General features: G+C 43.5%; 5 protein-coding genes across 8 annotated transcripts; 2 read left to right on the top strand and 3 right to left on the bottom strand.

The window, feature by feature from the left end:
- The first annotated feature begins 19,641 nt into the window (after nt 1-19,641).
- Nucleotides 19,642-57,231, top strand: LOC121535276 (TGF-beta receptor type-1-like). 2 transcript variants are annotated; one of them, XM_045206232.1, is made up of 9 exons: nt 19,642-19,750; nt 40,294-40,548; nt 42,115-42,351; nt 44,621-44,851; nt 45,285-45,452; nt 45,668-45,824; nt 47,651-47,775; nt 48,234-48,364; nt 56,258-57,231. In XM_045206232.1, the coding sequence occupies exons 1-9, from the start codon at nt 19,681-19,683 to the stop codon at nt 56,381-56,383; spliced, it is 1,500 nt and encodes a 499-aa protein (XP_045062167.1). In that variant the 5' UTR covers nt 19,642-19,680; the 3' UTR covers nt 56,384-57,231. The 2 variants fall into 2 exon arrangements, with proteins under 2 accessions (XP_045062167.1, XP_045062168.1); XM_045206233.1 differs by lacking the exon at nt 19,642-19,750 and adding an exon at nt 26,759-26,827.
- A 12,709-nt stretch (nt 57,232-69,940) lies between these two features.
- Nucleotides 69,941-88,440, bottom strand: LOC121534638 (vesicular, overexpressed in cancer, prosurvival protein 1). The gene is made up of 5 exons (XM_041841217.1): nt 88,009-88,440; nt 83,034-83,092; nt 78,858-78,935; nt 71,925-72,049; nt 69,941-70,960 (listed from the first exon to the last, which is right to left on the bottom strand). The coding sequence occupies exons 1-5, from the start codon at nt 88,054-88,056 to the stop codon at nt 70,749-70,751; spliced, it is 522 nt and encodes a 173-aa protein (XP_041697151.1). The 5' UTR covers nt 88,057-88,440; the 3' UTR covers nt 69,941-70,748.
- A 17,018-nt stretch (nt 88,441-105,458) lies between these two features.
- Nucleotides 105,459-119,513, bottom strand: blvra (biliverdin reductase A). 2 transcript variants are annotated; one of them, XM_041842161.1, is made up of 7 exons: nt 119,404-119,513; nt 116,828-116,952; nt 113,409-113,528; nt 108,879-108,976; nt 108,609-108,716; nt 107,452-107,620; nt 105,459-107,244 (listed from the first exon to the last, which is right to left on the bottom strand). In XM_041842161.1, the coding sequence occupies exons 2-7, from the start codon at nt 116,944-116,946 to the stop codon at nt 106,965-106,967; spliced, it is 894 nt and encodes a 297-aa protein (XP_041698095.1). In that variant the 5' UTR covers nt 116,947-116,952; nt 119,404-119,513; the 3' UTR covers nt 105,459-106,964. The 2 variants fall into 2 exon arrangements, with proteins under 2 accessions (XP_041698095.1, XP_041698096.1); XM_041842162.1 differs by having other exon boundaries at nt 119,408-119,513.
- A 34-nt stretch (nt 119,514-119,547) lies between these two features.
- LOC121535275 (cytochrome c oxidase assembly factor 1 homolog) lies at nt 119,548-127,179 on the top strand. The gene is made up of 5 exons (XM_041842163.1): nt 119,548-119,647; nt 125,110-125,263; nt 125,403-125,554; nt 125,666-125,742; nt 125,930-127,179. The coding sequence occupies exons 2-5, from the start codon at nt 125,170-125,172 to the stop codon at nt 126,054-126,056; spliced, it is 450 nt and encodes a 149-aa protein (XP_041698097.1). The 5' UTR covers nt 119,548-119,647; nt 125,110-125,169; the 3' UTR covers nt 126,057-127,179.
- Nucleotides 127,180-128,906: 1,727 nt separating this feature from the next.
- On the bottom strand, nt 128,907-142,343 carry LOC121534637 (serine/threonine-protein kinase 17A-like). Of its 2 annotated transcripts, none has more exons than XM_041841214.2 (7): nt 141,890-142,343; nt 139,481-139,711; nt 131,027-131,171; nt 130,065-130,191; nt 129,879-129,927; nt 129,586-129,765; nt 128,907-129,388 (listed from the first exon to the last, which is right to left on the bottom strand). In XM_041841214.2, the coding sequence occupies exons 1-7, from the start codon at nt 142,051-142,053 to the stop codon at nt 129,052-129,054; spliced, it is 1,233 nt and encodes a 410-aa protein (XP_041697148.2). In that variant the 5' UTR covers nt 142,054-142,343; the 3' UTR covers nt 128,907-129,051. The 2 variants fall into 2 exon arrangements, with proteins under 2 accessions (XP_041697148.2, XP_041697149.2); XM_041841215.2 differs by having other exon boundaries at nt 139,481-139,693.
- Nucleotides 142,344-144,179: the final 1,836 nt, after the last annotated feature.

Below are 144,179 nucleotides of genomic sequence, written 5' to 3'. Positions count from 1 at the left end.
CCTACTTATATCAGTACACTTAATAACGTCATTATTACGAAACTTCTATTCGATCAGCCACAAGTAGCAAATAAGCAATTACAATTTTTGTTATAGGGAAATTTCACCCTGGCTCTGCCACGGCATATAGTCATTACTATTGTAATGACCTGACTAGATCATAGAAGAACAACTGTCCAGACAGAGGATTGAGTTTACGAATGGACGGTTTATTAAACCAACTTTATACAGGCTACTGTTTGGCCGTAGCCCACGCCAAATAAATGAAAGATAATACACAAGCCAATCGTGACCTTCTCTTGTGAAGCCCAGACGTAAAAAAGAGAGAGAACAAAGGCTAAACCTGGTCTTAACTTCCAATGCTCCATCCCCCTGCCCAACCCCTCTCCACGCCACTCCGCAACCGCCAGGATGCCCGGCATCAGAACATTCCAGGCATTCCCGTGATTGGCAGATAGCAGGTTGATTGACATGTCGGACCCCGCGAACACTGGGTACTGGTAGGTACAACACAACCATCTACTAGCCTAACACATAACACACAGCTGTCTGTGCGGGTCGCTACACAGCCCCCCCACCACAAAGTCCCTGGGTCCCCGAGGGAACAAACAAAGTCTCTGAAGCGACCCGGAGGTCTCCTTTGCCTGCGTGGCTGTGATGGCCGCGAGAGTGCCCCTCTGGGAACCAGGGGATGAAAGCAAGGACATGGGGGACAAGGAAGCGGGAACGGGTAATACAGTCCGTGGTTGGGGAACCACGCGGTGACACAGGGGGAGTGGGCTGTCTGGAGCCTTGTCTGCGGCACCCGGGGGGTGGGTGCCTGGAGAATGTCATTGCCAGAGAGGGGAATTGTGGGGGGTTTCTGGGGTTTGGGGGGAGAAGAGGCCCCTCTATATGGGGCTAACCTGTCCCGGTGCAGTGTCACCTTTCTCCCCCTGGGAGGAAGCTGCACCGGTAAACAACCTCCCCTACCCTCTCCAGGACACTGCAGGGTCCCACCCAGTGACTGTCCAACTTGGGGCATCTGCCTTTTTTCCTTAGCGGGCTGTAGACCCAGACCAGCTCCCCAGCCACAAAGTGCCTTCCCCGGGTGTGCACGTCATAGTTCCTCTTCTGCCTCACACCTGCATTCAGCAGCTGCCTCGGGCGAAGGTGTGGGCTGTCTCCAGGCGGTCCTGGAGTCTCCGGGCATACTCCGGCCCGGGGAAACATGAGGGCTATCCAGGGGCCGACCAAACGCCATGTCCGCAGGGGTACGGATCTCTCTCCCCAGCATGAGGAGGGCAGGTGTGCAGGAGGTGGAGTCTTGGACAGCGGAGCGGCATGCCATGAGGACCATAGGCAGGTGCTTGTCCCAGTCACGCTGGTGTTTGGAAGAGACGATGGCCAGCTGCTGTCCAAGCGTTTTGTTGAAGCGCTCCACAAGGCCATCACTTTGAGGATGGAGAGGAGTAGTGCGGGTCTTGTGCATACCCAGCCTCTCACACATGGTGGCGAACACACGGGACTCAAAGTTTCTGCCTTGGTCGCTGTGGATGGACTCTGCAGCTCCAAACCTGCTGAACATCCCCCGCTGTCAGGGCGTCGACGATGGTCTCTGCCTCCTGGTCAGGCAGAGCATAGGCCTCGGGCCATTTTGTGAAATAGTCCATGGCCGTGAGCACCCAGCGGTTTCCACTGTCTGTGGTGGGGAACGGCCCAACTACATCCACTCCCACCCTCTCCATGGGAGCCCCACTGGGAACTGTTGGAGCTGAGCATGAGAGCGGCCTGGGGGGCCCTTTCTCGCTGTGCAGTTGTCACAGCGGCGGCAAAAGTCTTCCACATCCCTCTTGTGCTGCCCCCCAGTAAAAGCCCTGACGGAGGCGGCGCAGTGTTTTTTGTGACCCCAAAGTGTCCAGTCCCCACCCCCCATGAGTACTCTGGAGCACAGCCTCCCGCAATGCTTTTGGGACCACCACCTGCCACCTCTCCTCCCCGTAGCTGACTCCCTTCCATGCCCGCTGTAACACGCCATCAGCCAGCCGCAGTCGCTCAAACTTTGACCACAACCCTTTGGTCGCGAGTGAGAGTGCTGTCACCTCTTCCCATGGTGGCCTCACCTGCGCCTCTACCCACTGTAGCACTGGCTGTAGGTCTGTGTCCCGTCCCCTGCTGCTGCCCCCATTCAGCCACGTCGACAGTCTGCAGCTCACAGCAGACAGGCCCGCTCGCCCGACACACTGTGGCACAGACCCCCCCTCTGCACACAGCTCTCTCCCGTCCCTCTCTCCGTTCACAGTGGCGGCAGCCGTCTGCAGTACAGGGCCGACGGGACATGGCGTCGGCGTTGGAGTGGCGTGCCCCCTGCCCTGTGCACCACCGTGAAGTCATACGGCTGAAGCTCCTCCAACCAGCGTGCCACCTGCCCCTCTGGCTCTCTGAAAGACATGAGCCACTGGAGAGCAGAGTGGTCAGTCCTTACAGTAAAGGGCAGACCACCCAGGTAGTACTTGAAGTGTTTGACGGAAGCCACAACAGCCAAGAGCTCCCGCGCCGGGTGACACAGTAGCGGCGCTCATGTTTGTCAAATGTTTTGCTGAAGTACGCCACCACTCTTCTCCCCCTCTGGCCCCACCAGGGCCAGCACCCCACCCATGCCCACATTGCTCGCGGTCTGTGTCCAGGATAAAGGGCAATGTGAGGTCAGGGGGGCGAGCACGGGGGCCTCGATCAGTGCACGTTTGAGGGTGTTGAACGCCTCCTCACACTCCACTGTCCAAGTGAAAGCCTTGTCCTTCGGCAGCAGGCGGTTCAGTGGAGCAGCAACGCTTGAGAAGCCCCCGTACAAACCTCCTGTAGTACGAGGCCAGGCCCAGGAAGCTCTTCAGCTGACGCTGGTCGGTGGGGGTGGGCCAGTCTCTGACAGCCGCTACCTTGTCCTCCATGGTGCTGATCCTCCTTCCCCACTCGTGGCCCAAGAAGGACACCTCTCTCCTCATGAAGTGGCACTTCTCGGGGTGGAGCTTCAGACCTGCGGCAGCCACCCTCTCCAGCACACACCGTAGCGCCCCCAGGGCTGACTGGAAGGAGCTGCCATGGGCCAGGATGTCATCGAGGTATACCAGACACTGCTGTCGGGGGATGCCATCCAGCACCCTGTCCATCAAACGCTCAAAAGTAGCTGGAGCGTTGCACAGGCCAAAGCACAGGACCTTGAACTGCCAGTGTCCTCTGTTAGTGGAGAACGCAGTTTTGGCTCTGGCCTCTGGGGAGAGGGGCACCTGCCAGTAGCCACTGCGGAGGTCTAGTGAGGAGAACCAGGAGGACCCCTAACCAGGTCCAGCGACTCATCGATACGTGGTATGGGGTATGAGTCCTTCCTGGTTACCTCATTCAGCCGCCTGTAGTCCGCACAGAACCTCAGCTTGCCCCCTTTGGAACCATGACGACTGGCGCGCCCAGGGGCTGTCTGAGGGCTCAATGAAGTCTGCCCGCTGCATCTCCAACACAGCCTTGTCTGCCGCCTCCTGGCGTGCCAGCGGGATACGGCGGGGACGCATCTTGATAGGTCGAGCATCACCTGTGTCGATCTCATGCTGCACCAGAAGAGTCTGACCCACCTCTTCCTCACTCAGCGCAAAGCTGTCTCTGAATTCAAACAGCAACTGCCACAACCGTTCCTGCTGCTCGGGGTCAAGACCAACACAGTTCCTCCCCCATATCTCCCTCACTGCAGACAGTGTCCTCTCCCCTCCCATCTGGGGTAGCTGGGCTGGGGGGGCGCGGCCCGGGCTCACAGAGGGCGGTGTCATGGAGGTAGCTGGGGGAATGTAACACAACGCCATAGGTGACAGGGGGGCTGGGGAAAAGTCACACACAGATGTGGGGGGGGGGGGGCAGCCATGAGTCTCTGCTGCTTTAACTGTTGGAGTAAAGGGTTTGTTGGGTTGAGTGAATGTGACATTAGGGGCCATGGTGACCTCCGGCCCTCCCTGGAAGCTCAGTGTGCCCTATTTAGGTCTAACTGGCAGCCTGTGCTCCTAAGAAAGTCCAACCCCAGGATACAAGGGTCCTGCACAGCCGCCACCCACACAGGATGACGCACAGTCCTGCCCCCCTACTGTCAGAGTCATTATTCCCTTCCCTTTCATGGGTGCCAGCTCACCTGTGACTGTGCGGAGCTGCACAGTTGTAGGCTCACACTGAGTCCAACCTGGCACAATATCTGGCCTCACCAGGGTTACTGTGGACCCAGTGTCCACCAGGGCGGAGCAGGGCACCCCCTCCACAGTGACAGGGACATGACAAAAGTCCCCAACACAGGTCCGGCCCACCACAACAACAGGCTCCATCCGCTTGCCCACGTCTGCTTCTGGGGGAAGTGGAGCCTTGCTTCTCCGTCTGTGCCGGTGGGCTCCTCCTGAAGAAGATGGTGGTTGGGATAGAAAGCCAGGGGTCCGCACTACCCGGTCTATGCGGACCCCGAGCCGTTTCCCTGAGCTCTGGGGGACATGGGGGCAATCTCTGCGCAGATGGCCTGGCTGGCCACAACCCCAGCAGACCCTGGGACCAGGGCATGTGTTTCGTGCCGCCTGTAGCGCCACAGCACGAATGAGTTCTGTCATTTCAGCCACCCATGCAGGCTTTTCCGGCTCCGGGCTGCTCTGCCCCCAGCTCGCACAGAGGGTCTGTCTCCCTGCACCCCCACCAAAGCCCCAGCTGAAGCCCCAGCCCACACCAGCTCCCTCTCTAAAGCCATCTCCAAGGCTACCTGCAATGACTCAGGATGAGCCAGCTGGGTCTGTATGCGCAGCCCGTGAGGAGAGAGCGCCTGTATGAACTGGTCCCGTGCTAGCTCGCTCTGCACGGGGGGGGCATGTGAGCATATGCCCGCTGAGAGAGGCTCTCAATGTCATTAGCTAGCACCCGTAGAGGCTCTCCAGGCTGCCTGCGTCTATTACTCAGTTCGGAGCGCAGTAGCCCGGGCTGTACACACTGTCCATAGCGCCTCCTCAGTGCTCCCACTAAAGCAACATAATCACGCTCTGTCCTCGGGGCTAATCAATATCAAACAGGCCAGAGCTTCATCCGTGAGGCATAAAGCCAACTGCAGTGCCCTTTCTTCATCCGACCACCCCCTACAATGAGCTAACAGTTCAAACTGAGCATGAAATGCTTCCCAATCCGCCTTACCGGAATACTTCGGGGTCTTAATAGATACGGGCGCAGCCGGGAACTGGGCGCCGCCATGTTTGTTTACATCCTGAGCCCCGATTCCTCGTCCCGCCAAGCGTCGACGTCGCCCCTTCGGTCCGCCCACCAGAATCCCCGCGAAACGCAGTCGACGAAGCACTCATGCCCGCTTCAGCGCCATCACTCTAACGCCCTCCTCAAGCGGCTCTGGGCTCCGATGCCCTGGCGATCTCCTCAGCCAGAACCCCCGACGCCATGCACACGCACCTCCTTGGCCATAATCGTCCCCTACCTCCACCTTCACTTTCGGATTCCCTCGAAGCATCTTCAACCCCCGTTCTCACCTACGGTAGCTAGCCACAGAAGTCAGCTAGCTAGCTGGCTAACTTTTATCAACGTTTTACTTCTGACACCAATGTAATGACCTGACTAGATCATAGAAGAACAACTGTCCAGACAGAGGATTGAGTTTACGAATGGACGGTTTATTAAACCAACTTTATACAGGCTACTGTTTGGCCGTAGCCTACGCCAAATAAATGAAAGATAATACACAAGCCAATCGTGACCTTCTCTTGTGAAGCCCAGACGTAAAAAGAGAGAGAACAAAGGCTAAACCTGGTCTTAACTTCCAATGCTCCATCCCCCTGCCCAACCCTCTCCACGCCACTCCGCCAACCGCCAGGATGCCCGGCATCAGAACATTCCAGGCATTCCCGTGATTGGCAGATAGCAGGTTGATTGACATGTCGGACCCCGCGAACACTGGGTACTGGTAGGTACAACACAACCATCTACTAGCCTAACACATAACACACAGCTGTCTGTGCGGGTCGCTACACTATATTAACAACATTACGTTTTTGTCATACACATCAACATTATCCAAACCACAATCTAGAACGAGCGCATTTTCATTTCACTGGTAGAATTGGGACGTTTCAACTTCCTGTCTATTCGTCTGCTCATATTGAACCACAAAGTCCGGCATTCATAGCGAATGCAGCTACCACCTCGCAAGGTAGATGGGGCGTGGCCACAAACTTGGTTGATGGCGTTGTTTACATCGACCAACCAACACACAGTAATCTCAGAACTTCTCTAGGCAAGATTTTTGTTTTTCACTGACGTTTGTCATCATGCCAATGTGGTGTTCTGTGTCTGGCTGTGCTAATTACAAACAAGCGCAAAAATGTGTTATCGTTCACCATTCTACCTACCAGAAATGTACTCCAATACTGCTACTATCAAGAATGATGCATCCTGAAGGATTTTCAGGATGAACGGATGGGAAATCCATTTCGACGATAGCTGAGAAGTGATGCGATAACATTTTTCCTTCACAACAAAACACATGATTCTCGATTAGAGGTAACGTTAGCTAGCTTGCTAGCCTAGCTGGACTAGGTAAATTAGCTAGCTAACATTACAGTCCTGTATTGAACTCTGAAACCCATCAGCTAATCACACTGTCAATTAATTTTGCCTATGCCATGATAGTCACTGCTAGACCGGTAGCTACCTTCAGCAGAGTAAATATGTTTGATTGTTCATTCTATCGTTGACAAACATTAGCTAATGTAAGATAGCCAACATCATCTAATAAGAGGAGGGTAAACGTCACTATTAAGCCCACCAAATCCGCTTTTCAGAAATGTTTTATATATACTGCCCAAATTTAAGTGAGAATATTTGAGTTAAAATGAAAGTCTAATCTCTCATTTGAAGTGTCAATTAATTTATACCAATTTCTAATGTTTTTATTGTTTATTTTGTCAAAATATGTTAAAAGTCTGGCATGGGCTTAATGGGTACCTAATGTACCCTTTAAGCCCATGGGTGTTCCAATTAAGCCCACTTCAGATTTGTTGATAAATATATATATTTAAAAAATCTTAATACAAATTGTTCTATTCAAATCTGTAATCTCTTAGCTCTCAATAGCTATTTTCATTTTGTCTCCACTCCTATCCTATGGCCTGTAAATGGCATTTGAAATAGGCGTGACCAGCCTTTTTGCTGTGTTGTCAACGCAGAAAAAGCTAAACTTACAACATGTCTTCTTTGGAATGTAGCCAAAAAACTATTTAGAACAAAATCAAAACTATTGTGGAAATTACTCTTCAATACTTCATCTTTCAATTAAGTATATTTTGTCTGTATCTCTATTCTATGGTGTGCTGTTGGCATTTGAAATTGGCCAACATGTCTGGTCCAGCCAACTGGTTGAAAGTGCAGAAGTTTTTATGAAGATTTCTGAAGACCGACTGACTAAAATAAAAACAGTTTGCAGGTTCAATACTAATGTTCTAAGGATAGTAAATGAGTCAATTTCAGGATTTACATTTAAACAATAACTTTAATTGATTTTCAAATGTTAATTACATTTAGGCTAGTAGTTTGAAAACATTGTAAAAACACATTTTTAAACCATTCTGTTCATTATGGAGTAACATTAAAACATACAGTTCATTGTGAGGAGACATCAATCATAACAGAATGTGCTGTTTGGCCCTCTGTCTAGGAACTTCATCACATACCGTTCACCCTCTGGTGGTGCTGACTCGTTAAGTGATCGTGCGATGTAATATGCCGCTGGTTTCGTGAACATGACAGCATAGTACACGTTTCTCTCCACTGTGAAGGTTGTGGTACAGGTTTCTGCATTCTCATTTACCTCTTTGCTCACTGCCTCATTGCCCACTGCCTCAGATGCATTTACCTTCTCCAGTGGAGCCTTCTTGGTCTTGCCATCCTTTGGTTGTTTCTTTTTTGCTGCCTTCTTTTTTTCACTTTCCCCTAGCCGCAACAAGGCTTGTTCAGATGTTAGGGACTCTCCATATTTTAGAGTGTTGATTCTCTGTCTTTTGGCTGGATTGCTCTTCTTGGTTGGAATGATGCATTGCAGGAAGAAATCTTTGATGCCAATGCCTGATGAGGGTGAAGGGCATGAAGTTGCAGAGTATGCAGACGTTGATGGCTGGGGTTCCGACTTCCTTATGGTCAGTTCCGGATGGTCCCGCATGAAGCGTTCACACCATTTTCTTCCGGGTCTTTGGTCCTTGAAGGGGGGTTTGAAGTTCCTTTGCTATCACAAACTCTTGAACGAGATGGAGAAGATCCGTCCGGGTAAAGCCCCAACTTTCACTGGCAAAGGACCTGAAGAGATGGAGAATGACAAAGCATTAGTCCTGGATGCACGTGTGAGCACACACACACATTTGCATGCACACCCACACACTTATTTATGCACGTGCACACACACACACACACACACACACACACACTTATGCACGCGCACACAAACACGTACACAGGCACACACACTTACCCACAGGTCACACATTGAGAACCACTGGATTAGGCAAAATCACATTTTTCATGACCTCATATTAGGCTACCCACTGTTTCATGTTATCTTTTTCTTAGCCTATCAGTCACTACAGTATAACCCTATCTGAAGACACTCTGAAATCTCCTGCTCTCTTGCTGGACTCAGGTAGATCACATGTCCCTGTTGTGCATCAATGCTCAGCTGCTCCTTCACTCTCTGCCTCAACGACTTCCTGTCTACTCCATAACGTTTTGCCAGAAATTAGAGATTTTGCAATGTTCCCTCCCTGTACAGACGGCATGCTTCTATCATGCATGGGCATGAACTGTAGTTTTTTTGTGTTTTAGTAATCTCAAACTAAAACTCATCTGAAAAGTAGGCCTAAAGATTAAATGAATTGACCTATGCAATATGACTGATATTTAAATATGGGTATTAATTATCTGAATAATGGAGCTGATTTATCAGGTGAGGTCAAAATTAGAGAGGAAAATGGTTCAAAGGTCAAAAGGAAGAAAATCCCCATTGAAACACAGTCAAGTGGGCTTAATGGGAGCAGGTGGGCTTAAAGGGAACATCAGTGAATTTATGGTTAAAAGACAGAATGTTATTCTACGCACATTACATTAAAAAAACAACTATATGAAATAAATCTATATATGGTGCACTAACATAACATGAAAAGTATAAATGTATCATGCAGAGAAGTAATTAGCTATACTCATTTACATCCAACCCAGACAGTGTGATATTTTTGCTAGTGTCCCCCTTTAACCCCACCAGGTAAAAATGTTAATTAAAAAATTAATAAAGATAAACATACACATTTATTGTCTATTTAACAGTATAATAATATAAACTGCATACAAAAATGTAAACTATGCCTGCTTATCATGCTTTATGTCATTGCAATGAACCATACTATGCAGCTACTGTATTGATGCAGCATGTGGTCTGTTTGCTAGCATGCTAAAACTCATATTTTGATTTCAAAAGAAACAATATTTATAATTCAAGTAATATTCTAACATATGTCTTATTCAAAACACTAATCACTTACATTTTGATAACAAATGAGTAGTTACCAAAAACAGGAGTAGAAATATGCAAAAAAATTTACCTTCTGAGGGTACCAAAATCACCAACGTTTTTTTGCAACTTCTTCTGGGATCAGCAAGCACTTGTCACACATATGCTTTGATAACTCAATATTGACAAATCTGATTGGCTTACAATAATAAGTGTAATTTATGTAACAATCAGCTTAATTGGAAGAAACATCACACAGCAAAAAATGATGATGTTGTTGTTTTTTTTACTCAGAAGTTGCAAGTGGGCTTATATGGTACGTGGGTTTAAAGGGACGTTTACCCTAACGCAATCTGCTAGCCATCTATTCCACCCTTGTCTGGAAACACTGTTACTAAAAATAGAATTGTCGATATACAGTGCATTCGGAAAGTAGTCAGACCCCTTGACTTTTTCCACATTTTGTTACGTTCTAAAATGGATTTTAAAAAAAATGTCCTCATCAATCTACACACAATACCTCATAATGACAAAGCAAAAACAGGTTTTAAGAAATGTTAGCAAATGTATAAAAAATATTTTTAAAAAACTATGGAAATGTGACATTTACATAAGTATTCAGACCCTTTACTCAGTACTTTGTTTAAGCACCTTTGGCAGCGATTACAGCCTCGAGTCTTCTTGGGTATGACGCTACAAGCTTGGCACACCTATATTTGGGGAGTTTCTCCCATTCTTCTCTGCAGATCCTCTCAAGCTCTGTCAGGTTGGATGGGGAGCGTCGCTGCACAGCTATTTTCAGGTCTCTCCAGAGATGTTTGATCGGGTTCAAGTCCGGGCTCTGGCTGGGCCACTCAAGGATATTCAGAGACTTGTTCCGAAGCCACTCCTGCCTTGTCTTGGCTGTGTGCTTAGGGTCGATGTCCTGTTGGAAGGTGAACCTTCGCCTTAGTCTGAGGTCCTGAGCGCTCTGGAGCAGGTTTTCTTCAAGGATTTCTCTGTACTTTGCTCCGTTCATCTTTCCCTCAATCCTGACTAGTCTCCCAGTCCCTGCCGCTGAAACACAGCAGGATGCTGCCACCACCATGCTTCACCGTAGGGATGGTGCCAGGTTTCCTCCAGACGTGAGGCTTGGCATTCTGGCCAAAGAGTTCAATCTTGTTTCTCATGGTCTGAGAGTCCTTTAGGTGCCGTTTGGCAAATTCCAAGCGAGCTGTCATGTGCCTTTTACTGAGGAGTGGCTTCCGTCTGGCCACTCTACAATAAAGGCCTGATTGGTGGAGTGCTGCAGAGATGGTTGTCCTTCTGGAAGATTCTCCAATCTCCACAGAGGAACTCTGGGGCTCTGTCAGTGACCATTGGGTTCTTGGTCACCTCCCGATTGCTCAGTTTGGCTGGGCTGCCAGCTCTAGGAAGAGTCTTGGTGATTCCAAACTTCCTCCATTTAAGAATGATGGAGGCCACTGTGTTCTTGGGGACCTACAATGCTGCAGACATTTTTTGGTACCGTTCCCCAGATCTGTGCCTCGACACAATCCTGTCTCGGAGCTCTACGGACAATTCCTTCGACCTCATGGCTTGATTTTTGCTCTGACATGCATTGTCAACTGTGGGACCTTTATAGACAGGTGTGTGCCTTTCCAAATCATGTGCATTTAATTTACCACAGGTGGATTCTAATCAAGTTGTAGAAACATCTCAAGGATGATCAATGGAAACAGGATGCACCTGAGCTCAATTTTGAGTGTCATAGCAAAGGGTTTGAATACTTATAAGGTATTTTAGTATTTTTTATACATTTGCAAACATTTCTAAAAACCTGATTTCGCTTTGTCGTTATGGGGTATTGTGTGTGGATTGATGAGGAAAAATGTTCATCTAATCCATTGTTGAATAAGGCTGTAACGTAACAAAATGTGGAAAAAGTAAAGGGGTCTGAATACTTTCCGAATGCAATGTTGCTAACTCACTCTCTGTTTTGTGTATTGGTAGCAATGATACGTGTATAAATCGTCTATGGTTAGTAAGTTGGTTCTCAGCTGGCTAGCAATCTTGCTGTCAATGTGGTGATGCTAGCTAGCTAGCTAGCTAACAGCAAGCTGACAATATTGAAATGTTAGGTGTGCTAAGCTAGCCAGTCTAATTGAGATTAATAGTTAGTGGGGTGGTTAAATTGTGTATTGTTGTGTGTTTTGTTGTAGGTGGTACATAATCTGATTCCACCAGCATGTGATTCCAACCCCTAGCACTGCACAAGGTGAAGGTAAATTGGCAAAAATATTTACAAGCTGACGGCTAAAATAGCTCTATTTACAGTAAGCATGGCATAAACATGAATTGGGTAGTCTTTGTATGGGTTTGTGTTTAAGTTATGGGGTTAGAGGTAGTGTGAGGACCACAGAGTACCTTCCAGACCATGGGTTCAATTAGTCTAACCCTTTTCCCCTGCTGAAAACTAACCCAAAGCGGTGCCAGTTTGGGTACACGAGCATGAGGGAGGAGACGCACCTTGTGGTTATGGAGCACAACAAGACTGTGGGACAAAAATGAGAAAGGGACACTGAAAGGTATAAAATCAAGACTGCAACAGTAATGACACAACCACCTCATTCTTCTCTCTACAGATTCTCAAAACACAATACAAAGACACGTCTACAAAAATCCCCTGCCAAGGTCTACTATTGATAATAATTATCTGTCTAATAACCTGCCCAGGGACTGCGGTTGAAAATATTGCAATCCTTTAGCCATTCCTGGACCTGTGTCCAAAAACAAGCTACAAATGGACAGAACCAAAACAAATGATCTAATGATTCTGTCTCTTCACAGCAAAATCTGCAGAGCTGGGAAGATTGTATCCCCCATATAAATAACATTCTATTGGTAGCAAGAATTTTATATAATAATTTAAATTGAAAGATTCTAATTTTTGAATCCGTGTGCGTTTTTTGCGTGTCAGTTCATAAACACTATGCCATGGGATCGGTACGTCAAAAATCTCTTCCCAACTATTTTGCAATCTATATGGGACGGCTGTCAATCCTTTGGTCCTTAAATTAAACTGATATACTTTTTTATTTATCACAGTTTTCCTTAACCAGTTATGTTCTTTAATGCAAGGCCGACAGACAAGTTCTTTACGTTCTCCCCCTTCCACTTTCCTCTTCCACTTTTTCGGTAAGGTTGCAATTATTTGGTTGTAATTTTGGGTAGAGCAGACATTTGCATATGTTTTTGTTAGCTGCATTTGCAACATAACTCCACCAGTCCTACCGATGATATCATTTACGAAGATTATACAGTTTTTAAACATTCTGTCAAAAAATAAAGGTTTTTTGTCAATTAGTATATTTGAATTTAACCACAATATTTGTTGCATTATTTGTTCTGTCGTTTCTGGAGGATTAAATTGAAATTGCAACCAACTTTCTATGGCTTGTTTTAGAAATAGTGATATTTGGGAAATGATTTCCTTTTCAAGTAACTGAAAATGAGTGGTTGTAATCTGAATAAAGGGAAAAAGGCCATTCTTGAACATTGGGTGAGACAATCTTACTAATTTGCTTGAGAACTAGTTCGGATTTAAGTATAACTTTTGTATGACTGAAGCTTTTAGTGATAGGTCTAATGCTTTAATATTTAATCATTTCTGTCCTCCGAATTCATATTCATTATATAAATAGGCCCTTTTAATTTTGTCTGGCTTGCCGTTCCAAATAAAATTGAATATTTTTTTCTCATATAATTTAAAAAACTGTTCGCTGGGCGTAGGCAAGACCATAAGCAAATAGGTAAACTGGGATAATACTAAAGAGTTAATCAGGGTGATTTTTCCACAAATTGACAGGTATTTACCTTTCCATGGTAGCAAGATCTTATCTGTTTTTGCTAACTTTCTATTAAAATGTATTGAAGTGAGATCATTTATTTCCTTTGGGATATGTATTCCGAGTATATCCACATCACCATCAGACCATTTTATTGGTAAACTACATGGTAATGTAAAAATTGTATTGTTTTTAGTGATCCAATACGTAATATAGTACATTTGTCATAATTTGGTTGTAATCCAGAGAGGTTAGAAAATGTATCTAGATCCTCTATGAGGCTGTGGAGGGATTCTAGTTGTGGATTTAAAAGAAAACATGAATCATCAGCGTACAATGACACCTTTGTTTTTAAGCCCTGGATTTCTAATCCTCTGATATTATTATTATTGGATCTGATTTTAATAGCTAACATCTCGATGGCCACAATAAATAGATATGCCAATAGTGGACAACCTTGTTTCACTCCTCTTGACAGTTTAAAACTTTCGGAGAAATAACCATTATTTACTATTTTACACCTAGGGTTACTATACATGATTTTGACCCATCTTATAAGAGATTCTACAAAATTGAAATGCTCCAGGCATTTATATATAAACCCCAGTCGTACTTTATCAAATGCCTTTTCGAAGTCTGCTATGAATAGCAGGCCTGGTTTCCCATATTTTCCATAGTGTTCTATTGTTTCCAATACTTGCCTTATATTATCTCCAATGTATCTTCTATGTAAAAAAACCTGTCTGATTAGAATGAATAATATCCGACAATACCTTTTTAATTCTATGCGCTATACACTGAAGTGTAAGGGGCCTCCAATTTTTTTAATGGACTGGATCTTTATATTTTACACTAGTATCCTGTTTCAGTAATAATGAGATCAGACCTTCTTGAGTGTCAGATAATCTACCATTTACATAGGAGTGGTTATAACATGCTAATAACGGTCCTCTTAGTATATCAAAAAAGGTTTGGTATACCTCGACTGGTATGCCATCCAACCCTGGAGTTTTCCCGGATTTAAAGTCTTTAATTGCATCCAAAAGTTCCTCCTCTGTAATTTCACCTTCACATGAGTCTTTCTGTATGGCTGTTAATTTTATATTATCAATAGAAACAAAAATCTCTACAATTAGCTTCAGTTAGAGGAGATGGAGGCGACTGAAAAGAAAACATATGCTTAAAGTACTTTGTTTCCTCCTTCAAAATATCATTTGGTGAATCATGGGTCACTCCGTCAATTGTAACCAGTTTTATTAAGTTATTTTTGGTAGCATTCCTATGTTGAAGATTTAAAAATAATTTTGTGCTTTTTTCCCCATATTCCATCCAGTTTGCTTTATTTGTATAATACACTGCTCAAAAAAACAAAGGGAACACTTAAACAACACAATGTAACTCCAAGTCAATCACACTTCTGTGAAATCAAACTGTCCACTTAGGAAGCAACACTGATTGACAATAAATTTCACATGCTGTTGTGCAAATGGAATAGACAACAGGTGGAAATTATAGGCAATTAGCAAGACACCCCCAATAAAGGACTGGTTTTGCAGGTGGTGACCACAGACCACTTCTCAGTTCCTATGCTTCCTGGCTGATGTTTTGGTCACTTTTGAATGCTGGCGGTGCTTTCACTCTAGTGGTAGCATGAGACGGAGTCTACAACCCACACAAGTGGCTCAGGTAGTGCAGCTCATCCAGGATGGCACATCAATGCGAGCTGTGGCAAGAAGGTTTGCTGTGTCTGTCAGCGTAGTGTCCAGAGCATGGAGGCGCCACCAGGAGACAGGCCAGTACATCAGGAGACGTGGAGGAGGGCAACAACCCAGCAGCAGGACTGCTACCTCCACCTTTGTACAAGAAGGAGCAGGAGGAGCACTGCCAGAGCCCTGCAAAATGACCTCCAGCAGGCCACAAATGTGCATGTGTCTGCTCAAACGGTCAGAAACAGACTCCATGAGGGTGGTATGAGGGCCCGACGTCCACAGGTGGGGGTTGTGCTTACAGGCCAACACCTTGCAGGACGTTTGGCAAATTTGCCACTTGCGCCCTCTGCTCTTCACAGATGAAAGCAGGTTCACACTGAGCACGTGACAGAGTCTGGAGACGCTGTGGAGAACGTTCTGCTGCCTGCAACATCCTCCAGCATGACCCGTTTGGCGGTGGGTCAGTCATGGTGTGGGGTGGCATTTCTTTGGGGGGCCGCACAGCCCTCCATGTGCTCGCCAGAGGTAGCCTGACTGCCATTAGGTACCGAGATGAGATCCTCAGACCCCTTGTGAGACCATATGCTGGTGCGGTTGGCCCTGTGTTCCTCCTAATGCAAGACAATGCTAGACCTCATGTGGCTGGAGTGTGTCAGCAGTTCCTGCAAGAGGAAGGCATTGATGCTATGGACTGGTCCGCCCGTTCCCCAGACCTGAATCCAATTGAGCACATCTGGGACATCATGTCTCGCTCCATCCACCAACGCCACGTTGCACCACAGACTGTCCAGGAGTTGGCGGATGCTTTAGTCCAGGTCTGGGAGGAGATCCCTCAGGAGACCATCCGCCACCTCATCAGGAGCATGCCCAGGCGTTGTAGGGAGGTCATACAGGCACGTGGAGGCCACACACACTACTGAGCCTCATTTTGACTTGTTTTAATTTTGAGGGTGACTCCAAATCCAGACCTCCATGGGTTGATAAATTTGATTTCCATTGATAATTTTTGTGTGATTTTGTTGTCAGCACATTCAACTATGTAAAGAAAAAAGTATTTAATAAGATGATTTCATTCATTCAGATCTAGGATGTGTTATTTTAGTGTTCCCTTTATTTTTTTGAGCAGTGTATTTCTTTCGAATCCTCTTTGCTATATTCCGGTTGAAACATGTATGGTTGAATGTCACCATGTAGCTAATAGAACATCAAAAAATGGTCTATCGTTGAGTGGAATCACTTGACGCCACTGCGGTCTGGTCAGTTCTTTCAGTTTTACCCAAAGGATTGTGTTGTTAGTGTCTGCCTCCCTTCAAAAAAGCCCGCCTTGGGGGAGGGGAGGGGAGGGGAGGGACGGGGCCAGAGCACGAAGCACTGTTTTTCAGAGACTGGAAATAATGTATTAGCTTGTATATTTAGCAATTAATCCACCGATAGGAACATCGCCAACCATATCTACCCCACAAAAACGTATAGTGTTATCAGTATCACATAGAGCACAGGTGTCAAACTCATTCCATGGAGGGCAGAGTGTCTGCGGGTTTTCGCTCCTCCCTTGTCCTTGATTGATGAATTAAGGTCACTAGTTAAATATGTGTATGTGACCAATTAAAATTAGATTTGAACTCACCACACCTGGTTGTTTCCTGTATATGGGACGGTTGAGCTAACGTGTGCTAATGTGATTAGCATGACTGTTGTAAGGAACAGCAGACTTTCCAGGACATAGACATGTCTTATATGGGCAGATAGCTTACATTCTTGTTAATCTAACTGCACTGTCCAATTTACAGTAGCTATTACAGTGAAAAAATACCATTCTATTGTTTGAGGAGAGTGCACAACAACAACAACAATTATCACGGCAACTGGTTTGATACATTTACCTCTGAAGGTATATAATGTACTTACATTCAGTAATCTTGCTCTGATTTGTCTTCCTAAGGGTCCCAGAGATAGAATGTAGCATAGTTTTGTTTGATAAAATCCATTTTTTATATTAAAATGTAGGAACTGGGTTCTACAGTTTGAACCCCTGCTGTCTCTGGCTCCACACCCACCCCGCCCGGCCATCTAGATGTGTGAAAGTTAGTGTATAAGCTAATGATCCATCATGCTCTGTCGTAGCCGGCCGCGACCGGGAGACCCATGGGGCGGCGCACAATTGGCCCAGCGTCATCCAGGATAGGGGAGGGAATGGCCGGCAGGGATGTAGCTCAGTTGGTAGAGCATGGTGTTTGCAACGCCAGGGTTGTGGGTTCGATTCCCAAGGGGGGCCAGTATGAAAAATAAAAAAAAATAATGTATGCACTCACTAACTGTAAGTCGCTCTGGATAAGAGCGTCTGCTAAGTGACAAAAATGTAAATGTAAAATGACATTCCTGGGAGTGTATAAATTTACATTTTCTATTACCATATCATTTTTTATATTCTCTATAGTTATGTACTTGAAAATGTATCAATTGACCAATTTGGCACATTTGGGCAGACTTGATACAAAATAGTCCAGTACTGCAATGCTTCACTGTATCAATCTGAAACTTTGCACACAAACTGCTGCCATCTAGTGGCCAAAATTTAAATTGCGCCTAAACTGCTATATTATATTGTGGCCTTTCTCTTGCATTTCAAAAAACAATAGAAAACGCGTGTTTTTTTGTTTGTATTATATTTTACCAGATCTAATGTGTTATATTCTCCTACATTAATTTCACATTTCCACAAACTTCAAAGTGTTTCCTTTCAAATGGTATCAAGAATATGCATATCCTTGCTTCAGGTCCTGAGCTACAGGCAGTTAGATTTGGGTATGTCATTTTAGGCGAAAATTGAAAAAAAAGGGTCCGATCCTTAAGAGGTTAACCGAATTAGACACTCTCTCATTGACCTCCATACAAAAACTCCTCGCTTTGAGAGCAAAAAAAAAGAAAAATCGCCACCTGCTGGAGAAGACAGATTTTGGGCCAAGTTATCCACTTTTACATTTGAGTAATTTAGCAGACGCTCTTATCCAGAGCGATTTACAGGAGCAATTAGGGTTAAGTGCCTTGCTTAATTAAGGGCACATCGACAGATTTTTCACCTAGTCGGCTCGGGGATTAGAACCAGCGACCTTTCGGTTCCTGGCACAACGCTCTTACCCACTAATCTACCTGCCGCTTCGCCTCTTCCTCTCTATTCTCACCAACTGCACCATGCATGTAGCCATCACTTGCATTGTGGGAGGCACTATTTGTCAACCATTCACGAGGGTGTTTTTGTTTGACCCACTCGAATGTGAACGTAGACCGGACTGAAACAAGAACCATCAGGATCGGGATACAACTGAAAATTATATTTGAGACCTCTCTCTAACCAATTAATTGTGTACACATTATGTTTTCAGTTTGTTAGTGTGTGATATGGGGGTATAGAAAAGTTTATTTAGAAATGTATACAGTTAATGCATCCAATGTTAATGAGCCATATCTGTTTATTGTCCAATAACATATTTAAAATAATCCATCTACCTTGCGTATCTATTTGGACAATTTGCACATTGGGATCGAAATTACTATTAATTAATATCATCACCCCTTTTGAATTTCTTTGCCCATGGGAGAAGTATATTTCGCCCCCCCATTCCTTTTTCCACGCAACTTCATCTAGAATTGTTGAATGAGTTTCCTGTAAACAATAGATATTATATTCCTTCTTTGAGCCATGTAAATATTGTTCTTCTTTTGTTATTATCTGCTAAGCCATTACAATAATAACTGGCTATACTTATTTCACCATACACCATAATGAGATACAAGTTTCAAGTCTATTTATCATTATATATGTTTGTAAATTTACCAATAAAAAATACCGTAATGATTGAGTGTCCATATAGCTGTACCATGATATTTGCATTGCTACTAAGTATCCCTTCAATTGTTCTCCACTAATTCCCCCACTAAAGCCCCTCCCCATCCCAAGTTGAGCCGTCATCCCAGTGATCGGCATCCCACCCACATCCCTCCAGATCCCTAGGGCCCCGAGAGGCCAGGACCCATCCATCGAAAACAGCACACAGTGCCACTCACAAAACAAAGCAGATTAACCGCCAAAAGCATTTCCAATGCTGTCACCTCTATATATAACTATTTAAAAATATATATCTATTCAAATATCTTGCATATCTTTATTTTCCATCATTATCAATTAATATGCGTAATAATGTCGGCAGTTCATACGTAGGATTTTAACATATAACCCGGATTGCCCCACCGCCCCACAACAGATTTTTTTTATTTATTTTTTACAGATGCCGGACAAACACACACGCACATACGCCAACACACTCAACCCCACTCCAACACTGCCATGTTGATCTGAGCCTTGCTGCTGGAAAACCACTACAGTGTCCGACTTTCGGCTGTCTCAGATGCACCTCCCCTGACTTCATTCACCGACTTTCGACTGGTGAGAAGGGGTTGGGGATGAGGGAGCAGGTAAGGGCGGTTAGGGGTGTTCCATGTGGGCGGGGTATTTTCGCGTTGTTGGCCAATCAGACAATTTTTTTCCTCCAAGCAAAGACTACAGAAGTTGAGAGTGAGAAATTTGCCAGAGTAATTTGGTTTGACAATGGATACAATGCGCTGTTATTTCATATTTTTGGTCCTGTTTCTTGGAGCAGGAATTCACATATCCATCGGTAAGTGATCCGGTCACTGCCGTAAATGGCTTTAGACACAGAATTATGATTCTCAAGTTAGATTTTCACACTTGCTTTTTGTTTTCAAGAATTGTGTTTTCAAACATGGCGCAGGTCATTGGGAACCGAGATACCAGGAATGTTTATTGTTAAACAAATGACCAGGCGAGAAAGCAGGGGAGAGAACGAATAAAAAGTCATTTGCACGAAAATGGCCTCAGTTGCCTATAGTTTAGGACTAGGAGGTGCCATGGCCTGACATTTCTATCCCGTTGTGGCTCATATGTTGTCTAGCAAAACAGTGACACTCGACAATTGCTCTCTTTCGGTACTTGGTCCATTTGTGACACGGCGCGTGGTGAAGTCGATTTGTCCAGTATAATTTTTTGTCAACATAGTTTTCTCATGATTGAGTCATTGGACGAGCGAACCGAATGAATAGGAGCGGCACATATGAGCTGTTGGAAACGTGACAGTTTTATACTTGATACAATTTCCAGATAATTATTATCATGGAAGAGTGATAGAGGCTACATTGTAGCCTATTGGATGATACAATGTATCCGCTTGTTTGCTGACGATATGTAGGGTCTCTAGAGATATAAAAAGCTCGTCATAGCACTTGTCGAATACAACGAAATAAGTTATCTGAAGACATTAGTCCAAAGACCACATTATCATCTAAATTGTCGATTGAAGCTCATTGATAAGGACTCATGTGGGTAGATAAATATGTAGCATAGGCTAAGCCCCTTTAGGCTATTTAGATACTGTTGCAAATAACTGACTACCGAATGACCCGTTTACCAGATAAAAACCGTATGCTTTGATACAGAACATGAGAGACGTATCGATTAAAGACATGTGGTGTTTCTGATAATCGATAACAAGGAATTATTACTTAGGCTACCAAACATACTCTACGCGCGTGCTGATGCGTCCATGGATGCTGGAGGCTCATGTAGGCTACGTTGACATTGTATCCCACGAGTTGTTGCCCGAGGCAACCATTTATATTTTTGTTAACTTCTCGGTTAACGCTTTGCGATAGCAAAATTACCTTGTCACAGTATAGTCATTATCGCGATTTCCAATTCTAAAATCGTGCAGGGATGGATTTGCTTTTATAAAGAATGGATAGGGGATGTAGTCTAGAAATGAGATGGTCATAGTTAATGAAGCCATAACGTTTTTAATCTAAATCACGATCCCATTCAGGGAGCACGCTCCTGGAAACAAAGCATCCCATCTGTACGGGGAATGGTGATGGGCTCCATTTGTCCACTGATGGGCAGAGCTGTCCAAAGATGACAGATTCTCCAGCACTAGCATCGATGGATGACTAGAGGAAAGGAAAGCAGGGACATGATCAGAAACATTATCTAGTTTTATGCTGTAATATGTCATAGGTTCATAAATGAGTAATGTTATTTGGCATGGTTAGATCTCATCTGGTCCATGCCTATCAGTGTACTGTGCTGAGATGTGAATAGGTCTGTGACTGACATTTTGGCTATATGTAATTTCCATAATGTCACTTACTAACCTATAGCCTACCATAGGGAATAAACCCTCCTCGGAGCCATTCCACAATGTGCACAGAGGGATGGGGTTCTGTGAACCAATTGAAGATGGGTCGTTCCATGTCATTTCAGCCAGCCACGACGCCCACCATCTCAGATTGTTTCTGTAGTTAGACAGATAAAATAAGATTAGCATTCCTGCAAAATGTTGTTGAAATATAATGTGATCTCTGATAAATTAAGGTAATTGATTCCACACTAATTGGCCATTTTAAATTATAGGATTCATATGCTAATTCAGAGGCTTTCTTCAATTGGCCCAGACTTAATATTTAATACACTTTAGAATAAGGCTGTAACGTAACAACAGGGAAGGGGTCTGAATACTTTCCGAATGCACTGTATGTGTGTGTGTCTGTTTTGGGTTTTTTTTGCTCAGAAAACTTAAATAAAACCACAATTTGGCCCACGGGCTGCCAGTTGGGAAACCCTGCTTTAAACATACCACATCCGTTCTCAGGGATGGCTAACTCTGGAAATTCCTTTATTCTCTACTGAGTTTTCTTGCATCTTATTTGTGGAACAATCTTCAAAATGTTCGTACATTTGATGTTTTGGTGCTTCTAGGGCAATTCAGAAAGCTGATTGAGGACCTTATTACTAATTAATGTGTTTTGTATTTATATTTATATTTTGATGTGTATTTTCTGTAATTTATGTAGTTCAGCGCTCATCTGTAAAAGAGATAAAAGAAAGATAAAAAAATATATATACAGTACCAGTCAAAAGTTTGGACACACCTATGCATTCAAGGGTTTTTCTTTATTTCTACTATTTTCTACATTGTAGAATAATAGTGAATACATCAAAACTATGAAATAACACATATGGAATCATGTAGTAAGCAAAAAAGTGTTACATCAAAATATATTTTAGCCACCCTTTGCCTTGATGACAGCTTTGCACATTCTTGGTATTCTCTCAACCAGCTTCACCTGGAATGCTTTTCCAACAGTCTTGAAGGAGTTCCTACATATGCTGAGCACTTGTTGGCTGCTTTTCCTTCACTCTGTGGTCGGGGGATTGTGGAGGCCAGGTCATCTGATGCAGCACTCCATAACTCTCCTTCTTGGTCAAATAGCCCACACACAGCCTGGAGGTGTGGGGTTACTGTCCTGTTGAAAAACAAATAATATAATAATAATATGCCGTTTAGCAGACGCTTTTATCCAAAGCGACTTACAGTCATGTGTGCATACATTTTTACGTATGGGTGGTCCCGGGGATCGAACCCACTACCCTGGCGTTACAAGCGCCATGCTCTACCAATTGAGCTACAGAGGACCGCAAATGATAGTCCCGCAAAGCCCAAACCAGATGGGATGGTGTATCACTGCTGAATGCTGTGGTAGCCATGCTGGTTAAGTGTGCCTTGAATTCTAAATAAATCACATACAGTGTCACCTGCAAAGGACCCCTACACCATAACACCACCTCCTACATGCTTTACGGTGGGAAATACACATGCAGAGATAATCCGTTCACCTACTCTGCGTCTCACAAAGACACAGCGGTTGGAACCAAAAATCTCTAATTTGGACTTCAGACCAAAGGACACATTTCCACCGGTCTAATGTCCATTGCTCCTGTTTCTTGGCCCAAGTAAGTCTCTTCTTCTTATTGGTGTCCTTTCATAGTGGTTTCTTTGCAGCAATTCGACCATAAAGGCCTGATTCACACAGTCTCCTCTGAACAGTTGATGTTGAGATGTGTCTGTTACTTGAACTCTGTGAAGCATTTATTTGGGCTGCAATTTCTGAGGCTGGTAACTCTAATGAACTTATCCTCTGCAGCAGAGGTAACTCTGGGTCTTCCATTCCTGTGGCGGTCCTCATGAGAGCCAGTTTCATCATAGCGCTTGATGGTTTTTGCGACTGCACTTGAAGAAACTTTAAAAATTCTTAATTTTCCATATTGACTGACCTTCATGTCTTAAAGTAATGATGGACTGTCGTTTCTCTTTGCTTATTTGAGCTGTTCTTGCCATAATATGGACTTGGTCTTTTACCAAATAGGGCTTTCTTCTGTATACCCCACCTACCTTATCACAACACAACTGATTGGCTGAAATGCATTAAAAATGAAAGAAATTCCACAAATTAACTTTTAAGAAGGCACACCTGTTAATTGAAATGCATTCCAAGTGACTACCTCATGAAGCTGGTTGAGAGAATGCCAAGCGTGTGCAAAGCTGTCATCAAGGCAAAGGGCGGCTATTTGAAGAATCTCAAATATAAAATATATTTTCATTTGTTTATGTAATGCATTCTTTGTGAATTTGGTGATGTTTCCCCCCCCTGTTCAGAGAAATTAGTAAATGAAGTTGTTAGGTTTATGTCCCATCCTACATCCGGATATTACCAGGTTCTGACCACTAGATGGTTCTATTCCTGTTATTAGTTGTTTTTCTTATTGGGGGGGTGGTAGGGGGTAAATTACCTTAATGACATTGGTCTATGGACAAGGTAAGACAACAACACATGCTTTGGTTTTGTACTACTGGCACAGCAGTATCACCAGTAGTACATTTACCGTGAATTACCATAATTTCTCGCACAACCTAGGCTACACTTTGGTTTTGGTTTATTTCATTCCATTTATTAATTGTCTTTTGTTTGGAGCGCTCCTGTCAATCTTGAGTAAGGACACTCACCTGATTACACATAGAATGTTGCAAGTTTGCTAGTGCAAGGTTCAGGCCAGGCCCAAGTTAATAGTTGATACAATGTTTCAAGTTCCTTGCAGACAAGCCATTCATAGCCAATGTGATTAATAGGATGTTTATTTTTATCCGGATATTTTCTACCTGGGGACTGCAAAGTTTTTATTTGTTGGCTTTATATAGGCTATTTTTACGTATTGGCAATAGAAGTTACTTTTAGATTTGTATCATTTTCATTTATATAGAATTTTGATTAACCACATGACATTGATTTTGAGATATGAAGACTTTTATTATAAATGAAATTAAACTGTTCCATGAAAATGTGCATATGAAAATCCTAACTTTCATGCAGATCAGTAGAAATGGTACGATAACTTGGCACTCCAAAGCATAATGGCAGAATTTGCGAAGGCCAGCTGCAGTAGGAGGAGGGGGGGGGTCGGGTCGGGAACAGGTTTTCTTTCTTCTGGTTAGGCTATATTCATCTCTAGCTCCATCTTCAGTAATTTGTGTCATAATTTTTTATTGCAGCACTTACAGCATCAGACGAAGTAGCCTAAATATAGTAGCCTACATATATTTTATTCAAACATAGGGTGTGTCTATGAAAAAACAGACTACTCTCGGTCGACCAAGTTATTATACAAATAAATAAAAAACTTTTTTTTGGTGAACTGTATGGGCTGTTCTATCCTTGACACTTTTGTTATGAAGTAGCCTAAACATAATAAATAGCCACTGCGCTACATTTGTGAGCGCTGCTAACCTCTTTACATTCATTATGTAAGTGTTCAATATCCTTGGTGACAGGCAATGGGTAAAGCAAGAGCCATAGGCTAGATGGATATTCTATTTTCTATATGACCGTGTAAAGCCTTCTGATTCTGCACAGGCACTAGGCATATGCAGACAGACCACATAAAAAGCATATCCCACTATCTGACAGAATGAGGTTGTTGAGATGGCCCTGGACAACCTCTGTAAAACAATATGTGTATTATGCGTTCTCAGTATTGGGTCTAACTGTTGGCAGAAACATGTGTAGCCTTGGTTTCTGTTGGGTGTGTTCATTATGACTAGGTTTGGATTACTCTGTAGTGCTAATCATTTTCATGATAGTTAGGCTGTAGACGGGTGGGTTGTTTAACAACAACGGACGCGTGCTCAACTATGGGACAAAACAGACTAGGTTGGCTTAGTGTAAACAATATTTAGTCTCCAATGTTTATTAAAAACATAAATACATTTGCACAATGAGCACTTGTCTCTCAAATACATCGTTACAGTTGTTGGTTAGCTAGCTAGCAAATTTGAGCCATATTACCATAGACGTGACATCAGTCAAAACACCTCCAAACAAGACATGGTATCAAGAACAAGATCAAACTAGCTGAAACGAGCCACCTACGATTCCCCACATGGCAGCTTCTTGTCATTGTTGCTAGCTACACTACAGTATGTGGACACCCCTTCCAATTAGTGGATTTGGCTATTTCAGCCACACCGTTGCTGACAGGTGTATAAAATCGAGCACACAGCCATGCAATCTGCATAGACAAACATTGGCAGTAGAATGGCTTTACTGAAGCGCTCAGTGACTTCTAAAGTGGCACCGTCATAGGATGCCACCTTTCCAACAAGTCAGTTTGTCAAATTTCTGCCCTGCTAAACTGACCTGCTAAGCTGTTATTGTGAAGTGGAAACGTCTAGGAGCAACAATGGCTCAGCTGCGAAGTGGTAGGCCACACAAGCTCACAGAACGGGACCGCCGAGTGCTGAAGCGCGTAGCACGTCAAAAATTGTCTGTCCTCGGTTGCAACACTCACTACCGAGTTCCAAACTGCATCTGGAAGCAACGTCAGCACAATAACTGTTCGTCGGGCGCTTCATGAAATGGGTTTCCATGGCCAAGCAGTCGCACACAAGCCTAATATCACCATGCGCAATGCCAAGCGTCGGCTGGAGTGGTGTAAAGCTCACCGCCGTTGGAGTCTGGAGCAGTAGAAACGTGATGAATCACGCTTCACCATCTGGCAGTCCAAAGGACGAATCTGGGTTTGGTGGATGCCAGGAGAACGCTACCTGCCCCAATGCATAGTGCCACCTGTAAAGTTTGATGGAGGAGGAATAATGGTCTGGGGCTGTTTTTCATGGTTTAGGCTAGGCCCCTTAGTTCCAGTGAAGGGAAATCTTAATGCTACAGCATGCAGTGACATTCTAGACGAGTCTGTGCTTCCAACTTTGTGGCAACAGATTGGGGAAGGCCCTTTCATGTTTCAGCATGAAATGCCTCCGTTCACAAAGCGAGGTCCATACAGAAATGGTTTGTCGAGATCGGTGTGGAAGAACTTGACTGGCCTGCACAGAGCCCAGACCTGAACCCCATCGAGCCCCATTGGGATGAATTGGAACGCGGACTGCAAGCCAGGTCTAATCGCCCAACATCAGTGCCCGACCTCACTAATGCTCGGGGTTGAATTGAGATAAGTCCCTGCAACAATGTTACAACATCTAGTGGAAAGCCTTCCCAGAAGAGTGGCGGCTGTTAGCAGCAAAGGGGGGACCAACTCTATATTAATACCCATGATTTTGGAATGAGATGTTAAACGAGCAGGTGTCCACATACCTTTGGTCATGTAGTATATGTTGACACTGCCATGTTGATTGTTGGCCAATCAGACAAAAACAATTTTTCTTCCTCCAAGCAAAGACTACAGAAGTTGAGTGTGAGAAATTGCCCAGAGTAATTTGGTATGACAATGGATACAATGCGCTGTTATTTAACATTTTTGGTCCTGTTTCTTGGAGCAGGAATTCACATATCCATCGGTAAGTGATCTGGTCACTGTCATATGGCTTTAGACACAGAATTGTGATTCTCAAGTTAGATTTTCACACTTGCATTTTGTTTTCAAGAATTGTGTTTTCAAACATGGTGCAGGTCATTGGGAACCGAGCTGCCAGGAATGTTTATTGTTAAGCAAATGACCAGGCGAGAAAGCGGGGGAGAATAAAGGACAGGATAGTTTGACACTGCTCCCTGCCTGGTGTTACTTTTCATCAGGCTCTCTCTGTACTCTAGTTTCTCTCTCTTCAATAGCTTTTGTCTCTTGAGGAAAAAGACAAGCTGTCAGGACATTCCATATTCAGGTTTTATTCTCTGTGTGTAGTACTACGTTGAGCTCATTAATAGTGTTTTGATTTACAAATACTTTCTCTTCTTGTTCACAGCTGAAATGCTCACCTGAGTGTGCAGGCAGACGTACTACTGCGTCCCAAATTGCACCCTATTCCTTATATAGTGCACTACATATAGGAAATATGGTGCCATTTGGGAGTGGGATGCAGCCATAGTTTGTCAGCTGGATAAATATTTCATCATGTTATTTCAGATTTATTCAAAAGTGGTGCCTGTGAATCGAGACCATCGGTCTGTGCACTGCCAACAACTATAACAAGTTAAACTGACATGTTATTTAGTTTCACATTTCCAAAGTGTACAAGTGCCTTACCACTCAGCATTTCTCCGCCTGCATTTAAAAAAATGAAACTAAGCAGGTTAGGGTTTTTATTGTACTTGGACCATCTCAGGAAATAATAGTTCCTCCGAAATTGGTGGTGTTGGTTGGTGTGCTATAAGGACAATATGGTTTGCCAGGACAGGGGAAAGTGGAAACACAAACGTGATCTCAGGAGTACATTGTTGACATTTTAGGATTCCACAGTACTCAAATATCTGTTTACCCTTGAGCAAAGCAATTTATACCAATTATTGATTCATATCATTCATATAAAAATAATTATACCGGAGCAAAGAATGCTCTTTAGAGACTGACGACACAATTAGTTTCCTCAAATGCAGTCAGTAAGCTAGAAGCAAAACATTGGGTGTTTCTCGAAATGCATACTACCGTGCTCCGAGGACGCAAATTGGAATACTGCAGGGTTGGAGTATGAGTCCAAATCACAGAAATATGAAGTAACTACGTAAAATATTACGAACCATTTCTTGAAATCAATGGAAGACATTATTTGAGCTGAAGCGAGAGAAAATACACTACGACTTCGGAATGAAATGTTGCCTCTTCACATCTCATATGTTGCCTGACTACAATATTTCATCTTGATACGTTAATAAATACATGCTGTGTTAATTTTGGCATGTTTACCTGCCCACTGTGCATATATCGCAAGCCCATAGTAAGTCAATAGGGCTAACTGGCTAGCTACTTCTGTTAGCTAGCCAGATGGCCAAGAATAATTGTTAGCTAGCTAGCTACCCACAAAGAATTGCCATACCTACCTTGCATAACTTTTTTGCATACATTTCGTTTTAGGTCATTTTTGCCTGTTAAACTAGAATTGGTAGCTAGCTACCCACACAAAATGTACATCGACCTTGCATAAAATTAGTTTTAGGTCATTTTTGCCTGTTTTAGCTAGCTGGCTAGCTAGATTATTACGATTCACATATAGCTAGCTGATAATTATAACTTGTTTTGTCTCTTGTTGCCATTGTCCTGGCTGGAAAAAGGTTCAGTGAATGGGGAGGTGCAGCATGAGGTAATACAGTAGGTGCTTCTCAAACAGTGGAGGCTGCTGAGGGGAGGACGGCTCATAATAATGGCTGGAATGGAGTCAATGGAATAGTATCAAAGATGTGGTTTCCATGTGATTGATAACATTCCATTGACGCCATTACTATGAGCCATGCTCCCCTCAGCAGCCTCCACTGTTCTCAAATGTAATGTTTTATGCGTTCTCGTCCTCACAAGAACGTACTCGATAACGTCCTCGGGTGAATGCACTCGGAGCATGAGAGTGTGGAGCACGGTAGTCTGCTTATTGAGAAACACCCAATAATACTTATAAAGCGATTGTTTTCTCCGGAAACCACTGTCTAGAGGGCGTATGTAGGAACATGTGTTTTTTGAAAGCTTGTTTTGGAGTGGCTTCTCCATACTTGTGGCTGTCTTCCAGTTCAGTGTGACTCACAGGGTGGATTTGGAGCAGACTAGTGTCTGTGTACTAGGCTGACTTTTTCTTATTTTTTCTCCAGACTTGGCTGTCTGTCTGTCTCTTCCTCTACAGGCAGAGCTGGCATGTTGAATAATGCTTCAGCAGAAGCCCAACACATTCCAGTGAAGGACATTTACATTTTAGTCATTTAGCAGACGCTCTTATCCATGCATACATTTTTCATACTGGCCCCCCGTACATGACGTCAATTTGAGGAAATGTTGTCGACCGTCCTTCAAACGCCCCAACAGCAATTAGGCCTAGGCTGTTTGTGATTTTATGATTTCAATTATATGGTTTGCAATGAATGGTGTGGGTGTAACAGCTGTGACCTGACTATGGAAATGAATGTAGAGCAGTCAGCTCAGCAGTGTCAGGCACACAGGGAGGGAGCAGCAGCTGATCAATGTGACCAACACAACAACAGCGGGCAGATTAAGATTAAACCTCTCTTGTGTGTCGCAATTACCTCAATGTCCATTGTCAATGAGATGCCAGAGTCATCAGTGTGGATGGGTATTCTTGATTTTCACTTCTGTGAATCAAAGGTAATGGAGTTTGAGGTGAGGACTTGAGGGTATAGGTGGTATGCCCTTTGGTTGTTAGGAGACATTATAATCCAAAAAAAGAACAAGAAATTAAGACATACGTACAGTGCCTTCAGAAAGTCTTCATACCCCTTGATTTATTCCACATTTTGTTGTTACAGCCTGAATTCAAAATGGATTAAATCGGGGGGGGGGGAGATATCTCACCCATCTGCACACAATACCCCATAATGACAAAGTGAAAATGTTATTTGAAATGTTTGCTAATTTATTGAAAATGAAATACAGAAATATATACACTGCTCAAAAAAATAAAGGGAACACTTAAACAACACAATGTAACTCCAAGTCAATCACACTTCCTTGAAATCAAACTGTCCACTTAGGAAGCAACACTGATTGACAATACATTTCACATGCTGTTGTGCAAATGGAATAGACAACAGGTGGAAATTATAGGCAATTAGCAAGACACCCCCAATAAAGGACTGGTTTTGCAGGTGGTGACCACAGACCACTTCTCAGTTCCTATGCTTCCTGGCTGATGTTTTGGTCACTTTTAAATGCTGGCGGTGCTTTCACTCTAGTGGTAGCATGAGACGGAGTCTACAACCCACACAAGTGGCTCAGGTAGTGCAGCTCATCCAGGATGGCACATCAATGCGAGCTGTGGCAAGAAGGTTTGCTGTGTCTGTCAGCGTAGTGTCCAGAGCATGGAGGCTACCAGGAGACAGGCCAGTACATCAGGAGACGTGGAGGAGGCCGTAGGAGGGCAACAACCCAGCAGCAGGACTGCTACCTCCGCCTTTGTGCAAGGAGGAGCAGGAGGAGCACTGCCAGAGCCCTGCAAAATGACCTCCAGCAGGCCACAAATGTGCATGTGTCTGCTCAAATGGTCAGAAACAGACTCCATGAGGGTGGTATGAGGGCCCGACGTCCACAGGTGGGGGTTGTGCTTACAGCCCAACACCGTGCAGGACGTTTGGCATTTGCCAGAGAACACCAAGATTGGCAAATTTGCCACTGGCGCCCTGTGCTCTTCACAGATGAAAGCAGGTTCACACTGAGCACGTGACAGAGTCTGGAGACGCTGTGGAGAACGTTCTGCTGCATGCAACATCCTCCAGCATGACCCGTTTGGCGGTGGGTCAGTCATGGTGTGGGGTGGCATTTCTTTGGGGGGCCGCACAGCCCTCCATGTGCTCGCCAGAGGTAGCCTGACTGCCATTAGGTACCGAGATGAGATCCTCAGACCCCTTGTGAGACCATATGCTGGTGCGGTTGGCCCTGGGTTCCTCCTAATGCAAGACAATGCTAGACCTCATGTGGCTGGAGTGTGTCAGCAGTTCCTGCAAGAGGAAGGCATTGATGCTATGGACTGGCCCGCCCGTTCCCCAGACCTGAATCCAATTGAGCACATCTGGGACATCATGTCTCGCTCCATCCACCAATGCCACGTTGCACCACGTTGCACCACAGACTGTCCAGGAGTTGGCAGATGCTTTAGTCCAGGTCTGGGAGGAGATCCCTCAGGAGACCATCCGCCACCTCATCAGGAGCATGCCCAGGCGTTGTAGGGAGGTCATACAGGCACGTGGAGGCCACACACAATACTGAGCCTCATTTTGACTTGTTTTAAGGACATTACATCAAAGTTGGATCAGCCTGTAGTGTGGTTTTCCACTTTTATTTTGAGGGTGACTCCAAATCCAGACCTCCATGGGTTGATCAATTTGATTTCCATTGATAATTTTTGTGTGATTTTGTTGTCAGCACATTCAACTATGTAAAGAAAGTATTTAATAAGATTATTTAATTCATTCAGATCTAGTTATTTTAGTGTTCCCTTTATTTTTTTTAGCAGTATATTTTACGTAGGTATTCACACCACTTTGCTATGACACTTCAAATTGAGCTCGGGTGCATCCAATTTTCTTTGATCATCCTTGATGTCATTACAAGTTGAGTCCATCTGTGGCAAATGCTAGAAAGAAACTAGGGCTGACCCCAATTAGTCGATTGTTTGGTCGATAGGCTGTTGGTCGACCAATATTTTTTTTTAGTCGAACAGTAGCAAATATATATGTATACAGTGAGGGAAAAAAGTATTTGATCCCCTGCTGATTTTGTACGTTTGCCCACTGACAAAGACATGATCAGTCTATAATTTTAATGGTAGGTTTATTTGAACAGTGAGAGACAGAATAACAACAACAAAAATCCAGAAAAACACATGTCAAAAATGTTATGAATTGATTTGGATTTTAATGAGGGAAATAAGTATTTGACCCCTATGCAAAACATGACTTAGTACTTGGTGGCAAAACACTTGTTGGCAATCACAGAGGTCAGACGTTTCTTGTAGTTGGCCACCAGGTTTGCACACATCACAGGAGGGATTTTGTTCCACTCCTCTTTGCAGATCTTCTCCAAGTCATTAAGGTTTTGAGGCTGACGTTTGGCAACTCGAACCTTCAGCTCCCTCCACATATTTTCTATGGAATTAAGGTCTGGAGACTGGCTAGGCCACTCCAGGACCTTAATGTGCTAATTCTTGAGCCACTCCTTTGTTGCCTTGGCCGTGTGTTTTGGGTCATTGTCATGCTGGAATACCCATCCACAACCCATGTTCAATGCCCTGGCTGAGGGAAGGAGGTTCTCACCCAATATTTGACGGTACATGGCCCCGTCCATCGTCCCTTTGATGCAGTGAAGTTGTCCTGTACCCTTAGCAGAAAAATACCCCCAAAGCATAATGTTTCCACCTCCATGTTTGACGATGGGGATGGTGTTCTTGGGGTCATAGGCATCATTCCTCCTCCTCCAAACACGGCGAGTTGAGTTGATGCCAAAGAGCTCAATTTTGGTCTCATCTGACCACAACACTTTCATCCAGTTCTCCTCTGAATCATTCAGATTTTCATGGGCAAACTTCAGACGGGCATGTATATGTGCTTTCTTGAGCAGGGGGACCTTGTGGGCGCTGCAGGATTTCAGTCCTTCACGGCGTAGTGTGTTACCAATTGATTTCTTGGTGACTATGGTCCCAGCTGCCTTGAGATCATTGACAAGATCCTCCCGTGTAGTTCTGGGCTGATTCCTCAACGTTCTCATGATCATTGCAACTCCACGAGGTGAGATCTTGCATGGAGCCCCAAGCCGAGGGAGATTGACAGTTCTTTTGTGTTTCTTCCATTTGCGAATAATCGCACCAACTGTTGTCACCTTCTCACCAAGATGCTTGGCGATGGTCTTGTAGCCCATTCCATCCTTGTGTAGGTCTACAATCTTGTCCTTGACATCCTTGGGGAGCTCTTTGGTCTTGGCCATGGTGGAGAGTTTGGAATCTGATTGATTGCTTCTGTGGACAGGTGTCTTTTATACAGGTAACAAACTGAGATTAGGAGCACTCCCTAATCCCCTGTGCTCCTAATCTCAGCTCGTTACCAGTATAAAATACACCTGGGAGCCAGAAATCTTTCTGATTGAGAGGTGGTCAAATACTTATTTCCCTCATTAAAATGCAAATCAATTAATAATATTTTTGACATGCGTTTTTCTGGATTTCTTTGTTGTTATTCTGTCTCTCACTGTTCAAATAAACCTACCATTAAAATTATAGACTGATAATTTCTTTGTCAGTGGGCAAACTTACAAAATCAGCAGGGGATCAAATACTTTTTTCCCTCACTGTATATTTGCGCCCATCTCAGTGAACTAATCCATTGCGGAGGCCTAGACTAAAAGCCAATTTATGCTTGATCCGAAAATGTGGTCGGTGGCTCCATATGGGAGGGTGAGACGCAATTGTGGCGCCTCCGGAGGCATGTAGAGGCCAAATCGAGCTCAGTACCGCATCGCCATGCGCCTCCCAAATGTTGTAACAATGCGGAGGTCTCTGTATAGCTCCGTATTGACATGATTGGTTGACGGTAGGTGGGGGCGGTACATCCTGTATAAACACAAACTCACTTCCTTCACAACCGCTCTGCACAGCGCAAGAAGTATGAATGCCCTGACTTCTGCAGAGGCCGTATCACCGTAAATGCTGCATGGCCAAGGCAGACGTCGGATTGACCATGGAGCTCCCAGATGTGCTTCTCTCTCCAGAATGCGCGCTCTCCCGCCAATTTGTGCACATTCATTGTTTCATAACTTCATTGTGTGAATTGTTTGCGTTTGATTGTTAGTGTACAGTACCAGTAAAAAGTTTGGACACACCTACTCATTGAAGGGTTTTTCTTTAGTTTTACTATTGTCTATATTGTAGAATAATAGTGAAGACATCAAAACTATGAAATAACATACAGCTCAGGAAAAAATTAAGAGACCACTGCAAAATTATCAGTTTCTCTGGTTTTACTATTTATAGGTATGTGTTTGGGTAAAAATAACATTTTTGTTTTATTCTATAATCTACTGACAACATTTCTCCCAAATTCCAAAAAAAAATATTGTCATTTAGAGCATTTATTTGCAGAAAATGACAACTGGTCAAAATAACAAAAAAGATGCAGTGTTGTCAGACCTCGAATAATGCAAAGAAAATAAGTTCATGTTCATTTTTAAACAACACAATATTAATGTTTTAACTTAGGAAGAGTTCAGAAATCAATATTTGGTGGAATAACACTGATTTTCATTCACAGCTTTCATGCGTCTTGGCATGCTCTCCACCAGTCTTTCACATTGATGTTGGGTGACTTTATGCCACTCCTGGCGCAGAAATTCAAGCAGCTCGGCTTTGTTTGAAGGCTTGTGACCATCCATCTTCCTCTTGATCACATTCCAGAAGTTATCAATGGGGTTCAGGTCTGGATATTGGGCTGGCCATGACAGGGTCTTGATCTGGTGGTCCTCCATCCACACCTTGATTGACCTGGCTGTGTGGCATGGCGCATTGTCCTGCTGTAAAAACCAATCCTCAGAGTTGGGGAACAATGTCAGAGCAAAAGGAAGCAAGTTTTCTTCCAGGACAACCTTGTACGTGGCTTGATTCATGCGTCCTTCACAAAGACAAATCTGCCCGATTCCAGCCTTGCTGAAGCACCCCCAGATCATCACCGATCCTCCACCAAATTTCACAGTGGGTGCGAGACACTGTGGCTTGTAGGCCTCTCCAGGTCTCCGTCTAACCATTAGACGACCAGGTGTTGGGCAAAGCTGAAAATTGGACTCATCAGAGAAAATGACCTTACTCCAGTCCTCTACGGTCCAATCCTTATGGTCTTTTGCAAACCTCAGCCTGGATCTTCTTTGCTTCACATTGATGAAGGGCTTTTTTCTAGCTTTGCATGACTTCAGCCCTGCCCCTAGGAGCCTGTTTTGAACCGTCCTCACCGTGCACTTCACCCCAGCTGCCGTTTGCCATTCTTTTTGTAGGTCACTTGATGTCATCCTACAGTTGTTGAGTGACATTCGAATGAGTTGGCGGTCATCCCGGTCAGTGTAGAGTCGTTTTCGCCCTCTGCCGGTCTGTAGCTTTGTTGTCCCCAATGTCTGCTGCTTGACCTTGTTCTTATGAACCACCGTCTTTGACATTTTAAGGACAGAAGCAACCTGACGCTCACTGTATCCCTCTGCCAGTAAAGCCAGAATTGAACCCATCTTTTCCTCACTCAACTTTCCTTTTCAACTCTTTTGGCATGGTCCATAGTTATTTTTTGATTAATATTACTTTTGAGGTACTATTAGCACTGTTTTTGCCATCCAGCTGGTCCTATTGCAAGAGGGTAGTGATGACCACAGCAGTGGTTTTTATACTTTTCCTTGTTAAATAAGATTTGGTTCAGGTGATCACCTAATCAGTACCTAATTCAGTAGAATGAGGTGTGCCTGTGTTGGAATTCAACAGACACTGGAATGGAATGGCTGTCATACATGTAGAGATGTTGTTTTAAGAAACATTTGCAGTGGTCTCTTAATTTTTTCCAGAGCTGTATGTGGAATCATGTAGTAACCAAATCAAATAGCCACCCTTTGCTTTGATGACAGCTTTGCACACTCTTGGCGTTCTCTCAACCAGCTACATGAGGTAGTCACCTGGAATGCATTTCAATTAACAGGTGTGTCTTCTTAAAAGTTAATGTTAAAGGTTTAACCGGGGATGCCTGGCTGTCTACTTTTTTTTATTTGGCTGGCTACTGTATGTACTTCTGGAAAACACTGAGCTATATAGGATGAGCCATGACTAGAATATAGTATATACATATAAAGTGGTAAAACAGTATGTTAACATTATTAAAGTGACCAGGGTTCAATGACTATGTACAGTGCTGTGACCCATGTCGTCCAAAAAGTTATACTTTTGAATCATCTGTCCATAGAACATTCTTCCAAGAGTCTTGATGATCATCCAGGTGCTTTTTGGAAAACTTGAGTCAACTTTTTGGATGACATGGGTCCCCTCATACCAACGGTCAAGCATGGTGGTGGTAGTGTGATGGTTTGGGGATGCTTTGCTGCCTCAGGACCTGGACGACTTGCCTTAATAAAAGAAACCATGAATTCTGCTCTCTATCAGATAATTCTACAGGAGAATGTCAGGCCATCCGTTTGTGAGCTGAACCTGAAGCGCAGCTGGGTCATGCAGCAAGACTGATCCAAAACACACAATCAAGTCTACATGAAAATGGATACAATTTGCATTTTTGGAGTGGCCTAGTCAAAGTCCAGACCTAATCCCAATTGAGATGTTGTGGCAGGACTTGAAAAGAGCAGTTCATGCTTGAAAACCCACAAAGGTTGCTGAGTTAAATCAGTTCTGCATGCAAGAGCTCCCGAGTGGCGCAGTGGTCTAAGGCACTGCATCTCAGTGCTTGAGGCGTCACTACAGATCCCCTGGTTCGATTCCAGGCTGTATCACAACCGGCCGTGATTGGGAGTCCCATAGGGCGGCGCACAATTGGCCAAAATTCCTCCACAGCGATGTGAGAGACAGCTACAGAAAGCATTTGGTTGCAGTCATTGCAGCTAAAGGTGGCACAACCAGTTATTGAGTGTAAGGGGCAATTACTTTTTCACACAGGGGAATTGGGTGATGCATAACTTTGTTAGTTAAATAAATAAATAAAATATTTTTTTTTTGTTATTTGCAAGCTCCGGTTCCCTTTATCTAATTCAGTTTTGGTTAAAGATCTGATGACATTCAGTATAAAAAGGGGGCAAATACTTTTTCATGGCACTGTACATAGGGCAACAGTCTCTAAGATGCAGGGTAAAGTCCTTAGTGTGACCATTGGCCACAGTTTAGGGCCCCTGAAGCCCTCTCTTGGGCCTAAGAGAAGGCTTTTCCAGCAAGGCCATTGACTATTAAGAGCTGCTGCAGCAACAGGGCCCTTTGCTCTGCAGGCCCTACCTCACCCCTCAGCTGGTGGAGACGTCTCACATACCTCTCCTTTCTCTCCCACTCTCTACCTCGCCATAATTTCCTCTGGCTGTGTGCTTAGACCCAGGCATTTCCACCTGTCTGTGTCTGTGTGCTCCAAACTACTACTGCTGCTGGCAATCCATTTTATTTTATGTCTTAAAGCCTTTTAGTGATTCCATATGAAACCAGGACAAAAAAAATACCATGATTTTGAGGATTTTCACAAAATTGTATCAATAGGATAGACCTTTGGAGGAAGGATTGTTGACATATGTTTGACATTTGTATCACAAAACGTAATTGAGAAATAGTTATCAAAGTTGGCATATTTATGACATTTTGGCCTTACCCAGACTTCCTTTTAAATCAGCAATATATAACTTTTTGGGTGGCCTGACCAAATTCACATAAAAATGGGAGTTATAGATCTGTCATTCTCATTGAAAGAAAGTCTAAGAAGCGGTAGATCTGTTCTATGTGCAATATTTACATGCTTATGTTTCGTTTTTGCGTCTTTTACTTTTAGTTTTGTACACTGGCTTCAAATAGCTGAAAATACAATATTTTTGGTTATGGAAAATATATTTAACAGCGGTTTAGATGGTATAATGATTATTTACACTATACTTGCTTGTTTTGTCACAAACTGAAACAAGGAAATGGCAGAGTGATTTCTGCGTAGTGCATCTACAGTTCATTGCGCTAATGCTAGTTAGCATCAGACTTGTGAAACTACCTCTAACTTCCTCCATAATGCACGAAGAGACATCTAGGTCTCTAGATTGTAAAAGTCTAGTTGCCTTGGATTTCTTGTTTCTTTTTCATTTCATCATTGATATATAAATAGTGTGTTTTTCTTATTCTATGGTTTCTATGGTGATTGGATGGCACAGAGTGGAGGCTTCAGTTCTGTCATTCGGATATATGGAGCAACTCACTCTTTGTCTGCCAAGCCCACTGTCTGACTGTTGCACATGATGTGAATCTCAATACCAGCTACCTTTTGGGAAACAGGAGGAAAGATGGGCTAGTTTGTATCTAGAAAGCAGCTACCAAAACATCAGCAGTACCTTTCCATCTATTGATTGGCCAGGCAGGTTTAAGCTCCTGTCACTGCTGATAGAGAATTGATTGCCCAGAAATGCAGATAGAAGAAGAACCGTGGGAGAGAAGGAGTTTCTGGGCCAACTTTGACTGATTGTCTAACAACCCCTAGAGATTGGGTAAGTAAGGGGGTTGTGGGGGAGTGAAAGAACCGAAGGAAGGAAAGAGTGCAGAGTGGAAGGAAGGAGTCTGAGGAAGGGAGGAGAAGCTGGCTGGTGAGTACAGGCCAGGCCATTCATAGGCAAGCACTCAGAGTGGAGAAGGACCCATGCGCCCAACCACTCCAGAACCCAGGGAGAGGCAGTTATACTTTGAGCAACTCAGAGTACCTGCCACCTCGTATCTGTCTCCTGGGTGCCTGCCTGATCACACAATGTTAAGAGTTTGAAAAAAGCCATTAGAAGAAAGAAAGAAAAAAAACATATCCTAACTTTTTTATTTTGAGCTCTGAGATTTAGGTCGATACTTCTGTTCTATGTTTTCAGGAGTCTCTGCCAAGCAGATGGAGAGAGAGGTAGATATATGGATGCCTCAGTCAGTGCTACAGGATCAATGATCAGACTGCCACTCTGCCCCTGCCCATTTTCTCTCAGAAAACGACTTTCCTCCCCTGAATCTCTCTGCAGTACTGCTGCCATTACAACTCCCTCTCAAGTCCCTACCCCATATCCTCTCTCTAGGAATGCAGCAGAGGTCGTTTAACGGCTAGCGTTCCTTTAATGGCCGCCCTCTCTCTCCCTCCCTGGTCTCGTTTCAAGCCAGAAGTCTAGAGGTCCGTCTAGACGGCCTGCTATCACACTGCTTTAATTGTAGCCTGTGGTTTGGTGAGAGGCCGTTTTAGGTTGGGCCTGTTGGACCTCCAGTGTGTGTGTGTTGCTGTGTGTATTTTGTGCGTGCCTTTGCAAAGTGTGTAGTGTGTCTAGCCTACACAGTACATTTGCAAGTGTTAAAATCTCGGTTTTGAGAAGTGTCCTGAGTGTTGATTCTAGTGGGATTAAAATTGACATCACCTGCAGTGAATAAATTAAGTGTTATTTGAATCCCAGTGGAATCACCTCTGCGTGGTGGTGTTACTTGACTGTGTTGAGTTAATTTCCGTTAACTCTTTGACTAAATATTGTACATTTTATAAGACCTTTAATTATGGCCAGCGTATTGTGACTTGCAGGTCTGACGTGGCCCATTCAAACACATTCACTTAGGCAGTCACTTGGTGAAGGCTTCAGGACTAGAAGTTATTGAATGCAACAACCATGTCTCTGTCACTAACAAACACAGTCATGGGTGGGTATCTCTCACATTCACTCGAAAGGCATTCCCTAACACTGAGAAAGTGTCCCAGCATCAACTTTAATAGTGTTATTTTAAGTAGGGTTGTTGGTTTGTCAACACTTTGTAAAGTGTTAGTTTAACACTTTCAGTGGTTCACATATAATTTCTAAGAAAGTGTTACATTTAACACATTTGCTATGTATTTAAGATCACAGGAGCTGAGTCACTTGCTGCAGGCTGGGTGTAGTGCTAGGCCCACTAAATCTGGCTTGTGTTGGCTGCAGTGCTGCTTGTTGGTGCGTTTGTGCACACACATACACACCCCTCCCCCCAGCCATCCCTGTGTAACCTGAGCTATGGGGCCAAAGCCTGACCAATAACAACTCTCGAGTCTGGATTCTCCTGTTGCTGTGAAAGCATTAGCAACTCTTTCCTTCTACTAAAGGATCACACACATCGCACCGAATGTGGATCTAGCCTTCTTCTGCCGATCGTTCAGTGTTTTAGTGACCACCCGCTGTAGACGTCTGACTGACGCCATTTTTCACCTGATTCTACATGTACATTTGTTGCGCACATTTGTTGCGCCTCAGAAGACTGAGGTGCTAAGTATTCTGGGCCAGCAAAAGCTATTGGTGTGTCTGAGCCCTTACTGTGTGTTCTGTAGTGTCTTCAGTTGCAACCCAGTATCAACCACATTGTGTACTTACAAACCACATCTGCTCTTATCACATTTATCCTGCAATTACTGCTCTGAAAGAACATCCCTACCTGTTGTGCACTAAGAATGACAATTTTCATATTACAGAACTGGTGTATATTCCAGACAGATTGAAAAATGTTAAGGTCTTGACTTGGCTATGCTTTTCCTTTTTACCAGAAGTGGTTCTTCCTTTTATCAGAACAAGCGCTTCTTTCTTTTTACCAGATTCAGTTTCTGTATTCTGTATATTCACTAAAACCCTTCCTCTCTCATCTCTCAGCGTTGCAGTGCGACTGCCATTGGTGTAGTAACAGTACCTGCTACACGGACGGCCTGTGCTTTGTGTCCTTCATCAAGTCGGGCAGTAAGATGGTGGCACAGGGGAGCACGTGTTTACCGGAGGCAGACCTCATCCCTAAAGACAGGCCGTTCGTCTGCGCTCCTTCCAAGAAGGAGAACACCGGTGTTGTCCCTGTCTGCTGCAACAGAGACATGTGTAACAAAGACCTCAACCCAGAAGACTACTCGGAGACATGTAAGTGTCTGATATGTCTCGGGTCTCTATCATCTTTCACACACTCACATGCCAAGTCCTAAATTGACCACTAGCTCATAGGCAACTACCCAATGTGCAGTGTAACTGTGAAAGGAGGAAGTCATATGGTGAAAATGTTGCCCATCATATTACCATATTGCTTATACTTTCCTAATCATTTCAGATGTACAAAAAATGTTTTTGGGGTAGGTGCTAGGAATCTATTTGGGATTTGGTGACTAATCTAAACAGTGAAGCAGAGAATTGATGGTGAGACTATATTTGTGAAGCATGTTTGACGATCATCCATTCACTAGTCTACAATAGAATAAGGGTATGTCACCTGCACAAAGTATTTCCTGTACTTTTTTGGACCATGGACCTTGAAAATATGCCACAGAATTGTCTGTGTTACTGTGTGTGCGCACGCTCTGCAGAAGTACAATTGAATCTTTCCGCCATTCTGCTGCTCTTTCAGTTTCTGTCGCCTGCTTTGTGAAATATGAACCCATACTTACAGGCCCAAGGTATTTTTCAGCTCCAATGGATTGGATGTTAGGTCATTTATATAAGAGCAGGAGTTGATTGTTAATGCTACTATTCTCCCAGCAACAACCCATGTTTCTTCATGAGCTATTTACTTTCTCCCTGCAAGGCTCTACCCGTTTCTTTTTATAGCACTCTCACTCATGCGGGAGAGTCAAAATGACAATATGTAAGCCCAGTATCCTGGACACGGAGGCACATTCCATTTCCATGGAACCAGCTTTTTAGTCTTAGACGGTCTTAATCTGAGTTCAGGAAACTGGCCCTATATGTCACTGAATATTGTTTAATATATCTGAAGCAATGTCTCTGCTTGGACACGTTGTCGGGTTCTGCTCTTGTGGTCAGAAAGAAGCACCTCACTTCTCCTATTCTTGATCATGGGTCTGAAACTGCCTCCATGCTGTGCTTCTCAGTATGATAGTCAGCAGATATCCTCTCTCACCATACTGTCATTCAGTAATAGCAGGGCCATTAGTAAGCCTTCCTCTGTGTGCAGCTGTGACTATTGGAAAGATTTGACAGGCTGTAGTCGCCAGGCAGTTGAACGATTGAAAAGCTCCAGAAGCAAGTTTTGATGCTTCCTAATGAAGTCCCACGACAGTCCTTATTCTGAGAGCTGAAAGTGCCTGACTTAAAGTTCCATTAATATTTGTTCACCCTCACGTCTCAGCGCTGTATGCAGATCACACTTCTCTGATTCTCAGCAAGTCAATTAGAGAAGGTTAGCCAGTATCGGGTAATGCTTTTACATTTCAACAGGGCTGTTGCAATGTTTTCAAAGGAACCCTATCAGTTCCTGCTTTGTTATCACTGTGTGTTTGTTGATGGAAACTGTCTCTTACAGACAGACTAAACATCAAGTATGACGGATTTCCAGCAGTTGGTGATAGCCGGGCGTGTGTGTACATGACTGTATGCGTGTGACTATACATCAGTGTGACTGTATGCATGGTCATGTGTGCCCATGCGTGTGTGTTAGTATGGCACAACACTAACCCCACTCTCGTCTCCCTCCAGTCCCCACAGCCCGTACCCCTCCCCTGAGCCCAGTGGCCCTTGCGGCCGCCATCGCGGGGCCGGTGTGTGTGCTGTGCTTCGTGCTGCTGCTGCTGTTCTATGTGTGCCACAGCCGCTCGATCATCCACCACCGCGTGCCCAATGAAGAAGACCCTGGCATGGACCACCCCTTCCTGGCCGATGGCCACACCCTCAAAAACCTCATCTACGACATGACCACCTCAGGCTCCGGATCAGGTGGGTTTTGCAGTTTGATGTACTACAGTACATTCATCACACCCTTTGGGAGATACGTTTTAAACATATTTAGTTTAATGGAGGAGGTGTAGCATGGTCTACTATGGTACCGATAAAGCTCTGTACAAGATGTCCAGTTTTATCTTCGTAAATATGTTCCTAAAGTTAACATAATGGTGTTCCATCTCCCTACCAATACAGTTTTCGCACCTTGGGGTGCTAGAATCTCCCTTAGGATTGATTTTAAGTATTCCATCTATTAAAAGGTGGGCAGCTATATCAGCCCAATGCACAAGTCTGACTGTAGGCACTTTCAAATGTCATTTACTGACAGGATTATGGAAGTTGTTCTGAAAAGGCCTAGAAGTTGTTTCTATAGAGCTATAATACTGACCTTGCGAGCGCTTACAGTTTCTCATACTAAATGGGTTGTATTAAAGAAGTTCTTCAAAACTGTGGTTTTCTATGGAGCAGTCCGCAAGATGGCTTTCAGTTGAGGCTCGCATCTACTACAAGACCATGGTGATTGCCTACGGAGCTGTGAGGAGAACGGCACCTCCTTACCTTCAGGCTCTGATCAGACCCTACACCCAAACGAGGGCACTACGTTCATCCACCTCTGGCCTGCTAGCTCCCCTACCTCTATGGAAGCACAGTTCCCGCTCAGCCCAGTCAAAGCTATTCGCTGCTCTGGCACCCCAATGGTGGAACAAGCTCCCCTACGACGCCAGGACAGCGGAGTCACTGACCACCTTCCGGAGACACTTGAAACCCTACCTCTTTAAGGAATACCTGGAATAGTATAAAGTAATCCTTCTTCCCCCACCCCCCATAAAAAAAAAAAAGGTGGTTGTCCCACTGGCTATCATAAGTTGAATGAACCAATTTGTAAGTCGCTCTGGATAAGAGCGTCTGCTAAATGATGTAAATGTAAGTGAGAGCCAATAAGTTGCTGGAAATGTTCTTGGCTATGAATGTTTCAGCGAATGATTAATAGACATCAGCTTAGCAGCCGGTTAGGCTGTGACGTACAACTACCAGTCAAGGACAGTCATTTAATCATGGAAACATAATCTTATTCATGTATTTCAATCAGAAAAATAGAATCGTGGCCATCATCCTCTGTAATGGCTTTGACATAAACTGTCCATAGAACTGGAGATGAAAAATTATATGATATCAGCCTTCTATTGATGGCGAGGTCGTGACAGTATTTGTTTTTCTCTGCCCTGGCACCAACTTACTGGTTATTCTCTCTGCTCATTGACTTTAATGTCCAGGTTTAAGAGAATGTCAAATAATGCAGACCACCCAGGCAGCTGGAACGTGGGCAGAAGCACGCTCTAGAACAGGGTTTCCCAAACTGTCCTTCCTCTCCACCGGGTGCACCTTTTGGATTTTGCCTTAGCACTAAACAGCTGATTCAAATAATCAAAGCTTGATGATGAGTTGGTTTAAAAAAAAAAAAAAAAAAAAAAAAAACATTGTAAAGTGGTTATCCCAATGGCTATAAGGTGAATGCACCTATTTGTAAGTCGCTCTGGATAAGAGCGTCTGCTAAATGACGTAAATGTAAATGTTATTTGAATCAGCTGTGTAGTGCTAGGGCAAAACCCAAAACTGTCCTGGGGCCCCACCGGGTGCACGAGTTTGGAAAACCCTGCTCTAGACCAGGGGTATTCAACTCTTACCCTGCTGGTTTTCTGATCTAGCTGATAATTAATTGCACCCACCTGGTGTCCAAGGTCTAAATTAGTCCCTGATTAGAGGGGAACAATTTAAAAAAGCAGTGGAACTGGCTTCAAAGTCCAGAGTTGAGTTTGAGGGCTCTAGACTGTTTTATGGACATGTAAAGTATACCAGGTGAAACCAGACAGACAGGACCTCCAAGGTACAGAATGAGAGGATACTGTCAAAATAGTCACTCTTCAGACAGTGTTAATTTGTTCTATTTTCAGAGGATATTTGTTCTACGTTTTTGAAATAGAGAATAGCTGCAGATCTGTCTGTTGATGTCTTCCTACTGTACCCCTCAATGCCTCAGTGTTCTTTCATCTGGCCTTGTGCACACATTGGATTTGTCGACAGAAAGACTCATTCCATTTTGGATCCAATGGCCTGCTTTTAATCCGTGTCTTCAGTGTATTTTCCACACAACCACTATCACAGTTGCGAGTTCCTCTCGCCTTGCTATATAGAACTGCGTTCAAACTTCTCCTAAAACCCTGGCCTCATAATAACTGGGCTCTCTCTCCGTAACCCCCTGCAGGTCTGCCCCTACTGGTGCAGAGGACCATAGCCAGGACCATCATCCTGCAGGAGAGCATCGGAAAGGGGAGGTTCGGGGAGGTGTGGCGGGGCCGCTGGCGAGGAGAGGAGGTGGCCGTCAAGATCTTCTCATCCCGGGAGGAGCGCTCGTGGTTCCGCGAGGCCGAGATCTACCAGACGGTCATGCTTCGCCACGAGAACATCCTGGGCTTCATTGCCGCTGACAACAAAGGTCAGAGGGCATATTGGAACAGGGTTGTGTTCAGTAGGGAGAACACATTTAGAAACAGGGAGGTACTTTCTGAACTTGTCCAATAAGAGCCCAGATTTTCATTTTCTGTAGGAAAATGTTTTAATAGTGTGCCCTACTGAACATGACTCTGTATTGGTCTTATTTTCTATGACCTATGATGCGCTTAATTTTATTGTGTCAGAGAACTTAGAAGCCACACATGCCTAAAGCAGCTGACAAGCAGTTAGAATTGTGTATTTGGGACCCAGATAGTATATAGTCCGGATACTAGCAGGCAGTGTTTCACTGATGAGTTTCTCTGATGATCTGTTGTAAATGCAGGTATTGTGTAAAGTGTAGCTCACCTAACTGTTCCCTATCTCTCTCCCACTGTTCTCCCCCCCCCCCCTCCATCTCCTTTCTTTCCTCTCAGATAACGGCACGTGGACCCAACTGTGGCTGGTATCAGATTACCATGAGCACGGCTCCCTTTTTGACTACCTGAACAGGTACACAGTGACAGTGGAGGGCATGATCAAGCTATCCCTGTCCACCTCCAGCGGCCTGGCTCACCTGCACATGGAGATTGTTGGCACGCAAGGTGAGGAGGACCTATCCAAATGTGGCTCTTAATGTACTTCGTAGAGCATATGTATCCACATAACATGCACATAGTTATGAAATGTAGTGGTTTTACTCTGCACTCAGATTTTCCTTTCTCTGCATCTCTTCCTTTTCCTCTTCTCTCTCTCCCCCCCTCGCTCGCTCTCTCTCTCACTCTCCATTTACCCTCTTCCCCCTGTTCTTCTCCCCCAGGTAAACCTGCCATCGCACACCGCGACCTGAAGTCTAAGAACATCCTGGTGAAGAAGAATGGTACTTGCTGCATCGCTGACCTGGGATTGGCTGTCCGCCACGACTCTGCCACCGACACCATCGACATCGCCCCCAATCACAGAGTGGGAACCAAGAGGTGACTGGCTGCACGGCCAGAGAAACAAGTGTCTGAGATACACACAGAGGGAGAAACACACATACACTGAAAACACACACACACAGAAACGGATACACACACACACACACGTAATGCGACAACTACTTTAGATTAGGTCAAACTCAATTTGAGGGCAGGTTACATTGTTTTTCTCTGGTCCCTTAATCCACACGGCTGTGTATGCCCTCATTGGTGTGCCGTCAGTATTGTCTGTCTTGGGCTGGGGCTCAGGGAAAATGACATCTGAGTCATTGGGCCTGTTGATATCGGATGCCTGTGAGTGATAGAGAGAGCGGAGGAGTGATGAGGAAAGAGACTTCTGACAAGTGGATGCAGCGTTATCTCTGAAATCTTAAACCGCTCAGTGGAAGGAGCGTGTTGGGAAAGCATTGCTATCTGATCCGATTGGTCCGTTACACTTCTCAGGTAACAGTGTAAAACATGGTTAAAACGATCATTTTGATATCATGAATGGTCACTCCTTACATCCATAGCTTTGTCTATGAATTTGAGAGTGATTACATTTCTCCAGCCCCTTCCCTCAGCTTTTTACTGAACCAGGGGCTTGGAGGCCACTTTGTTATTGTTTCTACTGCTGATTGCCGCTTTAAGGTATTGCCTGCATTACTTGTATTTGCATCAGTAATGCCATTTATCACTAATGTTAATTATTTAGGTATTATAATTAAGCGGACACTGTTCAGTGTTGTTCCCACAATGAAATAAGGAATGGACAAGGATATGTAAAAGAATAGATGAGGATGTGAAAATGGTTACGTGTAAAACAATGTATACGTGTGTCTTGCTAAGGCTATACAGAGGGATGGAAGAGAGTGTGAGGGGAAGACTGTCATGTGAAGGAGGAGGGAGGAATGTTGATGCTAAAGTGTTGCAGGGTGGGGCATGTAGAGCAGTGCTGGGTGGTCACAGAGGACACCAGCAGGCACTGAGCAGGAGGATGTCACAGCTAATCCGCTTCACTGATGCTGTCTTTCTGTGTGTCAGCTGTCAACCCCACTTCAACACACACAACACCACTTCTTCTATCCTCGTGGGGACCTAAAATTAATTTTCAATTCTAAATCCTATTTTCCCTAACACTAACAACCCAAAACCTAAACCTAACCACTAACCCCTTACCCTAAACCTAACCCCTAAGCTTAAAATAGCCTTTTAATGGGGACGTGGGATATTTGTCCTTGTTTTACTATCCTTTTGGGGACGAAGAACCAGGATAGAAGAACCAACCCCCCCACTCACACCCACACCTCCCCCCCCCATCTCACCACCACTGTCCCCTGGGGCCTCCAACGACATGTTCCCCCCACCCCCACCAGGCAGCGCAGAGCTGCAGTCTGTGACAGTGTGCTAATGTGAGTCCTGGGTGTCGCCTGGCTTTGTCCTCTTGCCATGCTCTGCCCTTCCTGTCCTTTCATGTACACTGTGATGGACCGTGAACTCTAACCTACTACAGCCCCTCTCGCTCGGTCTCGCTCGCTCGGTCTCGCTCGCTCGGTCTCGCTCGCTCGGTCTCGCTCGCTCTTTCTCTGTCTCTCGCTCTCCTGCTCTCTCTCTGTCTCTCCCACACTCTCGGTCTCTTCTCTCCACTTGCTGTCCCTCGCGCTCTCTCGCTCTCTCTTGCTCTCCCACTCTCCTGACAACACTAAAAAACTTGCCTCGATCAGATCATCACGTAGTGAAGGATTGGACAATAGCCTGAGACTGTACAGGGTCACTCAAGATACTCATGTTGTCACCCTGTGTCTGAGAGGCTAAAGGGAACTGTCTGGTGAATGTCTCCTCAGGTACATGGCCCCTGAAGTCCTGGATGACTCCATCAACATGAAGCATTTTGAGTCATTCAAGCGGGCCGATATCTACGCCATGGGCCTGGTGTTTTGGGAGATCGCACGGAGATGCTCAATAGGAGGTGAGCATGGCGCTTGTAATGCCAGGGTAGTGGGTTCGATCCCCGGGACCACCCATACGTAAAAATGTATGCACGCATGACTGTAAGTCGCTTTGGATAAAAGCGTCTGCTAAATGGCATATTATTATTATTATTATTATTATTATTATTATTATTATTATTATTATTATAACACTATGCTCCTTTTAGCTCTGAGTTGTTTTGGCCCCAAGGACCTTGGCTAATTCTGAAAGCATCATGTCCGTTACACAGTGCAGCCAGCCACTGACACAAGTCCCAAGGCTTTGGATCTAATGTGGGACTCTTCTCTAGTCGGTCCCTTTAAGGCTTGGCGTCATCATATTTGTTATTCTCTGATATTTTCAACACTTTCTGTCAGAATTGTATTGTAGATTGCCATTGGCCTTTATTCTGTGTAAGCGTGAGTCTAATCCAATTCTGTGTCTGTTGCCCCCCAGGTATCCACGAGGACTACCAGCTGCCCTACTATGACCTGGTCCAGCCAGACCCCTCGGTGGAGGAGATGAGGAGGGTGGTGTGTGACCAGAAACTACGGGCCAACATCCCCAACAGGTGGCAGAGCTGCGAGGTATGACAACATGCGCTTCTTGCCTTGCTGTACTTCACTGCCCTTAAGAATATCATCAATTTTGTTTCTCGCTCCCTCTCTCTGTTTCTCAGTTGGTCTCTGTCTGCCTCTCGCTTTCTTGTTTTCTCCCTCTCTCTCTTTCTATCTTTCTTTCTCTATTGCTCACTCTCTCCTCTGTCTCCCTTTGGTCTCCTGCAAACAGCCTTCCTACTTCATCATTACCAGATCCACTCTCTTCCTCTCCTCCATCCTTATTGATGCACTTTTTATTTCTGGAGAACAGACAATTAGATTACGTCCAATTTGCAGTCATAACGCTTCCTAATCTAATCATCATCCCCTGCAAGGTTACAATGGCTGCTGCCAGAGCCTCGGTGGGCCCAGGCCAGCTGTAAAGCAAACCACTGGATTGATGGCCAAGCTGGTGAATATTAAATGGCCCATCAGTCTATTTGTTTCACTCTGTCTGTGGTTGGAGAAACGAGGCAGAAATTATCGGTTTTAAATCACTCAAAGCTGATATGCTAAATTAACATGTGGAGCACATTAGGGACACATTCAGAGAGATGAATACAAGACTCATCTTTCTACCCTTGTCTATGCTGCTCCTCAGTTTAAAGTCTGGAGATGGACTGATGTTCTTTCAGCAGTGCTGAGTTTTCTCTCACTCCGTCTCTATAATGTTGCCAATGCTAAAAGTCATGAAAACATTTCCCTAGCTCGGCTGCGTGGGTGCGAGCGCCGACATACATACATACACGTAGCAGCAGCCTTTAGTTTAGAGAATGAGTTTATCTGGATGTCTAGACAAGTCTGTTCCAGCCAGGGTCATGTTGTGTAACTGTCTCCTCTCTAATAAACAAAGCATTCACACAGACCGCTTGCTCTGAAGTGGAGCTCATGTCCGTGACTTATCGACAATGACACTGAAGCGCAGTATTGTTTCAAGAACTCTGTTTATTTTAATAGATGCGGTAAAGACGTCAATAGAACGCAGACCGTGGGGGATAGAAGGACGGCGGATTGGCGCACATTAAACACATCTGATCTAACAAAGTGGATATTGGTCAAATATAATAACAGGCCCACAATGTGGTTACTAAAGTCAGATTTGGATATACATGTTTTTGCTGCATAACATTTAGAAGTAGTCCCTTTTCAGGTTTAGAAAAAGTGGAACGCTAAATGCTCACTCCCGTTCATATAAGCTGGGAGCATAGCTAGCATAGAGAAGAAATGTGATAACAAATATTTTACATAGCTTATATTTTTCACACCCTTGATGTAAACATTTTATTTTGGTGAGTTGATCCACTGTTGCATGATTGAACAGAGATGGGCAGTATTTCTGTTACATGTTTTTGAAGTATGTATTTCAATTACTTCTGAGTATTTTGTCATTTGTATTTTACAGGCCTGAACTACAATGCAATATATTTTGTAATAAGTTGCCAATTTCTAAATACCTTCGGAAACCATTTTTGTAGTGGCCCCCTATTACCCCAAATGTACTGCGTTGGTGTCAGACGTGTGATGGCACTATGATGTGATAAAAGCTTCTACTACATGACCAAAATGTTATGTGAAAATGAACACTTGCAAACCACACTGGGTATTATTCTAATGATCTCTGTCCCCAAACAAGGCCAAATTTGATTACAATACAAATTATTTGGACATAAGCATTTGTGCCAATTTTGATTGAAAATGGTTCAGTGGGTACTGAGGGAACATGGGGCAGGGGAACATGGGGCCCAGGGGAACATGGGGGTTGAAGGAAAATATGGTCCATGGAACATTGGGTGGACCCCGGTGGTAGTCAGTCGTTTTTAACTGTAATGCAGTTGATTGGTGACGATGACATGAACATGTATTGGGATTGACATCCATACAAGCATTATACTCTTTCACATAGTGTGAAATACACATATAAACAGTAGCCTAAATGGAGGCTAATTTTGCTTGGTTGCAATGAGGAGATTCGGGATCTTTCCCCCTCGCGTTTCCATGGAATTTCCATTGTTTTGGTTGAGTTCCATTGACCTCTTTACCGCAGCTATGCTGCCACGTATCTTCAAGAATCCTGAAACAAAAGAGAACATGCTGGTTAGAGTTGTGCATTCCGTGTGCCGACAATGCTTTGACATAAAGGCGACAAAATTGTTTGTTGCGCATGGCAGTAATTAAACAATGTAACTCGATAACCATGTTTCTACTATGTTTAAAGCTTCCCATTTTAAAAGTACATGCTCTAGCAATGTGAAATATATTATTAGAAGAACAATCGAATTGTTGGTTGAAGAATAATCATAGAATTTATTTAACCTACCCGATGTGTTTGTTTGAAGCTCTGCACTTTCCCTGTTGATGTGCCATTGCGCATGACACAGATTATTCTGCGAGTCATCGAGTAATTGGTTGATCAGCTTTAATATTGCAGATAGATTGTAACTTCCATCAATGTAATTGTCTGCATCACTTTTTTTTTTTCTTGCAAATATATATATATACATACATACACTTTTATAAAATATATTTCCCTTTATTACTTTCCAACCCCACCACCCCTTCCCTAATTGGAGTAAACTAGTGAACAACAATGCTTAGGCCTCTACTTCCAGCTTATACAGTGAGGGGAAAAAAGTATTTGATCCACTGCTGATTTTGTACGTTTGCCCACTGACAAAGACATGATCAGTCTAATTTTAATGGTAGGTTTATTTGAACAGTGAGAGACAGAATAACAACAAAAAAATCCAGAAAAACGCATGTCAAAAATTTTATAAATTGATTTGCATTTTAATGAGGGAAATAAGTATTTGACCCCCTCTCAATCAGAAGGATTTCTGGCTCCCAGGTGTCTTTTATACAGGTAACGAGCTGAGATTAGGAGCACACTCTTAAAGGGAGAAGCACTCAATCAATCAGATTCCAAACTCTCCACCATGGCCAAGACCAATGAGCTCTCCAAGGATGTCAGCGACAAGATTATAGACCTACACAAGGCTGGAATGGGCTACAAGACCATCGCCAAGCAGCTTGGTGACAATAATAATAATAATAATATGCCATTTAGCAGACGCTTTTATCCAAAGCGACTTACAGTCATGCGTGCATACATTTTTGTGTATGGGTGGTCCCGGGGATCGAACCCACTACCTTGGCGTTACAAGCGCCGTGCTCTACCAGCTGAGCTACAGAGGACCAACAGTTGGTGCGATTATTCGCAAATGGAAGAAACACAAAAGAACTGTCAGTCTCCCTCGGCCTGGGGCTCCATGCAAGATCTCACCTCATGGAGTTGCAATGATCATGAGAACGGTGAGGAATCAGCCCAGAACTACACGGGAGGATCTTGTCAATGATCTCAAGGCAGCTGGGACCATAGTCACCAAGAAAACAATTGGTAACACACTACGCCGTGAAGGACTGAAATCCTGCAGCGCCCGCAAGGTCCCCCTGCTCAAGAAAGCACATATACAGGCCCGTCTGAAGTTTGCCAATGAACATCTGAATGATTCAGAGGAGAACTGGGTGAAAGTGTTGTGGTCAGATGAGACCAAAATCGAGCTCTTTGGCATCAACTCAACTCGCCGTGTTTGGAGGAGGAGGAATGCTGCCTATGACCCCAAGAACACCATCCCAACCGTCAAACATGGAGGTGGAAACATTATGCTTTGGGGGTGTTTTTCTGCTAAGGGGACAGGACAACTTCACCGCATCAAAGGGACGATGGACGGGGCCATGTACCGTCAAATCTTGGGTGAGAACCTCCTTCCCTCAGCCAGGGCATTGAAAATGGGTCGTGGATGGGTATTCTAGCATGACAATGACCCAAAACACATGGCCAAGGCAACAAAGGAGTGGCTCAAGAAGAAGCACATTAAGGTCCTGGAGTGGCCTAGCCAGTCTCCAGACCTTAATCCCATAGAACATCTGTGGAGGGAGCTGAAGGTTCGAGTTGCCAAACGTCAGCCTCGAAACCTTAATGACTTGGAGAAGATCTGCAAAGAGGAGTGGGACAAAATCCCTCCTGAGATGTGTGCAAACCTGGTGGCCAACTACAAGAAACGTCTGACCTCTGTGATTGCCAACAAGGGTTTTGCCACCAAGTACTAAGTCATGTTTTGCAGAGGGGTCAAATACTTATTTCCCTCATTAAAATGCAAATCAATTTATAACATTTTTGACATGTGTTTTTCTGGATTTATTTGTTGTTATTCTGTCTCTCACTGTTCAAATAAACCTACCATTAAAATTATAGACTGATCATTTCTTTTGTCAGTGGGCAAACGTACAAAATCAGCAGGGGATCAAATACTTTTTTACCTCACTGTACATACTATATACATTTTATGGACACAATCAATTTTACACATAAACATATAATAAATCATGAACGCATAATTTTCCATGGAAATATCAACACATCATAAACAACGTTATTCCAATAAACAAACAAAATAGAATTATTGGAATAACATTGTTTTATGATGTGTTGATATTTCCATGGGAAATTATGCGTTTATGGTTTAAATGTATTTTGGGCTATCCCTTGGATGTTCCTAGCGGAAGGGGGTTCCTGGAAAGAGTAGGCCTACTTAGGTGCTCATTTGGCCTTTGCCTGAGAGAGAGCAGGTTGGGCAGGTAACAGGTTGGCAATAGTAGAGCCATACATACCTGAGTTTGTTACCTGAGTAGTTTAATTGCTACTGAGAATATATTTGATTTATCCAAGTCTTTATTTAAATGTCCTGTCTGTTATTTTCTGTACAGAAGTCTATTGGCCCATTCGTCCTGCACCGTCCTCACTGTCCGATCCGCCGCCTCGGCTCATGCATCACAGAAGGCTTTCAGTGTCCAGGCCAGAAGGCTTTCAGTGTCCAGGCATACTGCTGAGTACAGCCCTGCGTTCAACAACGTAGAGTCACTGACACATTAAGACCGCCAGGACCTTTGGCGGCGCTCGGGGGATTGATGAATAGGGATGCAGTGGATTGGTATTCAGGCCTGTGGCTGTGGCCTGGATGTTTTAAGTCTGACCAGCCTCTTCAAGGTCAGAGCTCCATTGAGTCTCCATTGCTCACAGGGTAATGTTGTCTTTGCTGAGCCGTAGAGACATGCAGACTAGGGGTTGAAGTCTTAGTTCAGACTTCTGCTGCAGGTTCAACACCATGCCTATGAGTAGAGTCTCTGTCGCTGTTTCTCTCTCTCTTGCTCACGAGTTCTTTCACAACAGCAGTGATTCTATTACTTTTTCCACTTCAAAGAATTACATTGTGACTTTGGTTGCAAAGGGAGGGTATATTACTGGAAACTTCAGAAGTTTACCAGTAAACTACCAGAATTTGGGTATCTTTCAAGGATTTTATGTAATCTATCACAATAATAATAATAATAATAATAATAATAATATGCCAAGACATCTAGTGGTCGATTATGGTACTTCAGATTATCAAAGGTAATTTTCTCTGGCCGTCTGTGGCCAATCACTTAATATGTTGTGAAATCTGTTATGAATGTATTGTAATGTTCTAAAGATATATAACTGCCTTAATGTTGCTTGATCCCAGCAAGAGTAGCTGCTGCCTTGGCAGCAGCTAATGGGGATCCATAATAAATACAATACAAATACAAATATATGAAATAATTAAATAAGCTGATTTTTAAAAGAAGAAATGGAATGAAAAAGCTGTAAAACATTACCCTAAATATAATCCATCAATTTAGTGAATACCATTGGTGTTTTAATATGAGAGTTTCAGCATGAAATATGCTTAATTTTTTAAAGACGCTTTTATTAACTTTACTATGTCAATATGTATTTGTCAATGTTTTGGTTTCAAACTGGTGGCAGTTGTGAAAAAAGTCAATAGTTGGACAAGTTTCAGAGGTAATTGAAAATAATGCCATTGTTAGTTAGATGCTTTTTTCATTAATTAGGCAATTTTCTCTTGAACCATATGGTCTATCTACTAGAAACTCATGGACAATATGGACACAGATATAAAAAATGAACAGTAAATATGAATACTTTTAAAAAGTTTTTTAGTTATTAAAGTACAAATTACCAAAGTTATGATAGATTGCCATAGAATTTCTGTTAATTACCAAAATTACTGAAGATTCCGGTAACTTTGGTAAATTACCAGTAGCTTTGCAACTCTAATTGTGACATTGCTACAGACATGGTGTATACAGTGGGGAAAAAAAGTATTTAGTCAGCCACCAATTGTGCAAGTTCTCCCACTTAAACAGATGAGAGAGGCCTGTAATTTTCATCATAGGTACACGTCAACTATGACAGACAAATTGAGATTTTTTTTTCTAGAAAATCACATTGTAGGATTTTTAATGAATTTATTTGCAAATTATGGTGGAAAATAAGTATTTGGTCACCTACAAACAAGCAAGATTTCTGGCTCTCACGGACCTGTAACTTCTTCTTTAAGAGGCTCCTCTGTCCTCCACTCGTTACCTGTATTAATGGCACCTGTTTGAACTTGTTATCAGTATAAAAGACACCTGTCCACAACCTCAAACAGTCACACTCCAAACTCCACTATGGCCAAGACCAAAGAGCTGTCAAAGGACACCAGAAACAAAATTGTAGACCTGCACCAGGCTGGGAAGACTGAATCTGCAATAGGTAAGCAGCTTGGTTTGAATAAATCAACTGTGGGAGCAATTATTAGGAAATGGAAGACATACAAGACCACTGATAATCTCCCTCGATCTGGGGCTCCACGCAAGATCTCACCCCGTGGGGTCAAAATGATCACAAGAACGGTGAGCAAAAATCCCAGAACCACACGGGGGGGACCTAGTGAATGACCTGCAGAGAGCTGGGACCAAAGTAACAAAGCCTACCATCAGTAACACACTACGCCGCCAGGGACTCAAATCCTGCAGTGCTAGACGTGTCCCCCTGCTTAAGCCAGTACATGTCCAGGCCCGTCTGAAGTTTGCTAGAGTGCATCCAGAAGAGGATTGGGAGAATGTCATATGGTCAGATGAAACCAAAATATAACTTTTTGGTAAAAACTCAACTCGTCGTGTTTGGAGGACAAAGAATGCTGAGTTGCATCCAAAGAACACCATACCTACTGTGAAGCATGGGGGTGGAAACATTATGCTTTGGGGCTGTTTTTCTGCAAAGGGACCAGGACGACTAATCCGTGTAAAGGAAAGAATGAATGGGGCCATGTATCGTGAGATTTTGAGTGAAAACCTCCTTCCATCAGCAAGGCTTTCAGCATGACAATGATCCCAAACACACCGCCCGGGCAACAAAGGAGTGGCTTCGTAAGAAGCATTTCAAGGTCCTGGAGTGGCCTAGCCAGTCTCCAGATCTCAACCCCATAGAAAATCTTTGGAGGGAGTTGAAAGTCCATGTTGCCCAGCGACAGCCCCAATACATCACTGCTCTAGAGGAGATCTGCATGGAGGAATGGGCCAAAATACCAGCAACAGTGTGTGAAAACCTTGTGAAGACTTACAGAAAACGTTTGACCTGTGTCATTGCCAACAAAGGGTATACAACAAAGTATTGAGAAACTTTTGTTATTGACCAAATACTTATTTTCCACCATAATTTGCAAATAAATTCATTAAAAATCCTACAATGTGATTTTCATGATTTTTTTTCTCTCATTTTGTCTGTCATAGTTGACGTGTACCTATGATGAAAATTACAGGCCTCTCTCATCTTTTTAAGTGGGAGAACTTGCACAATTGGTGGCTGACTAAATACTTTTTTCCCCCACTGTACTCTACGATTGGTGGGGGCAGCTAGTATCTCAGTGCTCAACAACTTACAAAACAAAATATGGGTGTGTTATTGCTGCTTGTGATGTTGACCCCCTGCCTCCCCTGACTCTGTCCCCTCCCCAGGTGCTGCGGGTGATGGCTAAGATCATGAGGGAGTGCTGGTACTCCAACGGGGCGGCCCGCCTCACCGCGCTGCGCATCAAGAAGTCCCTGTCCCAGCTCAGCCAGCAAGAGGGCATCAAGATGTAGACTAGAAGGTCAACACTAACTGTCTGTCTGGACTTTCTTTCTGTCTGTCCCAATCACTATGTGCTGTTCTCCTCACCACCTCTTTCTCTGAAGAGGGAGGGAGGGGATAGTACAATACAGGTGGGTGTGTTTACCCTTCTATGTATCATTCCTTCAAGGCTGATTGGAGAGATTGCTTCTCTGCTCTGAGATGGCATCAGAACATAGGTTGATTCTGGATAACACTCTGGATGAAGAGACAACCCCCTGTCCCTCCCGTTGGTTTGCCTGACTGTATCCATCCCTTCTTTCTTACCCCATTCAACAGATGCTGGACTTTATTGGGTCCTCCTGTAGGAATTCCATTGCAAATATTCTGAATCAAAGAAAATATGCATTGAAAGAAAATATCAATTTTGAAATACCTCTCTGGTCATTTCTCAAAGTACCACAGTCAGTGTCTATTTAAGTGTTTAGTTCAAACAGGATTGAGTGTTACTTATATGCATTTATTTATTTCACCTAATATCTTTTACCTTAAAACATTTATTTTACAGATGCCAGATCCATATTTTTGTATACTTTTTGTCAAGCAAAACAGGACATGACCTCATTAAGCTTAGTCAAATATGCAGTGAAATATGCAATATTTTGTTCATTGCTATGAATATATGTTTCTTAAAGTGTATATTTGAGTAATTGTATATGGGTGTACTCTATTCCAATGCATTTGGTGTGTGTGTGTATACAGGTGTACGTTCTGTATGTATGTGCACATGCATTACATCTAAGCTGATAGATATACAGTACCAGTCAAAAGTTTGGACACCTACTATTCAAGGGTTTTTCTTTATTTTTACTATTTTCTACATTGTAGAATAATAATGAAGACATCAAAACTATGAAATAACACATATGGAATCATGTAGTAACCAAAAAAGTGTTAAACAAATCAAAATATATTTTATATTTGAGATTCTTCAAAGTAGCCACCCTTGATGACAGCTTTGCACACTCTTGGCATTCTCTCAACCAGCTTCACCTGGAATTCCAACTTCCAACAGTCTTGAAGGAGTTCCCACATATGCTGAGCATTTGTTGGCTGCTTTTCCTTCACTCTGCGGTCCGACTCCTCCCAAACCATCTCAATTTGGTTGAGGTCGGGGGATTGTGGAGGCCAGGTCATCTGATGCAGCACTCCATCACTCTCCTTCTTGGTCAAATAGCCCTTACACAGCCTGGAGGTGTGTTGGGTCATTGTCCTGTTGAAAAACAAATGATAGTCCCACTAAGCCCTAAACAGATGGGATGGCGTATCGCTGCAGAATGCTGTGGTAGACATGCTGGTTAAGTGTGCCTTGAATTCTAAATAAATCACAGACCGTGTCACCAGCAAAGCACCCCCACACCATAACACCACCACCTCCACGCTTTACGGAGGGAAATACACATGCAGAGATCATCCGTTCACCCACACTGCATCTCACAAAGACACGGCGGTTGGAACCAAAAATCTCCAATTTGGACTCCAGACCAAAGGACACATTTCCACCGGTCTAAGGTCCATTGCTCGTGTTTCTTGGCCCAAGCAAGTCTCTTCTTATTATTGATGTCCTTTAGTAGTGGTTTCTTTGCAGCAATTCGACCATAAAGGCCTGATTCACACAGTCTCCTCTGAACAGTTGATGTTTAGATGCGTCTGTTACTTGAACTCTGTGAAGCATTTATTTGGGCTGCAATTTCTGAGGCTGGTAACTCTAATGAACGTATCCTCTGCAGCAGAGGTAACTCTGGGTGTTCCATTCCTGTGGCGGTCCTCATGAGACCCAGTTTCATCATAGCGCTTGATGGTTTTTGCGACTGCACTTGAAGAAACTTTCAAAGTTCTTGAAATGTTCCGTATTGACTGACCTTCATGTCTTAAAGTAATGATGGACTGTCGTTTCTCTTTCCTTATTTGAGCTGTTCTTGCCATAATATGGACTTGGTCTTTTACCAAATAGGGCTATCTTCTGTATACCACCCTTACCTTGTCACAACACAACTGATTGGCTCAAACGCATTAAGAAGTAAAGAAATTCCACAAATTAACTTTTAAGAAGGCACACCTGTTAATTGAAATGCATTCCAAGTGACTACCTCATGAAGCTGGTTGAGAGAATGCCAAGAGTGTGCAAAGCTGTCATCAAGGCAAAAGGTGGCTATTTGAAAAATCTCAAATATATTTTGCTTTGTTTAACACTTTTTTGGTTATTACATGATTCCATATGTGTTATTTCATAGTATTGAAATCTTCACTATTATTCTACAATGTAGAAAATAGTAAAAATAAAGAAAGACCCTTGAATGAGTAGGTGTGTCCAAACATTTGACTGGAAGTGTATATGTACCTCTATTTTATACAAACTGCTCTTTTGTTCTTTCAATCATAATCAGGAAGTGCTCTGAATCAGTCATCCAATCATATGTTAATGTAGTAGTAGGAGGTTCACTGAAGGAATGGCTGCTCCCACTGCCATAGGAAATGATCCAGTGGAGATCAGGGTCATATTCATTAGGCACCAAATGGAAGAAAATGGACTGAAACAGGGTAGGACTACCTGGACTTATCCAATAAGATAAATGTTTTTTAACGTTTTGCTACGGTGTACATTAATGAATAAGACCCAGGGTTGCCATTAGGCCTAAGCCAACACCATGATAGCAGTTTACGTCTCACTCTTCTCAGCAGGAATCAATCCTGTACAGTCTTAAGGGAAAGCATTGATGGAGCTAAATTATATAGGCATATTATATAGGCTTTTTTATTTCCTGTATACAGTTGAAGTCGGAAGTTTACATACACCTTAGCAAAATACATTTAAACTCAGTTTTTCACAATTCCTGACATGTAATCCTAGTAAACATTCCCTGTCTTAGGATCAACACTTTATTTTAAGAATGTGAAATGTCAGAATAACAGTAGAGAGAATGATTTATTTCAGCTTTTATTTCTTTCATCACATTCCCAGTGGGTCAGAAGTTTACATACACTCAATTAGTATTTGGTAGCATTGCCTTTTTAAATTGTTTAACTTGGGTCAAACGTTTTGGGTAGCCTTCCACAAGCTTCCCACAATAAGTTGGGTAAATTTTGGCCCATTCCTCCTGACAGAGCTGGTGTAACTGAGTCAGGGTTGTAGGCCTCCTTGCTCGCACACGCTTTTTCAGTTATGCCCACACATTTTCTATAGGATTGAGGTCAGGGCTTTGTGATGGCCACTCCATTACCTTGACTTTGTTGTCCTTAAGTCATGTTGCCACAACTTTGGAAGTATGCTTGGGGTCATTGTCCATTTGGAAGACCCATTTGTGACCAAGCTTTAACTTCCTGACATGTCTTGATGTTGCTTCAATATATCCACATAATTTTCCTTCCTCATGATGCCATCTATTTTGTGAAGTGCACCAGTCCCTCCTGCAGCAAAGCACCCCCAGCATGATGCTGCCACCCCCGTGCTTCACGGTTGGGATGGTGTTCTTCGGCTTGCAAGCGTCCCACTTTTTCCTCCGAACATAACGATGGTCATTATGGCCAAATAGTTCTACTTTTGTTTCATCAGACCAGAGGACATTTCTCCAAAAAGTACGATCTTTGTCCCCATGTGCAGTTGCAAACCGTAGTCTGGCGTTTTTATGGCGGTTTTGGAGCAGTGGCTTCTTCCTTGCTGAGCGGCCTTTCAGGTTATGTCGATATAGGACTCGTTTTACTGTGGATATAGGTACTTTTGTACCTGTTTCCTCCAGCATCTTCACAAGGTCCTTTGCTGTTGTTCTGGGATTGATTTGCACTTTTCGCACCAAAGTACATTAATCTCTAGGAGACAGAACGCGTCTCCTTCCTGAGCGTTATGACGGCTGCGCGGTCCCATGGTGTTTATACTTGCGTACTATTGTTTGTACAGATGAATTTGGTACCTTCAGGCATTTGGAAATTGCTCCCAAGGATTAACCAGACTTGTGGAGGTCTACAATTTGTTTTCTGAGGTCTTGGATGATGTCTTTTCATTTTCCCATGATGTCAAGCAAAGAGGCACTGCGTTTGAAGGTAGGCCTTGAAATACATCCACAGGTACACCTCCAATTGACTCAAATGATGTCAATTAGCCTATCAGAAGCTTCTAAAGCCATGACATTATTTTCTGGAATTTTCCAAGCTGTTTAAAGGCACAGTCATCTTAGTGTATGTACACTTCTGACCCACTGGAATTGTGATACAGTGAATTATAAGTGAAATAATCTGTCTGTAAACAACTGTTGGAAAAATTACTTGTGTCATGCACAAAGTAGATGTCCTAACCGACTTGCCAAAACTATAGTTTGTTAACAAGAAATGTGTGGAGTGGTTGAAAAACAAGTTTTAATGACTCCAACCTAAGTGTATGTAAACTTCCGACTTCAACTGTATTTTCATTGCATTTGTGTGAATTACTTTTCACATCTACAGGCATAACATTTCAAACAAGAATGTATATCTTAGATATGTGTACAGCTCTACATTTTACAGTGAGGAAAGCCCCTTGAGACCTATACAGGTCCTGTAGTTGATCTTTCATTGGTAGCATGAATGAAAAACCGAAGATTTTACTTAATTAGTTGGTAATATCCTTATGCTGCTAAACATACAGATTAGGACAAAACACAGTAAACATTAATTAAGCGAGTAAAGGAAATTCTGTAGACATTGTTTCGTATCGCTTCAGCAGCAGGAAATACACTTTTGAGCATTGTTGCATTACATGATTAAACAATCCAAATCTCAAATAGTGGGAGTATACTACAGTACGATGAAGAGAGGTCAGATGAATGCTTATCAATAAGTGCCATGGCATTTTGTTTGACCAGTAGTTATTTATTTTTTGACAAAGGCACATGTTGTGTTCATATCTGCTACTGTGTTGCATTTGTCTTTCAGCACGTTTCCAGCATAACCTGCTTTAACCAACCAAAACACCCTTGAAATGTTGTGCCATACATGGAATGCAGAATTGGTCAACCGGTCGTCATGTGGATGAAAAACAATAGATTATGTTTTTGGTCACATTCATCAGACGAGGTGAAGAATATTGCTGCTATGATATACAGTGTATGTTGAACCAAAAAAATTATATTTTACAGTAGAACACAAAATGCAACCGTTGTCATTACTCATCAGAAAATGTTATTTTCTACTGCATTCCTCAAATCACCAGCAGCCTTTCACTTTTCTGACTAAGCTAGAAACATCCAGGTATTTCTCTCAGCAACATCAATAGCCTCTGAGTCCCTATCACCAAGGACTCCACTAAATATGCTCACTATCTGCTAGTCTAGCTTTCACCAGGAACCTGGTATTTGTCCCCTCCAATGTCAATGTTTTACGTTTTGATATTTCCTTTCCTTATTGTTCTATAATCTACAAAAGTGTGGTGTGTGCTGTATGTAATGTATGGCGCTTTATACCTGTATACTGTACCATTCCCCATTTATTTTCACTAGTGGGTAGAACTGAATTTCCCATTCTGCCAGTGATACAGTATGTAGCCGTCATTATACAGACATGATTACTGTTGTCACCTGTCACTGACCTGAACTCAAGCACTAAACGAGGAAGTGCCCTGCGGTGGTGTACTGAATGAGGTGCTCTGATTAGCAGAAGGGGAAAAAAGACCAGTGAGGCATGTAGTGAGGAATTCATATTTAGTACTGGGCTTCTGATGCAACCGCAAAATTGGAAATTGATATTAAGCTCTGCTGTGTAGTACAGATTGTGAAACTGAATTTTAAAAACACTTCTGGTAAGCAAACCATTGTGAAACGTACAGTAAATTATGAAAAATAGGATACAACCTGAAAGTTCCCTGAACATCTTTATCACACATTGTACAGTAGCTTTAAAGTGTCAAGTTGCTGCAGTATGTGCTACTACATGCTGGCTCCAGCACAAGAGAGCCTTCTTATTTCTCTTAGTGCCTACATTAGACTTCTCTAGCAAATTATATGGAACCATATTCAAAGTCCACCATATGTGCTCCCATGATTCTGCTGAAAAGGGAGGAAATTAAACAATGTAACGTTTAAAAACATAATCACAATTTCTTAACTATACCACACCTCAACAGACCAATGTTTTTTTGATTATCATTTACCTCAATGTACATTATATTTTTTTATCTATCACGTTTTACATTTTATTTATATGAAATGGCTAATAAAAAACAATCTTTATTTGACAGTGGTAGTCTGTGTACTGTGTTTGACGTAGCCATATGTGTAAGAAGTAATCCTACTGACTGAACCATAATCTATTTTCTCTCTTTAGAATCCTACAGAGTTGTACAGTGGGGAAAAAAAGTATTTAGTCAGCCACCAATTGTGCAAGTTCTCCCACTTAAAAAGATGAGAGAGGCCTGTAATTTTCATCATAGGTACACGTCAACTATGACAGACAAATTGAGAGAAAAAAATTCCAGAAAATCACATTGTAGGATTTTTAATGAATTTATTTGCAAATTATGGTGGAAAATAAGTATTTGGTCACCTACAAACAAGCAAGATTTCTGGCTCTCACAGACCTGTAACTTCTTCTTTAAGAGGCTCCTCTGTCCTCCACTCGTTACCTGTATTAATGGCACCTGTTTGAACTTGTTATCAGTATAAAAGACACCTGTCCACAACCTCAAACAGTCACACTCCAAATTCCACTATGGCCAAGACCAAAGAGCTGTCAAAGGACACCAGAAACAAAATTGTAGACCTGCACCAGGCTGGGAAGACTGAATCTGCAATAGGTAAGCAGCTTGGTTTGAATAAATCAACTGTGGGAGCAATTATTAGGAAATGGAAGACATACAAGACCACTGATAATCTCCCTCGATCTGGGGCTCCACGCAAGATCTCACCCCGTGGGGTCAAAATGATCACAAGAACGGTGAGCAAAAATCCCAGAACCACACGGGGGGACCTAGTGAATGACCTGCAGAGAGCTGGGACCAAAGTAACAAAGCCTACCATCAGTAACACACTACGCCGCAAGGGACTCAAATCCTGCAGTGCCAGACGTGTCCCCCTGCTTAAGCCAGTACATGTCCAGGCCCGTCTGAAGTTTGCTAGAGTGCATTTGGATGATCCAGAAGAGGATTGGGAGAATGTCATATGGTCAGATGAAACCAAAATAGAACTTTTTGGTAAAAACTCAACTCGTCGTGTTTGGAGGACAAAGAATGCTGAGTTGCATCCAAAGAACACCATACCTACTGTGAAGCATGGGGGTGGAAACATCATGCTTTGGGGCTGTTTTTCTGCAAAGGGACCAGGACGACTGATCCGTGTAAAGGAAAGAATGAATGGGGCCATGTATCGTGAGATTTTGAGTGAAAACCTCCTTCCATCAGCAAGGGCATTGAAGATGAAACGTGGCTGGGTCTTTCAGCATGACAATGATCCCAAACACACCGCCCGGGCAACAAAGGAGTGGCTTCGTAAGAAGCATTTCAAGGTCCTGGAGTGGCCTAGCAAGTCTCCAGATCTCAACCCCATAGAAAATCTTTGGAGGGGAGTTGAAAGTCCGTGTTGCCCAGCGACAGCCCCAAAACATCACTGCTCTAGAGGAGATCTGCATGGAGGAATGGGCCAAAATACCAGCAACAGTGTGTGAAAACCTTGTGAAGACTTACAGAAAACGTTTGACCTGTGTCATTGCCAACAAAGGGTATATAACAAAGTATTGAGAAACTTTTGTTATTGACCAAATACTTATTTTCCACCATAATTTGCAAATAAATTCATTAAAAATCCTACAATGTGATTATCTGGATTTTTTTCCCTAATTTTGTCTGTCATAGTTGACGTGTACCTATGATGAAAATTACAGGCCTCTCTCATCTTTTTAAGTGGGAGAACTTGCACAATTGGTGGCTGACTAAATACTTTTTTTCCCCACTGTATAGAAAGACTGCATCTATGATTTGTACCAGTTGTATGAAGGAGGGTCATGTTGCACCACTTCTATGGAGAGGTCGGCATTCTCTCCTCAAGATACAGTATGTTGTTTAAAAGAATGAGCGCTCGACATAGGAATGCAGAGGACATTTACTATTATTTCAAGTTCATGTATAATGAAGTAGGACGTTTTGTGAATACATATTCACATTTTATTACCTAGTGACTTTTATTTCCCCGCTCTCTTTCAAAGGTGCTCTTTTGTGAGTGAATACATAGAAGGCACTGTGGTCAAGTAATTCAATTGGTATTGAAATATTGAAGTATCCAGTAGTTTGAATATAAATGCTTAATATATATCTAAGTGGTGTAGCTATGTGTTATGAAATTATTGCAATGTCGACCACTTTTGCCCCTTCCATGCTCCCCCTCCAACAGATGGTGGTGTTGCCTAAAAGTGCATGGCCACAGGGATTCTTGCATCTAGTGTGAGGAGTTGCCAGCTTTACGCTACTCCTATACCTATTTGCACATTCAAAGATTCTAGTACTATACAGTGAGGGAAAAAAGTATTTGATCCCCTGCTGATTTTGTACGTTTGCCCACTGACAAAGAAATGATCAGTCTATAATTTTAATGGTAGGTTTATTTGAACAGTGAGAGACAGAATAACAACAACAACATCCAGAAAAATGCATGTCAAAAATGTTATAAATTGATTTGCATTTTAATGAGGGAAATAAGTATTTGACCCCCTCTCAATCAGAAAGATTTCTGGCTCCCAGGTGTCTTTTATACAGGTAACGAGCTGAGATTAGGAGCACACTCTTAAAGGGAGTGCTCCTAATCTCAGCTTGTTACCTGTATAAAAGACACCTGTCCATAGAAGCAATCAATCAATCAGATTCCAAACTCTCCACCATGGCCAAGACCAAAGAGCTCTCCAAGGATGTCAGGGACAAGGTTGTAAACCTACACAAGGCTGGAATGGGCTACAAGACCATCAGCAAGCAGCTTGGTGAGAAGGTGACAACAGTTGGTGCGATTATTCGCAAATGGAAGAAACACAAAAGCACTGTCAATCTCCCTCGGCCTGGGGCTCCATGCAAGATCTCACCTCGTGGAGTTGCAATGATCATGAGAACGGTGAGGAATCAGCCCAGAACTACACGTGAGGATCTTGTCAATGATCTCAAGGCAGCTGGGACCATAGTCACCAAGAAAACAATTGGTAACACACTACGCCGTGAAGGACTGAAATTCAGCAGCGCCCGCAAGGTCCCCCTGCTCAAGAAAGCACATATACATGCCCGTCTGAAGTTTGCCAATTAACATCTGAATGATTCAGAGGAGAACTGGGTGAAAGTGTTGTGGTCAGATGAGACCAAAATCGAGCTCTTTGGCATCAACTCAACTCGCCGTGTTTGGAGGAGGAGGAATGCTGCCTATAACCCCAAGAACACCATCCCCACCGTCAAACATGGAGGTGGGAAACATTATGCTTTGGGGGTGTTTTTCTGCTAAGGGGACAGGACAACTTCACCGCATCAAAGGGACGATGGACGGGGCCATGTACCGTCCAATCTTGGGTGAGAACCTCCTTCCCTCAGTCAGGGCATTGAAAATGGGTCGTGGATGGGTATTCCAGCATGACAATGACCCAAAACACATGGCCAAGGCAACAAAGGAGTGGCTCAAGAAGAAGCACATTAAGGTCCTGGAGTGGCCTAGCCAGTCTCCAGACCTTAATCCCATAGAAAATCTGTGGAGGGAGCTGAAGGTTTGAGTTGCCAAACGTCAGCCTCGAAACCTTAATGACTTGGAGTAGATCTGCAAAGAGGAGTGGGACAAAATCCCTCCTGAGATGTGTGCAAACCTAGTGGCCAACTACAAGAAACGTCTGACCTCTGTGATTGCCAACAAGGGTTTTGCCACCAAGTACTAAGTCATGTTTTGCAGAGGGGTCAAACACTTATTTCCCTCATTAAAATGCAAATCAATTTATAACATTTTTTACATGCGTTTTTCTGGATTTTTTTGTCGTTATTCTGTCTCTCACTGTTCAAATAAACCTACCATAAAAATTATAGACTGATCATTTCTTTGTCAGTGGGCAAACTTACAAAATCAGCAGGGGATCAAATACTTTTTTCCCTCACTGTAAATGCATCCATTTGCCTTTGACTACCTACATTTGGTATGCCATTAGGGGTTTGGTTTCCGTGCCATTAGGGGTTGGGTTTCCCTATTTCTCAATGTGACCCATCAGGTGTTCAAACTTTTATGACGTCTGGAATGTAAATAAGTAATAAGTGCTCAGGGGGAAATAAGGAAGGGTCTGACTGTCTATAGAGTCTAGACATTCCCTGGAGATCCTGTCTGGCTGTAGGAGATCCTGTCTGGCTGTAGGAGATCCTGTCTGGCTGTAGGAGATCCCTCTGTTCTGACCCATTATAGCCAGGCTGAGAACATTAAGCCATCTCTTACCTCTTGACAATTCATCCAGACATCAATGCAGTATTCCTTCATTTGTCATATCCAATTTGAGGGCTCCAAGGTGGTGAGTTCTGGTGTTCTATGGTGTGATACACGATCATCAGTAATTGGACTCTTGAAGGGAGAAGACATGAGCATGATGGGTTTCCATAGGTGCTGAACATTTTTAATTTGAACTGTTAGATTTAACTATGACTGAATGCTATTTGAAACGGAAGAACATTTTCTAAACGTGGAGAGAATCAATCGAAAGTCCAGATTGAAATAAAATCACCCTTCTGCATTTGGACTAGTTCATCTCTGTATCCCTCTTCCATCCTCACTTCAGCCATTTATCATTTCCGCATTGATAATTTCTGGAGTGTGATAATGGTGGTCAGTGGGAATACAGTGAGAGCAGGGAGACACATTTACCATGTGAAAAATGTGTGCTGATACAATCTCTGGTGATGTGATAGTTTGCAGAGGTAATTCACTTCTGGGATCCTATTTTCTGCTTTATCCCCATTCTGGAGAGAATTATGTTCTGAAAGTTGGGAAAAGTCTGATTTCCCCTCAGGTTTGTTCTAGTTCGCCATGCCTTGGCATGGCCTACTTCCACTGATTTTATAACAACATATACCACAAATGTACTTAATTTTCACAAGATGGTCTCTGTTCCCCTTGATGACAAATTGATTGACTGCAAGTAAATTCTGTCACATCATGTTCTTCCGAAATAAAAGATCCCAGAAATTTTCCAGATGCACAAAATGCTTATTTCTCAAATTTGGTGCACAAATTTGTTTACATCCCTGTTAGTGAGCATTTCTCCTTTGCCAAGATAATCCATCCACCTGACAGGTGTGGCATATCAAGAAGCTGATTAAACAGCATGATCATTACACAGGTGCACCTTGTGCTGGGACAATAAAAGGCTACTCTAAAATTAGCAGTTTTGTCACACAAGACAATGCCACAGATGAGTATTTCTGTCTGTAATAAAGCCCTTCTGATTGGCTGGGCCTAGCTCCCCAGTGGGTGGGCCTATGCCCTCCCAGGCCCAACTATGGCTGTGCCCCTGCCCAGTTGTGAAATCCATAGATTAGGGCCTAATTTATTTATTTCAATTGACTGATTTCCTTTTATGAACTGTAACTCAGTAAAATCGTTATTTGTTGCATGTTGTGTTTATATTTTTGTTCAGTATAATTTGTATTGTTTGAGGATGGATATCATTAGAATAATACCCAGTGTGCTTTGCAAATGTTCATTTTCACATAACATTTGTCATTTAGCAGACGCTTTTATCACACCATAGGGGCATCACACTTCTGATACTAATGCAGTACATTTGGGGCGATAGAGGGCCACAAAATTTTGAGCCGCTATACAGTTTTTTATAGAAAAGTACTGTATTTTTTTACATTTAAATTGTAACTAATTACAAAATACATTGCATTGTAGTTCAGGCCAGTGAAATACAAAATACTCAAAAGCAACTGAAATGCGTATTTCAAAAACATATACTGTAACAGAAATACTGCCCATCTCTGTTTCATCATGCAACAGTGGATCAACTCACCAAAAGGCATGAGTACATCAAGGGTGTGAAAAATATAAGCTATGCAAAATGTTATCACTCCCTTTTTAACCTGGGTAATATTATGCGTACTAATAATAATATGCCATTTAGCAGACGCTTTTATCCTAAGCGACTTATAGTCATGTGTGCATACATTTTTACGTATGGGTGGTCCCGGGGATCGAACCCACTACCCACAATTGCACTGCCAGCTGTCCTGAGGCATGAGTAAATACTATTTTTATACTCTAGTCTAAACTGTATCATACAGTAACTGAATTGGCAATACTTTATATAGAGAAGCGATAGCTTTCTCAGAAAACTGAGAATTGACCCGGCGCAAAGAGCACTCGCAACAAACCAGTATATCTAGATTGAAGGTGCCTCAGTCAGAGCACATTTTTCAGGTAAGCTCTGAAAATGGATGAGGTGAATCATGTAGTGTGGGTACGCACATACACACACAAGTTGTATGGACTACTGGGCATTATTGTGTTGTGCTGTAGATGCAACAGTGTCTTGTGATACATTCCGGATGTTGGATAAATGGCATGTAATCGCATCATTAAGCTATTGGTCGCATTATGCTAATATCCGCAGGGTTTTGTATTCAGGGAAGAGAATAATCATGTGAGCCACTGACTGCTGCTGTGCTGCTGCTGCACATGTAGAGCTGTTTACTAGGAAAATACATCTCTAGTAAGTCAGCCTGCCTGCGGTTGCAATGTCTGTAGTGTACGCTCACTGTAGTTCTCCATTCAGAGAACCGTTTTCGGTAATGAGTGTGGCTTACAGTAATAAAATGTTCTGTATTACCTGTTGTTGAAAATAAACTAAGGGTGAATTTAACATGTTTTAAGCTTTTTAAATAATTGATTAAAAAAAATGCAGGATGCGTACAAAACACCCATTTATAGGATTGAATGTGTGGCATCCACTTAAAATGAAAATCCATTGGAAATGAGTGAACTAATGTGATATAGAAATCAATGGTTTGTGTTCTACATCAGTACAGCCTAACAGCTTGCCTCCAGAGTACAGAATAAAAGAGCTGGATCATGCTTGAAAATCAGACATTTTATAGAGCTGTTGACTGACACCTGGTGGTTTAAAGTAATCTATGATGTATCATTATTATTGTTGAATCTCCTGTTGTATGAGAAAAGTGAACACTAGAAGCTTGTGATAATAAATATTATATTTGGATTCTGGGTACAGAGCATTGTAGTGACATTATCTTGAACCATTTGGAAGGAACACAATACATTTCCAGATTAATCACTTCCCCCATAACTTTATTAGGCAAGCTGGTGATACATGTTAACTGTGTACTATGCTAATTCAGGATACTGTGAAAACATTGTGAGAAACAACAACCACAATCTACATCTGAATTCATTAGCAAATTGCATAGATTATTGGCTACACTACCTTAATAAAATATAGAAGACATCACAGGAGGTTGGTGGCATCTTATTTGGGGAGAATGGGCTTGTGGTAATGACTGGAGCGGAATTAGTGGAATGCTATAAAATACATCAAACACATGGTTTCCAGGTGTTTGATGCCATTCCATTTGCGCTGTTCCGGCCATTATTATGAGCCGTTCTCCCCTCAGCAGCCTCCACTGGAAGACATACACAAAATGCATTTTGAGAGACACAAAGGGAAACAGAGTTGGTATTTCTACAGTATTTCCACAGTATTATAGGCTGCTGATCATATCTAATCTACTGATCTGTACTAGGCTGCTGATCTGTACTAGAGATACTAAATGCTCAGACGGTAGTGATATTAAAAACATACCAGATAGTGGGCGATAATACAGTATCCTGAGTGGGTGATCTGAGTTATGCTCAGATAGATGCTGCTCTTCCAGCTGACACAGTGTTGTTGACAGAGGACCATGCAGGCAGGCAGGCTAGTTGTTAATAGACAAACTATCTGGATCCATGTCTGTTTTATTCAATTGATTCTCACTTCTGGTCGGCTCTTCATCTTAGAGAGGTGACGTGAAAACAAACACTTTGAGATCGATCCATTGTTGTTCAGACTGAGGCTGCTCTCAGGGCGGGTTTCCCAGACAGATTAAGCCTAGTCCCGGACTAAAAAACTATTATAATGCATGTTTCAATGCATGCTTTTTAGTCCAGGATCAGCGTTCATCTGTGTCCAGGAAACCAGCCCTTAATGAGCATGGATGTTTTTACCGTAGAGATGCTAACCATTACCATATCAGACTCGCTTTCTACTTGAATGAGTCAAAACGTGGGCCAGTGACCCATCTCTGCTGTCAGTTGTGGCAGGGTTGAGAACTCTAAAGGGTTTGAAATCATTTAATTCATTCCAATGTCTTTTTCCTCCTGGTTACCTCTTCTCAGAGGCCTGCAGCACCTGTTCGTAGGGTGGAGGAGGGAGGTTGCAGTAGGCCGGAGGGGGAGGGGGAGGGGGAGGGTGTGAGTAGGGTTCTGCCATGTGGGAGGGGTGGACCGGGTGGGGATGGGCCTGTATGGGGTATGTAGGGGTGAGGATCATCCCTCCTGAGGCTCCATAGTTTTGCATGCCGGGCTGCTGCAGTCCTAGTGGACAAAGAGAGTAGAGAAATGGGACTTACCAAGGTCACCATCTATGTATTGTGTATTGTGTAATATTTTGTTTCATAAGGTTGACGTAAATAACGGGGCCAGCAATACAGGGCAGATCACGACACACCCAATACCACTATCCTCTAGACTTCTGCATTGTGACAGCTACATTTCCTGACTGCTATAGTGAAAGCTGAACTGAGTGATGTTTGGGGTTAGAGAGTATGTGTTACATGCATGAATATGAATAAGCAGCATTTCTCTCCAACAGCTCAGTTTCCATTGGTCCACTTAGGGACAAGGATGAACCATGGTGCAGCACTGAACTAGAACATATCACGTTTTAAACCTCAACACATAACATATGGAATATTAGCATCATTATGTTTTACTCCTACTCCCTCCAGAGCCAGAACATGATATATTAATACCCATATTTCCAGGTCAGTGACTGCAGGGGCTTGGAGGAGTGTCTGTGTGTGTGTGTGTGTGTGTGTGTGTGTGTGTGTGTGTGTGTGTGTGAGGGAGGAGGAGGGAATAGGGTGCCATTTGGGATGCAGATCCAGAATCAGAAGTAGAGTCAATCACTGTACTGTATGAGATCAGAGACACATGTCCTATCTGTCCCAGTCTCAGAAGTTACTGAGGACTGGAGCAAACTGAGAAAAGTTCATTTGTACTGCTGTGTATAAATTACTGCACTGAGTCTGTGGAATAGTGAGCAATGAAATGAGAAGGAGACAAGGACATGAGTAGATGGGGGGAGTGGGAGATAAAGTGAGGGAAGGAAAAAAGGAGATCTGGAGAGAGGATGTGGGTGTTGAATGGGAAAATAAAAGGAAGGAGGTATCACTTGCAAAGACAGGATATAGAGTGAGGGTAGGGAGAATGGGAGAGGATGTATAAGTATGATAGGAAGATGACATCACACAAGGCGGTTGGTGTGAATGTGACTCACCTGTCATTGGGTGTCTGGTGAATGACACATTGAAGGTGTCCTCAGGAAGGGGGGAGGGGTTAATGCGTCTGCGGATGAAGAACCCCGCCCCACAGCAGAACAACACGCCCATCATCAGCAGTAGCCTGCAAACACAGACAGCAACACTTGAACGTTAGTCAGAACGTTATACAAGCTCCGTCAACTCCAATCCAATATGTACCATAAATACATAGCCTTACAGAGACAGAATGAGATACATGAAAGAGAGAGAGAGCTGGAAGATGTTCTGACCTTACGAGGAAAATAGACCTCCATGCATTGAGTCCTCCGACATCAACGGTAGAATTTGAAAGACCTTAAATGCTCAATTTAATGGAGTTAAAGAGAGTTCATCCTTGACAGTCTAGTAAAATAATTTCCCAATAGCCCAGTATTGATAGAAATTGGACAATCATGTGTATTTCAAAGCAGCTCTGTGTCTCTGAACATTTGAAAAGGCTGAGGAACCTTGGATTGTCTGTTCTGTCACCAAAACGTCCTCATAATAGTGTTATCGAATAGTGTTATTCAAGCTACTTCAAAGACGGGACATGGATAATATACACTACCGTTCATAAGTTTGGGGTCACTTAGAAATGTCCTTGTTTTCGAAAGAAAAGCAATTTTTTTCTCCATTAAAATAACATCAAATTGATCAGAAATACATTGTTGACATTGTTAGTGTTGTAAATGGCTATTGTAGCTGGAAACAGCTGATTTTTTATGGAATATCTACATAGGCATACAGAGGCCATATCTCAGACTGGCCAATAAAAATAAAAGATTAAGATGAGCAGTCTGAGATATGGCTTTTCTATGCAACTCTGCCTAGAAGGTCAGCGTCCTGGAGTCGCCTCTTCACTGTTGACGTTGAGACTGGTATTTTGTGGGTACTATTTAATGAAGCTGCCAGTTGAGGACCTGTGAGGCGTCTGTTTCTCAAACTAGACACTCTAATGTATTTGTCCTCTTGCTCAGTTGTGCACCGGGGCCTCCCACTCCTCTTTCTATTCTGGTTAGAGCCAGTTTGCACTGTTCTGTGAAGGGAGTAGTACACAGCGTTGTACAAGATCTTCAGTTTCTTGGCAATTTCTCGCATGGAATAGCCTTCATTTCTCAGAACAAGAATAGACTGACGAGCTTCAGAAGAAAGTTCTTTGTTTCTGGCCATTTTGAGCCTGTAATCGACCCACAATTGCTGATGCTCCAGATACTCAACTAATTGCAAAATGGTTTTCTAATGATCAATTAGCCTTTTAAAATGATAAACTTGGATTAGCAAACACAACGTGCCATTGGAACACAGGACTGATGGCTTCTGATAATGGGTCTCTGTACGCCTATGTAGATATTCCATTAAAAATCAGCCGTTTCCAGCTACAATAGCCATTTACAACATTAACAATGTCTACACTGTATTTCTGCTCAATTTGATGTTATTTTAATGGACAAAAAAATTGCTTTTCTTTCGAAAACAAGGACATTTCTAAGTGAACCCACATTTTTGAACGGTAGTGTATATCTCGCTGGCTTTTCCATGCATCATCTAGACCAGACGGTAGCTTCAGATAAGGCGAAGGGGTGAGGTGTGTGTCTCTTTGTTAATAACAGCTGGTGCGTGATCTCTAATGTTAAGAAAGTCTCAAGTTTTTGTTCGCCTGAGTTAGAATACCTCATGATAAGCTGCAGACCATACTATTTACCAAGAGAGTTTTAATCTATATTTTTCATAGCTGTCTATTTACCACCACAAACTGATGCTGGCACTAAGACCGCACTCAACGGGCCATAAGCACACTTGAAAATGCACATCCAGCTTCTCGAGGCCAGTGATTTTAATGCGGGGAAACTGAAATCCGTTTTACCTCATTTTTACTAGCATGTCACCTGTGCTAGAGGAGGCGAAACACTTGATCACCTTTATGCCACACAAAGAAACACATACAAAGCTCTCCCTCGCCCTCCCTTCAGCAAATCTGACCATAACTCTATCCTCCTGATTCCTGCTGTCAAGCAAAAACTCAAACAGAAAGTACCAGTGATGAGCAAAAACTCAAACAGGAAGTACCAGCTCAATACGGAAGTGGTCCGATGAAGCGGATGCTAAGCTATAGGACTGTTTTGCAAGCAGACTGGAATATGTTACGCGATTCATCCGATAACATTGACAAGTTTACTACATCAATCACCGGTTTCATTAAGTGCATCAACGACATCGTCCCCACAGTGACATGTCCCAACCAAAAGCAATGGATTATAGGCAACATCCGTACTGAGCTAAAGGCTAGAGCTGACGCTTTCAAGGAACGGGACACTAATCCAGACCCAGTCTGTAATGCCTACATGTTTCAAGCAGATCACCATAGTCCGTGTGTCCAAGAATGCCAAGGTAACTTGTCTAAATGATTATCACCCCATAGTACTAACATCTGTAGCTATGAAATGCTTTGAAAGGCTGGTCATGGCTCACATCAACACCATCATCCCAGACACCCTGAACATGCTCCAATTCGCATAATGCCCCAACAGATCCACAGATGATGCAATCTCTATTGCACTCCACACCGCCCTCTCCCACCTGGATAAGAGGAACACCTATGTGAGAATGCTGTTCATTGACTACAGCTCAGCGTTCAACACCATAGTGCCTTCCGAGCTCATCACTATGCTCAGGACCCTGCGACTGAACACCTCCCTTTGCAACTGGATCTTGGACTTCTTGACAGGCCGCCCCCAGGTGGTGAAGGTAGGCAACAACACACCCGCCATGCTGGGGGCCCTTCTGGTGTGTGCTTAGTCCCCTCCTGTACTCCCTGTTCACCCACGACTGTGTGGCCGCGCACAACTTCAATACCATCATTAAGTTTGCTGACGACAAGACGGTGGTAGGCCTGATCACCGACGATGATGAGACAGCCTACAGGGAGGAGGTTAGTGACCTGGCAGTGTGGTAACAGGACAACAACATTTCCATCAACGTCAGCAAGACAAAGGAGCTGATTGTTGACTACAGGAAACGGAGGGCAGAGCATGCCCCCATCTACATCGACGGGGCTGTAGTGGAGAGGTTCAAGAGCATCAAGTTCCTCTATGTCCACATCACTAAGGAATTAACATGGTCCACACACACCAACACAGTCGTGAAGAAGGCAGGACAACGCCTCTTCCCCCTCAGGAGGCTGAACAGAATTGGCATGGGCCCTCAGATCCTCAAAAAGTTCTACAGCTGCACCATTAAGGGCATCTTGACTGGCTGTATCACCGCTTGGTATAGCAACTGCTTGGCATCCGACCGCAAGGCGCTACAGATGGTAGTGCGTACGGCCCAGTACATCACTGGAGCTGAGCTCCCTGCCATCCAGGACCTCTATACCAGGCAGTGTCAGAAGAGAAAGGCCCTCAAAATTGTCAAAGACTCCAGCCACCCAAGTCATAGACTATTCTCTCTGCTACCACACGGCAAGCTGTACCGATGCACCAAGTCTGGAACCAACAGGACCCTGAACAGCTTCTACCCCCAAGCCATAAGACTGCTAAATAGTTAACCAAATAGCTACCCAGACTATCTGCATTGACCTCCTTTGCACCAACTTTTTAACTCATCACATACTGTACGCTGCTGCTACTGCTTATTATCTAGTCACTTTACCCCTACCTACAGTGCATTCGGAAAGTATTCAGACCCCTTAACTTTTTCCACATTTTGTTATGTTACAGCCTTATTCTAAAATGGATTCAATCGTTTTTTTCCCCCTCATCAATCTACACACAATACCCCATAAAAATAAAAACGGAAATATTACATTTACATAAGTATTCAGACCCTTTACTCAGTACTTTGTTGAAGCACCTTTGGCAGCGATTACAGCCTCATGCTTAGGGTCGTTGTCCTGTGGGAAGGTGAACCTTCGCCTCAGTCTAAGGTCCTGAGCGCTCTGGAGCAGGTTTTCATCAAGGATCTCTCTGTACTTTGCGCCGTTCATATTTGCCTCGATCCTGACTAGTCTCCCAGTCCCTGCCGCTGAAAAACATCCACACAGCGTGATGTTGCCACCACCATGCTTCACCGTAGGGTTGGTGCCAGGTTTCCTCCAGACGTGACGTTTGGCATTCACGCCAAAGAGTTCAATCTTGGTTTCATCAGACCAGAGAATCTCGCTTCTCATGGTCTGAGAGTCTTTAGGTGCCTTTTGGCAAACTCCAAGCGGACTGTCATGTGCCTTTTACTGAGGAGTGGCTTCCGTCTGGCCACTTTACCATAAAGGCTTGATTTGTGGAGTGCTGCAGAGATGGTTGTCCTTCTGGAAGGGTCTCCCATCTCCACAGAGGAACTCTAGAGCTCTGTCAGAGTGACCATCGGGTTATTGGTCACCTCCCTGACCAAGGCCCTTCTCCCCTGATTGCTCAGTTTGGCCGGGTGGCCAGCTCTAGGAAGAGTCTCGGTGGTCCCAAACGTATTCCTTTTAAGAATGATGGATGCCACTGTGTTCTTGGGGACCTTCAATGCTGCAGAAATGTTTTGGTACCCTTCCCCAGATCCGTGCATCGACACAATCCTGTCTCGGAGCACTACGGACAATTTCTTCGACCTCATGGCTTGGTTTTTGCTCTGACATGCACTGTCAACTATATAGACAGGTGTGTGCCTTTCCAAATCATGTCTAATCAATTGAATTTATCCAATCAAGTTGTAGAAACATCTCAAGGATGATCAATGGAAACAGGATGCACCTGAGCTCAATTTCGAGACTCATAGCAAAGGGTTTGAATACTTATGTAAATAAGGTATCTGTTTGTTTGTTTTAATACATTTGCAAAAATTTCAAAAAAACTGTTTTCGCTTTGTCATTATGCGGTATTGTGTGTAGATTGCTGTGGATATATTTATTTTTTAATCCATTTTATAATAAGACTGTAACGTAACAAAATGTGGAAAAAGTCAAGGGGTCTGAATACTTCCTGAAGGCACTTTATATGTACATACAGTGCCTTCAGGAAGTATTCACACCCCTTTACTTTTTCCCCATTTTGTTGTGTTACAGCCTGAATTTTAAATGGATTAAATTGAGATTTTGTGTATCTACACACAACACCCCATGATGTCAAAGTGGAATTTTGTTTGTAGAAAATATTGGAAATTAATATTAAATTAAAAGCTGAAATGTCTTGAGTCAATAAGTGTTCAACCCCTTTGTTATGGCAAGCCTAAATAGGTTCAGGAGTAAAAATGTGCTTAACAATTATGCATGGACTCATTCTGTGTTCAATAATAGTGGTTAACGTGATTTTTGAATGACTACCCCATCTCTGTACCACACACATACGATTATCTGTAAGGTCCCTCAATCAAGTAGTGAGTTTGGTAGATGTGTGTTAAAAAGTAATCTCCACTCCTGTTCCAGTGAAAATGTAGCCTACATTTGGAGTTCATATTAAGGCTATTGTAAATAAGAATTTGTTCTGAACTGACTTGCCTAGTTAAATAAAGGTTAAATAAATACAAATACAAAAATATTAAGGCTATGTGAGAGGTTATAGACCTACAGTCACTGTCCAGATTTTCAGTTTTCGATCTGAAGAGTAGGCTACATACAGTTCCCTTGACGTGTCATAGGCCTATTTGAAGTCCCCTTCTTTTGACTGTCGAATTTGTATAGGACCTCATAATCATCACACATAACATAGCTAGCACTGCTATCATCCTCTTTTACCACTTCACCAAATCTTTCCAAAACATTACTTTTCTGGCCCTCCCTTCTCTTTATTTTCAATTCTCCATTTCGCAGATTTTCTGTTATTGAATTAAACGCCAACATTGTCCTTTTTGCCTCAGTGGATCGATGCTAACTTTTTCTGCCCGTTCCCAAATAGCATTAATGATAATAATAATATGCCATTTAGCAGACGCTTTTATCCAAAGCGACTTACAGTCATGTGTGCATACATTTTTACGTATGGGTGGTCCCGGGGATCGAACCCACTACCCTGGCATTACAAGCGCCATGCTCTACCAATTGAGCTACAGAGGACCACGCATTGGCGTGTAGGCGAGCGTACAGTTAGATCCTAAAGTATGAAAAAAATGTATGCACTCACTAACTGTAAGTCGCTCTGGATAAGAGCGTCTGCTAAATGACTAAAATGTAAATGTAAAGCTTAGGTTTACGCACTAATGCCAGATAGCCTAAAATAATGAAAGAAAAACCTCAATGTAGCCTAAATTATACAATAAATATTTTAAAAGTAGGCTATTGTTTTCTCTTTATTCAACCCGCCCTTCATCCACACAATATTTAATGACCCTAAACCCGCCCAACCTGTGGAAATAACTGCGGGGACTGCGGGTTATGAGTCAACCCGCGCATCACTAACATGCACGCATGCACAGAGCAGTTTCTACAATGACTGAATTGCATATTAAGATCATGTCATAACAATCAACCCACTGGGCACACACTGGTCGAATAAATGTATTTTCCACGTCATTTCAATTAAATTACTTTGAACCAACGTGGCATACATGTTGAATTGACGTCTGTGCCCAGTGGGAAGCATTTCACTGTGAGCCAGTGTAGCTATTCTAAGCTGCAGCAAGAAACCGTCACGAGGGGCATGGTCTTAAGTAGAAACAAAGGAGCTCCCAAAGGACCATAAACTCTGTGAAGAAACCAGTGTCTTATGCATAAATGCACACAAGTATATACAGGGGGTAAGTTGGGTAGAGACAGCGAGAGAAGGAGAGGAGAGAGAGTGCGAGCGAGAGAATAAGAGAGAGAAAGCGAGAGAAAGAAAGAGAAAGCAAGAGAAAGAGAAAGCGAGAGATAGAGGATGGAGAGTAGGAGGAAGGAGGGAGTAGATGAAATAGAGTAGTGTGAGAAGCTAGACTGGCAGGCTAGTCTTGGGGGAACTCACCAGAAATACCATAGTCTCTGGATGGAGAGGGCTCGGACACAGCACCGTGTCCCACAACAGTCCTCATACGACCGGCATCTACAACACACACACACACACACACACACACACACACACACACACACACACACACACACACACACACAGAGGAAGCTTTTATTACAATCACCAGCATCTAGAATATTGAGAGAGAAGGCTTTTGTACAAACAGTATAGTCCTCCAACAACCCTATCAAAACACATTCAGACAAATGGCAGTTCTCATATGCACAGTACTGAGGTAAAAGTCTGAGACAAATACCAAGAGGCCCAGTAGAATAGACATGTCAAGCAGATGACAAACGCTCTGCGGTCTAAGATGAATATTAAGTCAACTATTGAGGGAGCACTAGGTTTAGTTCCATTTTCTTTTCAGTTTGTCTTGAGTCCCTGAGCTGAAGTTGGATAGCTATCTAAACCCCCTGCAGATCAATTGTCAGCATCTGTATACAGGAGAGCTGATGATGAATTGCTCTCATTGTGATGCCTTTACTTGTATGGTATGTTCAACGGAATCAAGAGTTGGTTCCATTGAACATACCATACAAATAAAGGCATTTTAATCAATAATATGACGAGTGCCTTGGTCCTCCTTTCTTTTTGATGACCAATTTACCCCTTTTACCAAAGAGCACCTTCTACAGTGAAGGAAAAAAGTATTTGATCCCCTGCTGATTTTGTACGTTTGCCCACTGACAAAGAAATGATCAGTCTATTATTTTAATGGTAGGTTTATTTGAACAGTGAGAGACAGAATAACAACAAAAACATACAGAAAAACGCATGTCGAAAATTGTATTAATTGATTTGCATTTTAATGAGGGAAATAAGTATTTGACCCCCCCTCAATCAGAAAGATTTCTGGCTCCCAGGTGTCTTTTCTACAGGTAACGAGCTGAGATTAGGAGCACACTCTTAAAGGGAGTGCTCCTAATCTCTGTCTATTACCTGTATAAAAGACACCTGTCCACAGAAGCAATCAATCAATCAGATTCCAAACTCTCCACCATGGCCAAGACCAAAGAGCTCTCCAAGGATTTCAGGGACAAGATTGTAGACCTACACAAGGCTGGAATGGGGTACAAGACCATCGCCAAGCAGCTTGGTGAGAAGGTGCCAACAGTTGGTGCGATGAGATTATTCGCAAATGGAAGAAACACAAAATAACTGTCAATCTCCCTCGGTCTGGGGCTCCATGCAAGATCTCACCTCGTGGAGTTGCAATGATCATGAGAACGGTGAGGAATCAGCCCAGAACTACATGGGAGGATCTTGTCAATGATCTCAAGGCAGTTGGGACCATAGTCACCAAGAAAACAATTGGTAACACACTACGCCGTGAAGGACTGAAATCCTGCAGCACCCGCAAGGTCCCCCTGCTCAAGAAAGCACATATACAGGGCCGTCTGAAGTTTGCCAATGAACATCTGAATGATTCAGAGGAGAACTGGGTGAAAGTGTTGTGGTCAGATGAGACCAAAATCGAGCTCTTTGGCATCAACTCAACTCGCCGTGTTTGGAGAAGGAGGAATGCTGCCTATGACCCCAAGAACACCATGGAAACATTATGCTTTGGGGGTGTTTTTCTGCTAAGGGGACAGGACAACTTCACCGCATCAAAGGGACGATGGACGGGGCCATGTACCGTCAAATCTTGGGTGAGAACCTCCTTCCCTCAGCCAGGGCATTGAAAATGGGTCGTGGATGGGTATTCCAGCATGACAATGACCCAAAACACACGGCCAAGGCAACAAAGGAGTGGCTCAAGAAGAAGCACATTAAGGTCCTGGAGTGGCCTAGCCAGTCTCCAGACCTTAATCCCATAGAAAATCTGTGGAGGGAGCTAAATGTTCGAGTTGCCAAACGTCAGCCTCGAAACCTTAATGACTTGGAGAAGATCTGCAAAGAGGAGTGGGACAAAATCCCTCCTGAGATGTGTGCAAACCTGGTGGCCAACTACAAGAAACGTCTGACCTCTGTGATTGCCAGCAAGGGTTTTGCCACCAGTACTAAGTCATGTTTTGCAGAGGGGTCAAATACTTATTTCCCTCATAAAAATGCAAATCAATTGATAACATTTTTGACATGCGTTTTTCTGGATTTTTGTGTTGTTATTCTGTCTCTCACTGTTCAAATAAACCTACCATTAAAATTATAGACTGATCATGTCTTTGTCAGTGGGCAAACGTACAAAATCAGCAGGGGATCAAATACTTTTTTCCCTCACTGTATCTACAAAGATCTACTATTGCTTACCCTAGCAGCGCTTTCCTTCCTTTTTTTCTCCTACATGCTCTCATTGTGAGTTGACTACTGTGCGCACGCTCACACACAAAACATTTTATAATGTCAAATATAGGAACTTTTAGTTAAGAATGAATCATACTTAGTCATTAAAGTAAGTAGAAATTCATTAACTTTAACAAATTACTTTTATAGTTTTTTCTCTGTTGATGGGGCAGTGCTTAGTGTGAGGCAGAGATGTGACTTGGCAGTTGCAGGCTTCAGATCTGCCCTGCGCAGAGAGCAGCAGTGTCTGATGTTTTTCAAGGGCGGATAGAAGCTTCAGTTTTAAACATAGAGGAGAGATGATTTATGGCATCGTTACAGATTTCAGAGAAATGTTCATCATCCACTGAGCTGCACTGGACATCAAATCCTCTGGCTAAATAGACGGCAATCCACTTTCATGACAAATCCTCCTCAACATTTAAAATACTCCCTCTCCTACTGTCAGTATTTTGTACTGTATTTTAAAACCAGCAGTACTATAAGGGTGAGAGCTGCATTTCCAGCTTTCAGCATTAAGGCCATACATTACACAAGTCATTAGCAGCACAGCGCTAGGAGAGGGCATAGAGCTGAGCCAGCATTCTCTTAATAGTGCACTATTTCAATTCCAGTCGGCCTGCAATATACTGTATTTCATTAGATCTGTGTGTGCACTATTTTACAGAGGCAATCCAATACATATCCCCCAGTCACTGCAGCATGCTAACTCCCAGTAATGCTCTCCTCTCTCTCCCACCATAACTCCAACTCTAACCTCAGGCTTTACATTTTTAATAACTCCTACTGATGCACCACCACTGTAGTGCATTTCTAAAAGCTCCTCATACATTGAAAATGAGGCCTTTCTAAAAGCAAGTGGTAGAATTCTGCAGCCAGCCTAGTGGCTAACATGTCTTTATAATTGCAAAGACTTGGTCTGAAGACTAATGATTAGCCCATTAGTTAAATGATTTAGATAAAAATCAAAGAGCTTCTCCAATGTGATTTCTTAACCCAGTGGATGCTGTGTAGTCTCAAAAACCCGACCCTAGGCAACACAGTGACTAGGGTCTGGTTTCAATGATGGAGTCTTTAGTCATAGAGGAACTACGTCACTACTTTATCCGCTTAAATAAAATACTAAATAGTAGCTAGCAAGATGGAAATTACAAAGGTTATTTTTAATGAGTGCATTTCGCAAGTGGCTAGTTTGCATCAACTACCTTAACTAAAACCCCTGCAACGGTTTTGCCTGCAAACTTTGGTTTTGAATCCCGACATTCTGGCATGTCTGCCTTGCGATTTGTTGGGAGAGTCCCCAGATTTTCCCCCCCTTATCAATGTAGGCAGTGACGTAGTTCTTCTATGCCAAAAGAGTCCATCATAGAAACCAGACCCTAATCACTGTGTTGCCTAGGGTCAGGTTTTCGAGACAGTTGGATTTCATGATTGGATTTGGAAAAGCTACAGCTTATTCATTCTTTCCCCTCGCCGCTTCGACGGCAGGCTATTTGAATGACTGCCTAAATGAGTCTGCTATGATAGTGGACTGAGTCAAAGGCTGGTATTGACTCAGTATAACGTTACCAACCTGGGTGATTTCTCTGTATTCATCCACATCCAGGGACCATTTTCTTTAATCAAACACCACCCGGCCTTTAAACAAGCCAGAGGGAATCAATAGACTGCGCTCTTTAAGTTCACAAACAGTTTAATCTGAATGGCAGAATGTTGAAAACTAATAAATATGTCTTGTAAAATATGAATGTCTTACTATTAACAATTAATATACAGTATGCTGCAATGTAATTTTGTCTGTGTCCAGATTAATTATGTTACACCTATGTGTATGTACAGTATACTTACATGAAATAGATGGGGTAGCCTCCTTCAAAATACCAGCAGTACTTCTTGGAAGCTGTGCACTGTCAATGAGAAGAGGAAAACTGGTCATTGATTTATAGTTGCTGGTATGAAATCAAAGAGCAATCTCAGAGGGAAAATGAAGCATCATGATAAAATCATCTTGAAAGGCAGAAGAGAAATTAGAGAACATGTTGAATGACCATTGTGTTTGGCATGTAAACATGTCAACCATGTGAATTCCTTGTAGTTGTATTTCTCTGATGTGCCAAATGTGACCACCAAACAGGACTTAGTTGTCTTGTCATTAACATTGGTATTATAAATATCACTTACTGTAAGCAAAGTTCATATTTCATGAACCAAACTTCCATTTCATGCAATGCTCTATGTTCAGACGCCAACTCAAGATGATTGTGAACCGCTGACTGCAAAGTCCAGACGAGACCAGAACCCACTCTGCACACACACAATGCAGCCTCTGTCAGACCAGGCCCAGAGCTTTGTGTATAACAAGCCTCTAAATGAGGTACTGGAGAAAAACAGGCTGTGTACTCTCACTATTACTGCCCTCACTAGACATAATCACACACTATTCCCCTGTGTTCTTTTCTGAGGCTCTGGCTTGTATGATGATGAGACATCCACTTTGTTTGATGTCCTTCCATCACCATGTAAGGTATGTGTGAGCTGTGAGGCGAGCCAGCTAGCATTGCCCTTGTTTGATGGGAGTAATTGTGGGAAACACTCCAGCCTTTTTTCCACACCAGCCTGCCAGGTGGATGTTTGTGTCCACGGTCAATTGCAGCTAGCAGGGTGTCCCTTCCAAATACAGTCATGGCAGGGGGACACAAAGGCAGCCCCTGAGCAGGACTGGAGCCTGCCTTTGTGGTCACGGAAAGGACCACAAAGAGCTGTTTGTCAGTGCTTCAGCTCTGTGACAATTAACAATGGTTAGCAGAGGAAGAGCTGCCTCGGTGTGTGTGTGTGTGTGTGTGTGTGTGTGTGTGTGTGTGTGTGTGTGTGTGTGTGTGTGTCAGTGGAGGCTACTCAGAGGAGGAAAAGAAAAATAGTGAAACATTAAAAAAGGTGATCCTTTTTAGATAAAACTGTACTAAATATATTCACGTCACCAAATAATTGATTAAAACACACTGTTTTGCAATAAAGGTCTACACTAGCCTCAGCAGCACTCTGTAGGGTAGCACCATGGTGTAGCCAGAGGACAGCTAGCTTCCGTCCTCCTCTTGGTACATCGACTTCAATACAAAACCTAGGAGGCTCATGGTTCTCAACACAGTAATTATGACATCTTCCGGAGGGCGTCCTCCAAATTATCAGAGCTCTTCCAGCATGAACTGACATGTTGTCCACCCAATCAAAGGATCAGAGAATGAATCTAGTACTGAATGCATAAGCTACAGCTAGCTAGCACTGCAGTGTATAAAATGTGGTGAGTAGTTGACTCAAAGAGAGAGAAAGACAATAGTTGAACAGTTTTGAACAAATTAATTTATTTCAAAATTAAGGAGAAGCAAGAGAGAGAGAACTATATTTCATACAAAAAATATTTCACTTTCACTTACTTAGCTAGCGTCGAATGCAGCTAGCTAGTTTAGCCTACTCAAACAGAGAGGGATGCTATGTTAGCTAGCTGGCTATGGATATCCAACACTGGAACTCTTCCAAGTCAAGGTAAGCTTTGGTTTTATTAATGTATTGCCACCGGGGCCCGCCGGTGTAACTGCTAAACTGCTTGCTGCTGACTGTAAACCGTACTGCATGATGTAGCGGTTTACTAAAGCATTAGTTCTAGTAGCTATGTTGACTATGACGTGACAACGATGTAGGCTGTGTGTAGCGGTTAGCGGTCATGATATGAAGGTTTGGCTTGGAAAGGTTTTTTCATCTTAATAGATGTAAGAAATAATTATATATACAACAAGCTGTTTGTATGTGGCTGCTATGAAAGTGAACTGTGTTTGCGTGTGATCAGGGGTGCATTCATTGCACCAATTCTGTTGAAAAACTTTTCATAAATTGAAGCAAACGGAACGAAACAGGGATAAGCATACCTGAATTTGTCCACTCGAAACTCTCGTTTGCAGATGTTGGACTAATGATTACACCCTAGATCAGCTAGATGTCCGGGACTCTAACCCGGACACTTATAAGAAATCCCGCTATGCCCTCCGACGAACCATCAAACAGGCAAAGAGTCAATACAGGTCTAAGACTGAATCGTACTACACCGGCTCTGACGCTCGTCGGATGTGGCAGGGCTTGAAAACTATTACAGACTACAAAGGGAAGCACAGCCGCGAGCTGCCCAGTGACACAAGCCTACCAGACGAGCTAAACCACTTCTATGCTCGCGTCGAGGCTAGCAACACTGAAGCATGCATGAGAGCACCAGCTGTTCCGGATGACTATGTGATCACGCTCTCCGTAGCCGATGTGAGTAAGACTTTTAAGCAGGTCAACATTCACAAGGCCGCAGGGCCAGACGGATTACCAGGATGTGTACTCCGAGCATGTGCTGACCAACTGGCAAGTGTCTTCACCGACATTTTCAACATGTCCCTGACTGAGTCTGTAATACCAACATGTTTCAAGCAGACCACCATAGTCCCCGTGCCCAAGGACACTAAGATAACCTGCCTAATTGACTACCGACCCATAGCACTGACGTCTGTAGCCATGAAGTGCTTTGAAAGGCTGGTCATGGCTCACATCAACACCATTATCCCAGAAACCCTAGACCCATTCCAATTTGCATACCGCCCCAACAGATCCACAGATGATGCAATCTCTATTGCACTCCACACTGCCCTTTCCCACCTGGACAAGAGGAACACCTACGTGAGAATGCTATTCATTGACTACAGCTCAGCATTCAACACCATAGTGTCCTCAAAGCTCATCACTAAGCTAAGGATCCTTGGACTAAACACCTCCCTCTGCAACTGGATCCTGGACTTCCTGACGGGCCGCCCCCAGGTGGTAAGGTTAGGTAACAACACATCTGCCACGCTGATCCTCAACACGGGGGCCCCTCAGGGGTGCGTGCTCAGTCCCCTCCTGTACTCCCTGTTCACCCATGACTGCATGGCCAGGCACGACTCCAACACCATCATTAAGTTTGCCGACGACACAACAGTGGTAGGCCTGATCACCGACAAAGATTAGACAGCCTGTAGGGAGGAGGTCAGAGACCTGGCCGTGTGGTGCCAGGATAACAACCTCTCCCTCAACGTGACCAAGACAAAGGAGATGATTGTGGACTACAGGAAAAAAAAGAGGACTGAGCACGCCCCCATTCTCATCGACGGGGCTGTAGTGGAACAGGTTGAGAGCTTCAAGTTCCTTGGTGTCCACATCACCAACGAACGATCATGGTCCAAACACACCAAGACAGTCGTGAAGAGGGCACGACAAAGCATATTCCCCCTCAGGAGACTGAAAAGATTTGGCATGGGTCCTCAGATCCTCAAAAAGTTATACAGCTGCACCATCGAGAGCATCCTGACTGGTTGCATCACCGCCTGGTATGGCAACTGCTCGGCCTCCGACCGCAAGGCACTACAGAGGGTAGTGCGTACGGCCCAGTACATCACTGGGGCCAAGCTTCCTGCCATCCAGGACCTCTATACCAGGTGGTGTCAGAGGAAGGCCCTCAAAATTGTCAAAGACTCCAGCCACCCTAGTCATAGACTGTTCTCTCTGCTACCGCACGGCAAGCGGTACCGGAGTGCCAAGTCTAGGTCCAAAAGGCTTTTCAACAGCTTCTACCGCCAAGCCATAAGACTCCTGAACAGCTAATCATGGCTACCCGGACTATTTGCACCCCCACCCCATCTTTTTACGCTGCTGCTACTCTGTTAATTATTCATGCATAGTCACTTTAACTCTACCCACATGTACATATTACCTCAACTACCTCAACTAGCCTCAACTACTTGACTCTGCACCGGTACCCCCCTGTATATAGCCTCCCTACTGTTATTTTATTTTACTTTTTTATTAAGAAATAAATGCATTGTTGGTTAAGGGCTGTAAGTAAGCATTTTTGTATGTTGTATTCGGCGCAAATAAAATACAATTTGATTTGATTTGAAATGCAGGCAAAAGTGTGCAAGGCGGTATTGAATGTGGCACTGTCTGTCACCTTGATTACTCAAAATTCTATCGACCTGAATAACCTATGTTGTAAACTTTAATTCATAGGCTAGGTTGTAGCAACCTCATGATGGGTACAGGGAAAATGTGATTATCATGTAGTAGCCTAAACCTAACGATGTTACATTTAGCTGGGTGAATGGAATATGAATGACAGTCATCCAATATGCTGTAATAGGCCATGTTCATAAAACAAAAATCAACCTCCCTCATCTTAAACGGCACCGACCGCCACTGGCGTGTGTGTGTGTGTGTGTGTACTGTAGGTGTGTGAAGTTCATGTGTCTGTTTGCATGGCATGCACAGTAGGATTGATAAAATTGTAAAATGGTGTGAGTTATTTATTGTATATTATTGGATGGAACCAAATGGTCATTGGTAAGACAAGGCCAAACTAATTAATATTGTGGTATGATATGATCCAGGCTGATATAAATATGAGCCCAGTAAGATTGTTATGAATGTTGAATTTTTCAAAATAATGTTTCATTTCAAGAACATAAAATAGATCTTAATACATTACTACAGAATAGCCTTCAATATACCACTGACTTATGTAACCTTACATAACTGCCTAACTTTCACAGGCCTTAGTTTTCAATAGACTACAACTTCTGCAACAGCAGGGCACATTGTCATGTTGACACTCAATAAACCCCAGGGCTTAAATTAATATTTGAGAGACCAACGAGACAGTTCCCCAAGCACATATTAAACATTTTAATAGAAGCAAAATGAGGGCAAAAATTCTTCGCTTTGACATCGATTGAATTTATGACTATAAATATCAGATACTCACCTCTTCCACTAACCAAAACAGAAATATGATTCCACACAGAATTGCCATAATTAACGATATGTCAACTCCGGACAGTAGCTTTGTTCACCTAAACACCGTGATAATCCAAAATTCATCAGACATAGAAATCATTCTTCGTCCATCTCGTCGCATAGTGAGTTCGCAGTTTGGCGGGCCACGACTGTTCTATGTTGATTTCGCGCTGTCAATCGGGGCCATTGGTTGGTGCGGCTTCAGACAGTCAAGCAATCGGAGATGATCTGTTCTTCACAGTTGAATTTGTCACTGGCAATTAGCTTTAGCATCAAATCGTATTGTACATATTATTTTCACAAACGTACGTTTGTTCCCTCTGTACACATACGTGTAAAGATGATCATGATCCACGCGACACGCCCCTACAGTATCCCTAGGAACACTGCACTCAAGGACGCAGAAGCACTCGCAGACCATTCATTCAGAGCCTTTAAAAAAAAAAAAACATGACAGGCTATGACTCCACCAGTGGCGACCCGTCATTCAGGGCAGGTGGGGCAAAAAATAACAAATAAATAAATACATTTTTTGGGGGTGGGGGTGCTTGCTTGTTTTGCATGTTATTTTGGCATTAATACCTGTCACATATCCGTTTGCAAACATTGTAAAAACTATATATATCATTGAGTTAGTAAAGCCCCATACAAACATGGTCTCTTTTTTGTTTTCAAGTCTAAGGCCAAGTCTACAGAAGACTTCTAAAAATCAAGCCCTTTGGTTGCTGCCATAGAGTTACATTAGAAGTGCCCTTCCAAGAAGGCTCAAGGTCATTGGCCACAGATAAAATTATGTCAAATCACGTTATATGTATAGTAGCTTTGATTGGACTGATCATGTCAACAACTTACTTTCAAAATCTTAGCTAGCAGTCATCATCATGAATCAAGTCGACAATCTACTGGCAAATCCTTTTTAATCCTTGTCATATGAAGAGAAATAATGAAGATAAATTATAGATAAAACGTATCTGTGCTCATCGGCCATTGGACATAAACATTAGTTGGAAATCGCAAATTCAACAATGAGTGGTTTGGAAAAAATTGGTGACAGTGGCTAATTGCAAGCATTGCAACTGGAAAGTCGGGAATAAACGAGCTCCAACTGGGAAAATACATTTTGAACGGTCATCCAACTAATAATTGGGTCTATTTTCACCTCTTAATTTCGCCTACTGTTCTGACTTGGTGGTGCACATGTAGCCTATAACCTGTTTTAGAGACATGGAATCATCTAATATTGTAAGAGCTTTCATTGTTTGCTTATATGTCCCCTTTATTTATCCTAAGGTTCTGACTTGGTGTACAGGGAGAACACTGTAAGAACGGCCCATGTGCTGAATTCTGTCGCTGTACATTTCAAAAGTGCTGAACAAATAGATATATTGACTACGTCCATCGTAGCTCGCTCATTAATGTCTTAATCGAAATTATGGATTGCCTCTTATCCGCTTGTCGTCCCCTTATGCCATAGTTTGTACATCTCAATTGTCAGTAGAAACCACATTTGTTTAAGCAAGTCAGCCATATCAGCTATGTTTTTATAAAAGGCAGTAAATGAAGCTGAATGAACTGTTACGCTGCCAGACAAGGCTCCGCTGATAGCCAGGTGTAGCAGTGGTTAGGTGTTGGGACTGCTGTTGGGACTCTGCTGTTGGGACAGCTTTATGTAGGCCCTAACAGTTTGTGGGCACCGTTTGTCACCATTATAATGCAATGAATGTATTGTTTAGTGTTGTGTTGTGTAGTGGCTTTGCTGGCATGCATCCCACTTTTGTTTTTGTTTGCCCCACCAATATTTACATGCTAAAATCGCCAATGGACTCCACACTGTCACAACTTCTGTGTCACAACATTTAGATCACACAAATCATATGCAGTATGCAACGCAATGCTATAGAGCCCTCAAACTCAACTCTGGACCTCAAAGCCAGTTCCACTGGGTTATTTCATTGTTCCCTTCTTATCAGGGACTGATTTAAACCTGGTACACCAGGTGGGTGCAATTAATTATCAGGTAGAACAGAAAACCATCAGGCTCGGGACCTTGTAGGTTTTGTCATTTGTAAGAGTAAAGAGTAATGAATAAAGTATTTAATAAATTAATATATTTTCTGATCTTATTGGTGTGGGTGTGTATTTCCCTTGTCTAAATGTTCCAGGAGTAACCCATAGTGTTCTCTCTGATCACCATCAGTTATTCTCTGTTAGTCTCACAACAGAAGCAGATGCCACAGGCAGGAGCAACACTCATGTCCATCGCCTGGCAACCATATAGCCTGCAGATCAGACCAGTATCATGGCCCTGGGTCCGGGGTGCAACAGCTACCTGTGTGTGCTTGCGAAACATCAATACAGAATACTTATCATGCAGGACTCTACAATGCTTTATTATTGGTGGTTGCCTGCTTACATGCGCTGTCAATCGGTGCGGCTTCAGACAGTCAAGCAATTGGAGCTGATCTGTTCTTCACAGTTGAGTTTGTCACTGGAAATTAGCACAATGTCATTTCCGGGCAAGAGTGTCTGCTGGCATCATGCTTGACTGACACTTCTCCCTGGTACCTGTTTAGTAACAGTGTTTACTCGTTAGGTGTGCTTGCTGAACACAAAGCACAACTCTAGATTCCTTCCATAGTCATATTATTAATAGGTGTGCTTGCTGAAGGCAAAGCAAAACTCTAGATTTCTTACATAGTCATATTATTATTAGATTTCTTTAGCCCACTCTAGAACTAAAAGCTCTAGAGCTTAAAGGACTTAAGACTGCCCCAACTCGGATTGCTTGAGAATACATTTTTTTATAGCATTTATACTTTTTGAACTATAACAATATTTAAATGAGCTCCCAATGCATTTCAATGGACGTACTGCCAAATTCTCTAAAACTACATTGGAGGCGGCTTATGGTAGAGAAATGAACATTGCATACTCTAGCAACAGCTCTGGTGGACCTTCCTGCAGTAAGCATGCCAATTGCACGCTCCCTCAAAACTTGAGACATCTGTGGCATTGTGTTGTGTGACAAAACTGCACATTTTAGAGTGGCCTTTTAATGTCCCCAACACAAGGTGCACCTGTATACTGATCATGCTGTTTAATCAGCTTCTTGATATTCCACACCTGTCAGGTGAATGGATGATCTTGGCAAAGGAGAAATGCTCACTAACAGGGATGTAAACAAATTTGTGCACCAAATTTAGGAGAAATAAGCTTTTTGTGCATATGGAAAATTTCTTGGCTCTTTTATTTCAGCTCATGAAACATGGGACCAACACTTTACATGTTGAGTTTATATTTTTGTTCATACCTCCATTTGGAATATCTATCGAATTACCCTCTTTGAATCTCCCGTGGCCCGGTGTAGCTCCGGCCTCCCCCCTCAACTTGGTCTCAGAGCATTTCGTATTATTCTGTATGTAAATCTGAGACACTCCATTTAGTATGAAATGTTAAGTTTGGTCCCATGTTTCATGAGCTGAAATAAAATACCTAAGGAACAGGGTCATCTACTCCACCAACACCATAACCAGCTGTCTCTACAGGGTATGACCATCAAGGAGGTCATCCACATTCTCTACCGCCTCGACACCACTAGCGAGGTTCTCCATACCTCTGACGGAGGGCCTCCTACCACGGGTCATCACAGTGAGCCAGTCCCCCAGCCTACCCAGCCATCCAGACTGGAGCCCCCACCACCGAGAGGTCCAAGGTTGCCACGGTAATTTCCCTGCTGATCGGAAGGGCATTGGAGTGGGCTACGACCGTCTGGGAGAGAGGAGAGGAGGAGTCTTTGACCATCCTCCAGTGGGCAAAGAAGGAGGTGAGCGACCTTTCCAACTCCAGCAGGGTGCCCAGACCGCTGCAGAGTACGCCCACACCTTTCGGACTGTGGCAGCCTCCAGCGGATGGAATGAGCTGGCGCTCCTCATTCTATTGCACAGTGGACTGCGCAAAGAGGTGCAGACGGAGTTGGCAATATCGGGATGACAACTTATCCTTGGACGCTCTCATCGCGATGGCCATCCGTCTGGATAACCTTCTTCGGGCGCGCCGGTGTCCACCTCGCCACTCACCTCCCTCCTTTGGCTGTCCTGAGGCAGAGCCTGAACCCATGGAGGTAGGGGCCACACACCTCTCTGCGGAAGAGCAGCGCTGCTGGAGACAGCTGGGGCTCTGTCCCTATTGCGGCCAGGATGGGCACCAGCTTCAGTGGTGTCCGGTGCGTCCCAACCCAGGGTCTACTAGAGCAGAGGGGCGGCCCCATGACCTTCCGTCTCCCTGGGTAGCCGTGAGTATTCCATTATAATTTTTTTTTGAGAACTCTGTTTATTAAGTTTTACACACACACAGACAAGACAAAGCAATATAAATAATATACTCAACTAGAAAAAAAATACAAATAATACATATATAAAAAAAAAAAAAAACTTTAAAGATACCATACTTTAGACAAGTTAAACACACCAGGCAGAAGGCTACAAAAGGTTAAAGGGCAATCTATAGAATAGGGACAGAGCAAACACCTCACCATTGTTCCTGTAAACAGTTAAGGGATGGGGTGGAGAAATGCAACCACTCACAGACAGTCAAGGCCACAGACCAATCATCCACTGGACCAAAAATAAAAAGTTTACAATGCTTTAAAATAAAAAATGAATATTGATAATTTTATGTAGGCGTGAACAGAATTAAAAAATAAAAATAACTGGGAAAAACAAGCTCACACCTTAGTCTCTGCCCGGGCGAGATGAACAAGGCATCCGTGCAGGTCACAATCAATAAGCACATCAACCTTAATGCCCCCCACCCCCACCCCAGAAAAAAACACAGAGAAATGCTCATCCAACCCCTAAGTCACAGGGGGGTCAAATACAGACTTATTTTGGTTTTAATAGGAATGCCATCAGAGGATGGACTGTTTAAAGTAAGACCGGAATGGAGCCCAAGCCTCATTAAACAGTTTGGGGTTCCCACGTGAATTGAATTTAATTTTTTCTAGTTTCAGAGAGCACAACACATCTCTCACCCAATATTTATAAGATGGGGGAGCTGCCATCTTCCAGTTCTGTAGTATTAGCCGTCTAGCTAAAAGAGTTGTATAAGCAACAGTGTCCGACTGGATTCTTGACAGGGGGGTGCTTATGGGCAGTACTCCAAAAAGGGCTGTAAGGGGAGAGGGATCTATAACAGTGTTATATATATCAGAGAAACATTTAAATATTAATTCCCAGAAACCTGACAGTTTATGACAGCCCCAGAACATATGCAACAGTGTGGCCGGTTCAATTTTACATCTGACACAGGTAGGATCAAAATCAGAGAATATTCTTCCAAGTCTGGCCCCAGACCAGTGGATACGGTGAACCACCTTGAATTGAATGAGGCTGTGTCTAGTGCTAAAAGAGGACGAATGCACCCTGCGCAGCACAGATTCCCAGGTGTCTTCCCCAAGTTCCTCCCCCAAATCCTTTTCCCATCGAGTCTTTAAAGGCACCAAAGAAGGGTTCTGTAAGTCATGAATGATTGTATATACATCTGAAATTGCGCCCCTAGGAAGCTTGTTCAGCTCCAGGATGCTCTCTATAGCTGTATTCACAGGCCTATGGGGAAATTCAGGTGTGTTAGCTCTGACAAAGTTCCTAGTCTGGAGATAGCGGAAAACCTTTCCTGTAGCTGAGCAAAAGAGGCAAATGTATCATCAAAGAATAATTGGGCTAGTGAGGAGAGGCCTAGTGAGTGCCAGATGTCAAAAGCCCCATCATTCAAAGATGGAGGAAATAAAATGTTCTGATTGATTGGGCCTGATAGAGAAAAAGCCTCGAAGGCCAAAGGCTAAGCGGAACTGATTCCAAATTTTAAGAGACTGCTTTACAATTGGGTTGGCACACCTTTTGCCTAGGGACACTGGGAGAGACGAGCACAACACAAAAGAAAGTGCAGCAGGTTTACACGATTCAGACTCCATCTGGACCCAGATTGGTCTAGGGCCAGTAGGATCAGTCTGCAGCCAGTACAGAAGGGCTCTGAAATTTGCAGCCCAATAGTATGTCTGAAAATTTGGTAGAGCTAAACCCCCCAATGACTTAGGCTTCTGTAAATGTTTTCTACCAATCCGTGGTACCTTGCCATCCCAAATAAAATGCATGAATGTTTGATCCAGTGAAATAAAAAAGATTTTGGAACAAAAATGGGTAGACATTGAAATAAATATAGAAATTTGGGCAACACACTCATTTTAATGACATTAATCCTTCCGATAAGAGAAAGAGGTAGCGCATTCCAAAAAGCAAAAGATTGTTTCAAACTGTCTGCTAGAGCAACCAAGTTTTCCTGAAACAGATTTGAATATTTCCTTGTCACTTTAACTCCCAAGTAGGTGAATTGATCCCGGACAATCCTAAACTGAGAACTTGTAAAAGAGCACTTTAAAGCAGCCTTGTTTACAGGAAAAAGCTCACTCTTGCCTAGGTTCAGCTTGTACCCTGAGATTGATCCAAACCTTTTAAGAACAGATAAGGCGCGTGGCAATGAGGTATCAGGGTTAGAGATAAACAAAAGGAGGTCATCCGCATATAGCGAGACTTTCTGCTCTGAGCCCGTCCGGATTATTCCTTGAATGGCATCATTAGAGCGTAATGCAATGGCGAGAGGTTCGATTGCCAAAGCAAACAACAAGGGGGAGAGTGGACAGCCCTGTCTGGATCCGCGGTGCAAGGGAAAATAGTCAGAGGACAAGTTATTAGTCCGTACCGAAGCCATGGGGGAAAAATAAAGAATCTTTATCCACGCAATGAATTTGGGGCCAAAGCCAAATCTATAAAGGGTGGCTGTTAGGTAATCCCACTCAACGCGGTCAAACGCTTTTTCTGCATCAAGTGAGACCACCACCTCTGGGTCCTCCGACGCAGGGGAGTACAGTATATTCATAAGGCGCCTAATATTGAAAAACAAATGCCTATTTCTCACAAAGCCAGTCTGGTCAGAGTGTATTACTTGATGCAGCGAGCCTTCCATACGGATGGCTAAAAGCTTGGCTAGGATTTTGTAATCACAGTTTAAAAGCGAGATTGGGCGAAAGGATCCACATTCCAGGGGGTCTTTGTTTTTCTTTAATAGTAATGAAATTGAAGCTTGATAAAGACTAGGCGGTAGCTTTGAGGTATTAAGGCACTCTGTAAATAGTCGAGACAAGAATGGGCAAAGCAGACCAGAAAACGTCCTGTAAAATTCGGTTGGAAAACCATCCGGACCCGGTGATTTACCGCTTTTCATTGCGGACACTGCTGTTGCAATCTCCTCAGGTGTAAATTCTTCTTCTAGATAGTCATGGGTGTCTGTATCAATTGAAGGCATATTCAGGCCATTAAAGAAGGAATCAATCAGCAAAGGGTCTTGAGGGGATTCAGAGGTGTATAGCGCAGAATAAAATTGTTTGAATTGATCATTGATCTCTTTATGTATAACTGTGGTGGCACCAGACGGGGTCCTTATTTGTGGGATTAAACGTGAGGCCTCAGATTTACGGATCTGATGTGCAAGGAGTTTACTGGCCTTGTCGCCTTGTTCATACACTCTGTACCGAGCTCGCAAGAGTAACTGTTCAGCTTGCCTGGTAGAAAGCTCATCAAATTCAGATTGGAGTAGTTGGCGCTCTTTATGCAGATCAGAGGAAGGAACCGTGGCATACTTCTCATCCAATGTGGCTATGGATTCGCTCAGGTCCCGAAGTCGCTGAGAGCGAACTCTGTTTTGGTTGGCTGTATAAGAAATAATTTGGCCACGTAGGTATGCTTTGAGAGACTCCCATATGGTAGAGCAGGACATACCTGGTGTTGAATTAGTTTCTAGGAATAAGGTGATTTCAGAAGAAATGAAATTGACAAACTCCTTATCTGAGAGTAAAATGGGGTTAAGACGCCATTGATAACACATAGGAGGTCGCTGGGGAAACTCTAGTTCAAGCACTAATGGTGAATGGTCCGAAATAACAATACTCTTGTAAGTACACTGCCGAAGGTTAGGCAAAAGTTTTTTGTCCAAAAAGAAGTAATCAATCCGGGAGTATGTTTGATGAACATGAGAATAAAAGGAATACTGTCTATCTGTAGGATGTAGGAAACGCCAGGCCTCAAACATGGCATATTTCTGAAGAAAGGCTTGAATAAGTAGGGCACATTTAGATGGGCCTGTAGTTGTTCGTGAGGACTTGTCAAGAACTGGGGACATTTTGCAGTTGAAATCCCCCCTAAAATCAATAAATGAGAATCTAAATTGGGTATAGCAGACAAAAAGGAAGAAATGAAACTTGTGTCATCCCAATTGGGAGCATAAACACTAGCCAAAACAAGAGGGGTAGAAAACAGTTTACCGGTTACTATGACGTATCGTCCCTTAGGATCAGCGATAACCTCAGAAGCTACAAAGGGAGTGACTTTATCAACCAAAATGGCAGCCCCTCTTGATCTACTATGAAAGTTAGAGTGGAACACTTGACCAACCCAGTCCCTACGCATCCTAAAGTGCTCACCAGTCCTCAAGTGAGTCTCTTGAAGAAATGCAACATTTGCATTCAAACCCTTTAAGTGTGTCAACACCCTCTTACGTTTCACTGGGTTATTAACCCCTTTGGTGTTCCACGAAATGTATTTGATCGCATTGTTTCGGCCCCTCTGGGCATTCCCGTTATACAACCCCGTCATTAGAGCATAGAATGGAAAAGCAATGAGCGCCCAGAAACCCCAGAATAACTTGTCTCAGAGTAATAATGTACGGTGGTAGATGTTGAGAAAAAGTACCGAAAAAAAAACAAAAAAGACAGAATGACAACATTAGAACTGAACAATTCAACCCCTCCCCCCCACCCCTCCCCCATCCCAGACAGTACCTCCCCAAACGAGGTACAAGCCTAAATAGAGCATGTTCTCTTCGCACAGTATGTCTGTGAGAGTGCGGTCTTAAACCTAAACCCACAGTCCCGCTCTTTAAAGTCGTGTTTTGTTAGTGGATCAAACAGCAAAAAGAGATAATCATTTTTTAAATAAAAGAAATTAAGGTGAATCCCTTGTGCAGACGAAATTACAAAAGCACCACTTGTAGATGTATATAATTATATTCCCAGTCTTATAACAGGCATTTGAGAGAGAAAATAAAGAAAATAAATAGAATGTGTAAAGGCTCTCAGCCGAAAACCTAATTTGAAGTAAGGAAATCGTAGTAAGACAATCAAAAATGATAACAATTATTATTATTATAATAGTTGTCTAGTTGAATGCTGAGACAGCTTACAACCAAGACCCAAAAAACTACGTGTGCGCAACGTTTAACGCTTGCTGGGCATAAATGACGCTCAGAACTTTAAAATTTAAGTGAAGACCCCAAAAAAACGTGTCGCCTCGGGAAGCATTTACTGTTTACTGGGTCAATGCAAACGGATGCAGTAAGCAAATAACCAAGAATATTTTGAGTCACTGAGACACTATGTAAACAAACTGAATAGGTGAGCAAGACAGCCTAGAAAACACAGGAGTATAGTAAAACCGCAATACAATGAAATTAAAATGACTGAATGCTTGTAAGGCAAGCACACTAGATGATCAAAACATTAGATCACATCAAATAAGCCTGAATGGGTACGCCAACCCCCCAACTATACAAAATTAGCATGTTGTAGCTAAACATAGTTGTACCACAGGTGGGTTACTTACTATCCACAGTTCGCTAGCAACAGTTGCTGAACTATGAGCAAGTTCAAGACTTCTTGATGTGACGTTGAATGTGAGAGAGAGCCTCATCCGGAGATTCAAATGTGTAGTCTTTACCATCATGAGATAGCCATAAACGGGCCGGGAATCGCAGTCCGTACTTCACACCTGGATGGTCCCGAGTAGTCGTTTGGCCTGTCCGAAAGCTGCGCGCTGCCTGGAAACAGTGGGGGAGTAGTCCTGGTAGATGGAGAAGCTCTGTCCTTGAAAGCTCAGAGTGGTATTGCGGGCTCGTCGGAGAATCTCCATCTTCTCATGGAAAAAGTGCACTCGAAGAATTATGTCACGGGGCCTCTCCCCATCCCGGGGCTTTGGGCGCAGCGACCGGTGGGCACGATCAATCAGGGGCTTTTCATCTAAGGCTAGAACATCTTTCAGCAGCCCAGAAACGAAATCCGTGGCGCGAGGCATTTCCGCTGACTCTGGGACTGATACAAGTCTCAGGTTATTGCGGCGAGAGAATCCCTCCAAACTTACACAGCTCTCCTTCACCTTTTTCAAATCCAGCAGCTAGGCGTTTCACGTCAGCCTCCAGGGATGTAGTTAAGTCGGAGACATTTGTAGCGAAGGTCTCCAGTGCTGCAATCGTTGTAGTGTGCGACTCCATTGTTGTTTTGAGTGATGCGATTGCCGGCACCGTCTCGTTCCGCAGGATGGTTAGATCTGCTTTTAAAGTATCAGAAACCTCCTTTATTCGGGCCTCAATCGTAGCAACCACCTCCGTTTTCATTTCAACTATCTCAGAGCGTAGTAGTTTGATGGCCTCGAGAATGTTCACTTCAGCGCCGCCAGGCAAGCCGCCCCCGGGTAGAGTATCAGTCCCCGGGTCGTCAGGCTCAGGGGAGGGCGGTGATGAGAGTGTGTCTTGTAGGCCGGGTTTTCTCAAAGTCATGTTTTTGGCCTTATGTTTCGTCGACATGCTGATATTTGGAAGTAAAGTAGTCTTGGTTTTTACGGGAAGGGATCACCAAAATAATATATGAAAATAAATACGGTTTTGCTGCAAAATTCACATAAACTTTAAAAATACCACGGGAGCAAACGGAAAACACGTCAGTCGCACATGGCGTCCCTCCAATCCCCCCCTTTCCATTATAATTTTTTCCCGCCAAACCCTTTCTGGTTCCCATTTCACTGGCTGGCTGTCCCTCAAGTGTTGTCTCTACAGCTCTAGTGGACTCCGGTGCCATGGGGAACTTTATCGACCAGGCCTTCGCCTCCTCCCTGAAATTAACTTCATACCCACTCTCCTCTCCTTTTCCTGTCCAAACCTTGGATATGTGACCATTGGGATCTGGCACAATTACACCAGTCACAGCACCACTCACCCTCACGTGAGACCCAAGCACCAGGAAAGCCTTCCCTTCCTCATCATCACCGCACCCGTACACAAAGTCATCCTCAGCCTCTCATGGCCCCAACTTCATAACCCCCCCATCTCCTGGTCAAAGATGAGAATCACCACCTGAGGACCAGGAGGCTGGAGGACCTGCTTTCCCACACCCTGTGGTTCCACGTCGGTGGAGGGTCCTGTGAGTGTCCTCAAGCCCATCAATCGGTCCTCCTGTATCATTGGCCCCGTGTTTTGGGACGTAGATGTGGACATCCGCCAGGCTCAGGAGAGGGAACCTGCTCCTGCCACCTGCCCTCCAGAGTGCATCTACGTCCCTACGGGGGACCTATTGACCTGGGCACACACATCCCTTGCCGCTGGACATCCAGGTATCACCTGCACCATCCAATCCCTCTCCGATAAATACTGGTGGCCCACCTTGGTGCAGGACGTCGTCCACTATGTCAACTCATGTTCGGTATGTACTCAATCCGGGCTGACTCCCTTCCAGTGCATCCTGGGATATCAGCCGGCCCTGGCTCAGTGGACTCCGAGCCAGACCGAGGCCCATGCAGTGGACAAGTGGTTCCGGCGCACAGAGGAGGTGTGGAATGCCGCCCACGTGAGGCTCCAGCGCGCAGTCCACCGTCAGAAGGATCAGGTGGACCGCTACCGCAGTGAGGCTCCCGTGTTCCATCCAGATGATCGCGTCTGGCTCTCCACCAGGAACCTCCCGCTCCGCCTGAGCCCCTGGTTTGTGGGGCCCTTCAAGGTCCTCCGGAGGGTCAATGAGGGTCTATTGTTTAGAGCTCCCCACCAACTACTGGATCTCACCATCCTTTCATGTTTCCTTCCTCAAGCCGGTGGTTCCTTGTCCCCTGGCTGATGCCGTCCCCCGCGACACCCGCCAGGGGACCCCCGCCTATGCTGTTAGGTCCCTCCTGGACTCCTGACGTCGTAGGGGTTGGCTCCAGTACCTGGTGGACTGGGAGGGGTACGGTCCTGAGGAGCGCTCTTGGGTCCCGGTGGCGGACATCCTGGACCACAACATCATCCGGGATTGTCATGCCTACCCCTGCTCCCTCCCTCCGGCGCTCGACGTCGCCGGTGTACTAACCACCGGTCCTGGCAACCCACATTGCGCACACCTGGCAACCATCATTGCACACACCTGCTCCCCATCGTTAAGCACACCTGGACTTCATCACCACCCTGATTACTCTCCCTTCATATAGCGATCAGTAGCCTCAGTCATCAGGCAGTATTGGTTTTTGTTACGTTCAGTACGCTTCTCCTGTTTTGTATTTTCTTCATGTTTATTATTATTATTAAACTCACCTTCTGCACCTGACTCCCTGCGTATACGTTACACATGCACATTTTCTCTAACACTAAACTTACAAATATGTATTTTACAGTTATAAGGAAGGGGAAATCTTATAGTTAGTTGTTTTATAATTTGATCATACTAAATTATATTTAGAAAGCAGACAAGTCCTTTCAAGCCTTATTCATAAAGTTTTGTTGAATAGGAAATACATCATATTAAATATGTTTATCATATTTGTACTGCGTACTTGAGCTTGTGTCCTCAAAACTGACTACACCGCAGCAATTTATAACTAGTTTTACCATAAAGGTGCGATTTTAACCTTTCTTGGAGTATGCAGCATTACTAGTTATTATTTATGGTCCTCTCATGATAAATAATTACTTTTGGGGATTATGTAAATTACATTGTCGATTACATTTTACTGGTTAATGGAAGCCTCTCCAACATAATCCAGGTAGAATCAGGCATTCCCCAGGGCAGCTGTCTAGGTCCCTTACTTTTTTCAATCTTTACTAATGACCTGCCACTTCTCTGAGTAAAGCCTGTGTGTCTATGTGGCGCAGTGGTCTAAGGCACTGCATCGCAGTGCTAGCTGTGCCACTAGAGATCCTGGCTCTGTCGTAGCTGGCCGTGACCGGGAGACCCATGGGGCGGCGCACAATTGGCCCAGCGTCGTCCAGGGTAGGGGAGGGAAGAGCAGTTGGTAGAGCATGGCGTTTGCAACGCCAGGGTTGTGGGTTCGATTCCCACGGGGGGCCAGTATGAAAAAAATAAAAAATAAAAATAATAATTATGCACTCACTAACTGTAAGTCGCTCTGGATAAGAGCGTCTGCTCAATGACTAAAATGTAAATGTAAATGTCTGATGACTCAACACTATACACGTCAGCTACCACACCAAGTGAAATCACTGCAACACTTAACAAAGAGCTGCAGTCAGTTTCAGAATGGGTGGCAAGAAATAAGTTAGTCCTAAATATTTCAAAACTAAAAGCATTGTATTTGGGACAAATCATTCACTACACTCTAAACCTCAACTAAATCTTGTAATGAATAATGTGGAAATTGAGCAAGTTGAGGAGACTAAACTGCTTGGAGTAACCATGGATTGTAAACTGTCATGGTCAAAACATATTGATGCAACAGTAGCTAAGATGGGGAGAGGTCTGTCCAGAGCGCTGCTCTGCCTTCTTATCAACGCTATCAACAAGGCAGGTCCTACAGGCCCTAGTTTTGTCGCAACTGGACTACTGTCCAGTCGTGTGGTCAGGTGCCACAAAGAGGGACTTAGGAAAATTACAATTGGCCCAAAACAGGGCAGCACGGCTGGCCCTTAAATGCACATGGAGAGCTAACATTAATAATATGCATGTCAATCTCTCCTGGCTCAAAATAGAGGAGAGATTAACTTCATCACAACTTTTTGTTGTCAGAAGTATTGACATGTTGAATACACCGAGCTGTCTGTTTAAACTACTAGCACACAGCTCAGACACCCATACCCCACAAGACATGCCACCAGAGGTCTCTTCACAATCCCCAAGTCCAGAACAGACTATGGGAGGCGCACAGTACTACATAGAGCCATGACTACATGGAACTCTATTCCACATCAAGTAACTCATGCAAGCAGCAAAATCAGATTCAAAAACCAGATAAAAATACACTTTATATGAACAGCGTGGACTGTGATGAGACACACACAGGCACAGACACACGCATACACACACACGAGAGCATACGCACTATACACACACATACACATGGATTTTGTGTTGAAGATATGTGGTAGTAGAGTATAGGACCACACTTAATGTGTTGTGAAATGTATTGTAATGTTTTAAAAATTGTATATAACTGCCTTAATTTTGCTGGACCCCAGGAAGAGTCGCTGCTGCCTTGGCAGCAGCTAATGGGGATCCATAATAAAAACAAATACTTCTCAGACCTTCTTCTCCCCTACCAACCCACACGCGCACTCCGTTCCATCACAGCAGGCCACCTTGTCATCCCCAGGGCAAAACTCCAGAGCTTTGGCGGCAGGGCCTTCTCCAGGGTTGCTCCTCCCTCCAACCATCTGTGACTCTAGAGACAGGTTCAATCCTGTTGAGTTTTATGATAATGATGAGTTTTCAAGGCGATACCGCTTCTCCAAGGACTCTGTAATGCAACTGGAAAGAAAGGTTGGACCAACCATTAAGCATGGGAGTGATAAGAACGCGGCTGTACCCCCACTACTTAAGCTCTTGGTGACCCTAAGGTTCTACGCAACTGGATGTTTCCAGATGGTGGATGGGGACGTTTTTGGACTCCACAAGTCAACCGTCTGCAGGATTGTAGTCAGAGTGTCCAGTGCTATTGCCAGTCTGAAGAATCAGTACATAAGGTTCAAGCCTACAGAGGAAACAGCAGCTGGATTTTACAGGAGAGCTAGATTCCCAGGTGTACTAGGGGCAATAGACTGTACACACATTCCTATTCCCAACCCTGGTGGTGAGAATGGAGAACTATTCCGTAATCGGAAAGGTTACTGCTCCATCAACGTGCAGGCTGCCTGTGATGACAAAGGTCAGCTCACCAACATCGTAGCTAGATGGCCAGGATCCACCCAGGACAGCAGATTCTTTGACAATAGTTGTCTGTGTGCAATGCTGGAAAGGGGGGCATATGAAGGCCACCTACTAGGTGACAATGGATATGCCTGTCGTGGGTACCTTATGACCCCTCTTTTAAACCCCCAGACACCTGAAGAGAGATAATACAACACCTCTCATATCCTGGCAAGAGGTCTCATAGAGAGTTTTTGGAGTGTCGAAAAAAAGATTACTGTGCCTAAAGGAGGGGCTCCGCACGAAGATGGACACTACACTGACAATAATTATTGCAGTGGCAGTTCTGTATAACTTTGGCAAGAGACAAGGAGACGAGCTACCTGAGGAGACTGAGGAGGACCTACCTGAGGAGAATGCAGAAGATGGCCAGGTGCAACATGCTGCCAATGCAAATTGGAATGCTGTGAGAACCTTGATTGAGAACCATTTTGCAGCCTAAGGTGTATATAATGTAACATTGGTAACATGTAAAAAGCTATATTATATTTTGATCGACACAAACAATTCCTATTTAGGCTATCTGTATTCAAATGTATTATTTAGACTTTGTTATTCTCAATATCATACAGGGTGGAACTGGAAGCACCAGAACACAAGAGTGGGGACAAGACTGGAGGACACCAAATTGCTTGGGAAAGCATTGTTTTAATAAATAATTGTTTTTAATAAATAATTGCTTAAATAAATAAAAAAGATCAGCATTCTTTACACAGTGGGCATTTGTTTCCATGAAGCAGTTTCTGTTTCTGAATTTGCAGTAGCTCATTTTGTAAATTCAGGACCTCGATCTGCAGTAGATGTTTCTCTCTCACCCGCTCCAAAACATCAATATGAGCTTGGTTTATGTCAGTTCTGGGGCGTTTGCTTGGCCTGTCTGGTGTTTTTGCTGCTGGTGCAAGATCCAGGCACTGCTGTTTCTCCACGGCACAGTGTGTCAACTCAACTAAAGGAAAGAAAATAAAATTAACTAATTATTAGTAGGCTATGTATGTGCCCATTTTGTACAACAATTGAATTGGGGCTTATGATATGCCCAGCCTTGGTACGAATAATGATGTTATGCAACATGATGTAACGGGACTGATAACGGTAACACATTGTAGTGAAGTAGCATTAGCGTTAGTTTTAACGTGCATTATAGTCATTGATATTTACCAGTTATTTATGCTTACTAAATATTGGTGGGTCGAGTTGTCCATCGTCATCATAGGGGTTAAGTAGTGGGGCAAACTGCTGGGGAATCATCTCGCATATCTTCTGGGAGAGAGGATCAATTCCCTTGGACGGAGGCCCCCTCCGGTCTGAAATAGCCCCCGCCTGGCCTCTGCCGCATCATTTTTGTCTTTCACTTAAAAAATGTCCAGCACGCCTTCATCCGATTTGGGTCCCTCTTCTCTTTAATCCGTGTCGATCCATTAAATCTGTCGCATAAAATGGCTCAGGTGTCTTCCTTCTTTTTGACAGTCTTGTTGTCTGTCTTTTTATCCTCCGGTACGTCACTAAATTCCGGCTCCATCAGCTCGGACAATAAGTTTTTTTCATAAGCGGAGAAATGTGAACTTCTTTGACATGCCATGATCAGGTGGCTAGCGGACAAATAATAAATGGCTAAATAACGTTAAGTAATGACAATAAATTATATTTTATTCTAGCTATCTTGGTTTATAAACTAGCTAGCTACAGTAGCTAACGTTAGCTAACTAATGAGTTTTCTGTCTAGTACTGACAAATAACGGATTTTATTTCAAATCAGCCAACCCAAGAGAACCTTTCACGATGGAGTTGCAGTAGTTCTACATTGTTATTATTTTATCAAGGAACAGCAACTTTGTGGCCTCATTTGTCAAGTAGGCTATCTACTTCGTTTCAACTCACGAAATACCTCATATATTGGTGTCACTAATCATAGTTTAAAACCGTTAATCATAGATTTACTGATCCAGATTTAAAATTAAGTGGTGCAACAAATCTCTGCTTAATTATAAACCTAGATTTACAAAACCTAGATTAGCTTGTTGGTGCAACCCATCCTAAATCCATCACCTTCTTTCAGTCCACCCTGAAGCCCCACCTCTTTGACGAGGCCTACCCTTAAGCACCACCACCACCACACAAAGAAATACACAAGACACTCCTCTCTTCACCATACTGAACAGTACCTAACCCAGGTTTGAATCCAAATCCCAACCCTACATCACACTCTTTCCCTTCCTTGAGCCCACCCATCTCTTTATTCATGTTCTTGTTTAGTCTGATGTTTTGACTACTGTTTATTAGTTTGTTTTTGTAAAGTGACTTTGGGTCCTTGAAAAGCCTCAAAGTCCCATGTATTATTACTATTTCATCAAGAATGTAAAGCCAGAATCATACAGGAAGATGATCAATCAGGCACACTTTATTAATAGCCTATTAATATGGAAAACAGATAATTATGAATCTCATAGCAAACTATACAGTTACAATACACTCAAAACATGTCAACATTCAGGCATTATAATCCAATAAAACAGTACAATTCTCCCTCTTAAACTGATAAAGAATGTTATTTTCTCTCCCTACAAATTGCTAATAACACTACAGTGACACCCAGTTAAAAGTGTCCAAACCGCACTGGGTAGTGTGTACTTGTGTGACATGGGATGGAACCATAGACATATACATCATTAGATGGGACTGACATGGATGGTTAACAATGGAGAGGGAACTGAGCAGGCCAATAAGGCACAAATTCAGTCTGTCAGCATCCCGGAATTAAATAGAACACTCACTATTATATTGTATGGTCAACACCTAATTTGGAGACCCTTGAAATAGTGGTTTCTGTTGTGGCCCCATTCAGAGGGACAGTCACTGGAGAGACAAAAAACAGGAAGACTTGTGCTACCATCGAATTGCAACCTTAAGTTTTCAAACATACGCATAAAAGATTTAGTCTTTTAAGTTTCATCGCCATGCAGAAGTAGTTTTGAAACAGAGAGAAAAGGGAAGGGAAGCGCGTTGCAAGAACAAGCTAGTGAATTATTTAGTGCTAAAACCAGGGAAGTGTTTTCAGCCGTGGTGTCACTGCTTTGTAAATGAAAACAGCCTTTTATTGTTGAATAAATAGGAATAAAGCAACACTGTGTCAAGTTGTCAACACATGGTAATACACTCCCTCAACAAGGAATGAACAATCAAATAATACTTTAAATAAACAGATGAGTGTCAATTGCAGTCTACTAACAACATTTTGACAACGTTGAAGTTGCGATGTAAATAACACCCTTTCACCTGCCAGAGCAATCTAAATATTAATCAGTGCAATATTTACCTCAGGTATCAGGCAAACACCTATTGTAGAGCGTTAATGATTTGAACATGCAAGGATCAGTATGACACAGTTTTGCTTTCCACTTCTGAGTGCACGGTAGCTAAACAACGTAAATCAATAAATGTCATGAGATAAATAAGTAATGACCATATAAAAGCACCACCAGCTAATGATAAAGCATCATGAGCTGTGTTCAACCACAGGAATGTTATAGCACATGTAATGTAGATTAACTTGAATAAGTAACACAATGCAAACAAACTATTAACTGACCTTTCATCAATGTTAAGATGTAGTACATATGAGGTCTGTTGTGAGTAATAGCCTAACCCTAATATAATAAGCTGACATGCCTTAGAGACCTATTTGTTTCTGAAATGCATTGCACATCTCCTTACCCTCATTTATTAATGAAATCCGTTAACATTTCAAAGACGTTCCGAGCGCGTCTGTCAGCAGTACAGCATGTTACAGTAGCTGTACTGTAGAAGGCTTATTTATGGCTTATGGCCGGATCTTGTGCGCTTGGACATCTACCAGTAGGCTTAGGTTTGGCCCCTGCTGCTGGTCTCTAGGCATCCTGGGCTGATCCCTGGCCTTGCTGGCTCAGCTGCTGGATGCGGTCGGCCAGCTCCAGACAGTGGAGGACCCTGCGGCGCTCGGCATGGAGCTGGTCACGGGGCACCTGGCCCAGCAGCTTCTGACTGAAGAGCACCAAGTCCTGCATGAAGAGACCCACCGGCTCCCTGGCGACCGGGGGCAGCTGGGTCATGGTGCATGAGTCAAAGCGGAAGTTGATATTCTTTGCTCTGGGCAGGCCAGGACCCTGCTCCTCAATCCACGTGAGAGGCCTGTATTAAAACCATAACAGATGTTACAAAGAGGTTATAGTTAACCCAAAGTTTATACTGGACTACCAGTAAAAAAAAAAAATGTAATAAAGGCAATTATGTTTGGTGCTGGCTGAATAGCTGGGTTTGAAGTGTTGTGAAGGACACATTATCTGATATGATTACTTGAGTAGCAGTTGATTCTAATGTACAGTACAGAGTACATACTTCTGCTCTTTAGTCATGAGTTGAGTGGTCATCTTCATGTACTTGTTCTCCTGGTCTTCCTCCATGCTGGCAGCAGTGACAGACAGCTCTCCAAACAGATCCACCAGCCAGGTGAGCCGGGCGATGCCACTGAAAGCTGGAAACCCAAAGCCTGGCTTCTTAGGACCTCCTATCAGGAGGCACACAGGGAAACTATAGTCAGAAGTAGTTGTAAAGGGACATGTAATCCAATGGCTCATTGTCAATCATCATCTGGTCACATTTAAGACTGGTTAGCACACATTATGCCTTTTGTATTGATTTTGTACTCATCACATTACAGTACATACACTGTTGTGGTGCTGTTATATCACACCATTATGCATAAAATGAACATGAACCATTGAAGTGAATTTCCCAACAGATAGTTATAGTTCATTTGGCGCTTGCTGCCTCCTACAGTCCAACTCCTAACACTGCCCTGACTCAAATTTCAGAGAAACTACTCCATCTTGCTCCTCCACTCACTCTCCACTAAGCTCCTGCTACGATTCTTAGTCAAAAGTCCGCCACTATAAAATATTGTCTGTCATCTGAGGTTGTGTGGAGCGTTTCGAGTTGATAACGATGATTTATTATTCAATCATGGCTGCTTTAGGAGAAGCCCATTCATATGCATTAACTAGCTTGTTCCCCAGCGGGGCTCTGATGAAATTGGACAGAGCTAGTCAGCATCCCAAATGGCACCCCATTCGCTATGTAGTACACTACCAATGACAATAGTGCACTATGTAGGGAATAGGGTGCCATTTGACATGCACTTCTAGACTTCATCAATAACACCCTGCCGTATTTCACACCAGAGACCTGTCTGCCTGCCTCACTCCACAGGCAGGCTCTCTTTCACATCAACCCCAATGGGTGTACTGTGGAGACTGAGAAAACCACATTTTACAAGTCGCTTTGATGGGAGCTATATTATATCAAAAGCTCTGGAATTAAATATTCATTCCGAACCCTGTGACCTCGACGATGTACATCAAATTGATACATGTTATGCAGTTATTTTCTGTAGCAAGTATTTTATTTGAGGTGATGTATCAGTGGTGCTGGGGTCTTTGTGTATGATGGTTTTGTGGATTTGTGCTTTATTCCCTGTTCCAGTCTCGGTCTCTCACCTGTGAAGTGAAGGGATCCTTCCTCCAGCTTTTTCCCTGCTATGTCCTTCTTCAGCTGCTTAAAGTCAGCTGTCAGGAGTTCTATGTGCTCCTCATGCAGGACCACTCCTAGGTACATAGAAGACATAGAACATTAAATACATTAGGTGATCAGTACTAGTTAAGATACATGTCTACTACACCATCAAGTCATCAAGACTTCACCATGTCTTCTCTATACACTTCAAATTGACCAAAATAAATCTCTCCCAATGATTCTGTCCAGCTCACCTTTTTCCTGAGCCAGGTCCCAGAGGTCCACGGCAGTCTTGTGTGTCATGGCCATAGGATATTCCACACAGACATGCTTCCCAGCTTCCAGAAATGTCCTGTGCTCCGTTAGAACATGCAACATAGTATAGGTGAATTTAGTTTGTTTGAGTATCCAAGAAGGGTGTCCAAGAGACCGTGCTTCAACAGAACATCAGTCAAAATGATCAAGAAGATTTTTTAAAAACTGTTCTGTACTAGGGAGATGCACAACTCAAATGTAACTTAATATCCCGAACTGCCCAGTAAGAGCCATTGGTCAATGTTTCAACAACCAGTTCAGAGTTGGGAAAACTTCACAGTGACCGCTCTTAAACTCCTTGTAACTTTCTCAATGAATTCCTTCCAATTAAATTGACAACAAAAGAAGATAATGAGGAATCCTATATGAAAAAGCCACTCTCCAGAACATTTCATGGCTTTTTTTCCTTTATTTTTTGTTTCCTTTACAGTATGAAGGGCAGTACCTGCTGTTCCATTTAGACAGTTAGCCTGGAACCATCTAGCAGTGAAACATGATGGCTATGTTCTCAAAACCCTCATTAACCGGCCTAAAATAACTCTCCATTATTTAACAGCCCGTCTCTGCCTCTCTGTACACTCTGAACATTTAGCAGTGAGAGGGAGAGTAAAAAGCATAATTGAAGAGTGTGTTTACAACAATTATAGTTTCTGAGGTGGAAGTTGGGAGGGTTATATTTGGGTGTTTCAGTGAAACGTAAGTGAGGGAGGCCCCGCTCTCTCGCTTTCCCAGATGTTTAGTTCATTTCATTCCGATCTCCTTTGCATTATTGTAGCCATTTTCTGTAGCCTGTCAACTATGCCTCTGTCTATCCCTGTTCTCTCCTCTCGACACAGGCTATACAAACGCCTCACACCGCGTGGCTGCTGCCTCTCTAACCTGGTGGTCCCTGCACGCACGACCCACGTGGCGTTCCAGGTCTCCGGCAGCCTCTGGAACTGCCGTTCTGCGGCCAACAAGGCAGAGTTAATCTCAGCCTATGCTACCCTCCAGTCCCTCGACTTCTTGGCGCTGACGGAAACATGGATTACCACTGAAAACACTGCTACTCCTACTGCTCTCTCCTCGTCTGACCATGTGTTCTCGCATACCCCGAGAGCATCTGGTCAGCGGGGTGGTGGCACAGGAATCCTCATCTCTCCCAAATGGACATTCTCTATTTTTCCCCTGACCCATCTGTCTATCTCCTCATTTGAATTCCATGCTGTCACAGTCACTAGCCCATTCAAGCTTAACATCCTTGTCATTTATCGCCCTCCAGGTTCCCTTGGAGAGTTCATCAATGAGCTTGATGCCTTGATAAGTTCCTTTCCTGAGGATGGCTCACTCCTCACAGTTCTGGGTGACTAACCTCCCTACGTCTACCTTTGACTCATTTCTCTCTCCACTCCTCTCCTCTTTTGACCTCACCCTCTCACCGTCCCCCCCTACTCACAAGGCAGGCAATACGCTTTACCTCATCTTTACTAGATGCTGTTCTTCTACTAATCTCACTGCAACTCCCCTCCATGTCTCCGACCACTATTTTGTATCCTTTTCTCTCTCGCTCTCCTCCAACACTACTCACTCTGCCCCTACTCAGATGGTAATGCACCGTCGCAACCTTCGCTCTCTCTCTCCCGCTACTCTCTCCTCTTCCATCCTATCATCTCTTCCCTCTGCTCAATCCTTCTCCCTCCAATCTCCTGATTCTGCCTCCTCAACCCTCCTCTCCTCCCTTTCTGCATCCTTTGACTCTCTATGTCCCCTATCCTCCCGGCCGGCTCGGTCCTCCCCTCCTGCTCCGTGGCTTGACGACTCATTGCGAGCTCACAGAACAGGGCTCCGGGCAGCCGAGCGGAAATGGAGGAAAACTAGACTCCCTGCGGACCTGGCATCTTTTCACTCCCTCCTCTCTACATTTTCTTCCTCTGTTTCTGCTGCTAAAGCCACTTTCTACCACTCTAAATTCCAAGCATCTGCCTCTAACCCTAGGAAGCTCTTTGCCACCTTCTCCTCCCTGCTTAATCCTCCTCCCCCTCCCCCCTCCTCCCTTTTGAAAAGAAGGTTGACGACATCCGATCCTCATTTGTTAAGTCAAATGACACTGCTGGTCCTGCTCACACTGCCCTACCCTATGCTTTGACTTCTTTCTCCCCTCTCTCTCCAGATGAAATCTTGCGACTTGTGACGGCCGGCCGCCCAACAAAATGCCCGCTTGACCCTATCCCCTCCTCTCTTCTCCAGACCATCTCCGGTGACCTTCTCCCTTACCTCACCTCGCTCATCAACTCATCCTTGACCGCTGGCTATGTCCCTTCCGTCTTCAAGAGAGCGAGAGTTGCACCCCTTCTCAAAAAACATACACTCGATCCCTACGATGTCAACAACTACAGACCAGTATCCCTTCTTTATTTTCTCTCCAAAACTCTTGAGTGTGCCGTCTTTAGCCAACTCTCTTGCTATCTCTCTCAGAATGACCTTCTTGATCCAAACCAGTCAGGTTTCAAGACTGGCAATTCAACTGAGACTGCTCTTCTCTGTGTCACGGAGGCTCTCCGCACTGCTAAAGCTAACTCTCTCTCCTCTGCTCTTGTCCTTCTAGACCTGTCTGCTGCCTTTGATACTGTGAACCATCAGATCCTCCTCTCCACCCTCTCCAAGTTGGGCATCTCCGGTGCGGCTCACTCTTGGATTGCGTCCTACCTGACCGGTCGCTCCTACCAAGTGGCGTGGCGAGAATCTGTCTCCGCACCACGTGCTCTCACCACTGGTGTCCCCCAGGGCTCAGTTCTAGGCCCTCTCCTATTCTCGCTATACACCAAGTCACTTGGCTCTGTCATATCCTCACATGGCCTCTCCTATCATTGCTACGCAGACGACACACAACTAATCTTCTCCTTTCCCCCTTCTGATAACCAGGTGGCAAATCGCATCTCTGCATGTCTGGCAGACATATCAATGTGGATGACGGATCACCACCTCAAGCTGAACCTCGGCAAGACGGAGCTGCTCTTCCTCCCAGGGAAGGACTGCCCGTTCCATGATCTCGCCATCACGGTTGACAACTCCGTTGTGTCCTCCTCCCAGAGTGCAAAGAGCCTTGGCGTGACCCTGGACAACACCCTGTCGTTCTCCGCTAACATCAAGGCGGTGACCCGATCCTGTAGGTTCATGCTCTACAACATTCGGAGAGTACGACCCTGCCTTACACAGGAAGCGGCACAGGTCCTAATCCAGGCACTTGTCATCTCCCGTCTGGATTACTGCAACTCGCTATTGGCTGGGCTCCCTGCCTGTGCCATTAAACCCCTACAACTCATCCAGAATGCCGCAGCCAGTCTGGTGTTCAACCTTCCCAAGTTCTCTCACGTCACCCCGCTCCTCCGCACACTCCACTGGCTTCCAGTTGAAGCTCGCATCTGCTACAAGACCATGGTGCTTGCCTACGGAGCTGTGAGGGGAACGGCACCTCCGTACCTTCAGGCTCTCATCAGTCCCTACACCCAAACGAGGGCATTGCGTTCATCCACCTCTGGCCTGCTGGCCCCCCTACCTCTGTGGAAGCACAGTTCCCGCTCAGCCCAGTCAAAACTATTCGCTGCTCTGGCACCCCAATGGTGGAACAAGCTCCCTCACGATGCCAGGACAGCGGAGTCACTCACCACCTTCTGGAGACACTTGAAACCCCACCTCTTTAAGGAATACATGGGATAGGATAAAGTAATCCTTCTACCCCCCCCCCTTACCCCACCCCAAAGAATGAAAAATATATATATATATATATTGTAAAGTGGTTATCCCACTGGCTATAAGGTGAATGCACCAATTTGTAAGTCGCTCTGGATAAATGACGTAAATGTAAATGTTTTCACTATAGTTTGCAGTCATAATGAGAGCCATTAGAGAGCTGTAGCCTTGGTCGTGCTCTCCAGGGTTTGAGAGGTGGACATCAAACAGCTACATAGACTTATCAGCTGTGGAACAGGGAGGAGACTGCTCAGGGTAATGTGAATGCCAGAGGAGCCCCCCCAGTCAACATTTGTTGATACAGCTCCCTGACCTCCTCAGATGTACCTGACCGATATACAATGAAGCACCTATGAGGGTCAAGGAAGATATCTTAAACAATTAGCTAAACTGTCATCTTACTGTGTGTCTCAATGTTGTATAATATATAGCTTATGAACTACAACTGTAAGACAGTTTGTCTGAGGCCCTGGTAAATGGGCCAGGCTCAATGAATGGTTAATTAACCTACAGATGGAGCCTCAGTGGACTGAGAAAGAAAAGCAACAGTGTATTGAGGCTTGATAAGTCCAATATAAGTGTTCCAGTGCTGACTCCTAGTGGTGATTTGTAACATGTTGAAACTATAGCTCTGTTGTGTAAGAGCATTTCAGATAGAAACAAAACTGATGAAGGGATAACTAAAGAACTACCACAGAGGACTATCATAGAGACATGGGGTCAGTGAGAGAGAGTTTTACCTGATGTTTTCCTCATGGGCAGCATTTTCAGTGCAGACGAAGGCCACCTTTATGTCATCTCTCCTCAGGGCATCCTCGATAGTGATCTGTTTCACTCCCTGCTGCTCCTCTAGGTTCCTCCTATGGGAAGACAGCACCAGAATCGTATTCAGTAGGGGAAAATTGATTTGAAATCGAGTGAAACACAGACTACATTAACTTGTCAAGAGCACAGTTGAATTTTTCTGTTGTGTAAAGGCTTGCTACAGTGTGCACGACCCAGGCAACAAAGTCATCCACACACCCCAGCTGCTGCCTCTGTGACCGAGTACAGGACAGGTCAGTGAGTATTATCACCATTAAACAAGATCATGTAATATGATTTTATCGCCTGGAGCTTCACTCTACAATATTGAAGTATTACAAAAGTTAAAAGGCACACACTGGAAAATGACAGGCGACTGACCTTGACTTTAGTGCTTATCTATTTCATATTTTCAGTGCAACAAAGTTCATTGCATTGCAAATATTCACTGAGTGTACAAAACATTAAGAACTCCTGTTCTTTCCATGACAGACTGACCAGGTGAATCCAGGTGAAAGCTATGATCCCTTATTGATGTCACTTGTTAAATCCACTTCAATCAGTGTAGATGAAAGGGGAGGAGACAGGTTAAATAAGGATTTTTAAGCATTGAGACATGGATTTTGTATGTGTGCCAATCAGAGGGTGAATGGGCTAGACAAAATATTTAAGTGCCTTTGAACGGGGTATGGTAGTAGGCCGTCATTGTAAATAAGAATTTGTTCTTAACTGACTTGCCTAGTTAAATAAAGGTCAAATAAAATAAATAATAAATAGGTGCCAGGCGCTCTGGTTTATGTCAAGAACTGCAACACTGCTGGGTTTTTCACGCTCAACAGTTTCCTGTGTGTATCAAGAATGGTCCACCACCCAAAGGACATCCAGACAACTTGACACAACTGTGGGAAGCATTGGAGTCAACATGGGCCAGGATCCCTGTGGAACACTTTCGACACCTTGTAGAGTCCATGCCCCGACGAATTGAGGCTGTTCTGTGGGCAAAAGGAGGGGGTGCAACTCAATATTTGGAAGATGCTGTTAATGATTTGTACACTCAGTGTATAAAATAAATAAGCACTGTTAGCTTTTCACTCTGTCAGAACCTAATGGACAACTAGTCAAAGCTCAAACCAAGTTTATTCACCCACTGGGTCAAACAGCTGAAAAGACAAAGACATGTTTCCACCAGCACAAGTATTTATACCCTCCTTTAGGTGGAGGCTCCTCCTTGCACCTCTAAACACAACATCTTTGTTGCTAGACAGGTAGTTAAGTGATGTGTGTAATAAAACTGTTCCTTCTCCCTTCATCTAACCTGACCTGACCTCGGCCCACATTCCTCACTAATCCACAGCTATCCAACCTTATCAGTGACCGCAACCAAGTGATTGTCTTTTCTCTTACTTAGTAACTTTCCAGACCCATACTTCTTATCCAACCTCCATTGACCCCACCATATACAGTTGAAGTTGGAAGTTTACATACACCTTAGCCAAATACATTTAAACTCAGTTTTTCACAATTCCTGACATTTAATAATAGTAAAAATTCCCTGTCTTAGGTCAGTTAGAATCACCACTTTATTTTAAGAATGTGAAATGTCAGAATAGTAGTAGAGAGAATGATTTATTTCATCACATTCCCAGTGGGTCAGAAGTTTACATACACTCAATTAGTATTTGGTAGCATTGCCATTAAATGGTTTATCTTTGGTCAAACATGTCGGGGAGCCTTCCACAAGCTTCCCACAATAAGTTGGGTGAATTTTGGCCCATTCCTCCTGACAGAGCTGGTGTAACTGAGTCAGGTTTGTAGGCCTCCTTGTTCGCACACGCTTTTTCAGTTCTGCCCACAAATGTTCTATAGGATTGTGGTCAGGGCTTTGTGATGGCCACTCCAATACCTTCACTTTGTTGTCCTTAAGCCATAACTTTGGAAGTATGCTTGGGTCATTGTCCATTTGGAAGACCCATTTGCGACCAAGCTTTAACTTCCTGATTGATGTCTTGAGATGTTGCTTCAATATATCCACATAATTTTTCCTTCCTCATGATGCCATCTATTTTGTGAAGTGCACCAGTCCCTCCTGCAGCAAAGTACCCCCACAGCATGATGCTGCCACCCCTGTGCTTCACGGTTGGGATGGTGTTCTTCGGCTTGCAAGCGTCCCCCTTTTTTCTCCAAACATAACGATGGTCATTATGGCCAAACAGTTCTATTTTTGTTTCATCAGACCAGAGGACATTTCTCCAAAAAGTACGATCTTTGTCCCCATGTGCAGTTGCAAACCGTAGTCTGGCTTTTTTATGGCGGTTTTGGAGCAGTGGCTTCTTCCTTGCTGAGCGGCCTTTCAGGTTATGTCGATATAGGACTCGTTTTACTATGGATATAGATACTTTTGTACCTGTTTCCTCCAGCATCTTCACAAGGTCCTTTGCTGTTGTTCTGGGATTGATTTGCACTTTTCGCACCAAAGTACGTTCATCTCTCGGAGACAGAACGCGTATCCTTCCTGAGCGGTATGACGGCTGCGTGGTCCCATGGTGTTTATACTTGCGTACTATTGTTTGTACAGATGAAAGTGGTACCTTCAGGCGTTTGGAAATTGCTCCCAAGGATGAACCAGACAATTTGTTTTCTGAGGTCTTGGCTGATTTCTTTTCATTTTCCCATGATGTCAAGCAAAGAGGCACTGAGTTTGAAGGTAGGCCTTGAAATACATCCACAGGTACACCTCCAATTGACTCAAATTATGTCAATTAGCCTATCAGAAGCTTCTAAAGCCATGACATAATCTTCTGGAATTTTCCAAGCTGTTTAAAGGCACAGTCAACGTAGTGTATGTAAACTTCTGACCCACTGGAATTGTGGTACAGTGAATTATAAGTGAAAAATCTGTCTGTAATCAATTGTTGGAAAAATTACTTGTGTCATGCACAAAGTAGATGTCCTAACCGACTTGCCAAAACTATAGTTTGTTAACAAGAAATTTGTGGAGTGGTTGAAAACGAGGTTTAATGACTCCAACCTAAGTGTATGTAAACTTCCAACTTCAACTGTATATTCCTCATACATGTAATCATTAACTTCTAGTATAGCAAGTATTTCAAACAAGAACCCAACAGTCCCTCCTTTTTTAATTGTAATTCCATACTGTTCTAAAATCAAGGTCGGCCATCTTTCTTTTTTTCAGCGTGCGCTTTTTACTGTTGTTTATTGTAATACTAGTTGTTCCTGCCAAAACCAGCACCTGGACACAGAACTGTGCACAGGGTTTCTATTTCTTTTGTATATTGCAATCTTTTTTTTTTCCCTTTTTACTGTCAACAAACAATGAGATGTCTTGGTGCCTCACCTGGATATGAAGCCTTTGACACTGAGCTTCTCAGCTGCACTGGAAGGCAGAGGGGCTAGCATGTCCCTGATCCTCACAAAGCCTGCCGTCCCGATGCCTACCACTACTGAACCAAACATGTCTGACTGCAGAGAGGAACAGGGAGTTGGGAAGGAAATGGTTAGAAAGAAACCAATGTCTTGCTCGTTTCACTTCTGTAAATTCTGACAGATCCAACATACAGTGCATTCGGAAAGTATTCAGACCCGTTGACATTTTCCACTTTGTTACATTACTGCCTTACTCTAAAATTGATTAAATTAAATGTTTTTCTCAACCTACACACAATACCCCATCATGACAAAGCGAAAAATGTTTTTTTTTTTTTGAAATGTTTGCACATTTATTAAAAATAAAAAAACTGAAATACCTTAAGTATTCAGACCCTTTGCTATGAGACTCGAAATTGAGCTCAGGTGCATCCTGTTTCCATTGATAATCCTTGATAATGTTTTAACAACTTGATTGGAGTCCAGCTGTGGTAAATTCAATTGATTGGACATGATTTGGAAAGGCGCACACCTGTCTATATAAGGTCCCACAGTTGACAGTGCATGTCAGAGCAAAAACCAAGCCATGAGGTCGAAGGAATTGTCCGTAGAGCTCCGAGACAATATTGTGTCAAGGCACAGATCTGGGGAAGGGTACCAAAACATTTCTGCAGCATTGAAGGTCCCAAGAACACAATGGCCTCCATCATTCTTAAATGGAAGAAGTTTGGAACCACTAAGACTCTTCCTAGAGCTAGCCGCCTGGCCAAACTGAGCAATCGGGGTAGAAGGGCCTTGGTCAGGGAGGTGACCAAGAACCCGATGGTCATTCTGACAGAGCTCCAGAGTTCCTTTGTGGAGATGGGAGAACCTTCCAGAAGGACAACCATCTCTGCAGCACTCCACCAATCAGGCCTGTATGGTATAGTGGCCAGACAGAAGCCACTCCTCAGTAAAAAGGCACATGACAGCCCGCTTGGAGTTTGCCAAAAGGCACCTAACTAATCTCAGACCATGAGAAACAAGATTCTCTGGCCTGATGAAACCAAGATTGAACTCTTTGGCCTGAATGCCAAGCATCACGTCTGGAGGAAACCTTGCACCATCCCTATGGTGAAGCTGTGTGGTGGCAGCTGTGGGGATGTTTTTCAGCAGCAGGGACTGGGAGACTAGTCAGGACCAAGGGAAAGATGAACTGAGCAAAGTACAGAGAGATCCTTGATGAAAACCTGCTCCTGAGCGCCCAGGACCTCAGACTGGGGCGATGGTTCACCTTCCAACAGGACAAAGACCCTAAGCACACAGCCAAGACAATGCAGGAGTGGCTTCGGGACAAGTCTCTGAATGTCCTTGAGTGGCCCAGTCAGAGCCCGGACTTGAATCCGATCGAACATCACTGGAGAGACCTGAAAATATCTGTGCAGCAACGCTCCCCATCCAACCTGACAGAGCTTGAGAGGATCTGCAGAGAAGAATGGGAGAAACTCCCCAAATACAGGTGTGCCAAGCTTGTAGCGTCATACCAAAGAAGACTTGAGACTGTAATAGCTGCCAAAGGTGCTTCAACAAAGTACTGAGTAAAGGGTCTGAATACTTATCTAAACGTGATATTTCTAGACCGGTGTGTGCCTTTCCAAATCATGTCCAGTCAATTGAATTTACCACAGGTGGACTCCAATCAAGTTGTAGAAACATCTTTTTTATTTTTTATTTAACCTTTATTTAACCAGGTAAGCCAGTTGAGAACAAGTTCTCATTTACAACTGCGACCTGGCAGGATGATCAATGGAAACAGGATGCACCTGAGCTCAATTTTGAGTCTCATAGAAAAGGGTATGAATACTTATGTAAATAAGGTATCCGTTTTTTATTTTTAATACATTTACAAACATTTCTAAAAACCTGTTTTCGCTTTGTCATTATGGGGTATTGTGTGTAGATCGATGAGGGGAAACCTTTATTTAATCCCTTTTAGAATAAGGCTGTAACGTAACAAAATGTGGAAAAAGTCAAGGGGTCTGAATACTTTCCCGAATGCACTGTATGTCCAGGCCTTATCTTGGGTCTTTATCCAGTGTGCACATTTGATAAAGGCTTCCTTCCTATCAGTCCGAAAATGGTGCAGTGTCATAATGAGTACACTAGCTATCATGGGTGCTAAGCACTGTCATGGGTGGGGTGTAGCTTAGTAAACTCAACGATAGCTATAAACATCTCAATGTATTCATATTACAGGGATATAAACTAGAGCTAGGGTGGAATGCTGATCATTACAAATGCAAATAATAGGAACCCTCGAGGTCTCCATTGCTTTACACAAGTAACTTAACTAGACAATGAAATTACTAGGAAATTCATAATTGACATGAAAATGATAAGTCTATGTTCTGCATGAGATCAATAACAAATAAAGTAACACACGTAAAACAACTTCACGAATTTCCTGGCAACAATGTTGCAATGCAGGTAACAATGCTGTCCTTGTTGAATTAGTTCCGCAATCAGCACTAATTAAAACTGGTTTACATACAAGCTTGATGTCCTTACCTACTATTTTCTGAATTGCCCTCGACGGCCGTTGACGCGGTTTACTTGTTTAAGTAAATAAAATGATTCTGTCGAGCTCTTGTTGCGGTGATATAACTGTGTAACAACTTTCATAACGCTGTTTTTTGCGTGTGACGTATGCATAGAACGTGGAGTCTAATCACGTGATATGGACGTCTCGCCTCCTCTTATGTGGTTGAATTTTGTTGTTTTAAAAACAAATTACGACAAGCTTTGACATTAGGTAATTATTATATTTTCGTTTATTTACATAACGTTTACATGTATTTTAAAATGTATGGATATGTTTCAGCCAATGACTGGTTTCAGCCCAAGCCAGCTTTAGGTTAGATTTAGGTTTAGGCAGCAATATGGCGACTCCCATGGATACAGCATGAATGTCCTCAGTTCAGTCTCTTTTTGACCTGTTGTTGTAGATGACAGTCTGAATGATGTTTTTAGAGTACTGCATTTTCCTCTAAATTTAATTTTGTTGTAAAAGTTTTCGAACGAAATGCCTACACCAGACTACAAGAAAGTTTTGCTTGAATTAATTTCCAAGGCAGTCTGCGCTACAGTGCTGTCCTTGGTTGAGCTTACCCTCAAAGACTGTAATTGCACTTTGAATACCCTAGATGGCGATGTTGCCACAAGAAGCCCAAGCTATACTGAACAAAAATATAAACGTAACATGAAACAATCTCAACGATTCTACCGAGTTGCAGTTCAAATAAGGAAATCAGTCAATTGAAATAAATAAATTAGGCCCTAATCCATGGATTTCACATGACTGGGCAGGGGCGCAGCCATGGGTGGGCCTGGGAGGGCATAGGCCCACCCACTGGGGAGCCAGGCCCAGTCAATCAGAATTCGTTTTTCCCCACAAAGGGCATTATTACAGACAGAAATACTCCTCAGTTTCATCAGTTGTCCGGGTGGCTGTTCTCAGACGATCCTGTAGGTGATCGCCGGTTGTGGAGGTCCTGAGCTGGCGTGCTTACACGTGGTCTGCGGTTGTGAGGCCGGCTGGGCGTACTGTCATATTCTCTAAAACGAATTCTCTAGCAACAGCTCTGGTGGGCAGTCAGCATGCCAATTGCACGCTCCCTCAAAACTTGAGACATCTGTGGCATTGTGTTGTGTGGCAAAACTGCACATTTTAGAGTGGCCTTTTATGGTCCCCAGCACAAGGTGTGCCTGTGTAATGATCATGCTGTTTAATCAGCTTCTTGATATGTCACACCTGTCAGGTGGATGGATTATCTTGGCAAAGGAGAAATGATCACTAACAGGGATGTAAACAAATTTGTGCACAAAATCTGAGAGAAATAAGCTTTTTGTGCATATGTAACATTTCAGCTCATAAAACATGGGACCAACACTTTATATGTTCTGTTTAGATTTTGGTTCAGTATAGATTGACACTAAAATGAATATACTGTAGATGATCATTTTAAGAAATACAGTGCCTATAGAAAGTCTACACCCCCTTGAACTTTCTTTCACATTTTGCTGTCTTAAAATTACATAATGCCCTACCCAAACCTCATTCTTTCATTGTGCAATTATAGGCCTACTGCACTCAGCCACACAGAATGTGACCAGTAAAAGAGGAAATTGTCATTTTAATATCTGACCTACCCTTAAAGTTAGAATCCTTTATTTGCTACATCCATTTTTGGACTTATCAGTTAATGATATGGCTATTGATTATTGAGGAATATAACTTATAAATTCCTCATGAGCTTTAGTTCAACGGTCGTACCCCATCAGAATTCAAAATATAAGCTTGTTTTAGGCATATGATTGTAAACAATGTAAATGTCAACAAACACTGTATAGCCTCAAAACATTGTTAAAACTATAATATTGGATATCATGGATGGTCTGTCCTTGCATCTATAGCTCTGTCTATAAATTTGAGAGTGGTTATATTTCTCCAGGCCCATCCTTCAGCTTTTCACTAAAACACAGGCGGGGTGACCCTTTGTTATTGTTTCAACTAAGGATTTTAGCTTTAAAGGGATAGTTCACCCTAATTACAAAGTGATATATTGGTTTCCTTGCCCTGTAAGCAGTCTATGGAAAAGGTATGACAAAAATCCATGCTTTGATTTAATCTGCGCTTCAGGTCAAAATCATCCTAAAGTATCAACAAAAGTGTATTGTGTAGCTCAATTAAGTTACTTACAGATGATTTGGACATGAAGCACGGAAATGTTAATATAGGTACAATTGACTTGCATTGGATTTATGCTAAAAATGCTTAAAAGCTAGCATTTAAAACAGTGGCCAGGTAAACAAAACCAAAGCATGGACTGCTGTCATAGCTGGTCCATAGACTGCTTACAGGGTAAGGAAACTATCCCTTTAACAAAACAGACTGATATGATAAAGACGACAATAAACAGTAACAGATCCAAGAGAAATATGATTATTTAATGAGTTGGATGATCAAATGTGCAAATTATCTGAATGTGTACTCCTTTTGGCGCAAAGATCCTTATGAAATGTGGGAAGATCCAGTTCTCAGTGAATGGTGGTCTGACCTTTTTGGTAAAAAAAAAGTGTTTTGTGGAATTTGTCAATTTTGGACATTTCATATAGATTAGAACATCTTTATAACATTGTAAACTCAGCAAAAAAAGAAACTTCCCTTTTTCAGGACCCTGTCTTTCAAAGATAATTCGTAAAAATCCTAAATAACTTCACAGATCTTCATTGTAAAGGGTTTAAACACTGTTTCCCATGCTTGTTCAATGAACCATAAACAATTAATGATCATGCACCTGTGGAACAGTCGTTAAGACACTAACAGCTTACAGACGGTAGGCAATTAAGGTCACAGTTATGAAAACTTAGGACACTAAAGAGGCCTTTCTACTGACTCTGAAAAACACCAAAAGAAAGATGCCCAGGGTCCCTGCTCATCTGCGTGAACATGCCTTAGGCATGCTGCAAGGAGGCATGAGGACTGCAGATGTGGCCAGGGCAATGTCCGTATTGTGAGACGCCTAAGACAGCGCTACAGGGAGACAGGACGGACAGCTGATCACACTCGCAGAGGCAGACCACGTGTACCAACACCTGCACAGGATCAGTACATCCGAACATCACACCTGCGGGACAGGTACAGGATGGCAACAACAACTGCCCGAGTTACACCAGGAAAATACAATCCCTCCATCAGTGCTCAGACTGTCTGCAATAGCCTGAGAGAGGCTGGACTGAGGGCTTGTAGGCCTGTTGTAAGGCAGGTCCTCACCAGACATCACCGGCAACAACGTCGCCTATGGGCACAAACCCACCGTCGCTGGACCAGACAGGACTGGCAAAAAGTGCTCTTCACTGACGAGTCGCGGTTTTGTCTCACCATTGGTGATGGTCGGATTTGCGTTTATCGTCGAAGGAATGAGCGTTACACCGAGGCCTGTACTCTGGAGCGGGATCGATTTGGAGGTGGAGGGTCCGTCATGGTCTGGGGCGGTGTGTCACAGCATCATCGGACTGAGCTTGTTGTCATTGCAGGCAATCTCAACGCTGTGCGTTACAGGGAAGACATCCTCCTCCCTCATGTGGTACCCTTCCTGCAGGCTCATCCTGACATGACCCTCCAGCATGACAATGCCACCAGCCATACTGCTCGTTCTGTGCGTGATTTCCTGCAAGACAGGAATGTCAGTGTTCTGCCATAGCTAGCGAAGAGCCCGGATCTCAATCCCATTGAGCACGTCTGGGACCTGTTGGATAGGAGGGTGAGGGCTAGGGCCATTTCCCCCAGAAATGTCCGGGAACTTGCAGGTGCCTTGGTGGAAGAGTGGGGTAACATCTCACAGCAAGAACTGGCAAATCTGGTGCAGTCCATGAGGAGGAGATGCACTGCAGTACTTAATGCAGCTGGTGGCCACACCAGATACTGACTGTTACTTTTGATTTTGATTGTTCACGGACACATTATTCAATTTCTGTTAGTCACATGTCTGTGGCACTTGTTCAGTTTATGTCTCAGTTGTTGAATCTTGTTATGTTCATACAAATATTTACACGTAAGTTTGCTGAAAATAAACGCAGTTGACAGTGAGAAGACGTTTCTTTTTTTGCTGAGTTTATACAGTGGGGAAAAAAAGTATTTAGTCAGCCACCAATTGTGCAAGTTCTCCCACTTAAAAAGATGAGAGAGGCCTGTCATTTTCATCATAGGTACACGTCAACTATGACAGACAAAATGAGGAAAAAAAATCCAGAAAATCACATTGTAGGATTTTTAATGAATTTATTTGCAAATTATGGTGGAAAATAAGTATTTGGTCAATAACAAAAGTTTCTCAATACTTTGTTATATACCCTTTGTTGGCAATGACACAGGTCAAACGTTTTCTGTAAGTCTTCACAAGGTTTTCACACACTGTTCCTGGTATTTTGGCCCATTCCTCCATGCAGATCTCCTCTAGAGCAGTGATGTTTTGGGGCTGTCGCTGGGCAACACGGACTTTCAACTCCCTCCAAAGATTTTCTATGGGGTTGAGATCTGGAGACTCCAGGACCTTGAAATGCTTCTTACGAAGCCACTCCTTCGTTGCCCGGGCGGTGTGTTTGGGATCATTGTCATGCTGAAAGACCCAGCCACGTTTCATCTTCAATGCCCTTGCTGATGGAAGGAGGTTTTCACTCAAAATCTCACGATACATGGCCCCATTCATTCTTTCCTTTACACGGATCAGTCGTCCTGGTCCCTTTGCAGAAAAACAGCCCCAAAGTATGATGTTTTCACTCCCATGCTTCACAGTAGGTATGGTGTTCTTTGGATGCAACTCAGCATTCTTTGTCCTCCAAACACGACGAGTTGAGTTTTTACCAAAAAGTTATATTTTGGTTTCATCTGACCATATGACATTCTCCCAATCCTCTTCTGGATGCACTCTAGCAAACTTCAGACGGGCCTGGACATGTACTGGCTTAAGCAGGGGGACACGTCTAGCACTGCAGGATTTGAGTCCCTGGCGGCGTAGTGTGTTACTGATGGTAGGCTTTGTTACTTTGGTCCCAGCTCTCTGCAGGTCATTCACTAGGTCCCCCGTGTGGTTCTGGGATTTTTGCTCACCGTTCTTGTGATCATTTTGACCCCACGGGGTGAGATCTTGCGTGGAGCCCCAGATCGAGGGAGATTATCAGTGGTCTTGTATGTCTTCCATTTCCTAATAATTGCTCCCACAGTTGATTTCTTCAAACCAAGCTGCTTACCTATTGCAGATTCAGTCTTCCCAGCCTGGTGCAGGTCTATTTTGTTTCTGGTGTCCTTTGACAGCTCTTTGGTCTTGGCCATAGTGGAGTTTGGAGTGTGACTGTTTGAGGTTGTGGACAGGTGTCTTTTATACTGATAACAAGTTCAAACAGGTGCCATTAATACAGGTAACGAGTGGAGGACAGAGGAGCCTCTTAAAGAAGAAGTTACAGGTCTGTGAGAGCCAGAAATCTTGCTTGTTTGTAGGTGACCAAATACTTATTTTCCACCATAATTTGCAAATAAATTCATTAAAAATCCTACAATGTGATTTTCTGGATTTTCTTTTCTCAATTTGTCTGTCATAGTTGACGTGTACCTATGATGAAAATTACAGGCCTCTCTCATCTTTTTAAGTGGGAGAACTTGCACAATTGGTGGCTGACTAAATACTTTTTTTCCCCACTGTATCTGTCATTGAACAGTCCACTCACCAGGGTCTTCTTGTCACTGGTACTGTGAGTGTGCTACTCTAAGCAACAGTCATGAGGGTCTCCACAAGCAAACTCCAGCAGATGGCCATCTACACCACCTTGTTGACTGGTGCTGGCTGCGGCACGATGTACTACCTTCTGCAAAGTAAGTATCACTCAGTGTAGGTGTTGCCATGGATCATTCATTGTTCTTTAATTTTAGGGAGTGAATGTAAGAAAGTGAATGAAAGCAAAATGTCCTCATGTAAGTATTTCTGTCTGCCACTCTTTGTTTTCTTTGCTAGAGAACTTCTCGCGGTCGGACTACCACCGTCTAGCCCTGGAGCAGCTGAAAGCCAACCAGACAGCCATGGACAGTCTGGGAGCACCACCCCTGAAGGTCCACAACATCCACCTGTCTGACCGACACAACCGGGTGGAACCTTACACAGCTGAGGTAGCTCTCTGAGGGTCATTCCACCTGTATGGGAACAAACTAGGAGCATCACCAGCATTACCATCATCCATCACCGTTTGCTAGATATTCATAATACTTTATATGTTTCAGATCAAAATCCCAGTGACAGGATCTAAAGATGGTGGCTACCTCTACACATCCTCAGTAAGAGACCCCCAAACACTTAGGTAGGTACTCTTAATCAATATTATTCTATAGAAATACACTCTTAGAGGAAATTGATTGATCCATAGAATGAAAACAAGTACTGTATGTACTGACCTTCAAAGTACATAAAGGCTGTTCGACCCCATGCAATTGAATGCTGTTGTTCATCATACAGTACCCTTCTCTCTCTTTCCCTGGCGGCGCTAGGTGGAATTTAACGCAGGCAGTGCTGCAGCTTAGAGAGGGTCAGCGTATTGACCTTCTCACCTTCACACCATCAACACCACCGCCAAATAAGACAGAGGGACTTGAGACAGGCAACTGGTCCTCCTGATCTGCTCACCAGTCACCAAAACTACAGTGTGATGAAGATAGAACTGCTGCAATTGTCCCCCTGTCATCATGCATGGTGTCGCCATAGCTTTATCAATTGAAGTGTAGATAGTCATATTTGAAAAAAGCACCAGAGTGCAGTGCACACCATTGGATACTTATTTAGACAAAGGGCATACACAAGCTGCCTCTTGGTTTGGAATCACCATAGTAATGTCGATGATTTGACCAATGTTTATTGATGCTACTTTGTACATGACATTTACATACAGGGTATATACTGTATAAGAAACAGGAAAAAAGTGTTATGTCCATTAAATGTCATGCATATTTCTTATAAACAGTGCTGTCCTGAGCAAAATGTGAATCCTACTTAGGAGAATGAAAGGACAATGACAGCGCAGCAATTGTTCTACACATTCCTAGTATAATACAATGCATCTTATGAACATTTCTCCAAATGAACCATGTAATTGCCAGTGTTGGGGATGCTACTCTGAAAATATTTTGCCAGTTACCAATTACTTCACACTGGAAGAAGTTAAGCTACATTAAGCTACCTTTAAGAAAAATATAGTTTACTTAACTAAAGTTACTTTGAAAAAGTAGTTCACTACATTCAAACTACTTTGTGAATAATTATAATTAAATCTGAAATGTCATAGAATACAAATTGCAAGAACTTATCACTCTGTACTAAGATGTTAACAGAATGTGTAATTTATCCTATTAAACACAAAAAACTGTTTCAAGTGAGAATTAGTCAGGTCTGGTGACAAAAAAAGAAAGGACATTTTTGCCTACTTCATCCATATTTTCTTTTGGCAAAAAGAAAGTAGTGTTTCGTTCTAATTTAACTACATTTAGTTCAGCACACCCCAACACTGGTAATTGCTTAGTCCAAAGCCATCATATCTTAATATTCGGCACTTGAGAAACATTAGGCAATGGTTCCAGTTGTACTGTACAGTATCTGAACAACCAGAAATGTTGTCTCCCAACTCTCAAAAGGAGGTATTGTTCTATGTTTTCAGATTGATTTATTAGGACGTGACATTTTACAGTGAAAAGGAGATCTGTAAAACGTGTAAACTAAAGGTGGAAATAAACAAAATGAAATAACAGTCATGGCTTTATACAAGTTATGATAGCAAAATAAATTGTACTTGTGAATTCTGAACATACTGTATGAACATTAGGAAAATAATGGCAAACAAGCAAAACATGAACCACAACATTGACAGAAAGTGAAAGAATGGCACCAAACAAACAACTTCAGTAGTTTAATTCATTAAAATACGACGCAGACAAACAGAGATATACACTGCTCAAAAAAATAAAGGGAACACTTAAACAACACAATGTAACTCCAAGTCAATCACACTTCTGTGAAATCAAACTGTCCACTTAGGAAGCAACACTGATTGACAATACATTTCACATGCTGTTGTGCAAATGGAATAGACAACAGGTGGAAATTATAGGCAATTAGCAAGACACCCCCAATAAAGGACTGGTTTTGCATGTGGTGACCACAGACCATTTCTCAGTTCCTATGCTTCCTGGCTGATGTTTTGGTCACTTTTGAATGCTGGTGGTGCTTTCACTCTAGTGGTAGCATGAGACGGAGTCTACAACCCACACAAGTGGCTCAGGTAGTGCAGCTCATCCAGGATGGCACATCAATGCGAGCTGTGGCAAGAAGGTTTGCTGTGTCTGTCAGCGTAGTGTCCAGAGCATGGAGGCGCTACCAGGAGACAGGCCAGTACATCAGGAGACATGGAGGAGGCCGTAGGAGGGCAACAACCCAGCAGCAGGACTGCTACCTCCGCCTTTGTGCAAGGAGGAGCAGGAGGAGCACTGCCAGAGCCCTGCAAAATGACCTCCAGCAGGCCACAAATGTGCATGTGTCTGCTCAAACGGTCAGAAACAGACTCCATGAGGGTGGTATGAGGGCCCGACGTCCACAGGTGGGGGTTGTGCTTACAGCCCAACACCGTGCAGGACGTTTGGCATTTGCCAGAGAACACCAAGATTGGCAAATTCGCCACTGGCGCCCTGTGCTCTTCACAGATGAAAGCAGGTTCACACTGAGCACGTGACAGACGTGACAGTCTGGAGACGCCGTGGAGAACGTTCTGCTGCCTGCAACATCCTCCAGCATGACCGGTTTGGCGGTGGGTCAGTCATGGTGTGGGGTGGCATTTCTTTGGGGGGGCCGCACAGCCCTCCATGTGCTCGCCAGAGGTAGCCTGACTGACATTAGGTACCGAGATGAGATCCTCAGACCCCTTGTGAGACCATATGCTGGTGCGGTTGGCCCTGGGTTCCTCCTAATGCAAGACAATGCTAGACCTCATGTGGCTGGGGTGTGTCAGCAGTTCCTGCAAGAGGAAGGCATTGATGCTATGGACTGGCCCGCCCGTTCCCCAGACCTGAATCCAATTGAGCACATCTGGGACATCATGTCTCGCTCAATCCACCAACGCCACGTTGCACCACAGACTGTCCAGGAGTTGGTGGATGCTTTAGTCCAGGTCTGGGAGGAGATCCCTCAGGAGACCATCCCCCACCTCATCAGGAGCATGCCCAGGCGTTGTAGGGAGGTCATACAGGCACGTGGAGGCCACACACACTACTGAGCCTCATTTTGACTTGTTTGAAGGACATTACATCAAAGTTGGATCAGCCTGTAGTGTGGTTTTCCACTTTAATTTTGAGGGTGACTCCAAATCCAGACCTCCATGGGTTGATACATTTGATTTCCATTGATAATTTTTGTGTGATTTTGTTGTCAGCACATTCAACTATGTAAAGAAAAAAGTATTTAATAAGATTATTTCATTCATTCAGATCTAGGATGTGTTATTTTAGTGTTCCCTTTATTTTTTTGAGCAGTGTAGTTTGGCTTGTGGAGTAGAGACAGTGTGGTGTGTGGTAAACAAAATACAATCAGTAAAGAGCCCATCTACAGTAGGAGGGCTCATACACATCTATCAGAAGATTATCTTCTGTAGGGAGCTGAATGGCTCCTCGAACCTGAACCGCTTGGAGATGGCCTTCACATCCAGAGACAGAGTCTCGGGGTCGGGCATCGTCGGCCTGCACTGTCCTAAGGTGTAGGCAGCCACTACTATCAACTCCTCTACCAAAGGACCTTCCTCTGAGGATGACGAGCAACAGGAGGATAATGAGGAGGAGGAGGAGGAGGGGGAAGCAGGCTTGGTGTGTGCCCGTTGGCAGATCTCGCTGGTGAGATCCTCTTCTCTCTTCTCTTGGACTTGCTCCTGGAGCCAGTGATGCCTCAGGCACTCTTCAGCAGTGGCACGAGACCTTTAGACAGGATAGAGAGGGATGCATTGTATCAGTATCACATTGTTTTATGTTACATTTTCAATCAAATCAAGAGTATGAAATGCACTGTTGTGGTTTTTATCAAGGTCTTCAATTAAGATGGAACATCTACCTAAGAACTACCAAGACTAATAATTTGTGAATAATTACAATAATGGTTTGGGATGAAATCTCACTTGGGCTCTTTGATGAGAAGAGACCGGATGAAGTGGATGGCTGAGGCTGGGAGGTCCTGCAGCTCATCCTCGGTGTAGTCGATGTTGATCTGGGAGATGTTGAGAAAGGTCTCCTGCTTGTCTTCTCCAAGAAATGGTGACGTCCTCGTCAACATCATATACGCCAGCACCCCTATGCTCCTGGGTTAGCAAGACATAGCATAGTCAATGATCTATTGCCATTGAAAAAACGTAACCTCTGTCGTCATGGCTAAGTCACAAACTAATAGGTTGAGATTGTATACTTGTCTTACCACATGTCAGTTGCTGTGCTGATTGGTTCAAAACTCAGAATCTCTGGGGCTGCCAACAAAAGAGAAACAGTGAATAGTAAGACATCTGTGTGATCATCAAGTTGTAAAAAAAAAAGCCTTGTGTAAGAATTTATTTGTATGTTCAATACATTAAAAAAAAGATTTAATGAATACTTTTTCACTCACCGACATACTCTGGTGTGCCTATGATCTCCCTGAGCTCCTGATTTTGACACAGCCTTCTAGACAGGCCAAAGTCCACTATCTTTATATCCCCCAAAGGACAGCCACTGGTCAGTAGGATGTTCTGAAGCTAAGAGGATGGACAATACCATTCAATGGGACAGTGAATGAGGAATATTGAATCATCAATGTTAACTCTGTTTATTCTATACTGAACAAAAATCTAAATGCAATATGCAACAATTTCAAAGATTTTACTGAGTTACAGTTCATATGAGGAAATCAGTCAATAAATAAATGCATTAGGCCCTAATCTATGGATTGCACATGACTAGGAATACAGTGATGCATCTGTTGGTCACAGATATAAAAATTATTTTTAAAAAAGGGCCTCAGGATCTCGTCACTGTATTTGTGTACATTCAAATTTGCCATAGATGAAATGCAATTGTGTTCATTGTCCGTAGCTTATGCCTGATGTACTGCCAAACTCTCTAAAACGACATTGGAGGGGGCTTATGATAGAGAAATGAACATGACATTTTCTGGCAACAGCTCTGGTGAACATTCTTGCAGTCAGCATACCAATTGCACGCTCCCTCAAAACTTGCGACATTCGTGGCATTGTGTTGTGTGACAAAACTGCACATTTTAGAATGACCTTTTACTGTTCCCAGCACAAGGTCCACCTGTGTAATGATCATGCTATTTAATCAGCTTGTTGATATGCCACACCTGTCAGGTATATGGGTTATGTTGGCAAAGGAGAAATGCTCACCCATAGAGATGTAAACAAATTTGTGCACAACATTTGAGAGAAATAAGCTTTTTGTGTGTATGGAAAATTTCGGGGATCTTTTATTTCTATTTATTTATTCTATGCTACTTTGTTATGGAGAAGTGTTCATTTTTGTGGTTTGAATGCATCTTAAATCAGATATCACAAATACAGCCTGATGATGTACCTTGAGGTCCAGGTGAACAATGTTGTTTCTGTGTAGGAAGGCCACGCCTTCCAGGATCTGTCCCATTAACCGTTTGACCTCCTCCTGGGTGAACGCCTCGTCTCCTTCGGCAACACATTGGTTAAAGATCTCCCCTCCCGCCGCACTATGGACAAACAGACACACACAGCTGAGTTAGAGGGGTGCTTGAGGACACTCTGTTGTGAAAAAGACAAAACAGGATACAGTCTCTCTACATAATCAACATATATTCAATGATCCATAATTCAAACTGATGAATACAGTTCATTCAACAATATGGTCTTAGTAAAATACATACTCAAAACAAGTTGTGTATCTGAAATGAATGGGAAAAAATCTTGAATTTAGATAGAATAGTGTCAGTTGTCCTCTTTGTCCCTGTTTATGTGAGAGGATGAACAGTATTTGGTCTCCAACTCCAATTAAACAAAAAGAGGTAAGCCAGTGACCTGAATTCCAGTCTGGTATCCCTGTTCGAAGCGGTAGAATTTCTAATTTGTTTACTAGTTAAAAGGACAGAAAAACAAGAGCCTCAGCTGAATGAAAATTAAGGGTGGCATATGAGCAGGTGGTAAATTAGTTAATAGACCAATAAGAAAGATAGTTCCAAACATCTCTGCCAATAACAGATGGTTTCAGTTTTCCCCTCCCAACTCTGACCACTCCCAGACTGTCCTAGCATAATTATTGCTTGATGAATTGCTCTTTGCAAAGAAGCAATTTGTGTTTCTTTTTGACCATTTTAAAAACAATCACAGTAAGGTACTGAATTGCTGAGATAAAAACAGCTGCAATGGACCTTTAGATAGCACTGCAGTTGATAGCGGCTGTTTTACGGGCTCCCGACCAATTCTGCTACTTTGTGTGTTTTTTTACACTGATCTTTACTTTTTTTTTACATAATGTCTCCGCCATCATTTCATATGACCGAAAACAGCTTCTGGACATCAGAACAGCGATCACTAACCTCAATTTGGACGACAACTTCTACTTCAATGAGTCAGCTGCTATGGATGTTCTGCTTACTCCGGACAAGGCTCTATCCCCGGGACTCGGAAAAGTAAGCGAACGCCACAAAAGAGGCAGACGGGCGGGTATACTGATGAAACTACGTTAGCGTGCAAAAAAAACACCCCTACCCTCAGTTCTTTTGGCGAACGTACAGTCACTGGAGACCAAACTGGACGACCTCCGTTAGAGACTATCCTATAAACGGGTCCTGAAGAACTGTAATATCCTTTGTTTCTCCGTGTCGTGGCTGAACAAGGACACAGATAATATACATCTAGCTTTTCTATGCATCGTCAAGACCGTACAGCAGCGTCTGGGAAGTTTAGGGAGGAGTGGTGTGTGTCTTTGTTAACAACAACTGGTGCGCAATCTCTAATTTAAAGGAAGTCTCAAGGTTTTGCTCGCCTGAGTTAGAATACCTCATGGTAAGCTGCAGACCACATTATTTACCAAGAGAGTTTTCATCTATATTCTTCATAGCTGTCTATTTACCCCCACAAAACCGATGCTGGCATTAAGACAGCACTCAACGAGCTGTATAGGTCCATAAGCAAACAAGAAAATGCACATCCAGAGGCGGTGCTCGTAGTTGCCAGTTATTTTACTGCAGGGAAACTGAAATCAATTTTACCCCATTTTTACCAGCATGTCACCTGTGCAACCAGAGGCGACAAAACTCTAGACCACATTTACTCCACCCACAGAAATGCATACTAAGCTCTCGCCTGCCCTCCCTTCAGCAAATCTGACCATAACTCTATCCTCCTGATTCCTGCTTACAAGCAAAAACTCAAACAGGAAGTACCAGTGACGCATTCAATACGGAAGTGGTCCAATAAAGCAGATGCTAAGCTACAGGACTTTTTTCGCTAGCACAGACTGGAATATGTTCTGGGATTCACCCGATAACATTGAGGACCACATCAGTCACCGGCTTCATTAATACCTGCATCGACTACGTCATCCCCACAGTGACCGTACATATACAGTGCATTCGGAAAGTATTCAGACCCGTTTACTTTTTCCACATTTTGTTACGTTACAGCCTTATTCTAAAATTGATTACATAGTTTTTCATGAATCTACACACAATACCCCATAATAACTAAGCAAAAACTGGTTTTTAGACATTTTTGCAAGTGCTTAAACCCCCCTCTGGCTGGGCCACTCAAGGACATTCAAAGACTTGTCCTCAAGCCACTCCTGAGTTGTCTTGGCTGTGTGCTTAGGGTCGTTGTCCTGTTGGAAGGTGAACCTTCGCCCCAGTCTGAGGTCCTGAGCACTCTGGAGAAGGTTTTCATCAAGGATCTTTCTGTACTTTGCTCCGTTCATCTTTCTCTCAATCCTGACTAGTCTCCCAGTCCCTGCCGCTGAAAAACATCCCCACAGCATGATGCTGCCACCACCATACTTCACCGTAGGGATGGTGCCAGGATTTCTCCAGACATGACGCTTGGCCAAGCCTGAATGCCTTTTGGCAAACTCCAAGCGGACTGTCATGTGCCTTTTACTGAGGAGTGGCTTCCGTCTGGCCACTCTACCATAAAACGCCTGGACGCTTATAAGAAATCCTGCTACGATCTCTGACGAGCCATCAAACAGGCAAAGCGTCAATACAGGACTAAGATTAAAACCTACTACGCCGGCTCTGACGCTCGTCGGATGTGGCAGGGCTGCAAACTATCACGGATTACAAAGGGAAACCCAGCCGCGAGCTGCCCAGTGACGCAAGTCTACCAGACAAGCTAAATACCTTCTATGCTCGCGTCGAGGCATGCAACTATGAACCATGCATGATAGCACCAGCTGTTCCGGACGACTGTGATCTCGCTCTCCGTAACCAATGTGAGTAAGACCTTTAAACAGGTTAACAGTCACAAAGCCGCTGGCCAGACGGATTACCAGGACACGTACTCAGAGCATGCGCTGACCAGCTGGCAAGTGTCTTCACTGACATTTTCAACCTCTCCCTGACCCAGTCTGTAATACCTACATGTTTCAAGCAGACCACCATAGTCCCTGTGCCCAAGGACGCCAAGGTATCCTGTCTAAATGATTTTCGCCCCATAGCACTCACATCTGTAGCCATTAAATTCTTTGAAAGGCAGCCTAGACCCACTCCAATTCACATACCGCCCCAACAGATCCACAGATGACGCAATCTCTATTGCACTCCACACTGCCCTCTCCCACCTGGATAAGAGGAACACCTATGTGAGAATGCTGTTCATTGACTACAGCTCAGCGTTCAACACCATAGTGCCCTCCAAGCTCATCACTATGCTCAGGACCCTGGGACTGAACACCTCCCTCTGCAACTGGATCCTGGACTTCCTGACGGGCCGCCCCCAGGTGGTGAAGGTAGGTAACATCACATCTGCCACGCTGACCCTCAACACAGGGGCCCGTGCTCAGTCCCATCCTGTACTCCCTGTTCACCCATGACTGTGTGGCTGCGCTCGACTCCAACACCATCATTAAGTTTGCTGACGACAAGACGGTGGTAGGCCTGATCACCGACGATGAGGAGACAGCCTATAGGGAGGAGGTCAGTGACCTGGCACTGTGGTGCCAGGACAACAACCTCTCCCTCAACGTCAGTAAGACAAAGGTGCTGATCGTGGACTACAGGATATGGAGGGCCGAGCACGCCCCCATCCACGGGGCTGTAATGGAGTGGGTCAAGTTTCTCTGTGTCCACTTCACTAAATAATTAACATGGTCCACACACACCAACACAGTTGTGAAGAAGGCACGACAATGCCTCTTCCCCTCAGGAGGCTGAAAAGATTTGGCATGGGCCCTCAGATCCTCAAAAAGTTCAACAGCTGCACCATTGACAGCATCTTGACTGGTTGCATCACCGCTTGGTATGGCAACTGCTTGGCATCCGACCGCAAGGCGCTAGAGAGGGTGGTGCGGACGGCCCAGTACATCGCTGGGGCCGAGCTCCCTGCAATCCAGGACCTCTATACCAAGCGGTGTCAGAGAATGGCCCGGAAAATTGTCAAAGACCCCTGCCACCAAAGCAATAGACTGTTCACTCTGCTAGCAGATGGCAAGCGGTACTGGAGCGCCAAGTCTGGGACCAAAAGGGTCCTGAACAGCTTCTACCCCCCCAAGCCATAAGACTGCTGAACAGTTAATCAAATGGCTACCCGCACTATTGCATTGACTCTATGCACACTCACTGGACTCGACCCACACATTCACAGATACTTACAGTGCCTAGCAAAAGTATTCACCCCCCTTGCCGTTTTTTTCCTATTTTGTTGCATTTCAACCTGTAATTTAAATTGACTTTTATTTGGATTTCATGTAACGGACATACACAAAATAGTCCAAATTGGTGAAGTGAAATGAAAAAAATTCTAAAAACGAAATAACAGAAAAGTGGTGCGTGCATATGTATTCACCCCCTATGCTATGAAGCCCCTAAATAAGATCTGGTGCAACCAATTACCTTCGGAAGTCACATAATTAGTGTGCAAACTAAGTGTCACATGATCTGTCACATGATCTGTCACATGATCTCAGCATATATACACCTGTTCTGAAAGGCCCCAGAGTCTGCAACACCACTAAGCAAGGGGCACCACCAAGCAAGCGGCACTATGAAGACCAAAGAGCTCGCCAAACAGGTCAGGGCCACCTTTTGCAGAAATTACAGCTGCAAGTCTCTTGAGGTTTGTCTCCATAAGTTTGGCACATCTAGCCACTGGGATTTTTGTCCATTCTTCAAGGCAAAACTGCTCCAGCTCCTTCAAGTTGGATGGGTTCTGCTGGTGTACAGCAATCTTTAAGTCAAACCACATATTCTCAATTGGATTGAGGTCTGGCCTTTGACTAGGCCATTGCAAGACATTTAAATGTTTCCCCTTAAACCACCCGAGTGTTGCTTTATCAGTATGCTTAGGGTCTTTGTTCTGCTGGAAGGTGAACCTCCGTCCCAGTCTCAAATCTCTGGAAGACTGAAAACAGATTTCCCTCAAGGATTTCCCTGTATTTAGCGCCATCCATCATTCCTTCAATTCTGACCAGTTTCCCAGTCCCTGCCGATGAAAAACATCCCTACAGCATGATGCTGCTACCACCATGCTTCACTGTGGGGATGATGTTCTCGGGGTGAGGAGAGGTGTTGGGTTTGCGCCAGACATAGCGTTTTCCAATTTTAGTCTCATCTGACCAGAGTACCTTCTTCCATATGTTTGGGGAGTCTCCCACGTGCCTTTTGGCGAACACCAAATGTGTTTGCTTATTTTTTTCTTTAAGCAATGGCTTTCATTCTGGCCACTCTTCCGTAAAGCCCAGCTCTGTGGAGTGTACGGCTTAAAGTGGTCCTAATGACAGATACTCCAATCTCCGCTTTGGAGCTTTGCAGCTCCTTCTGGGTTATCTTTGGTCTCTTTGTTGCCTCTCTGATTAATGCCCTCCTTGCCTGGTCCGTGAGTTTTGGTGGGCGGCCCTCTCTTGGCAGGTTTGTTGTGGTGCCATATTCTTTCCATTTTTTAATAATGGATTTTAAAATGGTGCTCAGTGGGATGTTCAAAGTTTTTGATATTTTTTTATAACCCAACCTTGATCTGTCCTTCTCCACAACTGTGTCCCTGACCTGTTTGGAGAGCTCCTTGGTCTTCATGGTGCCACTTGCTTGGTGGTGCCCCTTGCTTAGTGGTGTTGCAGCCTCTGGGGCCTTTCAGAACAGGTACTGAGATCATGTGACAGATCATATGACACTTAGATTGCACACAGGTGGACTTTATTTAACTCATTATGTGACTTCTGAAGGTAATTTGTTGCACCAGATCTTATTTAGGGGATTCATAGCAAAGGGGGTGAATACATATGCACGCACCACTTTCCGGTTATTTATTTTGTAGAATTTTTTGAAACAAGTTATTTTTTTAATTTCACTTCACCAATTTGGACTATTTTGTGTATGTCCATTACATGAAATCCAAATAAAAATCAATTTAAATTACAGGTTGTAATGCAACAAAATAGGAAAAACGCCAAGGGGGACGAATACTTTTGCAAGGCACAGTACCTGTCTATTTGTGGAAGAATCACCCTGATTAACTCTTTAGTATTATCCCAGTTTACCTATTTGCTTATGGTCTTGCCTATGCCTAGCGAACAGTTTTTAAAATTATGAGAGAATGGCAAGCCAGACAAAATTAAATGGGCCTATTTATATAATGAATTTGAATTCTGAGGACAGAAATTGTTAAAGCATTAGACCCATCACTAAAAGATTCAGTCTTACAAAAGTTATACTTAAATCTGAACTGGGGGGTGAATAATTATGCACGTTCAAGTTCTTTTTTTTGGTCTTATTTCTTGTTTGTTTCACAAGAAAAAAATATTTTGCATCTTCAAAGTGGTAGGCATGTTGTGTAAATCAAATGATACAACCCCCCCAAAAATCCATTTTAATTCCAGGTTGTAAGGCAACAAAATAGGAAAAATGCCAAGGGGGGTGAATACTTTCGCAATCCACTGACACTCCAACACACACACACACACACACACACACGCATATTGACGCCACACACACAGTTTTGTTTTACTATCCTTGTAGGGACCAACAAATGTATTCCCTTTCAAAATCCTATTCTCCCTAACCCTAAAACTATACCTAACCCTAACTCCTAAACCCCAACCCTAAACTTAATTCTAACCCTAAATCAAATCAAATTTATTGGTCACATTTTTTTTTAAGAACCTAACCCCTGAGCCTAAAATATAATCTTTCCTCATGGGACCGGCGAAATGTCCCCACTTGTCCGAATTTTCCTTGCGAGGACTTCTGGTACCCACAAGGATAGTTAAACAAAAACACACACTTTTACACTCTTCACATACACTGCTACTTCTCTGTTTATTATCTATCCTGATTGCCTAGTCACTTTTACCCCTACCTACATGTACATATTACATCAACTTCCTCGTACCCCTGCACATTGACTCGGTACAGTACTTCTTGTATATAGCCTTGTTATTGATATCAATTGTATTATTATTTTCAAATCTTATTTGCACATTCTCTTACTTTTAATGCTGCATTGTTGGGAAAGGATTTGTAAGTAAGCATTTCACTGTAAAAGTCTACACCTGTTGTGTAGTAGTTCCGCGCTATTTGTTACCGAAGTGAGAAAATGCCCCATTATCTATTGTATTGTAGATGTCGCTGACCAAGACAATTAGTATGAGATCATTTCAATTCACAATGATGACCTTTTTTCAGAGCATTTCTGTTTGGTTCTTCTCATCCCGTGTACTGACGGACCACTCAGTAGTGCAGAGAGTGATGCTTCAAAGTCACGTTCCCTCACATTCCAATTTGCCTGGATTAGAGATACTTGCCAAGCTAGCCAATATATCACTCAGTGGGCACTTTCAAAACAGAGATTAAAACATGAATACAATGTAAGACAAACAAAAGGTAATATGGTCAGAACTATAAATATCTCAGAATGAGTACTGCCGTTGACCTACACAGCAATCATCTCTAAAGCACAGAAAACACATAAAGCAGCCCCAACACAATTATTAACACAGTTATTCACCCTATTTAGCCACAATTCCGCATCTCTGATGGTATTCCATTTTCAATAAGCATTTCAAATATCCTCTCTTAGACTTGTGCAGTCATTGACTGGACTGGTCAGGAATTAGGCTACAGCCATTTGAGAGCCTACATGGGCAGTGAACAAACATATTGCATCATTGCACATGCGGTTTCAAATTAATAGGAAAGTTCAAGGCAAAGTTAACCAATGTTAAGATGGTGACCATCAAACTATTCAATGTCTGGAATGCCTTGAAGTTTATACAACGTTGAAATCATAGGACTAATAATGCAACTAGTCACTCTAGTGCATATAGTTAGTAGATGAGCAGCTGGTCCTAATGGTAGTAAGAAGCCGCAGGTTTCTGCCATCCCTCTAGCCTGCTCTGCTCTAGTCAGCAGACGCTACAGTAGGGTTTAGGGTTAGCTGGATTACCCTCCTACTCAGGCAGAGGGAGACAGGTGGTCTTTCCAACTCACTGCACAGTACATCCCCCATTCCCTGCAGTGGGGCTTGGGATATTCACCGTTAGGAATGTGAGTGACAACTTTCTGCAAGCTGCTGACTCTCCTCAGCTCTTACATTTAAGTCATTTAGCAGACGTTCTTATTCAGAGAGACTTACAGTAGTGAGTGCATACATTTGTATTTTTTTTCTCCCCCCGTACTGTTCTCAGCAGAGCAAAGCTAGAGGAGGGACCTTGGGCTTGACGTCAAACTGACATGGCTAGCTAGCTTGAAGACCTCATGCAGGTGTCTTTATACACACTCGTAAATAGAGAACACGTGTTCATGTAGGTGTGTATACACACACACAGTCGAAAACCACAGGTGTTTGCAGTAATACTCACTACTCGAGCACCAGGACCATCTCTGTCGGGGTCTCGTAAACTTGGTGCAGGTTGATAATCCTGTGGCTAGGGTTGGTGAGCTCCAGAACAGCGATCTCATGGAGCACCTTCACTCTGCAGTCCTGACCCTTCCTCCTCTTCCTCAGGAACTTGGCTGCGTACTCCGTCCCTGTGCTCTTCTCCACACACCTCTTCACTATGGCAAACTTCCCCCTGGAGACAGATAGGGGACTTAACGTTGAAGAACAGGCCTTAATAATGAGCAAACTGCCCCTTACGACAGGATCAAAACACACAGGACTACAACGTGACAAACCATTTATCAATAGGTCTTAGAGAAGGCTAACTATAGTGATTGTTGATGCTGATTATGCATTTTGGTGGATAATCAAGATTGTAATTTACATCACACACTGGTCTGTCCTCCCTTAGCCCTCCACACCTCTCTGATTCAGAGGGGTTGGGTTAAATGCAGAAGACACATTTCAGTTGAATGTATTCAGTTGTACAACTGACTAGGTATCCCCCTTTCCTTTACATTTGATTAGAAATGTATAGTGAAATTGAATGATTGGGAAATGGGCAATAAGGTGGCACAGGCCATCAATTGTTGTCATGGTCACCGAATAGGTCTTTGTCTCCCTGCATTCCTTCTTGATTAAATCATTATTAAACCAATGCGACCTTCAAGCTCACCCAACCATTGATTTTAATGACCCACTTTAGTGCCCTGAAAGAGAGCCTGGGTTCATCAATGTCATGTTTTGTCTCCCGGCTTAAGGCACCACTGACTGTTTCTACCCTCAGAGTTTATCACGTGCAGTGAGATTCAGGATTCAGCAAATCAAGTCTTCATACATACACATGTAAGGACTATAACAGACAATTAAGTCACCATTTATCTAAACTATCAAGTATAAGGCCATGCCCAATACTATCACATATTACAAGTTGTTTTCCAACTGTTGTAAATAAGTGTGGAGGTAGTAGTAGGTTCCGAGTAGTGCCATCCATGCCTCAATCCCTTTATCCAGTTATTCACAGCGGTATGTCTCTAGCCTTTAGCCCTGGCTGGCATTGTTAAGTCTGATGCTGATAAACCCACTCATGTCTTCAGTGAGTTGCACACTGAAGACCAGGTGCATGGGCTGTCTACTGTGTGTGTGTGAGAAAGTGATTATAGGGCATAAGGTAGGTGGGTTAAGGTTAAAAGACACTCAGCCCAAACAGGATCGCTCTCACCACAAATGAATGATCTTGAATAAAAACAATAACTTAATATATGTTTACCTGACTAAGTGGACAAAATTGGCCCAGGCAAAAAATTCCATGAGGGACTAAATTCAGCTCATTCCCAAGAGGCCTGATTTCAGCACTCACACTCATGTTATAAAGCCTGTGTGACTTGGAACTTATGAAAATTAAACTCCCACAAGCTATTTTACACATGGTCACCTAGTCACTCACACACAAATTGTTAGATACTACTGCACTGTTGGAGCTAGGGACACAAGCATTTCGCTACATCCGCAATAGCATCTGCTAAATATGTGTATGTGACCAATAAAATGTGATTTGATTTGACTTGACACACACTTTGATAAACTAGCACAGAATAGTGTGTTTCCCCAACATCTCCAGGTTAAAGGTATGACCATGCAGCTGCGGGAGGTCTGGCTCAAACTGGATTACAACATTACCTCTGAATCTCAGACAGCTTGGCAGCCCAATTAGCATGGCTTAGTTTACTCCTCTGTTGCACTGACCATGCTGACTAATTACATTATTTAAGGGAATTAACTCACAGTAGTATTGGACCTGGCCAACTGTAGTTTACAACTCAACAAGTTATGCACTGGCAAAGATTGTAATACTGTAACTAAACCATGAAAAATGATAAATAGATAAGAGTGCTAATCAAAGAGTATCCATGGTTTTGGAATAGATTAGATGCTTTTGTCCATGCTTTTGCATGACAAATCTCCTGTGGCTTCAGTTCTCTTTACGTTCAGTATGTCAATGGCTAGATTCATTTGCCAGTCTTGCACTCACAGCTGGGGAAAGTGACTGGTCAATGGGTATCTATAATTTAATTGTATTTCTTTGTCATCCTGAAATATTTTTTTTTTAAACCAGGGACTACAGATGAGAATTTGGTTTGCTATCTGGTGCAATGTCAAATACCTGCATTTATGTTAAAAACAAAAAAGCCCTTGATATATAGTAAATGATTAGATGGACATACAGTCAATGGATGGTGCCTGAAGTTGTTACCACATTGAACATTGATTGAAAGCATCCCAAGTTAGGAACATGAATTCGAATATTATACACCCAGGCAGAAAATAGCCTGTAGCTTTTTTAATAACCCTCAACCGGTTAACCTACTACCTACAATGTTCAACTCACCTGCCCAGCTCTTTGCCATGTATAACGTTGTACACATCCTGAAATGGCTCGGTCCTGATTGCGGTTTTGATGCTGTCCAGAAGAAGCGCAGTGGCTCCCCGGTTCGTCTCGACCTGACCGCGGCTTCTCGTGTTGCTGATCCGTGGACTGGCTGGTGGAATCATTCTTGGTTAACTTGATGAATACTCTATCAACAAAAATGCCCGCTGTTGAGAGCGTAACAAAGTTTCCTTTCCTTTACTGCGTTTTGGAGAAGCTTTCAAGTTAGGGCATTTCTGACCAAATTTACAATTTTATTCTAGCCGATCACCCTGTGTATAAGAACATACCCAAATGTTATCCGCAGTTCTAAAGCCGTCAGACAGAGAAACAGTTGTTTGACAGGCAGCTCTGATAACCCTCTTGGCAAAAGTCACTATAGCGCTGAGGCAGTGACTGATAATCGCTCTCCAGAACGCACTTTGATAATGGGCGAATTATTTTTGCATCGCCCGGTGCCCCGATCGAGCGGGGCTTGCATATTTTAGACCATTCCATTGGTCGTAAAATAAAATCTCTACCAATCATGGGCAACGGGCCACGTAAAACGAACAGTTGCCGAGTTAAAGGAGCGGGGCGGGGTCTTGAAATTGAGGGGATTTGATTAATGTCCCGGGCATGCCCCGTGTAAACCGGGTTTTCATTGATTGCATTCGTTTTGAAACCGGGCTGCCTCTCGCGGGTGAGCCGGGTGCCCCGGTCAAAGACGGCGAAGTCGGCTGAAAACAAAGGTGAGGTATGTCAAGCACGTGGAGTAATGAGTTAGGATTCAATGTTTTCACATGTATAAGGATTTGCTCTTTATAAAAACGTATATATCTTTACCTGACTTCCCAAGGAAAACTACTAAAATGGTAGCCTAATGTATAGCCTATTTGATAGAACGATTCATCATGCTCTTTTGTTTACATTATGGCCCGGTGATGGTCGATTTGAGCCGGTGCTCCTCCCTCACCGCTTTTTTGCCCAGTGAGGTGACGAGCTATATCCCGGTTTACCCCAGTTCAGTCTAATAGAACTCCCACCTTGAGCTCATCATGTAGGTAGCCCAGCTATTGATGGTCATAAGAACAAGCATTAACAATTTCTTTATTCACTTTTAAAAAGTCACAAATTTGACTTTGAGTCAAGTAATGCTCTTGGACTGATGATTGGCTGTAGGCGATAGCTGTTTATGTTCATTAAACTATGAGAAAAAAATATTAGATTTGTCTATAAATAAGCCTATTATTGTATTCAATGACAAAATAAAATGGCTCAATCGAAATAGCTTACAATTCACTTTAGTTAAAGGGGCAATGCACTCAAAAACTTGATTTTCCTGTGTTTTATATATATTTCCACACTATGAGGTTGGAATTATACTGTGAAATTGTGAAAATTATGATAATACCCTTTAGTGTAAGAGCTGTTTGAAAAGACTGCCTGAAAGTTCAGCTCGTTTTGCATGGGTGGAGTTTTTGCCTGCCTGGTGATGGTAACTGGGTAAAACTCAGGAACCTAGTTGAAGCAGGGACCTTAAGGTTTGACCTATTGCCTGGGGCAAGTTGAGCCTGCTCTAAAGTTGCCCCAGGTGATAAAAAAAAAACTAAAAACAACAAAACTGTAAGGAATTCCAGTAGGCTTAGCCTAAAACTGATCTTTCCCGCGCATCCACATTGTTTAAGTGAAAGAAGGACAATTTATGGCATTTGTGGCAGTCGGGCAAGTTGAGCCTGCTCTGTGGTTGTCCGATTAGGCAGGGGATAAAAAAAAAACTGAAAACAACCAAACGGCAAAGCATTCCAGTAGGGGCATTGCAAAATAAGTTGATTATCTTTACCTGCTACACTGTAAGCGTAACTTTTGGCCAGGGCAAGCGGAGCGCAAGGCACTTTATCCTATTGCTCTGGCCGAGATACACTATATATCGGTAACTCACATAGCCACGCTAGCTTCACCCTCATGTTGGTGCTAACAAGCTAGCAAGCATGCTAGGTAGTGCTACGAATCAACAGCCATTGTCAGCCAACCCAATAGGGGTTGGAAGCTATGGTGAGCTTCGATTGGTTACTCCTGCCGCGATATCAGCTTTGCCCAACTTTAGTCCCGAACTGTTCAGCTCCCTCGCTCAGTCTCTAGTCTCTACTGTGTAGCCCAGTCAGACCTGAGCTGCGCATTGAAATCTTGAAAATAGAATCAGAGCGTATTTTTACACTCAAGTAGTGCAAGCCTCTAGTGGACCCGGTGCACTCAGGCCAAGGTTTTGATG

This window comes from Coregonus clupeaformis, chromosome 21, assembly GCF_020615455.1.
Source record: "Coregonus clupeaformis isolate EN_2021a chromosome 21, ASM2061545v1, whole genome shotgun sequence".
Taxonomy (NCBI): domain Eukaryota; kingdom Metazoa; phylum Chordata; class Actinopteri; order Salmoniformes; family Salmonidae; genus Coregonus; species Coregonus clupeaformis.
This window is presented reverse-complemented; position numbering and strand designations above follow the sequence as displayed.

Excerpts from the sequence above, each read along its gene's own strand:
- LOC121535276 (XM_045206232.1), top strand. The coding sequence starts at position 19,681 with ATGGATACAATGCGCTGTTATTTCATATTTTTGGTCCTGTTTCTTGGA. Across the intron at positions 45,453-45,667 it reads GGAGATTGTTGGCACGCAAG|GTAAACCTGCCATCGCACAC; the intron begins GTGAGGAGGACC and ends CTTCTCCCCCAG. Across the intron at positions 48,365-56,257 it reads ACAGGTGGCAGAGCTGCGAG|GTGCTGCGGGTGATGGCTAA; the intron begins GTATGACAACAT and ends TCCCCTCCCCAG.
- LOC121534638 (XM_041841217.1), bottom strand. The coding sequence starts at position 88,056 with ATGGCAATTCTGTGTGGAATCATATTTCTGTTTTGGTTAGTGGAAGAG. Across the intron at positions 83,093-88,008 it reads TGTTTTGGTTAGTGGAAGAG|TGCACAGCTTCCAAGAAGTA; the intron begins GTGAGTATCTGA and ends TCTCATTGACAG. Across the intron at positions 70,961-71,924 it reads CACCAGACACCCAATGACAG|GACTGCAGCAGCCCGGCATG; the intron begins GTGAGTCACATT and ends TTTGTCCACTAG.
- blvra (XM_041842161.1), bottom strand. The coding sequence starts at position 116,946 with ATGTTTGGTTCAGTAGTGGTAGGCATCGGGACGGCAGGCTTTGTGAGG. Across the intron at positions 113,529-116,827 it reads GTCAAAGGCTTCATATCCAG|GAGGAACCTAGAGGAGCAGC; the intron begins GTGAGGCACCAA and ends GTCTTCCCATAG. Across the intron at positions 107,621-108,608 it reads AGGATCCCTTCACTTCACAG|GAGGTCCTAAGAAGCCAGGC; the intron begins GTGAGAGACCGA and ends GCCTCCTGATAG.
- LOC121535275 (XM_041842163.1), top strand. The coding sequence starts at position 125,170 with ATGAGGGTCTCCACAAGCAAACTCCAGCAGATGGCCATCTACACCACC. Across the intron at positions 125,555-125,665 it reads TGGAACCTTACACAGCTGAG|ATCAAAATCCCAGTGACAGG; the intron begins GTAGCTCTCTGA and ends TATATGTTTCAG. Across the intron at positions 125,743-125,929 it reads AGAGACCCCCAAACACTTAG|GTGGAATTTAACGCAGGCAG; the intron begins GTAGGTACTCTT and ends TGGCGGCGCTAG.
- LOC121534637 (XM_041841214.2), bottom strand. The coding sequence starts at position 142,053 with ATGATTCCACCAGCCAGTCCACGGATCAGCAACACGAGAAGCCGCGGT. Across the intron at positions 130,192-131,026 it reads TTGTTCACCTGGACCTCAAG|CTTCAGAACATCCTACTGAC; the intron begins GTACATCATCAG and ends CCATCCTCTTAG. Across the intron at positions 129,928-130,064 it reads AGGCACACCAGAGTATGTCG|CCCCAGAGATTCTGAGTTTT; the intron begins GTGAGTGAAAAA and ends TTTTGTTGGCAG.